The sequence below is a fragment of the Periplaneta americana genome, chromosome 7 (genome assembly GCF_040183065.1).
Source record: "Periplaneta americana isolate PAMFEO1 chromosome 7, P.americana_PAMFEO1_priV1, whole genome shotgun sequence".
NCBI lineage: Eukaryota > Metazoa > Arthropoda > Insecta > Blattodea > Blattidae > Periplaneta > Periplaneta americana.
The window spans coordinates 87,671,622-87,815,800 of NC_091123.1; the positions used below are offsets into that span (position 1 = coordinate 87,671,622).

Here is a 144,179-nt window from a genome sequence, read left to right on the forward strand (position 1 = left end):
TATATTGAATCATTAATAAATGCATGACTTACCCCCACCCACACCGTATCTAACTCTCAAAATAACAAAGTGTAGCCTCCAACCTCACCACCCCCCTCACCCAGGTACTGGTGGTACTGAGTACCACCAGTGTACATCAGGTACAGCCCTTATGAACTGTCTGCACGTTAATACACTGGCACCCACCCCACCGAGTCTGGGATGCTCTGCACAAGCAGATGTGCTGGTAAGCCCCGTTATTCGCTGAGGGTGACACATATTAGGAGACACACAGCTGAAAAAGAACCAGATCTTGAGTAGACATATAATAAGTCTCTGTTTGAGGGAATTAGATGTTGCTCAAGTTTTAGGGTGAGCAAGAAAATTTTTGGTTGGGAGCTGTCACTGTTGAAGTCTGTTTTCAGAATGTAAAATTTATAGATATTAATTAATTGCAACCACCTATAAATCATACTAACCGGCTCCACAGTGAAGCAAATGGCAGTATTCGACTTGGCAGCGATGTAAAGTTGGTATTGTGTAGCACCTGGTTTGAAAACATAGAAATATTACATCTCTCTCGCTCTCGCCCACCCTCCACTATTTATTGTGGCTAAGGTCATCGACTCCTCCTGCACAATACCAACACAACTGCTCGAGTTCCCACGTTCTGTTTGCCACTTCTCCTGCGGAGCCAGTTAGTATACACACTGTATTACATGTTAATGAAAGTATGTAAACATGGTTGTATGAGATTCATTTATTTTATTATAAAGTAACATTTTCGTTATACATGAAACAAGAAATGGGATGAAATAAAAATTCTAGTGAAATTCTAGACCTCTAAAATATATGAAAGTAAAACCAACTAATTTCGTTGAGTAGAGATTTAAAATCTTATTTCTATCATGACAAGAACTGATACATAAACTTAATGCTTCAGTATTAACAGAATGAAAGCATCATTTACACAAAATGGTTCATTATTATATATATTTTCAGTAGATTACACTTGATCTTAAAAATTTATATTAGATATTTACTGTCACAGTCTTCATTGTAATACAGCGGTGATACAAGAGAGCTCGGGTAATAGTCATGATTACATAATCATTCCATTTTTTCTTTATTCATAATGTTGTGTAGACATTTTCATAGCCAAAAAATAATTAAATGCAAAAATTAGAAGCAGGATCATGGGAAATAATAACTTTAAAGTAAAATCTTTAATGAAGGAGGTTGTATAAATGCCCAGAAAATTCATCACTATCACTATCATTCAAGAACACCACCTATGAAAAAAAAGTCAGCACATGGAAATTTCTTCTTCTGTCATTCCAGTATTTGTTGTGGTTCCATCCATCATTTCAAAGGCCGACCTAGAGGTTTCTTCCCATATGGACAGTAGTCCAGCATTGCTATAGGGAATTCTGCTGGCACTCATTCTTTGAAAATAGTTTCTTCGGCTAATTTGGTAATGGGAAGTGAAACTCAAGTTCGGTAGAATATTTAGTTCTTTTATAATGCCTTCATCTTGTTTTAGGTCTCATTTGATAGAGCCAGTTATTCTTAGGAATAGCATTGCAGAGAGTCTCAGCGTGCTTTTGTCTGTCTCCTATTAGCAAACCTTCACTTTGTTCAGTAACACAACACGAGTCATGTGCCAAGGTTTTGTCTAGGCATATTCTGTGTGTAGTGAAGCCATATTAAATTATTAATGATTCTCATAGTTTCGACAAATTTTGTAAAATATCTTCATGAAAGAAAACCAGTGTAATCAAGATGAGAACTAGGGCCTATTTACTCTAATAATTTGTCGTTTAGACAAATTTTGCTCTGTATTGGAAATTTTCCATAAAATGCCATTACTTTGGACTTCTCTATATTAGTTCTCATATTATGTTTCTTTGCAATAGTTTTTAAATTATGGACTGAATACTGTCAATCTTCACAAGGTGCGATTAAGTGCCAAATCATCTGCAGAAAGTATATTGTGAGTAATACATATCGTAATTCTAAATAAATACAGAAGCTTGGACTAGTGAAGACATACCCTTTGTGGCCTATTATATTCGTAGTATGTTGCAACAAGAAGTTAAATATTTGTTTTATGCCATTTTAAGTACGTCGAAAGGAGTTAAGTATGCATAAAACTTTTATAAGCACAACTTTAAAAGAACAGTAACATGATTTTTTTAAATTCTCAACTGCAGTGTCTTTCTGTCATTCTGTTCCTCTTCAGAACAGTTTAAGAATCGAACTGACTTGGATTTAGTCCTTGATAAGCAATCTGTTCGTCTATCCAATTACGGAAGTGAGCCACATTAGCATAGACTCCAGGAGTAGAATCTTCGCCACAACCAACACCCCATGCAATAATGCCTGCTTGCTGGTAGACTGTAGAATCTGATGCAGAAGGGCACACCAGAGGACCACCTCCATCACCCTGAAACGAAATTTAATGCAGGAATTGGATTAAATTATGCAATATATTTTGCTAGGTGAGTGGAACATCAGTGAAATGTGAGCACGGCGGAACTCCAGCAGAAGGTTAGTTCAGCCTTGGCCGACATTTCAGGTGGAGAGAGCCCTGCCTACCGGAATATATGGAGCAGTGAGGTGCTGTAGAAGTCTCTTACAAGAGTGGATACTAAACACACGTGTTTGTTGGTGATTATATACCGAAGGCATCATGTCAGAAGGGCGTATCAAAAAATGCAGCGTTATTGAAATATTTTAACGGAACCTATTTACTTACAAATGCGTTTTAGAGAACCCGGAAGTTCATTTTCACCCTCACATAAACCTGCCATTGGTCCCTATCCTGAGCAAGATTAATCCAGTCCCTACCATCATATCTCACCTCCCTCAAATCCATTTTAATACTATCCTCCATCTACGTCTCGACCTCCCAATTAACACTCAATATGCATTTCTGGATTTGCCCATACGTGCTACATGCCCTGCCCATCTCAAACGTCTGAATTTAATGTTCCTAATTATGTCAGGTGAAGAATACAATGCGTGCAGTTCTGTGTTGTCTAACCTTCTCCATTCTCCTGTAACTCCATTCCTCTTAGCCACAAATATTTCCCTAAGCATCTTATTCTCAAACATCCTTAGCCTCTGTTCCTCTCTCAAAGTGAGAGTCCAAGTTTCACAGCCATACAGAACAACCGGTAATATAACTGTTTTATAAATTCTTACTTTGAAGTTTTTTGAGAGCAGACTGGACGATAAAAGCTTCTCAACCGAATAATAACATGCATTTCAGATACTTATTCTATGTTTAATTTCCTCCCGAGTGTCGTTCATATTTGAAGAGTCTACTACAAGAATGATGAATGTCATTTGGAATACATTTTGCAGGAGAAGCAATTGAAAGTTTGAAATGCTTAGTGCTCAAAGCTTAACTGTGATTTTCCGATCATTACTGGACAATCACTATCAGTGTTAATGCCATATAACTCTGTATGTATATTCTATATGTCTTAAGCTATGCATTGACAGTCTTGGTTCATTTTCGATAAGAAAGTGACATCCATCATTCTTGCAGTGGACTCTTCATTTGTTACTGTTGCTCCGAAATATTTGAATTTTTCCACGTTTTCAGACGATAAATTTCCAGTTTGTACTATGTTATGGTCACGAGACATAATCATATATTTTTCGGGATTTACTTTCAAACCTATTTCTTTATTTGCTTCACGTAAATTTTCCGTGTTTTCCCTAATAGTTTGTAGATTTTTTCCTAACATATTCATGTCATCCGCATAAACAAGCAGGTGATGTAACCCGTTCAATTCCAAACCCTCTCTGTTATCCTGAACTTTCCTAATAGAATATTCTAGAGAAAAGTTAAAAAGTAAAGGTGATAGTACATCTCCTGGTTTTAGTACACAGTGAATTGGAAAAGCATTCGACAGAAACTGACCTATATGGGCTCTGCTGTACGTTTCACTGAGACATTTTAATTAATCGAACTAGTTTCTTGGCAATACCAAATTCAATAAGAATATTACCAGTACTGGTATATAATACTTCTCCCTCAACCGAGTCATATGCCTTTTCGAAATCTATGAATAACTGATGTACTGTGCCCTTATACTCTAATTTTTTCTCCAATATCTGTCGAATACAAAAAATCTTATCAATGGTCTATCTATTATGCATAAAACCATATTGATGATTTTCAATAATTTCATCTACATATGAAATTGATCTCAAAAGAATATTGGACAAAATTTTGTATGACGTCAACGAAAGTGATATTCCTCGAAAGTTATTACAGTTAGTCTTTTCCCTCTTCTTAAAGAAAGGTTCAATTATGGACTCCTTCCATTATTCTGGTACAATTTCCTTTTCCCAAATAGCAAGTACAAGCTATGAAATCTACTTATGTTTGATAACACTCGTTTGAGAGTTACAATGGGGATGAGGAAGAACCAAAGAAAGGATAGGAAACATTATTCTATATTTAAATTACTCTAATGTAAGCTTGCAGTTTTGTTGATAGGCCTTTCTGGCATAATGCCCTTGATATGTATATGGTCTGCTACGAAAGGTAGGGTGAAATGGAAAATAACAGACCTAATTATTATATTCCTCGAGTGTTCATTTATGATTCACATGTTTGTATTGAATCTGGTCGTGCTGTCAGGAGATTATTTCAACAGCAATTCTCATGTGTTCTTGTTTCAGATCTTATTGCGATTAGTAACTTGGTTAATAAATTTCTTGAAACGGGAAGTGTTCAAGATTGGACACTGGCTGGAAAATTCGCCTAACAGCTCTTCAGTGTTTTTCTCAGCAAACGGGAATTTCCTACACTTTCATACTAGAGGCTACGAGGTTACTTAAGGTAAAACCTTCTGAATTTACTATGGTGCAATAAACTGGGTGATCCAGTACTAGGAAGTATATTTTGTGAGTGCATCTTGAGTAAAGTGCATGACGGAGAAATTGATCTTAATCTCATTTTGTTTTCTAACGAAGCTTGGTTCTACTTACATAGCTTTGTTAATACTGGTACGCAAGAAATGTATGGAAAATCGAAGTAGATAGTTCCAGCATCTCCTTGCATGACGTAAGTAAGTAAGCCTATATAAATTTTTAAAATAAAAATATATACCGGTAGTATTTTGTTAGTCACTCTAGTGCCGCGAGTTTAACCGCAAAATCTAGTTGCTGACAGCATGCAGCCTGTGAACTTATGCGACACACACACGTTTTGTAGATGATCGTATCTATACACAAGTGGTAATTTGTCTTATTTTCTAAGTAATGAATTGTAATTGACTATGCCCATCAGCATACCTACAGTTGTGTTCAACCATGACAGTACTAAGACAACAAAAACACTGAACGCTTTACTGACACACAGCACTTTGGCTTTGCTGTAACAGCGGTCGCCACTTCTCGTAGCAAAATTTTTTTCGCTGGTTGCTCACTCTGCAAAGGAAGAAGGGTGTGATTGTAAACCAGCGGACATTATGGATTCGGGTAGTTCAGCCCCTTACAGCTTCTGCCACTCATAAAAAAAATAGCTGAGTTAGCACTGTCCCAGCTGAACGCAACCTACAATACTAAAGTTTCAAGATTATAATACTGTACTTCAATCACTTATATGGATATGGAACGAAATATTTGTGAACTTTCGTAAATTACGTTACATATTTTATAATATTTAATGCTTACAGCACTGCTATGTGGCCACTCAGTTGGCTAAAGCATTTGTCTGCCAAACCGGAGTTGCGTTCGGGCACAGGTTTAATTACCACTTCCCCCCCCCCCCCCGAGGTTTTCCCCAATCTTAAGGTGAATTTGGATAATAAATGGCGAATCCTCGGCTTCATCTCACCAAATACCATACCGCTATCACCAATCCCATCAACGCTAAATAAGCTAGTAGTTGATACAGCGTCGTTAAGTAACAAAAAAAATAGCACTGCTATGTGGTCATTCTCATAAAATTAAGCATATGCATGCATTCTGGTTTTTGTCGCAATATAGGTTTTCCTATTTATTCATGTCAATATCTTCATGTCGTTTTCCTTCCTTCTATTTCCCCCCTCTTCCAGGACACGAATTGAATATTTTTTGCATGGGGGGACATTAAAATTTAAACTGTCGAAAAAAAGACTGGTCATAATAAGCAGCAAAGTTGGCAGATTCGTATTGTTCTGCTGAGATATGAATTCAAGTCTTTGGCTTGGAAAGCTGATTACTAGCCAACTATTACTGTATACCGAAATTTCTGTATTAATTCTACGCGTAATTGTATTCGTAACTTACAATAGTATGGTGCCTACTATTACGAACTGTATAGTGCCATTTATGCACCAATGCCTGCTCATTTGCTTCATGTTTTTAGATACTTATACATAACATTTGTTACTAAGAGAACTGCTTTTACCTTGCAAGTGTCTCTTCCTTTGATTCCTCCGGCACAAATAAAACTTTCGTGAAGTTTGAAATAGGGTCCCAATCTTGTCTTACGTAGAGATTCTACACACTGGTCTGTAGGAACTACTGGCAAATTAACTTTTTTCAGTATCACTTGGTAACGCCCTTCTTTTCCTGAAATAACAAAGACGAATTGCACATTAACAATTAGCACAGAGAAGTAACTTCACAATTTCACCTTTATAAATTAATTCTTGAAGGATGAACTTCTTGTATGGTTCTCTGAACAAATTTTTAAGATAGAAATGGCATGAGGCATGACTGACATTGCTACTACCAGTAACATCAGAAGTTTATCAGGTTTCAGTTCTACTGTTATAATGTTGGCTTACAAGCAAAGTACATTAACTCAAAAATATTACTTCTGAGAAAGCCTTTTACAAAACTGAATCCTCAAAATATTATTTTTAGTAAATCGTTTCTTTTTATGTGTATTTAATTTTCCAATTATAAGTTTATACACATATATTATGTACATTATATATGCCTTTTTCTCAGAAGTAAGCTAATATTTTTGATTTAATGTGTTTACTTGTAAACCGGTGATAGTAGCCTATGTTGAACTCCATACAGTTTAATATAACTTACATCAAAGTATTTAAATAAACAGCAAATTTAATATAAATTTTGTTTTTTATATGTAACTTATATGAAAATAATATAGGCTAATATTAAAGATCCATCTGCTGCAATTTTTTTTACTTCATGTGTGGTATGAGCATAATGCAACAACTGATAAGGAAAATCAATGCTTTGTGTCCAGGGCCAACTTAAAGCAAACCTTGTTATTGAGCTGTGAAATTGCTGTGTCATAACATAACGAATGCATTGAGTTTTCGAGGTCTCATAGTGTTCCAGACCTTCATACATCACTGCAGTATGTGTATAGAAAGTAATGGAAGACATTTTGCGCAATTGCTCTGAAATTCAGATAAGATTCTCTCCTTTTCCTTAAATAAGTAATCCACAAATTCACATAGAGGATTCAACACTTTTTTTCAAACGTTCAAATGACGATATTTCTTTAACTATCTGTGCACTAGGATCGTGCAAAAAACGCCATTCCAATTCTAATCACATCTCTTTTATTTCCGCAATGTCAATGGGCATGGCTTCATATGAAAAAACATAAACATAACGCTAGGAAAATACTTTGTGATCATTGTTGAAATCTCTGTATGGTCTACCGTACATTTGTGAGCCCCTTTCTGTATTTTCATTCTGTGAAAACAACACTGCACATCTTGTTTTGGAAATATTCGCGATGTTAAGTAGTTTTAAGTGATTATTGTATTGTATTGTATTGTATTGTATTGTATTTATTAGCTGTCGTTATAGCAAAAGTTAATGACATTGTCAAATTACACGTGTGAAATTATAGTGCAAAAATGAAAATTATTCTATTACAACACTAAACATAAAACAAAATGATCACAAATACTCCTTAGAGTTTACAATTGAGAGTCAAGATTATCAAAAATAGGCTAATATCTAGATGAAAATTGTAACACACTGATCACAAATATTATTTGATTCGATTAACAATTTATGAGAATTTCCTAATATATTACAAAATAATAATACAATTCAGAGAAAGAAACCTAAAAAATATCAACAGCTTGATTTTCTGATTCAAAATGTTCTTGTACAGAATAGAATGGGTTTCTAAGAAGCCACGTTTTCACTTTGACTTTGAATATGTCAAGTGACACTTCCTGTGCTTCCTGTGGTAACATGTTGAACATTCTACAGCCCAACATGTTAGGACTACTTTTAACTTTGGATAGTCTGCACAATGGTATGTCCAGTTTTTCTTTATTCCGAGTATTATACTCATGTTTATCCATCCTACTGGTGAAGCCATAAAGATTTTTCTTGATGTAAAGAAGGAGTTCCAGAATATATTCATTAACAACTGTTAAGATGGACTCCTGTATGAACAGTGGTTTACAATGTGCTTTGCTTGGTACTTCTGTGATAATTCTTATTGCTTTCTTCTGAATGAGTAGGACTTCAATAAGTTTATTGCTGTTTCCCCACACCAGGATTCCATACTTTAATATGCTATGAAAAAAAGCAAAATAAACACTTCTTAGGTACTGCCCGGGTATTTTATCTCTAATTACTCTTAAGAGGTACAGGCCTCTGGACAGTCTCCGAGAGATGTATTCAATGTGGCAATCCCAGGTTAGTTTTGTATCAAGATGGATACCAAGTAACTTTACTGCCTTTTCTTCAGACCCTTCTTCTTTTTTCAATGACAAAATTAATTTTTGAGTCTTCTCCTCGTTTAAAATTAACTTATTTGCTCTGAACCATTCTGCTGCTTCCAAAACTGTATTTGAGGTTAGCTGACGCAGTTCTGCTGCACTAGTCGAACATGTTATGAAAGAAGTTTCATCTGCATATAATGTTGATTTGGCCATAATGTTGTAACTTAAATCATTTACAATAATTAGGAATAAGAAAGGTCCTAAGATGGAACTCTGTGGGACACAATGTTGCACTTCTCCTTCAAAAGACCTGATTCCTTGAATTTCTACTATTTGTTTTCTACCAGACAGATATGATGAGAGATCCAACTCCCTTCCATTTATACCATAGTATTGTAGCTTAAGTCTTCAAATGTCATGTGAAACGCAGTCAAAAGCTTTTGTTAGGTCGCATAACGTGATATCAGAGTACATTTTATCTTCAAAACCATTGTATGTTGATTCCAGCAGTGATAAAATAGCATCAACTGTTGTTCTACCTTTACGAAAACCAAACTGCGTATGACACAATAAGTCATTTCCTTCAAAATAATTTGCCAATTGAGTCTTCATTACACATTCTAACACTTTTTCGAAAAAAAGGAATAATAGATACCGGCCTATAACTACTTGGATTCTCTTTCTCACCTTTCTTGTATATTGGGCAAATCCTCGAGTATTTTTGACTATTTGGAAATATCCCCATTTCCAGACAATCATTGATGCACACTGTCAATGGATATACGATATAATTAATCACTTGCTTCAGGAAATTATTGGATATTCCATAAATATCTTTGCTGTTTGATGCTTTCATTTTGTTCACAATATTAACTATATCCTCACATGATGTATACTGCCATTTGAAACCCATCTCTGGCACTTGCACAGGTGTGCTTGTTAGAAGAACTTCTGCTGTTATATGTGAAGAACTGATCTCTGAAATGATATGCTCCACAGATTCAAGAAAATACCTGTTCATTTCATTGGGTTCAATTGGTATATTTTGATTTTTGACACCTTTGTTACATTCTGTCTTTATCAAGTTCCATGCAGCTCTACATTTGTTGTTGGATGATTCAATGAAAATAGCATTTCTCTGTTTTTTTGTTTCTATTAATGAATCTTTGTAAGTTTTCCTTGCTTTCTTATATTCAACTTTGTCCTCTTCCTTCCCAGAAAATTTATATATGGACGACAGTAGTATCATCCTATTTTTCATATATTCCAGTTCCTTTCTAAACCATTTACTTTTGTCGTGTCGTACTTCTGTTCTTTTAATCTTCATCACTTCTTCCAGAAAATAAAAGTTAAAAAGGTCAATAAAAATATGAAAAAAAAAACCCATCAAATAAATCTCCGCCTCTGCAATTTCTATAGTGAGATTCTAAACTGGCAATCCAATCTTTATGCTTCACTTCCCTAACGAAAAACTCAATACCTTTTTGAGAGAATACTCTTCTATAAATATAACTGTTTGAGATATTTTGATCTTGGTTGTCAGGCAGATTAAGTTTCCACAGGATTGCCACATGGTCAGATAACCCGGGTTCTACTATTTCTACTTCAAATTTAGAGTTTATATTAGTTATAATATTGTCTAAGCATGCAGCTTTCTTGTTGGACTAAAAACTGTAGAGTAGCATCCATAGGATCTCAGCACATTAAGCAAATCTCTAGAATTTTTAGTGTTCAATCTTATATCTATGTTAATATCATCACCTATTATTATATTATATCCTAACCACTGACAATACAGAATTTGTAAGCAGTGCTCAATGCATTCAAGAAAGATTTTAAAATCACTGTCAGGTGTTCTATATATTAATCTGGTATACCGGTACCATATTAAGATTTTAAGGTTATTGTATCTCAGCCTAGTTTCATGCAATGAAGATGAGCTCCAGTATTCTGTGAATAATCGAAATATGATCAGTAGGCTGCGATTTTGCATATTTGCATGTTCTTTTCCTTAAACTTGACGATATGCAGACAAAACATAAACATCTTTCTCGTTGTTTGGAATTAGTATGCAGAATTTTATTGTGCATATTTGAGCATATCTGTAACATTATGGTATGTTTATACTTTTAGAGCATATATTTGCATATTTATACTAACTTAATACAGAAATAAATATTTTATTCTGTAAAAATATAAACTGCGAGAAAACAATACCTCTTTTCCCATCTCACTCGACAATGTCTACTTCATTAGCACAGACTACATTGTTAAGCAGCACGTTGCGCACTCTTTAAAACTATTGCAGACTAACAGTATTCCCTTTCAACAGTAGAATGAATTGGTTTATATTTTGACAGCAAAATTCAAACTGACTGCCAACATTCCATGCATTTATTCGGTTCATGTGTTTCATGGTGGTTTGTTCTAATATTCGTTATGCCTAAAGACAAAAGTTCAAGTAGTACTATATTGGAGTGTAGGCTTTCACGGCCGGCGTCAATAGTAGAAAAGTTTTCCGGGCTATGAGGCCGTGGTCTGTTGGTTGTGAGACCAAACGTTTCGTTCACTGCTGCGGTGAACATCTTCAGTGGTGTCTATTGCTGGTGCGGCTGGTTCTACTGCGTGTGCCGATTACAGTCTGCGCTGGCTGCATCGTTGTATATATAGTGCGGGAGGGGGGGAGAGCTTGCTGTTGTCGCCTCGGTCCGCGCTCGAATGTGCTTCGCGGGCGGGTTTGCTGTTTTCCACGCGCTCCGCGTCCGAGGTTGTGTTGTTTAATTGTGCTACGCGGGTGGGTTTGATGTGGGTTTTCCTTAATGCCGGATACCAGGCCTTGTTAACCTTGAGGCCTTCTTTTTTTTTTCAATCGAAAAGAAGAAGGCCTCAAGGTTAACAAGGCCTGGTATCCGGCATTAAGGAAAACCAACATCAAACCCGCCCACGTAGCACAATTAAACAACACAACCTCGGACGCGGAGCGCATGGAAAACAGCAAACCCGCCCGCGAAGCACATTCGAGCGTGGACCGAGGCGACAACAGCAAGCCCCCCCCCTCCCGCACTATATATACAACGATGCAGCCAGCACAGACTGTAATCGGCACACGCAGTAGAACCAGCCGCACCAGCAATAGACACCACTGAAGATGTTCACCGCAGCAGTGAATGAAACGTTTGGTCCCACAACCAACAGACCATGGCCTCATAGCCCGGAAAACTTTTCTACTATCAAGTAGTACTCTTCTGTAAAGCTCGATTGATGGAGGTAAGACTTTAATATCAGACGGAAAACGTGTATTTTGTCAAGTTTGTTCGAAGAAATTAACTTTTGCACTTTTTAAAAATATTTATCTACAAACACTTTTAATTATTTTATTTACAAAGACATTATATTACATACAGTTGCGTATTTTAAAGCTTAATAATGTTTTAATTAATAAGTGAACTGTACAAAAAAGTTCCAAGTGGATCAGCATTTTCAGACTGCATCTCTCATAAAAAATGGAACGAAAAATAATTGTCAGCCTTTGCTTAATTTGAATCCAAAACAAAATGATACATTTAGTGCGAACCTCTGTGAAGCCCTAGTAGCAGCTAATATACCTGGAGGAAACTGCACAATCCATTACTTTGCGGATTTTTGCAGAAATACACTAAAAGGTAAATTCCTGGTGAGTCCACATTGAGAAAGAATTACTTGGATCCACTGTATGAAAAAGTAAGTTCAGTTATTTAATAATGTTTATTAAAGTTAATTGCTTAAAACATTTGTGTAATTGATGTGTACTTTAAAACAGTGTTTTCATAACTATTTAAAAATAAATTATATTTTAGATCCTTCAAGAAATTAGAAACGACATAGGAAATTCACTTATTTGGGTTTCCGTGGATGAAACTACAGACTCCTGTGGGAGGTATGTAGCTAATGTAGTTGTGGGGAAAATGGACTCCTTAGACGCTGGATCTCCTCATCTGATTATGTGCACTGTCTTAGAAAAAACCAATCATGCTACCATTGCAAGGACAGTGAGAGATGCATTGCGAAGTACATTATCCTGAGAATGACTGAAAAAATAGAGATATCAGAGAATGACTTGAGTGTAAATTTTAATTTGTTTTTAGGTTTACTCTGGCCAACCAAAGAACATGAAGAGAGATTCTTGGGATTCTTAACTGACAGTGCAGCATATATGCTGAAAGTAGTGGAGGCACTTCAAGTTTTCTACCTCAAAATGATCCACATTACTTGCATTGTCCACGGTCTACATCGTGCTGCTGAAGAGATTCGTTTACAGCATCCTAAGGCTAAGAATTTGATTTCTTCGATCAAAGAGGTGTTTGTAAAGGCTCCAGCAAGGACTGCACTATTCAAAGAAGAACTACCAGAAAGTCCCTTTCCACCAGAGCCTGCATTAACTAGATGGGGAACCTGGATCAATGCTGCATTCTACTACTGTTCGCATATTGAAGATATTAAGAAAGTTGGTATTCTGAGTTATCTAATTTCATCATCATCATCATTCGCTATCATGTATTAGACCCTTGTGGGTCTGTTATGGTCTTGTGTCACCTATTTTTGGGTCTTCCAGTTATCTAATTTAAGTTTAAATAGAGATCCAAGTTTCACTGTAAATACATTTCTATAATTTAAATAGATAAATTATATAAATAAACTAAATAGTAAGGGTTTTTATGCACTACATTGCATTTAGTTTACATTTTCCTTGTTTACTAGGTAAGCAGCAATTTATTTCTATTGAATTTCAATAATAAATTTCTTCAATATATTGAAATACTAGATTTTAATACTAGGAGGCAGGCCTACAATGGTTCTTATTTTCTTCATAATTAATTTATTATATGTTTGTTCTTAGGTGCTTCATTTACTGAATCCAGAAGATGCGGCCTGTATTAAATCGGCAGTATTGGCAGCAGATGATGTAGCAATTCAAAGTGAACTTTCCTACATAGGTGTACACATCAAGACACTTCCTGAAACAATGACCAAACTTGAGGAACGTGGTCTTCAGCTGACTACTGCAGTGAGTTTGTTGAACACTGTCACAACATCTTTCAACAAATTACCAGGGTCATTGGGGAGAATTCTAACAGAGAAGATGAAGAAAATTGAGGAACGAAATCAAGGTTTGGAAACCGTGAAAAAGATTAGTGGAATTCTACTGTTCGGAATTACACACCTAAAGAAATAGCAGCTTTTAAGTATTGTCCCCTAAATTCATGTGAAGTTGAAAGAACATTCTCTGTTTATAAGAACATACTTGCTGATAACCGAAAGAGATTTACATCTGAAAATTTGGAGAAATATATTGTAATCTGTTGTAATATCAATAAGCAATGAAGTTTAATGTTAATGCAAATTTACATCCTCCAATATATGGACGAAACTTATTGAGTCATTACTTTATTATTGGGGCATTCCATGTCAAATCAACACAAAAAAGTGGACTTTTCAACCCAACCACCTCAGATTTTCATTAAATTTGGTGGGATGGTAAAGAACCTTAAGTTAAGTAATTATGTAAAATTTTAGCCCTTAATAATGCACGATATCCATACAGCAATTCTGTCAATACGAGAAAAAATGTAAAAATGTCGCATACTATGTCAATAAAAATAATTCATAACTTCTCTTCTAATTGAGGTAGAATGTTAAACTTGGGCTTATTTTAAAGCTAAGGGATCATACGTTTCAATAAAAATAGGTTTGCATTCAAAGTAATGAATTCTTTATTGAATGGTCACGTGAAACACATTTTAACATTAAATATCTATAAATGCGGGACATAAATTATTTCGCGAAAAATATATGTTATAGACGTAAGAGTATTCTCCCCTTGGTGTAAGTTTCATTTTGGAAACGTTTCAGGAATATCAGTAAAAAAATATATCATTGTATTGGTTTGTAGCACTTAAACCCGTCTTACACCAACACTGCATGCGCGCGAGTTCGTACTTGTCTGATAAGCTGCGTTGTAGATATGTCAGGCTGTCATGAGTGGCAGTTTATACAGTCTTCAATTTATACAAAACGTGCAATCTGTTTCAAGTGCAGTGTCGTTAGTTTTCGTAGTATGTGGTAGTTTTGTGTGATGTAATGGAGTCGCGTTTTAAGTTATAGGTCTATGTTTGCTGCAATCCCTTCGAGAAATCAAGGCATTGTAATTAGAGGAAAAATTTAAGAAGTGTTATATCGTGGATGCTTAATGTATTTCCTGATTTAAAACAGGAACAAAAGGTGTGCGCTATGTGTCGCAAAGGAATAAAAATATAATATAATGCTATTACGCAGAATCCTCATAATGACTCTAGTAATGAAGAATACGTCGACTCTACAGCAAATGTAAGTTCATTAAATACAAGTCTTTTTGACCAAGGTGTGTTCCTTATTAAACAAGAAAGGCTACAACAAGAGAAATATAAGAGACAGAAATTTGAAAATATTGTAAAAGACAAAGTCTTCGATATTAAAGATGCCGAGGAACCAGGACCTTTCTGATTCTGAAATTTTGTCTCAGTTGCAGGAAAATTTTCAAAATTCAGGTAAAAGTGAGAAAATCACCATTTTAACACTACTACTTAAAAGCTGGAGCGTAAATAATATAAAAAAGAGTTTCTTTCAGCTTTCGAATACATAATTCGGAAAGCCAAAGTCCTGGCAAAGGGAAAGGGAATTTTGTGTTCACCAAATCCGAAACCTGGAAAAACCTTGCTCGCGGCTATTGCCGGTAAAGTTAAAGAATTCTGTTGTTCTGACGAGATAAGCAGAATGATGCCTGGTAAGAAATATTTGTTGTGATTAAAGAATCAGGGAGTAATCACATGAGCAGAAATTAATTATATGCAGTGTTTAAAAATTCTAACCCTGACCAAGAAATTGTATTCTAGCTGGAGTTAGTGGACTATACTGTCTGTGTTTGTGTCCTTATCAGAATGTAAAACTTATGCCGGAAGCAATTTATTAAAGTTTCAGGTCTACGTGGATTTCAAGAAAATTTTTCTTTATACTTTCCAACTTAACATTTCTTGGCTACTATGGTGTGCAATCCTCCTCATATAAATTGCTTGTTCAGGAAATGTACAGGATGTCCTGAACCATTCAAAATAAGAGACGGTTTAGAGAAATGTTTCGTATAAAACTTCAGTGAATCAGTGACCTACAAACAGTGGATGACGACTGACCGATCAACGCTTGAGACTATAATGAAACCCACAGACAAATTTTTCGACTTTCTCTTGGAGAAACTTGGTGATTTACTGACTCACTCATTTATATCATTTGGACAAAGTAAGTTTCTACGTGATATGAAATCATTTCTACAGCCATGCCTGCTTATTGTGTTATGCGACTTCGCTGAAAACTATTATTTCGTAATCCAAGATGAAATTCAGTCATATCACAGGACTAATGTGCAGACAACCATTCATACTTTCGTAATATATTATAACGAATCGTCATCCGATACAGTCTCTATTAAAAATCTGGTAATAATTTCACACTGCCCGAAATATGACACTACAGCTGTACATCTGTTTCAAAAATATCTAATGGAGTCATTAAAACAAACATCTGTAATTCACCACAAAAATTATATATTTCTCCGATGGATTCTCTGCTCAGTATAAAAATAGGAAAAAATTTCCTGAACCTCACATTACATGGAGAAGATTTTGGATTCCCAACAGAATTGCATTACTTTTGCATATCGCATGGCAAAAGATCTACGACGTTGTAGGTGGGACACTTAAAAGGTTTGCGGCTTGTGCTAGTTTGCAGAGACCATCCGATAAACAAATAACTACACCTAGGGAATTGTACAACTGGACAAGGGATCATCTCCCAAACATTAATACCGTTTATGCGACTAAAAAAGGCTATACTGAAGAGGAAAAAATGCTTGCTCTTCGATTTGCAAAATCCACCGCAGTGCCTGGAACACAGGTTTCATACAGTCCTACTGTTTAGGGTGGGTATTATACTTGCTAAGCAGTTTTAAAATGCAGCTGAAACAACGCAGCATCCTGTCTGGAAAGATGATCAGGCTATTTCATCTCAGCAATGAAAGGTAAGCATTTCTTACAGAACTTCAGGTTTAACAAAATCCATGTGACAATAATTTATTTCAGGTAATAATTTAAAAAATTCGAATTATGTACTACATGTTAAATTACATAGTGCCATTCAAGAATATGATCAAATATAATTAAATACAACGAATGTATGGGACATAATTATCGCAACTTATACAGTTAGCTTACGCTTGCTGTGACATAATAATTTTTATCTTTGTAACCTATGATGATTCCAAGTTGAAACTTATCAGTTCATTATATCACTAATTGAGGCGTACTATATATTTTTTTTCATTAAAATAGAACCCCTGCATTTTTGAATATGAATATATGAAAATTGTTTCACCATGTTTTTTTAGTGTAATTGAATACATGCAGAAAACAATATAAGCAATAAAAACTATCACATATTAAGAATGTATCACCCAATTTTTGTAAATGTATCTGGAGACGTTGCTGAGATATATAATTTTAATTGAAGCGGCGTGCTTACAAAAATATGATTTTTCTTCATGTTTGAAACGCCACTGACAGAAAACGAAAAGCACAGGACATATGAAACTCGGCAGTTTTAGTTAGCGCGGCAGGTAAAACAAACCCTCAAAATTTGAAAGAAATCTGAGTCGATCGGGTTGAGTGCCTTGTTGATTTGATATGGAATGACCCTATTGTAAAATAAAATATTTTTGACTGCATATTTTCAAGTTTTAATGCATAATTTCTTAATTTTTTGAGCATATTTGCATGCACATTTTCACGATTTTTAGTGCATATAAATTCGCAGCCTAATGATCAGCGCAAAATACGATATAGAAATCAATATTGAAAAAATAAAAGTCATGGCTTTCATGGTTAATGCCTAGTCGGAAGCAAAATTTGCTTAAACAATAAATTAGTAGAAAGAGTAAATGAGTTTACGTATCTTGGCTATAATTTAACATTTTTTGGTGAAACAGATACCAGTATAACTTCTAAAATTTGCAAATACAATAAAACAATGGGAATAATCAACAAAATTATGAAGTCTTCCCTATACAGTGGCACACAAGAAAACGTTTGTATAAAACCTTAGTTACACCTGTACTATGTTACGAAAGTGAAGCATGGACAATGAGAAGTACGGATATCAGCAGAATAACGGCCTGTGAAATGAAGTTTATGAGAGCAACACTAGGATATAGTCGCTTGGACCACAAAAGAAACGAGAACATCATGCAAGAACTTCAATTACAACCAGTCTCAGTTTATAAAAAAGTACCAGAAATCATGTCCAATAAATTAATCGGAATAGACTTCCAAAAGTCAGACTGTCCAAAAAAAAGTGGACCAAGAATGACTCACTAAGACTGTAACAGGCCTTGAGCCTTTTACTTGTTTGGATGATGATGATGATGATGATGATGATGATGATGATGATGATGATGATGTATCTCAGCCTTAACTACTTACTGATCGACAAAAAAATAACGATCAACATTCCAGCAAACAACCAAGGAGAGTATTGCAGGACAATTTTCATCCCTTTTTAGAAGAAACGATTTCAAATGGGTACTAGTTTTTGTATTTGAAGCAGAACTTCCTAATAAAGGATAATTGGAACAGAAAGAAGCAGAATTTTATTATCTTCCTTTGAATATTAGAGAGGAACTGCTCTGGGAGAAAAATCTGACGTAATAGTACACATTGTACGTATTTAATTTTTCACATATTTTTCTTAAAAGAGTCTAGGTATTTAAGGAGCACAATTGATAAAGAGGCCCTGACAAACTCTGATTTATAAAACAACATAAGAGTGAAACCGAATAGAAAAAATGTCATAGTTTAAGGTCTTTGTTAGGCTTCAAGTACATCGTAACCTATCAAATTATGTAATTATTAATTTATAATTATAATTATGCATAAAATCTGATTGAAATCCCCCCTCTCCTAGAAAGAAGTTCTGTGTACGCCACTGGCCACAGCTTCCACTGGCACAATGCAACTGACAAACAATACTTATAACATGATTGTACAATGTACAGGCACGAAGCATTCTGAATCTGTCCACTTTAGCACTTTACTTAACTTGGCTAGCATTGTAGGTATCAAGGTAACTCATGGGTGCTCGTGTAAAGGGGGTTAAGTATGATTTCACTAAACTGGGATAAGTACAGATTTCAACTCTCCACAATTACTTTCTTCTTGTGTTAAAGGGGTTAAACCATTCTTCCATCCATGATGCAGTTACAGTACTTCGTATTTTGCGACAAAGGGGTTTTGTTCAGCACCAAAGGAGAGAAGTTTACATACCTTACAATTTGACTTAACCTCCTTTACACGAGTACCCGCGAACTAATCTCTATAGAAGACTTTTTTTGGACACACTAGTACATAACTTACCTCACATTTTATTTATTTTTTTACACATGTTAGTGTTTAGATACTGAAACTACTGTATATGACCGAAAAATTGATACCAGTATAAACCAATATGCAGTAGTTTCATCATAACATTATTATTCATGTGCTCCATTGTAAATTACTAAAATAAGAATTAGCACTATTATTCTTGTTAAAGAAGACAGTACAGAGTATTTATGTTATTTTAATAAGCAGTGTGGTGCTGATCAGTAGTGTTCCATTTACCTACCATAAGAGTCTTTGCCCCAACCAGTAGCAAAACACTGACTGTGATCAAAAACGGCATCCTGTGGAGGCAGACACACAACATCCACATTCTCAGCATAATCCACAGGCTCATCCAGGAAGATGAGACCAACGTCATTGTACAGTGCGCCTGCATAGTATTCAGGGTGAATCTCAAAGGTCTTCACACCCCTGTCTTGATGGGGATATAGCTCATTTTTGGTCTGTGTATCCCATTCTCCAGCTCTAACTTTCAGTACACTCGGATCTTTCAGTCTGCAATAATTGGAATACAATTAAAAATTCGTAGAATATACGCGCCTGAACATATAAAAGAGTTACAAATATTGTAAGATACTTATTTCTTAATGAATTAAATACTATTATAGTCACAATCATGCCATGGTATGAAAGAAAAATTTCACAACCTCGAGCGGGAATCGAACCTGCGACTTCCTGTTCTCCGGTCAGGCGCTCTACCACTGAGCTATCGAGTTCGTCTCACGCCAAAGGCTCGGAATCAACGGACATCAACGGAATCCAAACATCGTAAGATGAAGATTACTTATTTCTTAATTCGTATAATGTGTAATAAATAGTAGGCCAGTCTCTCTAGAGCAGTGACTCTCGAAATGGGGACTGCGGACCCCCAAGAGTCTACAAATTCATTTACAGAAACCCTCAGATAAAAAAAAGTACTAAAAAATAATTACAGTACACTATATATTGTGGTAAAAGCAATGGTTGCTTTGCATTTCAAACTTTGCTTTTGCTCTACTGAAAAATTGCAATTTATGTCTTAAGCCCTTTTCACAGCGCATCACATAATTATATTACAAGGCTCGAACTGAAGTAATTTGACGGAAGAGGTGCAGTTCTTAGATTTTTCCAGCAATTTTTATACCTATAATAAAGAATTATACTTCACGGAGCTCGAACTCAAGAACTCACTGGGCTCAAACAACAGACTGTACTAATATATACATCTTGATTACACAACTTTTAACATTATATCACTTTGGAAAACGTATTATATAACTTTCATGTGTTAAATTTTATGTTACCTTGTTAACGTGTTTTGGCCTGCTGTTGGCCATCATCAGAACTGGTTGTTGCTGATCTTGGCGCCTTTTGTTTTGTTTCCTGTGGAGTTGTGTTTGTGTAGTGTAATGTGGAATCAAAGAGTGTGTGTGTTCTGAACACATCCAAATGAAATTCTCAACACACAACTCAATTACAGAACATACACAATCTTTGACTCCACATTACATTACACAAACACACCCACACAGGAAACAAAACAAAAGGTACCAAGACCAGCAACAACCAGTTCTGATGATGGCCAACAGCAGGCCAAAACATGTTAACAAGGTAACATAAAATTTAACACGTGAAAGTTATATAATACGTTTTCCAAAGACTGTACTAATTTGACGCAAGAGGTTTATTGTGTATAGAAGTTTTTAGAGTTTTCTAGCAATTTTTTGTACCTACAATGAAGAATTATACACTTACGGGGCTCGAACTTAAGAAATATTGCCCTCACTAGGTTCAAATGATAGACTGTAATTTAATGGAAGAGGTTCATTGTCTACACAAGTTTTTAGGTTTTTTCAGCAATTTGTTTATATCTACATTATGAATTAGGCCTATATATTTACGGGGTTCGAACTCAAGAAATAATGTCCAAAATCGGAGAAATGCCGTTAATGGGTTCCTGTGTTTACAATTCCACAGATGAAACCAGGGGCGGCAAACTCGTATAGTAAACAGAGCAGTCACCATATGAATACCTGTACAACAGCAACTGTAGTGGGAGAAGCTAAGCGCTCTGAGAGCGGCTGTGGTTTCCCGGCCTTGGATGAAACCGTCGCAACTACACAATAGTCTTTTTAATAATACAGCAGTCTTTTATACTCTTCATGTGACCTGAACTGAGTTTTTACCGAGATGAAGATTGGCATAAGATATATAACTACATCGTCTTTGTGCATAAGTAACAACTTTCGTCACAGTGGAGGCAGATGAGCTAAGGTTGGTAGCACAAGAAGGATGTTGGCACTTCTTCATATGTTAAAGCATAGGGGGACAAGTTCTGCAGAAGAGCCAAACTTTTGTTTTTAAAGGAACTTGTGCATAATATATCTGAGGCTGTCACTGATACTCTGAATGATTTTATATTGACTAATGATACTGATTGGGAGAGCCATTTAACACAGATCTCACGCTATGGCTGGTTCAAAATGGTCTTATCCAGTGCTGTAGTTGAAAAAAAAAAACATTTTTACTGGTACTCTGCTATTTCAGAAGCCCCCAAATTGCTTCATGAGTCGTACCTGAATTATTTATGCTGGAATTGTGGAACCCTAATTTTGTTTTTACTGGAACTGCGTTCTGGCCCAAGTAGAGCACTGGTCTTATCTCTCGTGTCAGAGATGTAGCACCAAAGTTAAATGGGTCCGTTGCTTTATTCATAACAAAGCTTTACCAGTAAAAACAATGCTACGAAGTCTAAAAGTGACAGTGAATGAAGTTGTTAAGATTGTGAATTTCACCAAAGCAATGAAACTCTAGCTTCACACTGAGTGTGAAAAACACGATTAACAGTGAGGGCACTCAAGGTTTTCTTGCATACAGAAGTATGATAGCTCTCTAGGGACAAAGTTCTTTTAAGATTTTTTAAGCTTCGGAATGAGATACGTTACTATAGTTTATTTTAAATGAAAACAAAAAATGAGCACTCATTCTAAGCTAAGAGAAACTGTCATTTCCCTTTGTTTTGCAAGGTATGATAGGTACATAGCAGACATTATTTTCCGACAACTCTATTAATTTGTATCTCCAATGCAAAATTTTCTCCACCTAACAATAAAACTGAAGCTACAATCAATAAATTGCAGTTGTGGGCTAACCTAGTGGAGGAAAAGTGTTTATCATTTCTTCAAGAATTCTCTTTTTCCTCTGAAGATGGAGACAGACGTTTGCACATATATGAAATGTTTGTCAGCAACATTGAAAGATTACTTTCCTGTTCCCGATTCTGGATACAGAAACCCTTTGTCAATATAGAGGTTGGCAATATGCTAATCTCGCCGAAAAGGAGAAAGATCAGCTTGTTGCGCTACTTTATATGTTGTCCCTTTGTTTTCTTTAATATCCAGTTACGAGCTTAAAAATCTCATTTCTACAATGTCTGTTCCTTTTAGTTTGTGTCGAGCTTTGTGAGCCATCAAACAAAGAAAGTACTGACGACACTGTAAAACTTTATTACATTTTAACTTTTTACTACTTTAGTTTACACCGACTGTTTTACTGCGGCACAAAAACATTGAAATGTAGGTACTATCGGTACATGTGTCTATTTTTATCTTTTTGTCCCACCTCTTTAAAATTCTGTAGTTCTAAATTTTAATTTTATCTTTTATTTGTTATTCTACGGTATTTATATTTTTGTTTTGGTGGTTCTTTCCTACTGAGAGAGACAGAGATAGAGTGAGAGAGAGTATGTGAGAATGAGTATGTGAACTTCTCGTGTCATGCCTTTTGTGATTAAGCTAAATTTCTTAGATACTGTTACACTGATCTGGAATTATTACGTGTATTAATTTTTTGACGATTTCAATGAAACTACTCATTAACTAAGGTGACAACAAATACTCTCTTCTTACTCCCGATTTTTTATTTGGCTATTTAACGACTCTGTATCAATTACTAGGTTATTTAGCGTCAATGGAATTCGTGATAGGAGATGATACTAGGGCAAGATGAAGCTGAGGATTCGCCATTATCCGACATTTACCTTATGGTTAGAGAAAATCTCGGAAAAACCACCAATCAGGTAACCAGACTAAGCGGGAATCGAACCCACACCCAAACTCAGCTCTACTCCTAATTAATTTCTAGGATCTTCTTTTCTCTTGATTATTCTGATATCTGTTAAATAGTGATGAAGTATTATACCGTACTGGAATATATACTGACTTTATAAAGTGCGATTTTTTTTATGCTTAACCATCCTTCAAAGCAGACTATATTCAAGATAAACTTGTAATAAGCTATGTTTCACACAAATTATCAGGAAGTTCACAGTGTCTCATTAAGAGCGGCCAAAATAAAAATAGGCCTACTTAAAAAAAGCTTAAATTGTCCAAATGTAGGATATCTTATAAGAACAATTGAGGAGCATTTTTGCTGAACTCGATAGATGCACAAAACTCAGAAAACGGGTTTTATTGTATACACAGTTTATGTTGTGGAAAGAAGATATAATATTAGGATATGTTTTTCTATTCTATGATATCTTTAAAATAACTTGTAAGTCACTGAATAATTTTAGTCACATAACCAAATTTATTATCTTAAAAAAATCAAAGTTCTTGCAAAACTAGATAGATGCAAATCAAAAGTTACATAATGAACACAAGTTACACGTCTTTTGTAATTAATTTTCTTATATAATGTATAAAACATCTGGATATGTTACTTGATCATCTTCAATCTCCTTGTAGAACAGTTGTGCCTCATCGGGTACTTGGATAATTTTTGTGAGTTTCAAAACATCCTTACTTTTTTCTGTGGTGACCATGTTAATACAGTCGCCTGGAATATTTCTTTGTTGCATATTTTGAAACCATCGTTTAGGACTGAAACCTCTACAGGTAGAGCTGTGAAAGTTTATTGAACAGACTCGGTTACATTTCACCGATTGTTACATCGATCTTTGTTGTAGGAAATAACACATTGACCTGTCATTTGGAATGGGAGTTTAGTTTTAAGCACTTTCTTTGCACTTGTTTTCAAATCAAGTGCTTCCCAGTCAGTTGTTAGGATTTTAACTGCCATGATTCTCCAGTATTCGATGGTATTCCTGAGGTGAGAGAATGCTCTCTCGTTTTCTGAGATCTTTCTCTGTTCTTCCAAAAACTCTATCCAGAGCCATACAACTATGACCATGAACTGAAAAGAAATTACGGATCGAAGAGCAAACTCTGCTCTTCTCAAGAAACCCTATCAGCATTGCCATTACAATGCTATTCTTGTTTTGGCCTGAACACAATATTCATAAATGGATAGTGGAGGGACCAACATCTGACAACTTATTTTCTAGCTCATTAAGGAAATACAATAAAGCAGAAGCCACTTGATTGCATCCTCTGTTTGACTCAGTTTCTAGCCAAGTGTATGGCTATGGTTTATTTAACAACACTCGCAACTGCCGATGTTATATCAGCGTCACTGGTGTGCCGGAATCTTGTCCCGCAGGAGTTCTTTCACATACCAGTAGGTCTACTGACATGAGCCTGTCGCATTTAAGTACATTTAAATGTCAGTGACGTGGGCTGGGATCGAACCCACAACCTCGAGCACAGAAGGCCAGTGCTATACCGACTGTGCTACCGAGGCAGATTCCAAATGTAGAATGAAATATCTTCCTTCTCCTGCGTTTCTTGTGGATTATTATACACAGATTGTAAAATCAGACCTGCCTGCAACAAAATACTTCATTGACTGTAATTTTTGGTAAGAGTTGATTTTGTTCCATGTCGAAACAAATATTGATGATGCTTGGATTCTCCTCTTGCATTATTGAATAACATTTCTTAGCCTTATCTCGTTGCTATGTTATTTTCTTTCATACAATCGGTTATCTATCGGGTTATGCTATAATTATGTGCTTGAATCTATCGAGTTTTGCAAAAATGCTATGATTTCTCCATCCTCTACGAATGGTATGAATAGAGTTATGCAAAATCTGATTGCATAGGGTGATGCAGAAGCTAAACATCATATGATTGTAATATATAACTCATTTTCTTTTGCATCTATCGAGTTTAGCAAAAATGCTCCTCAATTTTCTTTTTTGTTAAAATACCTATATAATAGCTTCACCCTCTTCTTTTAAAATGGTACCTTATGACTCCTAACTTCAACTTTAGTCAACAGTAACTGTATCATTAAAAATCGAAAGTCAACTTCAGTAGTCGCATGCATATATTAATATGGGATATTACGCAGGATTGCCAGATGTCCCGATTTGGCAGGACATGTTCCAATTTTAATATAAAATCCTGAGTCCTGCTTCGATTGGAGGTGGGACGCAAAAGTCCCTCCTTTAGAAAATTAACATCATTTTTATAATTTTATCACTACCTAGTAATTATTTTCTTCCACACCTACATAATCACATTACATTTAAATCAATTTCCTCAACAATGTAGATTTGCATAAAGAAAAAGTAATATTTTGCAACTGTAAGATTTGAAACAGCCAATTCAGTATGAATACAATATTTCTAAATACTTAGAAAGAGACGTACCAGTACATCAGAAATGCATGGCATGGAGAAGGAAGAAAGCTTGTTGAAAATGTTAAAGTCTAGTGAAAAATATGTATATAAGCTCTGGAAGTGTTACTTTATGTTAGATTTTTTATTTTAGTTGTTTATTTAACGACGCTGTATCAACTGCTAGGTTATTTAGCGTCGATGAGATTGGTGATAGCGAGATAGTATTAAATGAGATGAGGCCGAGGATTCGCCATAGATTACCTGGCATTCACCTTATGGCTGGGGGAAAACCTCGGAAAAAACCCAACCAGGTAATCAGACCAAGCAGGGATCGAACCCGCGCCCGAGCGCAACTTCAGACTGGCAGGCAAGCGGCTTAACCGACTGAGCCACGCCAGTGGCCTGTATATTTTTTTTTATTTTATTCAATGCAGTGGCACTTGACTAGAGTCATTGGCCGTACAATGGCGATAGAAACTAAAATGAAAGAAAACGAAATAAAGTGAACAATGTGCAAGTGAAACTACGAAGGAGAGGATGTCAGCACTGCTGCATTCTTTCTCTGGCCTACCAGTACCTATCCACAAAGCTGACAGATGAAAGTGCTGGACAAGGTGGCCTGTATGTTAGCAGTGGCATCGCATGAAATTTTGAGGAGGGGAAGCTAACTCAAGTTGTCTTTCATGAAATATGAGAAAACATATTACAAAAATACAGTCTTAAAATAAATAGTAGTCAATTTCAAGTCAGCAGTCGAAGATTGGCTGGAACCTCGTAAGTAATACCAATAAGGCATGACCTCAAATGATACATAGTAAAATATGATTTCATGGTTTACGCATATCTCTTAACAAATAGACACGTATATGTATAACATTAGCTCACTCCCTGTCATAGAGGAATCACAATATTAGTATCATTACGTAAGTATGCGTCTGTCTTTTGGTTGTGTCCTTCATTGACAGGAAGGGAATTGGTCATTTGTTTTTTAAATCACACTTTTGTTCGTAAGTCAGTCTTGATAATACAATTGTCCTAAAAAATTCAAGTAAATTAGTGTCAGGAACTGTTATTTCGCTCATTATTTATTATATCAGCCACAATGCACGCTAACACTTCAACTGAACACAACTGACGAAAAGGGATAACTCGGAAACTACTTATTTTAAATTTTAAAGCTAGCTTCTTGCGATCCTTGCGACTAGGGTAGTTTAGTTAGAAAGGGATGGAAAATCTGCGGGGTGGATTACACAGAAGAAACCAGTCTGCTTGGAAGCTGGTGTGTGTAAGCTTCTTGTTTACTGTTGCATCACAAATCATCCTGAGCTGCCGCATCACAATATTTAATGCGTAAATATAAACTCTATTAAAATTAATAAATAATTTTCTCCATAAACTGCAGGTTTATTATGAAATTATTATTAACTGGGGAAGCTAAGCTTTTTAGCTTACATTGACGCTACGCCACGGTATGTTAGATGATGGGTTTGTAGCAGTAATATGCTAAGTCACGAAATAAATATGAATTTAGGTACGAATACATTTTGTCATTGTAATTAGTTAATAACCATTGAAATTTAAATATTTTGTCACATGTGATATCTTTTTGGAATTTGTGCTTTACAATTTTAATAATAATAAACAGCTGGAAAAATCTATGAGACAGAACTACTATTAGGTCTAAGTCATTAAGTTAATAATTTGGCGTAACATATTATTGTCACAAACCCTTCAGAAAGACGTCAGAGAAACGCAGTGTAACTTACAGCCAGGTAAATATTGCTTTATACTTGGAAACCTATACCTAGAATGTGTTTTTTTTATTAAAACGCAATTTCGAGATTAATATTAGTTCCTTTAACTGCATATAAAGGGATACCTTTATTCTTTTCTTTTTTGTACAATCATGAAAATGTCAACTCTGCCCATACTGATATCACTCTTTTTTTTTAAGACTAAACATAAGTACCAGTATTGTATATGATGGGAAAAGGATGTCCCTCCTTGATAGATCTAAAATCTGGCAACCTTGATATTACGGCATTTAAATCCTGATCAGCTACGTAACATAGAGGTACTGGTATTTAAATTCGACCCCAAAGGATTAAGAAATGACAAACTGTTTGCGTAAACCCCTTTACCCGAACATCATCTAAATAATATGATGGGTTGTATTTTGATCATAATAGTCTCTTCAAAAACCAGGTGGGGTATTTATATTAGTGCCCTTTAAAAACTTTAGAGAAACTAGTGGAAGACTCATTATACCGGTATAATTTAATTGGTGTGTAATTACTATTTGTAGTATTTAGATGGTTTGCGTGAAAAGGATACTTAATAACGGCTTTATGAGACAATTTTACATAAAAGGATAGTTCATATTCACTTTGTTTTGTATGAAAATATTAACATTTTTAAGTTTATACCTACATTAACATTAACATTAACAAGGATTGATCGGTTTTACGAGTTTCCTGGGAGGCCTGTCTACAACGCCTAAACATCAACAAATCATTAGAATATTCGTGCGATACTCATGTCAATGTGAGTAGAGATTTTAGAAACATCGAAAATCACTGTCTTAATGAACTGAAATTAGACCAGTCCATGAAGAATTTGAATGTTCGTCAAATAAGACAACATCTGAAGGAGAACAAATATAATGAGTGATGCTCATACCCTCATAAAGGAAAAGGTGTTGAATTATTTTCAGAAGTACTATCTGCCAATGCTTGGATTATTAAAAAGCAAGGTCTTTGCAGTTCAGAGTGGAGAGATATGATAAAAATGACAGCCATGATAGCGCCAGTTCGAGCTCTTCCAGGACGTTCCACAGGCACATCCTACTGCAGACACTGTAGTGAGTTTGAATCCCTATCATGTGCTTGGAAGGTGTTGTCAGGGAGAAATCTTAAGAATAAAACGACATAACATCATTCGTTCCCTTCTTGCTGCTGCTCTTCGAAACAAAGGTTTGAAAGTCAACGAAGAAGTTCACTGTTTGGCTGATCAAGATAGCATACAGAGAATTGACATCATCGCCATCAATAGGAAAAAATCTGTAGCAGAGATCATCGACCCTACAACTCTTTGAAAAGTCCAAAGCACAACCTATGGATGTTGATAAAGAGAAAAAAGAAATATACGAGTCAACAATACCTTACTTCCGTAACAAATACAACGTCCAGAGTATCATAGTGACAGGTCTGCTGTTGGGGTCCCGAGAAACAGTCCCTAAATTTTTTGTGACGTGGAAAGGGAAATATAAACTAGGCAAAGATATTCAAGACGAAATTGCCCAAAACATAATTAAATACTCAGTTGCCATCTTAAAAAATCACCTATATTGTAAACACTCCACACAATTGTTTAATTATATATTTGTGATTGAAAATCTGTATTTTTATCTTAAATTTTTATCTATATATTTTTTTCTTGTCCCCATTCATGTACAACCATTACTGTAAATTGTGTGTTATTCTGTCTATAGGCAAGCCTTGAAAGATCAGATAGTTAAAATAAAAGAATTAAAACAAATATAAACGAATGAAAACTTAATTTTTTTTAATTTGACTCATTTTTATAGGTTTCCTTTTACATAGACTGCCTGTGTTGTTGTTAGGCAAGATCTGATTTTTTTTCTACAAGTCTCACCTCTCCGCAAGTATAGTATAAATCCCCCCTGGGCAAAAAGGCCTATGTGTGGAAACATGAAATTTACTGCAAAGTGGGGTAAACTTGACCATAAAACAAAACAAAATTAAACCATGATATCAGCCCTATTAATTGGATTTAAAGTAATAAAAAGTACTTTAGCAATGAAGAAAAAATAATGAACGGAACTTCAAAAATATGTTCAGTGCATCTGACATCGGCTGGAGGGGGGGGAGAGAGATCATCGTACTAACCACACGTTACCTCCATTCTGGTTGGATGATCATCCACTTCTGCTTCGGCATGTGAACATGAGGTCTGCAGCCGGCTGGCCAGTCTGGGCCCTACATGGGCTGTGTGGCCACGGATTATTATTATACCTAACATCATGGTTTAAATAATTATTTCTTTATAGTCAAGTTTACCCCAGTTCATGATATGGAAAATAGTTCATTTCAAAGGAAATAGGGATGGAGTAAGCCACGCAATATGCCCTATAAAATCTTCCCTAAAAATTTTGCCATTGAGTGAGTTGGCTCAGATGGTATAATTTGAGACTCACATTCAGTAAGTCTTGGGTTCAAACCCTGTGGTCAGCCAAACTGACTGGAATTTTTCATGGTTTCCCCTCAGTCACAAAAGCAAATGCCGGACTGAAACTTACATACGATGATTAATCACTGTCTCAATCACCAATATCGTGAACATTAATAAAAAATCTAAAATCAGTTACATGAACACAAGCCATCTACAACACAATAGAAACAGAACTCAGTAATAGTAACAACGGCCTAATGGTACACGTACAGATTCTATAGTCTATATGAGCGTGTATAAAAAAAGCCCACCCCCTACCCCCAAGGAAAAATTGAAATAATGCGCCCCTGGTTTACAGGTGAGGGGAGGAGGTCAAATTCATATATACATGGGTCATTCAATAATTAGTGGCAACAATGTTTGTATGTGGTGCTATCAGCTGTAAATGATGCAAGCTGATAACAATGACATAGAAGAGCATCTGATGTGTGTTATCTCTGAGTTTGAAGACAATAATCTCATTTACAAGATATTTGTAGCCTATTGAGTTTAATTTGTAGACTGTTATCTGTAGTGCTCTAAAATGTTTTGCAAATACGAACAAAGATGCTTAATTGAAATTCAGATTGCAAGAGGCAAAAATGCTCGACAATGCCATACAGCATTACTGGAAGCTTGTGGTAGAGAGACTTCACCATATAGTACCGTGGCTAGGTGGTCACATGCATTTTGCAGGAGGAAGGGAAGATGTTCATCAAAAACGTGGAGCTGACAGACCTTAATCGGCAAATGAACACTGTAAGAGCGCTGCTGGAAGAATATCGTTTTACTGGTTATGATTTTGACGGAATCCTTCTCATTTATTCAGTTCCTGTCGGAATCCATGTGAATGGTGCATAATACAGTTACTTTCTGGAACACCAATCTCCTGAATTCTCATCCTATTGTGCTACATGATGGTATTTGCTCTCACATAGCTGCCCTTGTGGTTAATTTACTTCGCAAATGGAACTGGAAAGTTGTGGAGCATCCTCCATACTCTCCAGATATGAGTACAAGTGATTTTGACCTTTTCCCGAAAATGGAATTACCACTTAGAGGAGTTCGCTTTAGAACCAGACAGCCAATTATAGCAGTCTGTTCGAAGATTAGTACAACAAGATGCTGTGGATGACATCCGTCGTTTCCCTGAGGTGTGGAGGCGGGTTCTTCATGTTGGAGGAGATTACTTCTGAGCACTGCAACAATGTGAGTATTCCAAAAATGTTTTCTTTATTGTTAATTCAAATGTTGCCACTAATTATTGAATGACCCATGTACATGAATCACTCATACAGGTCAATAGTGTTCTTTCAAAATTGAAAATAATACATTTATGAATTTATTAAGTAATAACGGCGTAATTATAATAGCTAAATAATAACTCACTGGAAAATATTTTTCTTGCAAATAGCTTTACTGATTAGTAAATGATCAAACGATTAAGACGTTATAAATTGGTAAATACTATACTTCAAATTAGACAGGATTGTACTAAGTTATAAATTTATTAGAAACATAATAGCAATGAATGTAAATGAGTGCATGCGATTGAATTGATTAAAGTGGAATTGATGTTATCATGTAATTAAATTGACAAATAATGTGTTTAAACAAGTAAGCTGACAGCTGTATTGAGGTTACGTCGACGATTTTGCTGACAAGCGAATGCACGAGGTTAGTCACTGCCCTACATATACACATAGAATGTACTGATTCAGCTATTCAATTAGTTCACTTACTGTCGACATCTGCTAACCTCAATGCGATATTTATTACATGAAATAGTTAAGTATTATGTAAACGAGGAACTGAAATTTAAATATAAATATGACTGTTGTAAAAGATAATTAGATGAATATAGCAGCAGGGACGATTTATATACACACTTGTTTATTATAGAGTTAAAAAAGAGAATTTCAAACTTAGCATGTAAAGAAGTTTAAATGTTTAAAATAAATGCGATAGGGTGAAAACTTGCACTAAAACCAGAAGTAAGTGTAAGTTAAACCAACATAAGTTGAATAGTTATATGATAGAAAATTTGATATTAAATTGTGTAAATATTGTGTATTATCACTATTTGCGCATCTATCAGTTTTAATATTAAGTTTATGTACTTTTGAACTATTAATAAATAATACTAATAATACTAGTGCTCTTTCAAATTTTGATGTGGGTCGGTAAATTTTGCCTAGAGTACTCATACAAGTACACAATTCCATTCATGCCGTAACCTACGATATGAACCTGTCAGTTTTACGTCCCTTGTGCAGAAGTTATGCTAAGTCTTTTATCATTCTTAAAAATCCATCACTATCAGCCGAGTTTCAATCAACGAACCTCACATCTAAAAGCAAGCATGGTAACCACTAGACCACCGAGAACTTCAAGAATACTACTTCATTTTATACATTAAACTTAATGTAGTACCTACACTAATTGCAATTTGTTTTATAAGTTCATAAAGAAACTTTATTACTTCACAACACTGTAATAATCTTTAAATTTATTCCATTTATTCAAAATTTGAAGATTGTAAATGATATTAAAATTTCCCTCACTGCCAGATTACGCTTATACTCACGTGGCCAAACAATGGGCTGCTGTGAGAACAACCTGTGGATGTATTAGTGCTCCTCCACACTGATAGACATTCAGCTTGTCAGGGTTGTTATCGACTGCTTCTTCTCGAAGAATGGCTACCATCCAGGGAAACTCTCCAAATTGTGCCTCACCATCTTCTGCACCAGTAATTCGGAAACCAACACCTTCTGCATTGCGATGGCCACAGCCTATTCTCGCATGTGGTGTAGGTGTTATGGGATTTATTACCTTTTCTGGTTTCTGGCAGCACACATCCAAGTAGTTTTTACATGGCCCATCCTTGATCCTGCAACATAAATATCACATTTTTGTTTGAAAACTTATTCAGTGATTGTGAATAACTTAACGTAAAGAAACTTATATCTGTGTATGTTTCTTTCGGGGATGAAACATGTTTACAGTATATAAAATGTCAGACAAAGCTAGTTACAAAGTTGGAAAGCATTTATCTCACAGGAATGTCTCAGATTTCTAAATGACATACAACACAAAGCTTCACTGACTGAAAGTTAAATAAACGAACAGAACAGCGAGGCACAACATACTGACAAAAAAAGGCTCAATGGGGCTGGTGCTAAGGACACATTAATGGGCTAGTGTCCTCACAAATTTAACTCCTGCACACCTTTCTGCCTCTCCCATTCCACAAATATATTGAAAGTGCAGTTAAAATTCGCTTAAAAATCCAATTTACTTGTTACTTTATTTAGTCACAACTTTTTCTTACCAATTATTTTACGACTACTATCTGGTAGGCCATTTGCAAGTTAATATTATGACCAAATGAAAGAAAAACCTGAAGAGATATGTAACATTACCTCTTGCAAGGAAGCATCTAGAAATTGTATTACCGAACAGAGACTACAACATCTTCTAAGTATATGAACGGAAATGACTAAGAAAAAGAAAGACAATATGTAAAAAAAAAAACGTGTGGAGAAAGCAGCAAAAGAAGCAATGGGTAAAAAGTAGAAATAAGATGCAGAAAATACTTCAAAATTTGGGAAGAGGAGATACAATAAGTAATAAATTTATTAAAGAAAAAGGAAACCATATTTGGAATGGCTAAAATACAAAACATGTGGCCTAGTTGCCTCATGAGTGATGCCTTAGTGGTGTTATTACGAGGTTCAAACCTGTCTTCGGACAGTTGACTAAACAACAACAATATAAAGAGATAAATGCAAAGGGATATATAAAGACAGTGATGTCATTCAGCCAGTTCATAGCAGTTCACTCAAACTATTTGTTAAATTTGTCGCAATTTGTAGAAACGGTTGTTAAATGTTTCAAATTTAAAGAATTACAGTATGGTAGCTTTTTTTTTTTTTTTTTTTTTTTTTTACAAAAAGGAAGAATATTAATTTAATACGAAATTCTCTAGCTTTTCAATATTGCAGGTAAATCTAATGCAAAAATAAGCGAAATAAAGGTCGTTATTATCACATTCTTGTTTCTCGTCTGTGTATGCAGGTGGTCAGAATAAGTAGAGATGGGAACAATATATCGGTTTTTACGAAATACCGATATTTTCATTTCGATATATCGATATCGAAATTTTGATTAAATATATCGTATAATAATTGGTTTTCTCATAAATTTATTGTTTTTTGTGAAATTATTATCATTATCAACAACAACAACAACAAAATGCACACTAGACAACTCCGACAATTCTGCTATTGTTTTAATATTGTTATTAATGTTCTCCGAGTCAGGAGCAACTCCCACCCTGAATGGGAACCCTCTGACCTCAAAACAGGTATCAAAACTTTTATTTTTATATTGTGAAATGGAGAGAGAAACAAGGATTTAATACGGATTTAATACCAATGTGACATTTGTTTACGGCTATGACTTCTGTGCACAACCTAGTACTGACTGACATTATGTTTTCTTATTATATCTTTTTATGCATAAAAATTCTATTCCTATCATCATCACCATTGTTGTTTGAAATGTTGGAGTGTAACAATAACTTGCAATGGGAACTTACTATAGAAGGATTGTATCAAATCAACTGTGAAGTTTGTTAAAACTTGTAACATTCTAAGTACGGTTTACTTACATTTAAAAATAATTACAAGTTCTGTTTACTTAAATTTTAAAATGATTACGTTGTTTGGTAGAAACGAGCATTATATCTGTGTCCTGGATTGAATCCTATATATAAAATTAGAATAACTGAATCGTGTTACAATATCAAATACTCAAACCATGTAGAGTTCACTTAACTCTTTCCCATTATATCATTTAAGCTCACCTTACCCTCCACAATAATTTTTATTTAGGTTAGAACCTACATCATAATGGTATTGAAAATGTATTGCTTATTGTTACAATTTTATATTTATGCTTTTGACTGTTGTGATATTAAAAAGGAAAATTAAAATTTAAGTAATTTTATTGTAGTACAGTAAATGTATACCTGAAAATGCAATCTGCTTACGGAATAGCGATATATCGATAATCGTTCGATATATCGATATATTTTCTGCAATATATATCGATTATCGAAATTACGTTTGCAATATATATTGCAATATCAATATATTGGTATTTAAATTATTTCCTCCAACATTAAGAATAAGAATGCCTGCAACCTTGAAACCTATTTGCGATTACTTTGGCAGCTGTCAACCCCTTCCCCTTCCAATGCTAATACCGCATACACAACAATGAAACATTGTATTCAAAAACATAATTAAAATAATAAATGGACTCTCAACTTCAAAATACCGTATACTATGCACATAATAAGATAGCCTACTTCGCTTTCCTCTTTTAATATCGTACTCCTCCTACAATTTTTATTCCATTTGAATGAAATAAAATTATTGTTTCATTAGGAGTATTGACAATATTGAATACATTATTGGTCATTGAACCGATAGGCCTAATGTTAGGTACCCGTAGCCTATATAATTTAAGCTGTGCTCATGTTTGAATCTAATTCGCAGAGAGCAATCAGTGTAGCAATAGTGTGTGAAATCATTTGACCAACTCTTTCTTTTTATTTTTATTTTTAGAGTAGTGGTAATAGCAGTACATCTAAGAAAAGTAAAGTAGATGATACAGTGAGTTGTGTTTCGGAAAGTGAAAAGTTCAAGTGCTAAACATTCAGTACATGACCCTCACTTTGATGCCATATTGTATTGTATACACCTACACATTAAATATTATGTTTAATAGAAGAACTAATGGATATTCATTTTCAATTAAAGTCACTAATGACGATTTAAGTTCAGTTAAAAGAATCTAAGACTTGCTTTGTCAACTTTTATAATACGGTACATAAAAACATCCATGTTTAAATATTAATGATCAATAGCTATATATCGCTCGTTCATACTTGTGGGTGGATTTTCACAGAAACAATTAGGTCTCTTATTATAGAAGTCTGTCTAGATCAATGGTTCTCAATCTTTCAGAGACTGCGGCCCTGTAAATTCTTTTTCTGTAAGACGAGGACCCAATTCCAACAAATTTACTCGTAAATACCTTTCCAATTTGTTTTTAAAGTTCATACATTTAACTGAGAAAAAGACCTTTGGGGAGGCCGATACGTAGATGGGAAGATAATATTAAAATGGATTTGAGGGAGGTGGGATATGATGAGAGAGACTGGATTAATCTTGCTCAGGATAGGGATCAATGGCGGGCTTATGTGAGGGTGGCAATGAACCTCCGGGTTCCTTAAAAGCCAAGAAGTAAGTAAGTAAGTATACATTTAACTAATATAAGCATTAATAATCAAGTAGTATGGTATACGTAATCTTAAGACTTAAAGACTAACAGTGGTTGAAACTTGACAAATTACTTTCTTTTCTCTTTTAAGCGCATCTCTTTTATGCATGAAGAGTTCAATGAGTTTGTTGACTAAATCGGAATGTTTTGTTTTGAAAATTTCGAAAAAAAATCGCGATGGCTTTAACCTCATTTCCCAGAACAGTAGCATAAATGACACATTGAGGTCGTGGCAATTGGTCAGTGTCAGGGATTGTATGAAACCAAATTTAAGTGATTATTTATGTACTTAAGAATCAATACAGATTTTTTCTTCTCCTTTTGTATATTCTGGAGATTTCTTTGTGGACTTGGAGTGAATGCATCACTAGTTGTTGCATCCAAACACCAGTATGAAATTTCTTAATATTAAACTTAAGCAAAGTCCCTTGTATTTTATTCATATTAATATTTAAATCTGTATGCTTATTACTTTAAAAAATCACGACATTCGGGTTTTGAAACAAGAACTTATACATTGCAATGCGAACTTGCGAAGAGACAGGAGTATTCAATATAACTCTTCGGTATCGAGAACCGAATAAAGACTGCCTTAATTTTTAATTTAAGTTAAAAAATGTTGTTTATATTTCTCAGTTAATTGGTCACCGACATCTGCAGATTTTACTTCGTTCAGTTTTCAGAAAACAAAGAATTAATCACCCATTGTTACAATCGGGTTGCAGGCAATTTTTATGACCAGTCATAAACAGCAGTATTCCTTTCCTGAATGTTGAAAGTTTTCTAAGTCCGAAAAATTCCCGACCTTAAAAAATAAGTGACTTGGTCACTGACATTTGCTACATAGATGTTATTAAGTTAGATTTTAGAATTTAGAGTTCAGAAACGATCTAGAAGTGGAATTTTCGACACAATCACGAAAATTATTCTCATAAGAATACCGGTATTTCCACTACAAAATACTCTTTCGTGAAAAATGCTTAGAAGATTAAAGTGACAAATTCCAGAAGAATATCTTGCGGCGTGGTATAATTGAAGCCAGGGCCTGGTACCAGGCTGCGGCCCGGCAGTTGAGAAACATTGGTCTAGAATTCTAGATGACAGTAATGCTCACATGTAACATAATTACATAAGCCGTATACCAACACCATTTACAAGTGGAATAAAATATATATTGAGTTTATAAAGAATGTCTCGTGTACAAATTCAAAAACCTGAATTGTATCTTCCTATTTTGTTACACAGTAAATTATTTCATTTATGTACTTCTTTTAAGTGATAGTTGATAGTTCAAGGAAACTGTAAAAAAATGTAAAATATTCGCAACATGATAAAGACAAATGAACTGAATCATTGTGAACACGTGGGTTCACTGCTGCCCTCACATAAGCCTGTAATCAGTCCCTATTCTGAGCAAGATTAATCCAGTCTCTACCATCATATCCACCTCCCTCAAATCCATTTTTATATAATTTTCCCATCTACGTCTCGGTCTCCCCAAAAGGTCTTTTTCCCTCCAGCCTTCCAACTAACACTCTATATGAATTTCTGGATTCGCCCATATGTAATAAATGCCCTGCCCATCTCAAACGTCTGGATTTAATACCCCTAATTATATTAGGTAAGGAATACAATGCGTGCAGTTCTACGTTGTGCAACTTTCTCTATTCTCCTATAACTTCATTTAACAAATAATGTATAAGATAACATGACACACATTTTTGTTTTTAATATTATAAGCACACCTTATTAATAAAATTGTCCATCTCCAATGGATTCCAGCACACTGTGGAGTCATGGGGAATGAAACCGCAGACACACTCGCAAAGAAAGGCACAACAATAAAACAAAAGTCTAAATTTAATTTCTCATATTCCTCGATAAAACGCTTGATCACTACAAAATTTTCTCATTCATACCTACAAGAAATAGAATCAAATGCTAAAGACAAAAAATGGATTACACTACTTTCCAACCCAGATATAATCCCCCAGAGACCAAGGAAAACAGCAGTTGCAGCCTTCAGACTATTGACAAATCATGACTGTCTAGCAAGTCATCTCTACAGAATAGGTATCTCAGCTTCACCAATATGTGTCCTGTGTAACGATCCAGCAGAAATGAATGAAGATCACTTGAAGACCTGTGAAGCATTAAGATCAGAAGAAACACAGTTCAAAAGTATTGGAAAGCAAGACTGCTAATGGCTTCATTGCCAGATGCAAGGCACTAGACAACAACAACAACATATTATAAGTTACACTTTAATAGAAATGATCCATGGGTGAATTTCGTCTGGGAAAAATCTTCTTGACATGATTATTATGAACTATCTATTGTCAAATATTCATTTGTCTCATACTTAGAAAAAAAAAAATGTATATTCTGGCTTAGGCTTAAACAAAAAAAAAAAAAACCTTCGCTCTCCACAATTTAGTTGCTGTGACGGATTGTTGTCTCTGTACGACAAAATCTTCATTAGTCTGCATTAAAACATTAACTTTTTTTAGACTGAAGGTCTCTGTGGATAAAGGAGTTTCTGCTAGTAGGCCTTACATTTGAACGAATATACTTGCTCAATGATCAGCGTTGTTTTTTCTGCTGTTTAATTTCAATGACCTTCCATTTTCTTTTATTGGTTCCTAACTCAAATTGGCTTGGGAATTCTATTTTTAATTATGGACATTCCTATAAAAACACTTTAACACTACCACTATACACTGATAATGGTCCTATGCCAACAAAAATTAGAGAAGCTACAAGGAACACAAGCACTAGGCACTTAGTTTAACACTTAATACAATGAGAACCGACATTGTTGTTGACTTTGGCTGCTGAATTCATTATTAATTATTTAAATAGTCCTACTGTTACAATTTGAATAAACTGTACATGGTAGTCAACTTTTACATGTGGAACACATTAAACTCTGCAATCATCTTATGACTCTAAACTTAAAATAATAAAGTGATTTTGATGAGTTTTCTAACATAATAATTAATTAGGTAATTACTTTAAGTACTATTTTCTCAATTCTGATTTTCAGTCGGTAGATTCGTTGTCTATTCCATTTGCATAATTCATTAAAAAAAGCTTGTTCTTGGATTTTGAGGCCTCCAGAAACATGAGGCCCTGAGCAGAGGTGCCACAGGCTCCTGCCTAAATCAGACCCTGTATACATACGGTACTGATACTAAGTGTTTAAATACGTTAGAACTCTGTTTAAAAACTTCAAGTAACAATTGACTTAGGGCCTTATCATTAACGTAATCAAATTTGAATAACTGAATACCGGTATACATTTTAGTCTAAATAGTAGGCTACAAAACAGTGGATTAATCTTGCACAGGATAGGGACTGATGGCGGTCTTATGTGAGGGTGGCAATGAACCTGCGGGTTCCTTAAAAGCCATTTGTAAGTCAGTAAGTACAACACACACTGTAACAGAATTATTTTTCTTTTAAAATAAAGTGCGTACATATTCTTAAAAAAAAAAAAAATGTTGGTTATTGGTCAGCAGCAGTTACAGGGTGGTATGGAATCATCCCTGTGCACTTCTTGTACACCTGTGAGTTTCATACACATTGTTTTCCTGGCTAAGCGAGTCCCACTATCTACTATGCCATGTATTCCTCTCCAGACAAATCCCAATACCATACTCCTGGTAATGGTCCATCATACCTCAAGATCTACCCCCCCCAAGTCAGGTCCTTGCCAGGTGACGGTCTGGAACTCCACTTGCTCTTTGCACATCTATGAGTCACCAGCATAGTGGACAGCTAAGCCGATGTCAAATGAACAAAAGAAGGCGCCCTATTTTCCGAAATGAAGGAGCTAATAAAGGGAAAATTGTGGAGTATGTGGTGAAATGAATTAAGAAAATATGGATGAGCCCCAAATAAAATCTTAATCATAAATATAACACTGTCATTGCAGGATTTGGACTCTGGTTTGCAATCATCATAAGCCTGTGCTCTGATAACTGAGCAATCAAGGCAACCATTGAAATAAGGTTAGTGACAACATTACTTTTGGAGTTAATTACTTTATTTTTCAATAGAGTCATGTTACTTTATAATTCACATTAAATTCCTCGCTTTCTACCGAAGAATTGCCAATTTAGCACTGCAAATAACTGATATAGTGCAAACTATCAAACGCCCAAATTATACGAATATTAAAAACAGGGCAGAAATATACAGGTCAGTATCAGGAATGCTGAAAACCTGTAGTTAACCATTCCATTGAAGTCTTTATGAGACGAATTCGCAAACTGCGTATAATGATACCACATCTCATTACTTTGTCCAAATTCACCATTTGCATTAAGTTCACCAGATTATTCATCATAGGAACAGTTCCAAATTCATCCAGTTTTGCATTTGGAGGTGCTGTCGAACAAACTTTTCTTGGACTTTTCCACTTTTGTCTTCGGTTCTTTATTTTTATTTATCAATAGCATTCAATCTTGGTGTTTGGTCATTTAGAACACATTTATATTGTGCTCTTCTCTTCTATGATATTTTCTGCTTTCTCACTACAGACGTCTCTATAGCCTACACTATGTCCGTCAATTGTAACCAAAAAGAATCTCAAATGTAGCAGCTGCTTTTGGCATGAATATCCCAAAGGGCTAGTTTTTTTAAGTTATCATTAAATTAATCTTACATTTTTAGTGATCAATATGTTGTCACAGATTCTTTCGATAAGTTAACAATGAATATAGTATTTAGGAATGACTGATTGTGTTGAAGATTGCAAAAACATTAACCTGCTATCACTCACGCTATGAGGTTCAATCTAACATTTTTATACTTTCTGCTATAATTTCTTTGTTTTTAATTTTGAACTGTTGTCCTTTCAAAAATACCTAGTTATATTATTTGGCCTTACTGTAGTGTCTTTGTTGAGTAGATGCGATGTTTGGGAAGGGAGAAAGAAGTGTGGGAAGCAACGGACGACACATCATGTTAGTTCCTGTCTCACAGCACGAGCAGTCAGGTTTGTCTACTGTGAGGTGAAATCTAACAGTGTGAGCGATCATGTGTGTGATATTACAAGACAAGACGAGTGTGAATTTAATGTTACGGTTTAACTTAATTGAGTCTCATTGTTATTATGGACATCATGAGTCAAACTAAAATCATTAGTTGGTTAGAAGAGGAATCTGTCAATGACCAGCACTCTATACCAGCTCCAGTTTCTGACTCAGATGAAGATACTGAATACAGCGAATACGATACGACTTCCGAATAGTCAGATGAAAGTGATACTGAAATGTCTAATGAGAATGTTGGAGCTGGGAGGCCAAGAACAGTAAATGCCATTTATAGTGGCACTAGTTATATTATGTCTATGTTTTGTTTATTAGATGACGATGTTTTATAAATAACAATTTTGACACATCTTGATTATACAACTTTTAACACTATATCACTTTGGAAAACCTATTATGTGTCTTTCACGAGTTAAAATTTATGTTACCTTGTTAACATGTTTCGGCCTGCTATTGGCCATCATCAGAACTCGTTGTTGCTGGTCTTGGCGCCTTTTGTTTTGTTTCTTGTGGGGGTGTGTTCGTGTAGTGTAATGTGGAGTCAAAGAGTGTGCGTGTTCTGAAATTGAGTTGTATGTTGAGAATTTTATTTGGATGTGTTTTTGTGTGTTTGTATATTTCGTATTGTTCTAGTGTGTTTAGCTTCTGGTTTTTTGGTTGGATATGTAGAATTTCCATGTCTGTGTTGATGTCTCTGTATGTGTGGTTAGCATTTGTGATATGTTCTGCATATGTGGAAGTGTTTTGTAATTTTGTTATGGCTGTGATGTGTTCTTTGTAATGTGTTTGAAATGATCTGCCTGTCTGTCCTATGTAGAAGTTGTTGCAGGTGTTACATTTGAGTTTGTGTACGCCTGTGTAGTTGTATTTGTTTGTGTTGTGTGTTGAGATGTTTTTGTAGAGTATTAAGGTATTTGTTCTGTATGCGATGTTGTAATTTAATTTCTTGAATGAGGTTGCAATCTTGTGTGTGTTTTTGTTTTCGTATGTTAGTGTGATGATTTTTTGTTTTTGTGTTGTATTCTCATGTTTTTTGTGATTATGTTTTGTCTTTCGTATTATGTTGGGGTTGTATCCGTTTTCTTGTGCTATGTATTTGATTGTGTTTAGTTCTTCTTTGTAATGATGTTGGTTCATTGTTATGTTGAGTACCATACGTAGTCTGTGTACCGTACCATTGTTTGGAATGCAGCTTGTGTCAGTACTGAAACTGAATTCTTAGAGGCTATAATTATGTATAGGAGTTACGTGTGTATTTATGCATTTAATTCAGAAAGTTAAGATACGGAACTCTACAAATTTAATGTGCAAAGTTCTATCATTGTATCTACTGTTACATGTATTTTCTACAACATTTCAACGAAGAATGACTAGGTAAGCATTTGTGATTTTTCTTGAAATTTGTCGATGTCCCCTGCTGGATCATAAAAAATCTGGTCAGCCTAATAGAAAGGCAAAGTAACATTCTGAAAACTACCTGTTTTCAAAGCCACCTAATGTCTTAAAAATAGCCAGTCTTGTTATTTAATGTTGAGCTCTTACAGACAGAGAAATATCGCATGTTTTAATGTAGAGTTAAACATCCTTTTAATACTAGGTGAATACAGGAGAAATAATCTACTAGCATCTGAAGTGTTGAACGAACAACATGAGATGCAAATGTCATATCTGAAATTTAAATGGCTGAAAGTTTTTTTTTTCTAATGCAGCACACATTGACATGTAGCCATTTGCACCTCTGCCTACTTTCTGGCGAAGTTAATGAAGGTTACTTTTAGCACGTAATAAATTGATACGAAATAGTAGCTTAGTTAATTATTATTTATTTAGTATTTTTACTTACTAGTACTGTACCTCATTTCAAACACCCTGTAACTTCTTGAGACCTCACTTTAGAAACAATGGGAATAATTAACTGTATTATGAAACCTTCCTTAATACAAAGACATTCGCCTAAACAAGACCTTGGGGAGAGCTGTACTTTGTTATGGTAGTGAGGCATGAACCAAGACGAAAGCAGAATAACTGCTATGAAATTAAATTTATGAGATACACAGCAGGATATACCACATGAGATCATAAACGTAATGAGGATGTAATGGAAGAATTACAATTAGAACCTGTAATGCATCACATACAACATTATCAGAACAAGTTTATAAATCATCTGCAACGCACGAATACAAATAGAATCCCAAAAGCCATGTTTCATTACCGTTCAAATGGGAAAAGACAGGGGTGAATCTAGCTACTTGGCATCTCTAGGCAGAGAAAAATATTTCCGCCCCTTATTTCGCCCTATATGAGTCACTTGCAACAACTGAAATAATTTATTTCGCGTCATTATTACCGTTTCTAATATCATAAATGCCCAACTCAGATAAACCACAATCTTAGGGTTACCATGAGAAGAAATTCTATGGACATGGAATCTGAACATTGCTGAAAAAAGGAAGACTTTCTAAAAATTGGTCTGAACAAAATTAAAAATAAAAACAATGTCTCACCTTAGTCAGTTTTCTCACTAGTTGCTGGATCAGTATTACATCTTTACCCTACTTATCGGTGGAGCCCACTTTGTGCACAACAGCCTGAAGAGACAAACGTCTTGTAACAAATAACTATGTAATTGTTCACAGGACATGTCCTTGAAATTATATTTCACCATGATGATACCACTGACTGTATCCGTTAGCATGTGATTTCGTTCTTTTGTCCATTGAGCAGATATGGTATGTGCCAAAATAAACAGTACTGGATTTCGTGCAGCCCACATGCGCATGCCTGTGCATCTGCGTGTTGTTGTATCACCATTATGTATTGCTAGTTGTGTAACGAACGTTGTGCTGTGTGGTTGGAATTGACAATGGGTCTCGCAATGGAGGAAAAAGTGTTCATAGTCGAGTATTATTTTCGTTCTTATGGAAATGGTTATCAAGGTGGACCGAGTTTAAAGTTAGTGGCGCAACAATATCGTGAACACTTTAATCAACCGGCACCAAGAAACACTGTTATGCTGTCTATAATTACAAAATTTCGTCGTACGGGTAGTGTATTGTGTCAAAGGAAGGGAAGGTCTGGTAGGCCAGTAACTGTATCCACAAATGACAATCATGGACGTGTCCTCAATCAGGTGTTGCAGTCACCAAAGCGAAGTCTTCGACGAACATCCCTGAAATTAAACATCAGCAATACGTTACTTCAACTATTGTTTAAAGACTTAGGTGGATTTCCATACCGAATACAGGTTGGACACAGGGGCGTATTTTGCGGACTACCGGGGCTACCGGTGGTAGCCCAAGGAAATTACAAAAGAAAAAGTTTATAATATAACATAATGTAATAATTTTGTATTATTAGTTTTACCATAGTAATTAAAATTAAAGTAATTGTTAGATTTATATGCGCTCTCTGCTCTCGAAAAGAAACAAGTTGCCAAGGCGGCATCGCTGGAGAAACCGCTTGCTACGTGAGGTAGCCTGTGACCGTTTCGCTCACGCTGTCCTTCGCACAACTGCCCGTCCCCCCCGCTCCCTCCTGTTTCCATCGTGCACTGTAGGCAGGCGAGTTGCCGCTCTCGTGATCGGTTTCTTCGCAGGCGCGAAGCAGTAATACGCTTAGTATGCTAGCAATTGAATGTGATTGTGTTCTTGCAGTGCATTATTTTAAATCTGTGATTTGTTCGAGTGTCTAAGAGTTATATTAATTGTGAATTATTAAGTTTTTAATTTCCCAATTAAGTGATATTGTGAAAAACATGGCAGAACAAGTTTCTGGAGAGGTCTGTGTTGAAAATGACTGTGTAATAGAAGGTTTATTAAAAGTGCCTTTTAATCGTCGCACATAACAACGAGAAAGTTGAAATTGTGAAAATGGAAAGACCAACTCCTGAGTTAAATTTGTCCATGGACGTAAAAGAAAAACAGCGAGAGTACACACGTCATATCACTTCAACATCATATGGTAAGTGGAATTGGTTGTGTGGTACTTCTAAACTGTCTAAACTATTTTGCTGGCCATGTTTGTTATTTAGCCGCGAAACTAATGTGTGGTCAAAAGAGGGGTTTTCTAATATGAACTCCCTTCAAACGGCAGTCCTAGAATACGACAAATCAAAAGCTCATATTTGTAGTAGCATGAACTTTGCAAACTTTGGGAAGACAAGAATTGATTTACAGCTAGATAAGCGAAAAGCTCTACACATCAACCAACACAATGCTCTTGTGAAAAAAAAATCGGGAGATTTTACTGCATCTTATTAACGCAGTCTGCTTTCTAGGAAAACAAGAATTGGCTTTTCGGGGTCATAACGAGAGTGTGGAATCAGACAATATAGGAAATTATATTGAATATTTAAGTTCCTTAAGTGAATTTGACCATTTACTGGCCAATCATCTTGAGAGTTCAGCAGTATTTCGTGGTACTTCTCTCGCAATTCAGAATGACTTAATATTTGCTATAAGTAGGGTTATGATAAAGAACATAAAACCTTTTGTGGCCATTGTTGTTGATGAAACAAGTTACTGCTCTAATCAGAGTCAATTGTCCACTGTTTTAAGATACGTCGACAGTACTGTCAATGTTCAAGAACAGTTTATAGGATTCACAAATGTCAGTTCTGACAAAACTGCTGCTGCTTGTTTCAGCATGTGGAAGGTGTTATAGCAGAATACAATGTCGGCAATAAGTTAATTGCACAGACATACGATGGTGCTTCAGTTATGGCGGGAAATATTAATGGCTTAAAAACAAAAGTTCAAGAAAAGTATCCTCAAGCACTATTTGTCCATTGTTACAGCCATGTCCTCAATTTAGTTTTGCAACAAACTACTTCATCCATTCCAGAATGCCGCATTTTTTTCAAAACACTGTCGGGTTTAGCTGCATTTTTCTCATTGTCTCCTAAAAGATCAGAAAACTCAAGGAATTTATGAACAAGAAACTCCCAAAAGTAGCACCAACTAGATTGAATTTTACATCTCGGCTTGTAAATACAGAGCCACCGGCGTGGCTCAGTCGGTTAAGGCGCTTGCCTGCCGGTCTGAAGTAGCGTTCGGGCGCGGGTTCGATCCCCGCTTGGGCTGATTACCTGGTTGAGTTTTTTCCGAGGTTTTCCCCAACCGTAATGTAAATGCAAGGTAGTCTATGGCGAATCCTCGGCCTCATCTCGCCAAATATCATCTCGCTATCACCAATCTCATCGACGCTAAATAACCTAGTAGTTGATACAGCGTCGTTAAATAACCAACTAAAATAAAAAAAATAAATTGTAAATACAGTAAAGGAATACAGAGAAAAACGGACTGCTTTCTTTAAAAATATCATTTGTAATGACTCTGAAGAAAGCTGGGAAGATGCTGTAAATGTGCAAGCTCAAGGATATTTGAATTTTTTCACACAGTTTCAGAATATATTTCTTCTTGAAGTCTATGCTAGAGTGTTCGCACATACAGATGTGCTCTACAATATTCTTCAGACAAAAAGTCTAGACATAGCATACTACTTGCAAGAGGTATCAAAGTTAAAAAAAAAAATACTATATCCGAGTTCAGACGTAGTGGGTTTCCGTCCATATGGAGTAATATGGAAAATGAAAATTCTTCAGCCAATACAATGGAACCACCATTAAAGCGAAGAAAAGGAGATGATGAATTGAAATACAGGCAGCTGTACTACAGCATACTAGATCGTATGCACATGGAAATTACTGACAGATTTTCTGATTATGGAAAGCTTCAGTTCACACATCTTCTAGATTCTCAAAAATTTTCTGCTTATAGAGAAAACTTCCCGAATGAGGCACTAAACAAATTATTCCAGTCCTATAACAGCCACTTTGATCAAGTACGTTTGAAAAATGAATTAAGTGTAATATATTCAGCAGAAGTCTTTGATTTTTCGAACAAACCTATCCATGAAATATTATCTGCCATATATGAAAACCAGCTGAACCAAGTTATTCCTGAAGTCCTTAAATTGGCAACATTAATTGTGACAATACCAGCTACGTCAGCATCAGTAGAAAGAACATTTTCTGCGTTGAAGAGAATAAAATCCTACTGTAGATCAACTCATACACAAGAACGTTTATCCGGCTTGGCACTAATATCCATTGAAAAGTCATTTATACAGAAACTTTGCAAGTGGCCCAACTGTAATTTCAAGGACGAAGTCATCAACGTATTTTCGTCCCAATCAAGACGTCTGGAATTCACATAAATATGTAAGGAATTTTAAAATATATTTTGTATAATAATAGGATCAATGGTAGCCCAAACCCTTTAACCAGTATACGCCACTGGTTGGACAATGATTGACGGAGCAAGATAGGCATGTCAGGATTGAATATTGTACAAAATTTTTGGCCATGGTGTACGAGGATCCAGATTTCTTGCTCAATGTGTGGTTCTCCGATGAAAGTTACATTCACTTGGACGGTTTTATCAATCGCCAAACAACTCGCTTTCTTGGTTTCGAGAGGTCAGACGTTATTGTTCAGAAACCGCTACATAGTGCACATGTGACGATTTGGTGTGCAGTGTCAGGAAACGGTGAGCTAGGTCCGTATTTCATTGAGGATGATGATGGTATACCTCTTACTGTTACCCAGGAACGTTATAGGAACATGGTGGTCAGGCCATTTATTCAGGATCTAAGAAGGTTTTGTCGTGCCAGGAACATTTATATGAATAGACAGTGGTTCCAACAAGACGGGGCGACCTGCCATACCACTCGACAGTCTCTGGCTATGCTGCAAGAAACCTTTCCAGGACGAATCATTTCCCGTGGGACTGAGTTCCCCTACCCATCACATTCCCCCGACCTTACACCACCTGATGCTTGCGTGTAGGGAATGTTAAAGGAGAACATTTTCAACTGTAATGATCCACCACAACTGTGCCTGCATTATGTCAGAAGAACGTCTCGTTTTTCAGGACTCTGCAGCAACCTATGCTCCAGAATATGTTTCAAAATCTGCGTGATCGTTATGAACACTGTCTACAGCGCAATGGAGCATATTTTGAACATTTACATTAGCATCCCGATAACTAACAACAACAAATAATAGTAACATATTGTTCCAGTACTGTATATTTTGGTGCATACTGTATTAGGGAAAATACTCTCTCAGCACTTCCATCGTGACTTGAGATAAATAAATAGAATTGACATATTTTTAAGACTTCTGAGAAAGTTTCAGTGCTCGCAGAACTATTGGAATTGAAGAATTTGCACCATTGTTTATCTAAACTTAAATATTTATCAAAATTAACTTGATTGGCATATCTTTGTACATTACAGAATAAAAATGATAAATTAGCTTAGAATCATGAATAGTGACATTTTTAGACTGTAAGAATTCAATGCATGTCAATAGGTCATCATTTTTTATGTGCTCCTGTTTCAACCATTGAAAGCAGTTAAATTATTTAATAGTTTTTCACCATTTGTTTAGATATTCTATGAATAATATCGCACATTATTCAATATTCATATGAATTCCAGTTGAAATGCGAAATGCCGGAAATTTCAATTTCTTTTAAATGCTTGTTGGATAGGATAAAATGATTAAAAAAGAGGACAAGTCCTCCTTTTGCCGAACAGATGGTAACCCTACACACGCTCCAATATTTTCGGCACTGTTTGCCACAGTATTACACTAATGTATCTCGACTCGAACTGAAACAATCTGGTTGTGTTTGTTTTTTAAATAACACATCTATTTTTGCACTTTTTCTCACAATTTCCTCTTTTTTATTGCCTTGTCTTTCGCGAGTTTCTGGTATTGTTGTTTTAGTCAACTGTCCGAAGACAGGTCTGGATCCCACAAGGACACCATCAAGACATCACTCATGAGGCAATTAGACCAGGAGATAATGGGGTAGGGTGACCAGTTTCTTTTCCCTTCCATTGCATATATCGCTGACTGGCTACATACCGGTATTACACTAATCAGACTTCAGATGTATACTAACAATTGAGAACCGTTTTTGCAAAACTTGCTAACTGAAAAAACTAAATTTTACAGGAGAGACAAAACATTATAGTAAGCAATTTTTGCTGTAACTCTTACTTATAGCAGAAAGCAAGTTTTGAAAAAATGATCACACTTTGACACACTACAATGAAGAGAAATAATCCAATTTTACTAAGATGCCTTTTACATCATGTAGAGGCCTGCCTTATGTTAACGAATCCTTAAAAATCTCAATTTTGCAAATTTTGCAGTTAGCAAGTTTTGAAAAAACGGTCCTCAATTGTTCTTCCTCTGACACATATCGTCAAGTGAGATGTACTGTCGGATAATAGATTACATATCAGCCCGAACTTCAATCAGAGGCGTTTCCAGTATTGAGGCCCACTTAGCTTTTTCCGACTGTCACTTATTATAATGGATATTAAAATATAAATCACCTAGGTACAAAACAACTGCACTCTTTACCGTTTCAAATTAAATTGAACTGCCAAGCGTCCAGCTGATACAATGGTTGGCAATATTTTCTTTGAATTGAAATCTGAATGGGCATTATAGAGTGTTGATGCTGGCTACTCTTATAACAGAGTTAGCGGCGTCTCTCATCACAAAGCTTATGATTACAAGCAACAAGATTTGCCTTCCTAACGTATCGTAATTAATACCAATGAGTTCTTTAAGTTTATCACATGAGACTCTCACGGTGAGAAGGCATAACATTGAAAAAAGTGCTATGATCGCATTGTGACATTATTATTGTTATTATTATTATTATTATTATTATTATTATTATTATTATTATTATTATTATTATTGAAAAACTGTCCTTTTTTCCGTTGGCAGACAATTGATTAAATTTGAACTCACTGTTGCCAATGTTATTCATATTCGTTTCATCGTATGTTTAAATTCATATATTCTTTTAAAGAGTTACGAATACAATTTAAAAAATATAAAAATTAACAGTAATACGATAGCTTAAAAACTTCCCTCTCAAATCTGCAGTCCTAGGCGTCTGCCTAGGCCTAAATACGCACCTGGGAAGAGATCTCTACGTCGTCCAATGAACCATTGGGTTGAAAATTCCACTGAGATCGTAACAGGCTATAGGGCCCAACACTTGAAGGGGGGAAGAAGAAGAAAAAGATGAAGAAGAATCCTGTTCTGAGATTAGGACACTCATTACGTCCGATTCTATTAGCCCTGTGTGATGATTAGGATGATATGAGTAGATCTATAGAAGTAGGCAGGATGGATGAAGGTGAAGTGATAATGACAATGAAATGAACCCAGGGTCTGGCGCTAAAAGTTATCCAGCATTTGCTTTTACTGGGTTGAGGAAAAACTCCAGTAAAAACCTCAATCAAACAATTGTCTCAACCAGGATTCGATCCCAGGCACGCTAGTTTTACAGTCAGATAGGCTACACTGACTACTACTCCAAAGCGTGGACACGGCTGGAAGTACGGCTACGCAAGTGTGGATGTGTGAAGAACAGGAATTGCATAAAAATGAAATCAAAAGTGAATGATAAGAATGTCATGAACGTTCTTGTTGCTGTTGCTGTGAATCCGAGAATAAGTCAAAGTTAATTAGCTAGAGGCAGTGGAATCAGTCGCACAGAGATGTAGCGGATAAGCAGCAGAAATATCATGCTTATAATAACTGCTTACATCAAGAATTCTCACAAAGATCTTATCAGTTCTGCATTGTATTTTTTGAGTGGTTACGTAATGGTACCGGTATTACAGAAAATGCTTTAATGTTGTGAAATATACTCGTATTTTATAATGAGGCAACATTTTCAAACACTGACAGTATTAAACATAATATGCATTATTGAGCACTTGAAAACTCCAAATGGATGAGAACTGTACCTTTTCAACATAGTTTCTCATTGAAGTTTGGTGTGACATTCGTGGTAACTTTATCATAGGGCCTTACTTTTTTTAAGACACAGTCACAGATGAAACATATTGTCATTTTGTCAACTATGAATTACTTACACTCTTGAAGAATGTATCTCTCAATGTAAGAACTGAAATGTAGTATCAGACCAGCAGGATGGTGCATGTAGGGTGACCAGACAACATCTTTTGTCCGGACATGTCCTTCTTTTTTAGATCTTTGTCCGGAGTCCGGGCGGAATTTAAAAAAAATCAAGAAATGTCCTCCTTTTCGTAACTTGTATCCTGATGTTTTGAAATTATCTGATTTGACGCCTATTTCAAGTAATTTGCCTATAGGTGGCAGCAGCATCGACGGAATATACTCTCTGGTAATGATCATATCATAACTCTCTTTGCTAAATCTAAATATATACTTTCTGTCCTCTTTAATAATTATAGGCCTAGTTCCCTTCACTTTCATATGTAGCTAACTGTAAAATCATTATTATTAAGTTTTATCATAATTATTTTGTAATAAAAGAGATATTAACATACTTTTAAGTATGATATAAGCCTAAATCTGTACTGTAAATATTTTTTAATAAAATAGACATTGACGTAATTTAAAGTATAATATAGTCCTAAATCTAAGTCTAAGTATATATTTTCTGTCCTCTTTTTTGGAACAATGTCCTCCTTTTTGAAGCTTTGTGTCCTCTTTTTTATCGATGTGAATCTGGTCACCCTAGGTGCATTGCTACATTTCGCAAGACATATTATATACGAATTGTTAAATGACAAGTTTGAGGAAAGGTAGACTGGACGTGCTGGATTCTGGACCTGTCACATGGCCTGCCCACTCACCTGACATTACCCCTTTGGATTACTTTTCATGGGGATACGTAAAAGAAAAAATAATGTCTACAGCACCTATCACCAAAGAGAATATGAAAGAACAAATATGTCAAGTGTATGTCACTATTACTCCCTGTATGTTGGCAAATGTTTGAAGAAGCATTCGCAAAAGAATTAATAAGTGTTCAGATGTTAATGACAGTTACTTTGAGTAGGCCTACTTAATAAATTGATGCGAAGCAATAGCTTAGTTAATTATTATTATTATTTATTTAATATCTCTAATACTACAACTCATTTCAAACATACCGTACTGTAACTTAGAAAAAAAAAATGTTTTGAACAAAAGTTAATCGATTTGTTGAGAAATAATTTTAAAATTCCTTTCCAGAACAAAAAGTTACATTTCTTTGGATCAAATTTCTGTACATTTAAAGGACAATACTAAACTTCTTTCAATCATCTATTATCATAATACACTACTCTCTTAAAATTGACTCAGCATACTGGGAATTATATCAATAGTTTTCTCAAAAACACACTATGAAATGTTTTATATAATATAGTTTTTTTCTCGAAAAGAAATCACATGCCCAATGAGTGTGGCCCAAATGCCGTTCATGACATAATCTGAAAGGTCCTCTCTTCTAATGAGATTTGGAAAAATCAGCACTTAGTTTTATTGATTCTTTTAAGAGAAACTCACTTGTAACACTTTATGATGGCCACACATATACTGTATAGCATACATATTAGAAGAAGTATGTGTGTGCATTACACCAGTAAGTACAGATAGTTTGTCACATTATAGACTGCTATTAAAGTAACGAAGGATTTTTCTTTTCCTTGATATTAATTTCCAGTCTAAATTTATAATAAGAAAGCAGTAAATTATTTGGAAAAAAATATTTGCAAGAACTCATCAATTTAGCAATTCCAAATGAACTCGTACCAGATGTGAAGTTCGGCATTTTCATGTTCAGATATGCATTCATTTTTATTTATCGGAACAGCATTCTGGCGCAATACAATCCAACTAAATCACTGATAAAAAGCTACAGATCATTACTTCGCATCAATTATATATTTAGGTGCGTCCTGTGATGTCTACTCATGCCGCTTGAATGAGATTACCTTACTTTCTGTGATACAGAATTATAGTAGAAAAATCTTTAACAATATTTATTTCAGCCTAAAATATTTATTTTGTACATTTTATTGTTGTTGTTTAGTCAACTGTCCGAAGACAGGTTGGAACCTCGTGACACCAATAAGGCATCACTCATGAGGTAACTAAGCCAGGAGATAATAGGGTAGGGTAGCTAGTTCCTTTCTCCTTCCATTGCATACATAGCTGACTAGTAACGTATTACATTAATCAGACTTCAGATGTACATGTATACAAACAATTATTGTTCTTCCTGGTAATAGATGTAGGCCCTACATATTGGTCAGAATCTCAGTCAGAGGAATTACATGTGGTTATGCAAGTGTAAAAAGAGTTTAATCAAGCATGAAGTATTTATTTCAGCCTGTGGATTTATGTATCAATGGATAATTTAGTCTCGGTAATTTACGTTTCTACAAGAAATGAAACATAAGCTATATTAATACATAATCTACAGTCTGATCTGTTTGGGTATGGATAATATTAATTTATTATTATAAAGCTATTATGATAGTAGGAAAAATTTCTTGCTGGTTATACTATGATTAAACGATGGGAGTTTTTATATATGACAATCAAAAATGAATAATCTGAAAGGACAAATGAAAATCTTAGGTGATTAAAATGGCTACTACAAATTAACAGCGGGCACAAAGTGTTCTATGGTATGCTAAATTTGAGAGTGTTCAAAGAGTTCAAAGGGAATTTCGACTTGAGTATGGTGTGCATAATGTACTTAAATATGATTCCATAATGATGTGGTACCGAACATTTGTAGAAACAGGTTCTGTGTTAAAAAAACATGCAGGAGGTCGCAGGCGAAATCCAGTACGAGAAGCAGCCATCTCTTGGCTTGGGCCCAAACTCCCCAGATCTAACTTCTCCTAACTTCTTCGTGTAGGGTTTTGTTAAAGAGATTGTCTATTCACAGAAACCCAGGAACAGTGATGATCTGAGAGTAAAACTTACTCCAGCTTTTCAACAAATCATCCCTCTTAAGTTACAATGGATATGGGCTGAATTGCATCACCGTTATGAGTTGTGCAAGATGCGCAATGGGGGTCATGTTGAGCTCTGAGGAATTTTCCATCTTTCAGTGTTGTATGCACAAAGTTTCAACAAATAAAGTTCAGTAGTAAATGTTTTATGGTGTTTTTATTTTATCCTACCCAAACAGATCACCCTGTATTAATATGACAAATTTCTATGTTCAACTACGGTACTTAATGTGTTAATGCAAGAAGTTCACTTTGTACAGGTTATTTCTGGCAGTTTCCGTTATCTCTAGCCTATGTTTAAAATAAGATTTGTTCCGTAATATTTTTCTCCTATTCAACTGATTGTAATGCTTAATTATGTAGCTTTTACAATTATTAAAATTGAAATGGATACACATTTCATGCTCATTACTGTCCAATGTGAACTACCGTGTGTTCCTTACTTGAACATTGGGATTAATTCATTGAATCACATCTACAACTTAGTTGGAACTCAAATTGATAGTCAGCATAGTTGGTAGTGTCTATTCTTCCCAATTAGGAAATTCGTAAAATTCCACAGTTTGTATCGAAGATATGAATTTGAACTCTGCTGTAAATATCAAGAAACTGAACTCAAAAATACTTTCAATTCTGATTTATTATAATATGTCACTTATTTGTATGAGGCAGAAACATGGACTTTACGATGAAGTGAAAAGAAGCGACTAGAAGCATTTGAAATGTGGATATGGAGAAGGGTCGAGCATGTGAAATGGACAGACAGAATAAGAAACGAAGCTGTGCTGGAAAGAGTGGGGGAAGAAAGAATGATGCTGAAACTGCTCAGAAAGAGAAAAAGGAATTTGGCTGGGTCACTGGTTGAGAAGAAACTGCCTTCTGAAGGATGCACTGGAAGGAATGGTGAACGGGAGAAGAGTTTGGGGCAAAAGAAGATATCAGATGATAGACGACATTAAGATATATGGGTCATATGAAGAGACAAAGAGGAAGGCAGAAAATAGGAAAGACGGGAGAATGCTGAGATTGCAGTGAAAGACCTGCTCTTTGGCAGAACACTATGAATGAATGAATGAATGAATGAATGAATGTCATTTATTTTCCCTTTTTACAGAAACGTTTGCCAACATCTCAGACTGTAACCCTTAAGATGTGTGGAATAACTGTGTCTACGATAGACAAGTTTCACTGATATAAAATAATTAGGGTATTCTGGTAATTATTTCATAGTTATGAAGTGTTACTTTCCACTCCGAAGAATAACTTATCACTTTAGCTCTTGTAAAGATCGAGTACAGTATTTAATTAAGACTTTTGTGAGTTGGGTAGCATATATGGAAGAACCTAGTAGCTAACACGCATGCAATTATTTTTCATGGAGAGAATTTCTAGAAGTATCCCCTATGCCAGTACCTAGGAAAATAATGAATGAACAGGTAGGCTATAATTAGAATGGTTATGGCTTGTTATTGCTTAGAATGAAGCCAGTGGCGAACATTAATCTAGTACAAGAAAATGATACTTCTATGAATGCAAGGAATTGTGAAGAAATCAACATTTCCATAGGAAAAACTAACACCTACGCATTCCAAAAAAAAAAAAAAAAATTTACATTCACAGTATGTACTTCAAAATGGCAGAGAAGGAGATTTACATAATCAAAAGGAATCAGCTCCAGGTGTAATACAAACATGCAGTCATGCGGGTGGGCGGGCAGGCAGGTAGGCAGGTCTCACCCAGACTCACCCTGGGATATTAGAAGCTGGGCAAGAACACGGCTGGTTAGAAGGTAAAAAGCCCGACCTGATGTCGATGAGTCCAACTCCGTCAGTAATGATGGTGTTGTTTTGACAGAGATAATATGGTACACATTCACACTGCAGTGGGTTGTTGCTATCCTTCCCTGCATCTGTGGGCACTTCCTGGTTGCTAGTGCCACTGTTATCTGTAGTTGATCCTTGTGTCTCTGGTCGCTTGAAAACTTGACCGATGAGGGATTCCAGGTCACCACCTTGAGCTCTTGACTCAGCAACCGACACTAGCAGGGTAGCAACTGTTGCTATGAATAGAAATCTAATCATTGTTCCCATTTCAGAGTACTGAAAAAAATCAAACAATAAAAGTTCAGAAGTAATAATATTAAAATAAAATTCCTATCTGGGATTTTCCCGAAGATTTTCAAACTCCATTTCAATAGACATGATCTTCATTAATCAGTACTATTATGCTTTTGGTAATTCAAGTTTGACACTTAACAGAATTTATGAGTTTTACGTGGAAAAAATCTCATGTAATTTCGCTTCATTTTTTATACCTCTTTTTTTTTTTTTTTTTTTTTTTTTTTTTGCCTTTATGTTCATTATTGCTTGTTTCTCAACTGATTTTCTACATATTTAACAAAAGTATAGCATTTCTAACTTTTATACCAACGAACTTCCTTACACTTACTGTTACTAAAGTCTGAAGTGTATTTTCAGCCTTTATTCGGTTGTTAGAAGAAAACTTTTCATATGTGGCACTTTTCAACTTAAAACCGTTTTACGAAATATTCAACTTATAATGAACTTTTTTAAATAAAAGAAACAACGTGAAAGTATTTTTCCTTTGGGAAAATGTTTTGTCTTTTCAACATGCCTGAGGATAATTTAAATCGTAAAAAGGAGAAGAAATGGGAATAGGTCGCCGTGCACTTATTCCAGAAGCATATTAACACTACACAATGAGTTTGTTTATACCTACCAGTTTCCATAAATGGCCTTGGAAACTGTGACTTACAGACAAGTGATTTTTATCTCCTGCATTCATCAAGCAAAAAGTGTGGCGATTTTAAATCATATTAAAAAACGACTATGAAAAAGCATTTGATAAAGCATTAACGCAAAAATTATGGCATATAATAAACAATAATGGATATTCTAATCCCTAATCAAATTATAATATAAAAAAGTGTATACTGAAGTGCAAAGATAAGAAAGATAAAGACAAAGAACCTGGCGAACTATTTATTGGGATTAATAGAGGTGGAAAACAGAGCTGTCCACTCTCACCAATCCTTTATAATACACAAGATGTTAAAAAAAAATATCCAATATTTTAGGAGGTGCTAGTATGCATCAAAACAAGTTAATGTCTAATAAACATGGGTCCTACAACACATACTTCTGAGATCTGTACAGTTGTTCATAGGAGGTGCTCAATGTGATGTCCATTTATGGCAGTGCATTCCTCTGGACTTCGGCATAAGGAAATTGACCTGGTTGTTCTTGATGACCAAAAGTCTAGGGGATTTAGGTTTGAGGAATGAGCAGGCCAAGGTGTGGGGTCTCCCCAATCAATCCAGCGGTCCTGAAATGTCAGCGTCAGGTGTTCACGCTCATTATGGAAGAAATATGCTGGTGTGCCATCATACATGAACCACACCTGCAGTCTTTGCTGACATGGTACATACTCCAGCAAGGTAGGCAATACGTTCATAAGAAAGTCCTGATAAAGAGCCCCAGTTAATTTCTGTGGTAGCACGTATGGCTCTTAATCTATTGCCAAGAACACCTGCTCATATGTTGATTGAGAATCGATGCTGATGCCTTGTTTCTTCAACTGCATGGGAATTTTCATCAGCATGCTGATTACGAAAATTCACAACACCATTTCTGCTGAACCCTGCTCCTATCCGCAACCAAACATTTGTTTTCAGTATTCCTTGCGACATATCAGTATTCCATGCCAGGGGTGTCAACTAGCTTGCTATATTGTAGGGCAGAAAAATGCATTGTCATAAATGGACGTCACATTGAGCATCTCCCATGAACAAGTGTTCAGATCTCAGAAAGTATGTGTTGTAGGACCCATGTTTATTAGACATTTTTTCTTGTTTTGATGCATACTACCACCTCCTAAAATATTATATACTTTTTTTTAACATTCTGTATATTTTGACGACGCCATTAACATGTGACAGATTATTTTAACCAATCATTTTAACTGTGGGTATGGGAGGGATCAAATTTGATAGGAAGAATACGAATATATTGAGAGGAGCAGAACAATGACTTGTTGCCAATGACGATGATGAAACATTTAGCAATACCTTTCATCATTTTTTAGTTGTATACTCGTGGAAAGAAAAATAACTGGCTTACAGAAGTCTTTATAGTAGGCATGCGGTACAGCTGTACCGAAATTTTGCATCATACAAAGAAATCAGACGAGGTCTGGACAGGAGCAAAAGGAGTTTTCACCGTGCGCTGCTGATGCACTCCTGGCAGGGAATGGATAGTGTAGAGTCACGGTGGTATAACCATACAAGTTTCCGTAACGATGACGCAAGCATGCACGTGTTCGTCCTAGCTCGTGTCAAGGTTAGTGAATCTGTCTCCAAGTGACTGGCCAGCGACACGATACGTTCGGTGTTTTTTTGTGCATTTAAAGTGAAAGTGTGAATAAGTGTAAACTGTATAATGTCTAATTAAATGTTTTCAACTGAACAAAGTGTATATAAATGAAATAAGTATAAAAATCCTTCAAATAACAGTCTTATTTTACCTAAGCAATGATACAAATAAATTACATTAGATAATTTATACAATTAAAACGTGACAAGCGCTTTCGCCAATTAATGGCAAGACAAGAATGGTGTGGGAAAACAATAAGACTGAATAAAATGCATAGTATAAAATATGTGTAGATGATGAATTAAAAACAGTATTGTGTGAAATAACTGTACAACCACAAAATATTGGATGAATAAACACTTAATAGCGTGCAACATTGTGGTTCAATATTGGTTGTAGTGATTAATCATCATGAGTCGAAATGTTAAAAATGCCATAAGCATACATTAAATGGAAGACTAGAAGAACATGTTGTGTGCAGCATGGATACACGAAATAACATAGTTAAACCGGGTAAAGTTTTGCAGCAGTCATCACGACTCAAAATTTGAGCAGTGTATTAAAAATAAAAATTGATCCTGTGGAAGAATGTGATGCTTCATGGCCGGTAGCATGATGATGACTATGTCAGCCGCGTCAGCAGCACACAGTGAAAAAACTCCGTCACTCCTGTCCAGATCTCATCTGATCTCTATGTACTATCACAGTCTACTATATACAGTCACGAAGCTTGAGTTTATGAGGGTACTAGAAACAAGAGACTGTGCAGGTACTATTTCGCATTGTCTGTAATGAGGCGATAGTAGCGATCCTAGTGGTGAACAATATCTATGGATGCATATTTATTACGTATTGAGCTTCGTGACTGTATATACTAGACTGTTGTACTATCTTTATGATTTTGCTTTCTCTTTTAACTCTCACACCTTGAGAACGAATCTAACCCTGTTCTGCCGTTATCTGATTCTAATTTACATAATGACATAACTCATGAAACTTCCAAATACACGAACAATGAATAATTTTCCAGGTGCCTGTGATGTTCACCGCACATACAAGTGACAAGGACATTGGCAAAGGCTGTAGTTGAAGTGTTTGGTAGCTCAATACGAAACAAAAGTTACACTGTTCGAGTTCCACTCATTGTTTGATTATTTTTTATGTGTACTTCGTTTCACATTATATTAATTTTATTCCACTATTGCTATCGTAACATTTTACCTAGATTATGTTTTATTAACATGGCGATTTATGTTTCTAACAACTGTTTAATATTAAATATGCTACTCTGACTCACCTTCCCGAAATAAAAAAAACTCATGATGTATTACAAATAATCTCCCATTTGACCGATACCATTTATCGGGATTTCTACTCATTAATGAGGGTCGCGATTTTAACCCCAGTTTAGGACGCCGTACTGGTGGACTGGCTCGGGAAAATCATTCCACCCAACTGAAATGCATCAATGATTTTCTCTGGTGTTACAGAACTACGAGGAACCGTCTAGAGGACGCGCGACCGTTTCGTAATGACGGACGCTGCAGTTTACTGCATGCTTCACATCACAAAGCATAGAAGAAAGTTTTAATTAGAGTACACAAACATGCGTGAAATATACTGTGCAACTGTATGGCCTAGCGGGTTATTCGAATATCAATGTCTGCAATTCCTTCTTTCCACAATTGTGCATAGTTTGAAATATTATCCCATTAAATTAAAATTGTAATTTCTGGGTTACACTGACCTCCCTTAATCCTACTACATCTATAAAATTAATCTCTTGTAGTTTTGGTCTGTCTACTAGCTAAGCTCTGGCAAATGATAAAAAAACACATCTGCAATAAAATAATTATTGTACTTACTATACAGCATTCATGATAAGATGGCATCATTAACAAAACGCGAGCAAAGAGTAGTTCACGCCTCTATACTTGTGGACAAAACACTCTGCAGGAGGAAATAGAATGCGTGGTCCATAGTTAACGAGTTGCTAACTAGTGAAATGTGCTGGCACAGCAGCGAAGGTCAGTGGACTGCAACTAGGAGCTACTACATGGTGTGAAATGTTTTCGTTTGTTCTGTCCATATCGTGATTTAGGTTAAAGCTGATTTTACACTATCAAAGTTCTTTGACATGGAATATGATAAAATATTTTATCAAAGGTCTGTGATAAAAGGTAGGATTTTGATATTTTATTAATTATATCCTAAAATTAAGGAACGAGAATCATCAGCTTCCACTTATAGTTAAATAAAATAACATATTTTTTAATCGCAGATATGCAAAAATGAATGATGAACAGTAGACCCTACTATGCATGTTTAGTTAAAGTTAATTCAAAATATTACAATATTCGAAAAGAAACAGAAACCATGGATTGCAAGACGTGACAAGAAACATATCCATCGAAACTTACTAAAACAGAGCTACAATACAAGGACTTGGAAAGTTATATAAATTATTTGAGAATGGATGAAGATAATTTTCAGTCTGTTCAGACTTATGCATCCCGCACAGCAGTTACAGTCTTCTATTTTTATGTACAATTCTCATCTTTTATTTCTGTTTTTGTAGTCAGTGTTTTCTATTCTATAACATTTCATTTGCTCCATATTCTCATTATCGGCATTTTGGTCGTAGTAACAGCCAACAATATTTACGTTCCGTCATATTGGTTTTAAGCTAGTCAGATTTTTTTATGAAAGATAGCAAGATACACTTACATTTTATAAAAGATCTTTTATCTAAGAAACTTTTATAAAATAATGCCCACTAACTGTCATATAATTACCTTATAGCCTAATATGTACTTTATAACAGATCTTTGACATAATTAGCCTATATCTTTGATAGTGTAATACCAGCCTAGTCGTGCAATGTAGTAAGTCAGCAAACAAACTTCACAGATGGTGGGAGGAACACAGCTAACATACGCAATAGTGTCACTGAAGAACGCTTGGAAGAGCGATTAATTATAAGATATTTAGTTTCATTATTTAAACAATATCCTACTCTTTCATTCTAAAACTGATAGTAATCTGTATGAAATGAAGAAACAGATTGTTGAATGTGTCACTATCTATTTCAGGGACCAAAAATATCTATTGAGAAAGTCACCTGAATATCTGGATATGCCAATTCTTTCAGGTTTTGATTCTTTAATACGAGTGAAGTTCAATTCAGTATCCAACCATTAATTACTCTTTGTTTTATGTTCCAAATATCTTGTTTTCAAAAGCTAATAATAGAACTGACTATATCACATTTATTTTTTATGAATATAATAAGTTAATCATATTTCATTAGGCCTACTTAATCTAATAGACAAAAGAGTGAGTTTTTCTGTCCATCTTTAATAAAACATTTTCGCTAACTGATAAGTTTACCAGTTTGCAAAGTGTTTGAATAATGTGAAATTAATTACAAATAAGTAAAACTTTTTCTTCCATCGTGTACCACTTTTCCAATCTGTATGATAAGAGAGATTTGATTGAATTCAATTACAATACTTCAAATACCAATTAACTTCAGTGTACTCTTAATCTATACTTACGAGAAGAAAGATGCGGTCCTGCCTTTATTCCACTAAAATCACCTGTGCTACTCAATATTTTAACAACGATACAATTACTAATTAAAGATTTGATGAAATGTATATCGTAACTCAAAATTAGAGAGTCACACTAGTCGTCAGGATGATTTATAACCAAAGTAGGTATAGCACATACAAGATCGTTCCAGCAACTAGATAGGCCTACGTTCTGTAAAGCGTTATCAACCAAAAACTTCCTTCCTTTGGTCAAGGAATTATCACACGGGATGGATTACAAAACAATTTTCCAGTTCATTGACGTCATACCTGTATCCACTTCTAACAAATGGCGTATTATCGTAACCTTATTCTGAAATATATGATGAATTGAATTTTCTTATTAGTATATGCATTGCATTGTGACTAGATCAGTTACTTCGAGTTCAGATTTACTTCATAGGTTAATCGTCGACATTTCATGAATAAAAAGAAACATAAAAAATGCAACAACCTAATTATTATACATCAAGTTACAGAGAAGTTTTTTAAATGTGAGAAAATTATTAACTGGCTGAAGTTCATGATTCAGGGTTAGATGCAGTGTTAGAAATGTCCTTAAATTCCTCAAGTTACAGGAAGTTTTCTCTGTCTTCTCCAAATCCTCCAGGAAAACATGGAATAAAGAGAAGACCTAGCTTATGCTAAAAGCCACAGTTTTTGTTATTTTTCTGCTTCTTCCGTTTAAGCCTTTTAATGAATGTATAATAAGGACTTAAACATTTTCAATCTTATTTTCGTAGTTCCACGTTCAGGAATTCAGGAATTACCATTCCACTGAACTTATGAATTATGTTCGTTGATTACGTTGTTCGAAGTTCAAGTATCAGGACTAGAAGAGCAATTAATATGAAAGTTGTTCATAGTGATCTCTTCTATCATCCCTGAAAGTTTGTAGCAAGTCACTGAATCACCTGTATACGAATATTAATTTAAGAAGGCAGTAGTTTGTAATGGACTCGATAGTGCCGCTAGCCAGATCTATCTCCCGAGACACTAAAAGAACTCTAGGAAATGCAAGGATCTTAGAAAGATGTTCCGGAAGAATCAGACTGTGTGCCTACGCTAATCTGATCCTTGAACTGACGAAAGATACTGACACGTAACAGATGGAGTGGATGGATATAACATTAAATCACAGTCTAGTATATACAGTCACGAAGCTCAATACGTAGTAAATATGCATCCATAGATAGTTGCTAACCACTAGGATCGCTACGATCGCCTCATTATAGACAATGCAAAATAGTACCGGCACAGTCTATTGTTCCTAGCACCCTCACAACTCAAGCTTCGTGACTGTATATACTAGACTGTGATTAAATTGTGATGGCCAATGAAATTCCTTGGACTACATGTAGTCCTTCATATTTCCTACATGAAAATGTTCAATTTCTCTACAGATCATAGCCAAGTTTCTCAAGGTTCGAACCAACACGCGCTATGTATATAATATAATACAGAGTGAATTAAAAGTCTGGAACCATACAAATATCTTCCACATGCTTGATTTTCGATTACTATAAGTGTTACCAGTATTTGTAAAACCAAATGCTCTACTAGTGACAAATTCGATTCTAGCCCTCAGCTATCTCAAAGCCGCCATTTTGGACGCAACTTTGAAATTATAAATGGAAAGGGGATTATGTAGGTACTCAAAATCACGTGAAATTTTCTGAAAAAAAAAAAAAAAAAACCGTGGTGCAATCTGTTTTGAGATATCTCTAATCGTTTTCAAGTTATTTAAAGATAACTGTCATAATGGCACAAACATTAGTTACTGCATCTACAGACATTTTGTAACATGGTACAGTTATAAGGTGGCTTTGGAAAATGTATTTTTATGCAATTCTGGTAATTAATTTTTGTGAGGCAACTAGGCCAGGAGATGTTTGAGTAGGGTGGCCAGTTCCTTTCCCCCCTCCATTACATACATCACCGATTAGCTACATATTGCACTAATCAGACTTCAGATGCATACAAACAATTGTTCTTCCTCCGACACATATTGTCAAGGTGAGATATACTACCTGACAATAGATGTACAGTCTTAGAAAAAAAGTTGTCGCATAGATACTTTGCAAGTCCTAGAAAGGAGGCAGTGCTCATGATCATACAACGAAACAAAACTAATTTTATTACCTCAACTAGTCCTCAGCTTGTGACCCAGGTCGCACGTCCTTTGATCATGCGCACAGTCTCCTTTCTGAGACTTAGAAGTAACTCTGCTACAAAACTTTTTTTCTAAGACTATTATCATAATTACTGATACTATCTGAAATATATTTTCCATAGTTCGTCTCAACAAAATATAAGAATAATGATTAGCAATTCATTGGGAAGACAGTTTTCAAATTCTAAACCTTTTGAAAAGAACCGCAGTTATCTGAACTGTTGTATACAATACATAGTAAGGATCACGATTAAATTATCTCCACCCAATCAAATTGTATTATTAATGTTTGTTATATTAAAAGAATGTTATAACCCGAGTTTTCCATTGTTTAGTTATTTTACAAATCAAAATAAAAACTACAATGTAAAAATATATTAATAAATGCTAAAATACATTATGTATGTAAGTATGTAGGTTATTTTACGACGCTTTATTAACAGCTTAGGTTATTTAGCGTCTGGATGAGATGAAGGTGATAATGTCGGTGCAATGAGTCCGGGGTCCAGCACCGAAAGTTACCCAGCATTTGCTCATATTGGGTTGAGGAAAAACCCCGGAAAAACTCAACCAGGTAACTTGCCCCAACAGGGAATCGAACCCGAGCCACATGGTTTCGCGGCCAGACGCGCTAACCGTTACTCCACAAGTGTGGACTGTATGTATGTATGTATGTATGTATGTATGTATGTATGTATGTATGTATGTATGTATGTATGTATGTATGTGTGGACTGTATGTATGTATGTATGTAAAAAGTTACTTTTGCAAAGTCACATTTCTTCTTTACTTTATGTAATAGTCACTTACGATACAAGTGTTAAAAATTACATTTTATTTTGTGAGTAGGGATGTTCGCGAAACGAAACCGCAAGCCTAATGAAGGAACCCTACGAACATAATAAAATTTGTAACGTTTGTTTCACCATTACTATTTTTTTTTCGTCCATGCTGGTATATAGAATTCCCCCGACTTGTTCACTGCTGTATTACCCCTCATTGTAACAGTGAAACCTGATCATATTATTAAAAACAATCGTGATACACCATTAAGTACGAGAAAAATTCGTACCGGCACCGGGAATCGAACCCAGGACCTCTCAGCTTTGCGCGCTGAGTGCTTTCTAACCAAATGAGCTATGCCGGGACCCGATTCACGATGCCGGCCGAACTCCTCTCGTAGTATCTTGTTACAGCCTTACTGCCTGCACTTGAGACGATACACGTCATATATGTACAGGAGCGCATATTACATGACTTTATGGCCATATTCAACAACAGTTTCTTTAAACTGTTAACATCATATATGTATCAAATATGAATGAGGTCTCGCCCACCTCATTATATTTTGCTCGACTAGTATGACTAGTCAGTTTGTTTTTATACCATTAAGTACGAGAAAAATTCGTACCGGCACCGGGAATCGAACCCAGGACCTCTCAGCTGTGCGCGCTGAGTGCTCTCTAACCAACTGAGCTATGCCGGGACCCGATTCACGACGCCGGCCGAACTCCTCTCGTAGTATCGTGTTACGGCCTTACTGCCTGCACTTGAGACGATACACGTCATATATGTACAGGAGCGCATTGCTCAGTTGGTTAGAGAGCACTCAGCGCGCACAGCTGAGAAGTCCTGGGTTCGATTCCCGGTGCCGGTACGAATTTTTCTCGTACTTAATGGTATAAAAACAAACTGACTAGTCATACTAGTCGAGCAAAATATAATGAGGTGGGCGAGACCTCATTCATATTTGATACAAATCGTGATATAGGTCAATAATGAGAGTATTCGGCTGCAGATCAAGAGGTCCCCGATTCAAACCCGGATGCCCTGTAAGTTTGTACAATTAAATTTAATTCTTAATTGTTTCATGTTGTTATGAATAAAATAACTTTTGTAGAAATTTATTTAATTGTGTACGTTTTTTACTTAAAGAATCATTTTTAAAATTTGGCCTGCTATTGTTTGAATCGCTTTATTGATGGGTTGCGATCAGACCCATGTCACTTCTACAGTCTTCTCTAAAATCTTTGAAAAAGATTATCGTCATCTAGAAAGATACAACATTTTAGTCCCAGAACAGTTTGGATTTAGGAAAAATAAAGGCACAGAAAATGCAACATTTAGTTTAACTGACAAAATTCTGGAGGCAGTTAATAAACAATTACAAGTTGGAGGGATTTTCTGTGATTTATCCAAAGCATTTGACTGTATAAATCATAAAATGCTGCTAGACAAATTAGAATATTATGGAATTAAAGTCGTTGCACACTAATGGTTTCACTAATATCTCATAGATAGGAAACAAAAGTCGAAATCAATACAACTATGAAATCTACCTCGACATGGGGAACTATTAATAATGGAATTCCTCAAGGATCAATATTAGGTCCCCTACTTTTTCTAGTGTTCATAAATGATCTTGCCCCCTAATAAAAGATGTAGGTCATTCCATATTATTTGCAGATGACACAAGTATAGTAATTACAGCCAATAACTCCAACATATTCCAATCTTCAACAGAGGAAATTCTCTTCAAAATATGTGACTGGTTCTCAGTCAATAAATTAGTATTAAATTGTAACAAAAGTAACATAATTAAATTTAAATTCAGTCCAAATTCAACCTCGTAAATTTCAAGCGCAATAATTAACACTAGGTCACTATTAGAAACAACAACCACATTTGACTTAAAAATCGATAATGTATTAATTGGAAAAATCATATTAAAGAAATTACCCCCAAACTAAATTCAGCATGTTTTGCTATTAGATCTATGCAAAAGATAGTAAATACATTAAAACAGTATATTTTGCATACTTCCACTCGGTAATGAGTTTTGGAAGATTATTCTGAGAAAATTCCACAGATGTAACAGTATATTCCTAGTACAAAAAAAAGAGTAATTAGAGTAACAGTAGGTGCCAAATCTAGGAAATCGTGTAGGGCTATTTTCAAAAAACTACAAATAATGCCCATGTCTTGTCAGTATATTTTTTTCCATTAATAATCTTCCTCGTATGTAATCTTGAAAACTTTGTAACTAATTCAACAGTTCATAGCATAAAATGACTTTCATACTCCATCGGCAAGTCTATTGTGCTACCAAAAAGTCCGTTATATGACAGTAAACATTTTTAATAGCCTCCCTATGGATATCAAAAATGAAACTCAAAACATGAGATTACTTAGGGCCAAATTAAAGAAGTACCTAATTTCTCAAGCCTTCTATTCTGTAGGTGAATTCATGACATTCAACAACGCTTCTTGAAATTGATACTAAAATTTTGTGTTGTTCTAGTAGACTATATTGTAAACCTCTTCTGTATATATTTCATCTAGACTATGACTATAAATTAAAACTTTATAGTAGTATTCTAGCTGTGAAGCAATGTACGAATAGGCCTACCATGGAATGTTAATAAATACAATACAATACACTACTCTACAATACAATAGAGTCCGTGGATGTAGCGCAATCAGCCAGTCGGCCGCCATCGTTATTCCATTTCAATACGATTAGGATAGGAATACTTAAGGGGACACTCAACTTAAAAATTGAGAAAAAGTGTCATAGAAATGAAAAATTAAATTCCTACACTAATTTACGTGACAGAACTAAATCAATACGCAGAATTCTTCCCCTATTCATTGAGAAGTCACAGTCAAATGCACAAAGCCAAAAAATAAAAAATGATAATTAAAAGTGATACTTCAATTAATGATTGATTGAAATATCACTTTTAATTATCATTTTTTATTTTTTTGGCTTTGTGCAGTTGACTGTGACTTCTCAATGAACAGGGGAAGAATTCCGCGTATTGATTTAGTTCTGTCACGTAAATTAGTGTAGAAATTTAATTTTTCATTTCTAGGACACTTTTTCTCCAATTTTTAAGTTGAGTGTCCCCTTAAAGTAAAACCAGGATATTTTTAATTTTGAAGGCGAAAACTTCAAAATGATCTTCATATATTTTAGGACATTATTGTCAGTCAACATATCAATGTACAAAATTTCATTCAATAATTATTACGGCAAAAAAGTAAGTTCAATACGTTCCTTCCTACAAATCACAATTTAGGTCAAGGCTGGGCACATTACGTGATACTGAGAAATGAGCGCTGTGTGCTTTAAAGAGCGCATCTTGCGAGCGCTGTGACGTAAGCATACTGTACGTCATTCAGTGTCGGTGCAGTGGTGACTCTGAAGTATGAGACGAACTTTGAAGACGGAGCTTCCGCTCATACACTAAAGCGGCCCGCTACTCCCAATGCTTTTAATGTATCATGGGAGGAGGTCTTTTTGGTAGAGAGCAGTGGATTAGCAAAGTGTCTAATTTGGCATAAAACACTCCAACTGATTAAGAAGTTCAATATCCAACGACATTATTCTTTACAACATGCTACTGAATATGACAAATATGTTGGTAATGAACGCCATAAATTAATACAACTTAAAGAAAATGTTTCTCAGGTACATTATATTAGAGTATCTATTTGATATTTACATTGCATTATAAGTTATTTTATATATATATATATATATATATATATATAGTAATATATAATTTTAAATTATGCAAGTGTTATGATTTATCATAGTATAGTATATTACAGTTCATGATATATCATATATCATATTATATATCATGAACTGTAATATACTATACTATGATATATCATAATACTTGTATAATTTAAAATTATGTATTACTAAATGTACTATAATAACTTATAATACAATATAAATATCGAATAGATACTCTAATATAATGTACCTGAGAAACATGTTTTTAAGTTGTATTAATTTATGGTCATATCATATATCATAATATATCATATCATATATCATATCATATCATATCATATCATATCATATCATATCATATCATATCATATCATATCATATCATATCATATCATATCATATCATATCATATCATATCATATCATATCATATCATATCATATCATATCATATCATATCATATCATATCATATATCATATATCATATATCATATCGTATCGTATCATATCATATATCATATCATATATCATATCATATCATATCATATCATATCATATCATATCATATCATATCATATTATATTATATATATTATGTATTAACAGGATGACAATAATGCACTTAGTGAATCGGCTATGAGAATTAGCTACAAAATTTGCCACGAAATTGCAAAGGAATTGAAAACATTCAAAGAAGGTGAATTCATCAAGCGATGTTTAATTATATTGGCAGATGAACTCTGTCCACAGCAAGTAGGGGAAGTGGAAGCCATACGCCTGTCTCGTAGAATCGTGCTGAGGAGATTGCAGTATGTGCGTATGGGTTATGTAAATAAGCCTAATGATTTGTGTGTATGCATAGAGCGAAGTTTATTTCATTAAATTAATAAGAGTGTTATAAATTATAAATGAGCAACAAGTTAATATTACTAAATTCAATATTTTGAAATTAAAGGACGAGGAAACTAAGCAAAATTATCAGGTCGAAATTTCGAATAGATTTGCCACTTTAGAAAGTTCCGACGAAGTTGAGAAAGAATTAGATGTTAACAGCGTGTGGGAAAATATCAGAGATAGTATCAAAATTGCAGCTGAGCAGAGCATAGGTTATTATGAAACTAAGAAAAAGAAACCGTGGTTTGATGAAGATTGTTGCATTGCAGTAGAAAGAAGGAAACAGGCAAAATTGAAATTCTTACAGGATCCAGTTGAGGAGAAGAGAGATAATTATTTCAATGAAAGACGGGAAGCAAGTCGTACACTTAGGAATAAAAAGAGAGGTTACTTGAAGGAAAAACTGAATGAGAGAGAAACAAATAGTAAGAATAAAAACATTAGAGATTTATATAAGGGTATAAAGGAATTTAAGAACGGATATCAGGCAAGGGTAAACGTGATCAAGGATGAGAATGGTGACTTGCTTGCAGACTCTCCATCAATCTTAACAGATGGAAAAACTATTTTGCGCAACTACTAAATGTACATAGGCCAAATAGAAATGATCAGGACGAAATTGAAATACAAACTGCTGAGCCATTTATACCCGAACCCACGCTTTCAGAAGTCGAAATTGCGATAGAAAATCTGAAAAAGTACAAGTCTCCAGGTATCGATCAAATTCCAGCAGAATTAATACAAGAGGGTGGAAGTGCATTATATAGCGAAATTTATAAACTTGTAGTTGCTATTTGGGAAAAGGAAATTGTACCAGAACAATGGAAGGAGTCCATAATTGTACCTATTTTTAAGAAGGGGGACAAAACAAACTGTGGTAACTTTCGAGGAATATAACTTTTGTTGACGTCGTATAAAATTTTGTCCAATATTCTTTTGAGAAGATTAGCTCCGTACGTAGATGAAATTATTGGGGATCATCAGTGCGGTTTTAGGCGTAATAGATCGACTATTGATCAGATTTTTTGTATTCGACAGATAATGGAGAAAAAATGGGAGTATAAGGGCACAGTACTTAGTACATCAGTTATTCATAGATTTCAAAAAGGCATATGACTCGGTTAAGAGGGAAGTATTATATGATATTCTTATTGAATTTGGTATTCCCAAGAAACTAGTTCGATTAATTAAAATGTGTCTCAGTGAAACATACAGCAGAGTCCGTATAGGTCAGTTTCTATCTGATGCTTTTCCAATTCACTGCGGGCTAAAGCAGGGAGATGCACTATCACCTTTACTTTTTAACTTCGCTTTAGAATATGCCATTAGGAAAGTTCAGGATAACAGGCAGGATTTGGAATTGAACGGGTTACATCAGCTTCTTGTCTATGCGGATGACGTGAATATGTTAAGAGAAAATCCACAAACGATTAGGGAAAACACGGAAATTTTACTTGAAGCAAGTAAAGCGATCGGTTTGGAAGTAAATCCCGAAAAGACAAAGTATATGATTGTGTCTCGTGACCAGAATATTGTACGAAATGGAAATATAAAAATTGGAGATTTATCCTTCGAAGGGGTGGAAAAATTCAAATATCTTGGAGCAACAGTAACAAATATAAATGACACTCGGGAGGAAATTAAACGCAGAATAAATATGGGAAATGCGTGTTATTATTCGGTTGAGAAGCTTTTATCATCTAGTCTGCTGTCAAAAAATCTGAAAGTTAGAATTTATAAAACAGTTATATTACCGGTTGTTCTGTATGGTTGTGAAACTTGGACTCTCACTCTGAGAGGAACATAGGTTAAGGGTGTTTGAGAATAAGGTGCTTAGGAAAATATTTGGGGCTAAGCGGGATGAAGTTACAGGAGAATGGAGAAAGTTACACAACGCAGAACTGCACGCATTGTATTCTTCACCTGACATAATTAGGAACATTAAATCCAGACGTTTGAGATGGGCAGGGTAAGTAGCACGTATGGGCAAATCAAAAAATGCATATAGAGCGTTAGTTGGGAGACCGGAGGAAAAAAGACCTTTGGGGAGGCCGAGACGTAGATGGGAGGATAATATTAAAATGGATTTGAGGGAGGTGGGATATGATGATAGAGACTGGATTAATCTTGCACAGGATAGGGACCGATGGCGGGCTTATGTGAGGGCGGCAATGAACCTTCGGGTTCCTTGAAAGTCATTTGTAAGTAAGTAAGTAAATTATAAATTCTGTAATGTACAGTGGATTGATGTAATATTCTTATAAACTGTTATGTACTGACAGACTGAATGAATAGAAAAACCGTGGCTCTTGTTATATTAATGCAGGGAAGGTAGCTGTAATGTGAGTCCGCCACTGCGTGAGCGTTCTGCTCTTGCTTGGAATTGAAGTGCCTTACGGAGCGAGAGCAGCTCTGGCCGGCTAGACTGAGCCGCTCTCATGCCCAGCCCTGATTTAAGTATTACAGCAACATGAACTTAATGAATTACAAGTAACAAATGGAAGCAACAATGTTGCAAATTAAAAAATAATAAATCTAAACATTTCAACTGCATTTCTCGTGCCCATGCTTAGAATTCCGCTTTTAATAAGATTTCTACGGCCTATCTTTGTATTTTACAATCTAGCCAAACAATACAACCTTATTCTGAAGAATTAATTCAAAACTTTAACAACTAATGGCATTCTGGCAAATACCAATTAAGATTGAATTCAGAAATGTTGGTGTTAAAGGGAGAAGATGGTGGTGAAATTTGACATTTTTTCTTAATGTATGCATAATTTTCATTTGTTGTATGTAAAAATAATATCATTTGCTGTAACTTAAATTCGAAATTAGTTTTAGAGAAATATTTTAGGGCCCAAATTAAGAAAAAAACAGGATACAGTAATCAATAATCAGTCATCCCAGGGAAAAGCCAGGTAAGTCAATTTTTTTCAATTTTTTTTATTTGATATCACTCATTTTTTGCTCCTCCGTCGTTTGATGGTAACAAGTTAAGTCAGTTCTTAATAATATAGATAATATAAAAAAATCCACTTTCAGATATTTCAGACGGGTAATAAAATCCCCGGTAAGAAACAGGTATGTCTACTTATCTTGTAATTCACACTTTTGACTTTTATCACAGTCTTGGTAATAAACAATCAAGTTATCTTGTTTTTACCATCTTTGACATTCGTCTTACGTATGGTAATAAACAGGGAAGTGAATTTAACTTGCTTTACCGCTTCTTTTGCATCAGGTTTTCTCTAGCCTCCTAGTATCTGTTCATCAAATTATTCAATTTTTGGACGAGGGACAAGGAAGAGGTTACTGGGTTCATCCAAGCAATGACAAAAAAAAAGCTGATGGATTCGTCAAAGAACTCAGAAATGACCCCAATAGATTTTGTAACTACTGTAAATCAATTTATTTACATTTGATCACATCTTGGTACTACTGATGACAAGATTAGGAAAAGGAATGCAAAACTCAGGGTCAGGTAACTTTAAACACTGGAAAACAAATATGGCACAGCTCTACAATCTACAACGCACTGTCAAAAGCTGTAAGGAACTGATGACATTTTTTTTTCTATCCTCGCCCATGCGCAATTTGAAATGTCCCAACCATATTTGTTGTGAGACATCGGTCAGCGCAGCATCGCCCTTTGTTGCAACCAGTATTGCCAATTCAGCGGTTTTCCCGTTATATCTAGCGTTTTTCGGCATTAGTTTAGCGGATAAAATTTATGAAATTTGTATTGCTGATATAGGGATTTAGCGGGTATTTCTAGCACTCACAGCGGCAAAATAATATAATTTTACATTGACAATATAGCAATTTAGCGGTTTTTGCACGGCTTCACAGCGGATTTTTAAGAATCGAGTTGGCAACACTGATTGCAACACGTTGTGAAGACCTGCGAAATGCAGTTGCAACCCGTGAGGAGCACTTCATTTGTTGTTATAGGAACAGACGCGTCTGCAACAGTTGCAACAAATGTTTCGTTGCGAGATAAAATGCTGCATTTGGTGTACACCCTGCTTAAACGTTAACGTTGTTTAGTCAACTGTCCGAAGACAGTTGGAAATTCATAAGTGACACTCATGAGGCAACAAAGTCAGGAGATAACGGGATAGGGTGCCAATCATTTCCCCCCTCCATTGTACACATTGCTGACTAGTAACATATTTCACTAATGAGACTTAAGATGTATACAAACAAAATTGTTCTTCCTGTGACGCATATCGTCGAGTGAGAGGGAGCAAAATAAAAGTTCCTATTTTTCAATAAATATTTTATTCATCTACAGACGAAGTCCCAAATATAATATATAAAATCTGTTAAAATCCAGATAGAAGGTACGAAGTCGGTCTAAAGAGTCTGAGTATAGTGATAAAAGAATTAGTTCCTCTTCACATGCTATGATCTGGACTTCTTTTACTGAAAACAAATCCACAAACACGTCAAGCTATAGAAACCCTATTGTGGGAATTCCCACAGTTTAAAAATCAGAGACAGCAGTCAGTTCCCCTCTTCCCTTGTCTATAGCACATAACCCAATTGAGTGCAAGAGTGTTATCTTACTTTCTTGAGGCATAGCCCGATTGCGTAAAGGCGTAACCAAATCACCTATAGGAGCCGTGGCGAAAATGTCATCGTGCGCCGAGCCACTCTGTAACCTGCAACGTGCATAGCACCTATAGAGGGAGGCGGACAACCAAAGGGGAAGTGAAGCAACTGTCTGACTTGTTAACGGATTTCATTTTCCTTATGTCAAGCACTTAAATATAATTTTATACAGTATAAGGTTACAAACTAATGTTTAGTACGTGTAACGAAGAAAGAAATGAACAAAGAAACATAGGACACTTTATCACAACCTATTAATTGTCTTCAGAATGTCTCTGCGACAGAGTTTCAAAATCAGGAATTATGTCACTTACTGCCGATCGTAGTTGATCATGAAGGTATTTGTCTGTCAGTCGTGATCTAAATTTGGTTTTTGATATTTTCATAGTTGAAAATAATTTTTCACAAACGTAAGTTGTAGCAAACATGGCTTCAACAGAGCAAGCGAAAGAACGGAACTTCTGATATTTATTTTTTGGCAAAGATTTGAAAAGTTCAACATTTGTCAAGTCATTACATCTAGCTTTCATTTAATAGCACATTGTAAATCTGTGAGTTTAAATTGAAGATGTAACAGCATTATTCGTACATTAGCTGAAAAAGGATCGACGTACAGAAATAATAATAATAATAATAATAATAATAATAATAATAATAATAATAATAATAATTCACCTTTTAATATTTCATGAGTGACATGTAGTATAGTGCTGTTTTATGTTATATAACCGTTTTCTCGTAATACTTGTAAACAAATCATACATTTAATATTCTCATCATATTGGCAGCAAAAAAATGTGTCCTCCCAGCCTCCTTGAAACTTTCGTTTTTGTAGAGGTACATTGGTTTCGAGAGAGACATTGGACGATACGCCACTCGCAGGTCAGAGACAAATAAGCAAATGGAACGGAGTTTGATTCCAGTGAGTGAGAGGGTGGGGGTTGGGAAAGGCAGGAAGTAAGAAAAATGCACAGCTATCATTGCGAGCCACAATGTGCTCGTGAGTCACATTTTCGCCACGGCTGGCCTATAGTAATATGTATGTGTTACAGTGCTGTAGTTGGGCCGGTACGCCGTACGCCGTACAGTCTAAAATTAAAACTTGCTGTTACCGTACCAGCAAAAAAATATAGATTCGAAAATATATTAACTACGTTTAACTAGTCTTTAACACACTTTGAAATGGACGATGTTAGGTATTTGAAAAATTTTAAAACTCGCTCAGGCGTAATGCTAGCAGTTTGCTGGAGGAGGGAAATATGACTTTTCGTGTGTTCATGAATCTTGAATATTCAAAAAGAAAACAAACAGAACGTAGTGTTCACGAAATATCCCAGAACACAACGAGACATACATTTGGAGGATGGCTGTCTGATTAGAAGCTGTTTTGGAGACCGACGAAGTAAGTGAAAATTTAAAAGTTGTAGGCCTACCAACAGATTTTCCAAAATGTTGGTCAGAAGGTCAGTACGATTAGTCTATTTTCACAAAGAAAACAGTTGGCTGGTAGTAATAAATGGAAAAAAAAATTGGTTGTTCTACGTGTGTTCAAGTTTGAAATCTGAGCTTAAGTCCATCCCAAGACACATGCTCAAAATCAGCCAAAGAGTGGCTTGATTGTGACATTGAAGGTTTCGGAAACCTTAAGGAACAACAGTAAAATAATCTACGGATAAAGATACACTAAACATAAAATCACTCACTACTACTCGTACAATATCAGAACAGATTAGGGATGATGCTAATAAGAAGTCTTTAGAAATTGGAGTATTACTCTTCTAGTAAAAGAGCTTTTAGGCTTTTGTTCGTAAAAAGTGTTGGGCCACCAGTGTCAGTGTTTAATTTCTTGCCTTATGTGCAATTGTGGCTGCAATCTGGAATGAGGTCTGAAGAGGCGACTGCATGACGAAGAAGTAACCTTGGAGAAGAAGTGCAGTACGAGTCCATATAGACTTGTCTGATCAAGGAGATTTCAACAGTAGGCCTACCCCTAAAATTTGTTTTCAACTACAGCAGTGATGTGTTATAGATATCGTAAAGTGAAAAATCGGATGCTGAACTATTTGTGTATACTGTGTTTAATCTCTGTAGTCGCTGCGTGGTCTAAACCACCGGTCTGTTACACAGGAGGCAGTCTGAATTACACATCCGGTCTAGCCGAGATTTTTCTACAAGTGTACAAAGTCGCTCATGTGTAGGGTTACCTTATTTTGGATACAAAAATACGGACATATTTGCTTTCCCAAAAATTCATCCGTAGTTTCCTACCCAAAGACAGTTATTTCACTAAAACCCAACATTCTCCAATCTTTCATACGGACATTTCGTCACTTTTTACTTTTACGAGTACACGGGTCTTAAAATACAAACTGTCCGTAACCCTACTCATGGAGTTTTTCTCAAGAGTTTCTCCGTTTACCCATGTTTAGGCATCTACTCATTAAGCCACGGGCGTAGCTCAGTCGGTTAAGGCGCTTGCCTGCCGGTCTGAAGTTGCGCTCGGGCGCGGGTTCGATCCCTGTTTGGGCTGATTATCTGGTTGGGGTTTTCCGAGGTTTTCCCCAACCGTAAGGTGAATTCCAGGTAATCTATGGCGAATCCTCTGCTTCATCTCGCCAAATACCATCTCGCTATCACTAATCTAATCGACGCTAAATAACCTCGTAGTTGATACAGCGTCGTTAAATAACCAACTGAAAAACCCTACTCATTATGCATGGAACACATCATGAACCTTTTCTACGTGTCGTAAATCTACAACACAACTCTATTCCTCTCCCGGAGGAAACGATGAGAAGCATTTTATCTTCTTCTTCTTCTTCTTTCTTGGCGCTACAGCTCATTGTGAACCTTGGCCTCTTCCACGATTTTCCGCCAGTTGTCTCGATCCTGCGAAATTGCTTTCCAATTCCTATATCCCATCTCACATATGTCTTCCTCAACTCCATCCAGCCATCTTATTCTTGGTCGTCCACGGCTTCATCCGTGCCACGTGCCCAGCCCACCTTAATCTTGCTGCTTTTACTATTCTTCTAATAGGCGGATCTTTATAGATGGAATACAACTCATTATTATATCGCCTTCTCCATCTTCCTCTCTCGAATACTGGGCCAATTATTTTACGGAGTATCTTCCTCTCAAAGGCATCCAAATTTCCAGCGTCCTTTTTTGTTAGGGACCACGTCTCAGCAGCATATGCTAGTACAGGTCTTATAAGTGTTTTATAGATAGTTATCTTTGTGGTACGAGATAAAATTCTTGAACAAAGTAATTTTCTTAAGGCGAAGTAAGCTCTATTGGCAGCCATTAACCTCTGCTTTATTTCATATGAAATATCATTAGAATGAGTAACTGTTGATCCCAGGTATTTAAACTCATCCACTCTCTCGAAGTCATATCTGCCTATTGTTATTGAGGATGGCATATTCTTGAGGTTTGCCTTTCCACAAGCCATGTATTTAGTTTTCGATTGATTAATGGTCAATCCCATATTCCTTCCTGCCTTTTCTATATTCAAGAATGCATCTTCCATTGCCCTTCTAGATCTTGCCACTATACATCATCGGCGTATGCGAGTATCTGCACTGATTTATAAAATATGGTCCCTCTGCTAAGTAGGTTTGCATCTCTTACTACCTTCTCCAATGCAACATTAAAAAGGAGACACGCCAGCGTATCTCCTTGTCGCACACCATTCTTAACCCTAGATGGACCAAGCTTTTTTTAGTAACACGCTGGACCAAGGGAGGGCTAATTAATGTCCACCATTATATATTAGCTTTATGGTTGTATTTACAATTTTTGCGTAAGTATTATTTCTGTATTGAGTGAATTAAGTCAGAAATAATGTAAATAAAGAAACAAATATGTTTTATATCTTGAAAATTGTCAAATTAAATTAATTATTGAAAATTAATGCTTGAACAAATTCTTATGCATAATTCACATCTTCATTCAGATTGATCCACCTCATTCACACACTCACAGCGTGTGTTTGTCTTTTGACTGTGTTTTTCACACACATACAAGTTGCATTTTCCAGAAACAATGGTTGTTTTTCCTAATTTATTTAGTTTTTCACTCTTGGTGCAAAACCATTTGCTACATGTATGGTATCTCCGTTTCCCTACTGGCTGCTGCTAATTCTGCGTTGTTTTTGTGATTTTCTTCTTGAGGATGGCTTCCATTGACATAATGATAATATTCTGCAGTCCAATTATGTTTCCAGCACGATGTTCCACATTTGGCTTGATTAGTTGTAACCACAGTTCCTCTAGATAAAAGTGCCGCCTGTTTGTTTTCTTGTCATTAGATCTCCAACCTGCCTTGTGTTCTTATCATCAAATCTGATGATAGAAGATCACGAAATCTGTTCCGGCTCATGCTGGCTATGTATACTGACCTTCCAAGCTCTTGGGACCAAAGTCATGGTAACCTAGGTTGTTGTAGTTATTTGCGCCCATCAAAATGAGAGTACCTATGAATGCGAGGGTTTCAGTTGGACTTGTTTCTTAGACACTCCTTCTCTCTGCTTCCTCGTTTGTGTGTTGCACAATTTTAGACGCAACTTCATCAGTAAACCCATCATTATCACCATTATCATAATCACAGTCCAGGTCTTCAATTTGATGAACTTCATCTTCAGTTTCACTAAGACACTCATAAAAAATATCATAACTTTCTTCCTCGTAATGTTATAAAACTGCTTCCGATTCACTTTCCATATTATATAATTATCTGCTCATATTTCTCAATCACACCACGGTCAGAGACAGAATAACACTGATTATAAAATGAGTTTTCAATCCATACAACAATTCCAACAATGTACGAGGCGCGTCCATAAAATAACTTTCCCACTCGTCCCACAGCTAGCAAACATTATGTTGCGCGAAGCGACTGCGTGTACGTCATATAGTAATGTCCTGGCAAGGCGTATGCTCTAGCGGAACTTCCCGAAAGCTCTCAGTAGCTTCGTTTCATTGGTTGAAGATGGACGCTCCTATTCCAGGACATAGCGCCGATTGAAATTTATCGTCAGCTGTGCCAGGTCTATGGGCACAAGATCATGAGCAAGAAGATGGTGCGTTGCTCCACAAGGTCGTCTGTGATAATGGTTGGCTTCCCACTGCGCTCCTCGTCCTGCACATTTTGGCGTCCTGCTGAAAATTGTCTACAGCAGCGACGCACCATCTGCTTGCTCATGACCTGGCACAGATCACGATAAATTTCAATCGGCGCTATGCCCTGTACATTCAGAAACTTTATCACTGACCGCACTTCACACGCGGTGGGAGCTGGAGTAGGAGCGTCCATCTTCAACCAATGAAACGAAGCTACTGAGAGCACTCGGGAAGTTCTGCTAGCGCATGTGCCATGCCAGGACATTACTCTATCACGTACACGCAGTCGCTTCGCGCAATGGTTTGCTAGCTGTGGGACGAGTGGGAATGTTACTTTATGGATGCGCCTCGTAAAATAATGTTGGTTTCCAAATAAGTCCATTGTTACAACATATGATTGGAGTTACAAATAATAAGTTCATTGTCGTAACATAGTCCCGCGCCGTGGTATCGTGGTCTAAGGCATCCTGCCTAGGACTCGCGTTACAGAATGCGCGCTAATTCGAGTTCTCATGGGGGAAGAAATTTTCTCATCAAATTTCGGCCAGTGTATGGACCGGTGCCCACCCAGCATCGTGATGCACTTGGGGAGCTACGATAAGTGGCGAAAATCCGGTTCCTCAAACCAGCTATAACGGCTGAGGGGATCATCGTGCTAACCACAAGATACCTCCGTTCTGGTTGGATGATCGTCCACCTCTGCCTCGGCATGTGGACGTGAGGCCAGCAGCCAGCTGGTCGGTCTTTGCTCTTCATGGGCTGTAGTGGCATGGATTTACTTTTTTTTTTTGTTATAACATATATTTATCACTTCGAATAAAAAAAAAAATGTTACAAGTTGGACCAAGGGAGGGTTATTATGTGACCACTTCGAAATTTGGCCCATATAATTAGGTTTTCAACCAAAAAAAGTTGATTTTCTTTATTGAATCATTAACTTTATACTATTTCTGACACAAAATGAGAACACCATGGTCTGAACATGTTCTATACTATAATAGCAATAGTTCTAAAAATGTGTGGACATAAATTGACCCTCCCTTGGTCCATCTAGGGTTAATATCTAATGGATCTGATAACATTCCTCTGACCCTTATACTGCTTCGAACATCTGTCATTGTCATTCTTAACAGTCTCACCAACTTTTCAGCAATATCTAGTTCTCTTAGAGCATTATACAAATGTTCTCTATTAATGCTATCATAAGCAGCTCTAAAGTCAATAAATAGATGGTGTGTACCAACTCCAAATTCAATAGTTTTTTCTAGAATTTGCCTTAATGTAAAAATATGGTCTATGGTTGACTTGCCTGGAAGAAACCCACATTGATATATGCCTATTTGCTTCTGAACCATTGGGAGAAGACGATCGAAAAGTATATTTGAGAATACTTTATACCTCAGGTTAAGAAGAGTTATTCCTTTGTAATTTTCACACTCCACTGGATCTCCTTTCTTATGAAAGGGACACAAAATCCTTTCCGCCCATTGTTGTGGCATTTTCTCCTGTACCCATACTGAATCAACAATATCCAACAATTGTTGTTCCAACTTTACACCACCTTGAAGCATTTTATCGCCTTTTAAAATTCATCGCCGTCGGCCATTTCAATCCTCAACCTCGGATCTAAGTAACAGCAGGATAACCGCAAGACCATCGTAGAGCTAGGATTTATATGTAGTAAGAGTTAAGAATGACGCCGAGTAAATTGAGTCGATGTGATGCCGGTTAAGAAGGTTTTATGCTTGTTTGACAAGATTCGAAATGCAAGTAAAGTTACGAAGACTAGACAATGCAGCTTTTAAACCCCCCGCTGTTTTGAAGTGGTTGTTAAGAAGATTAAAGACTCTTAACGCTAACTAATGGAAGTACTGAATGACAAGAATGGCAAGTATAAGGAGTGGGGGCATGGCTTGCATGTTTATAAACTATACTGACTGAAATATTAGCTTTTACTACATATGAATCCTAGCTCCATCGAGGACGATGAAGTTTTACTATCTGAGCGCGCTCGTTGTCGGTAAGGCAAGTTTCGGCAACGCTGTACAAAAACGTCAATCACTAATCTGATCAGATCGCACATAGGGGGTGCTTCATATTGTCGGACCATCGGATCTGTGCTCCTTCAGCGCTGTTGTCGTTCTTGGAAAAGTTAACGCCTATACTCACTCCATTCCACCCGCTTTCCTCCCACCACGTCAAACAGCAGGCCACAAACCTTGCCGAATAGGGATGTTGTCAAACTTCCGTCAAACGGTGTCATAAATAACTGGTCCTCCATGCTACAATATCATTTCTTTCAATCAAAATACATCTTGTATTTCTACATTTTTAAAACCTAAATTCCATGTCTCGAATCACTTTCCGTAGCGTTTCTCTCCGACCTTGGAAATTATTGCTTCTCTCGCAACTTTCAATAATTTCTTCAATGTCGGAACTTCTTTCTGCACGGTATAAAATTCTTGTATCTTTCTTCTTAAAATACATCGGTTTATATCATCTACAAGAATTAAAGTTTCCCTGTGTCTGTTTTTCCCTGGTGATTCTAGCTTTTCTGCATAGAGTCCCTTTCTTCTGATTTTCTTTATTAGGTGCTCTAACCTGCCTATATAAAATACATAAAAATGTTGTATTATATCAGTATTAGTTAAATAAGTAATTTTAATACGTAATCAATTGAAATAAAATAAGCCTCACCTGTGATCGCAGCTGCTCTTTTCGTTGCCTGATTTATGGGAAATAGATATTGATCGGTTTGTTTCTCTTCATCGAAAAATGCTATTACTTGCTTAATAATATTTTTTTCACCACTCCGTGCTACAGTATTCATGTTGAGTTGACAACACTGGACTGCAAGTGCAAATAAACTGTCCCGCAAGAAGGCTGAAAATTGTGAGTAGTGGGGGAGAGAAAGAAGGAGAGGTAGAAAAGACAGAGATAGGAATGGAGGGAGAGAAATAAATTACCGAGGCTGAGAAGGAATTAGGGTTTAGTTCGCATATCTTACGGGGGCACAGATCCGATGGTCCGACAATACCTGATAGTCTTCAAGTATCGAAAACAGGATTGAAGTGGAAGTGTTTGATCGTAATCTGCATTTTGTGAATTTCGGAATCTTCAAAACTAATAAGCTGTTCATTCGTTCCTAGGAAAACCGAGGGCTGGGCTGGTAGCACAGACAGAGCATATGTTCGAAGGCACAGACGCAGTGGATAATGTTTACTCTTTCCTCGCGAAACTTATACATTCACAACATAGTTGCCAGACTTTGTATAATCTAAAGTGTGTGCAAGTCATTTTCATGTCGGTTGAGTTTTCTGGGTGTGTTGTGAAATTATTGAAGTATGTGGCAACCATGATTGTCTGTTCAAGCGAGCGAACAACATAGTTAAGGTTGCCATAATTTTTTTAAACAAAAATATTCTGATTTATTTAATATCAATAATATGCCATTCAACAATCATTCTCATTCTTCTGAGAATATACTTGCTTTAGAAAATAATTAGTGTTTTCGTTCATGAAATCTTAGAAATTCACGCATGAAAACTGCTTTTACTTTATTTACTTTGAGTCTATTTCTTTTAGGTGTCCAAATGATTTTCATAAAAGGAAACTCTCTATCCACAGGTGCGGAAGTTCCTGGCAGAGAGTATACAAATTCTAAAGCTTCAAAATTGTTACATTTCGTTTCACTTCTTTTTAATTTGTTTAACACCTTTCAGTTCTATGTACGAGTCTACTTCTTTTCTTCTCTCCTCCTCAACATTTTCTTTGATTCTCTTTAAAGCACAAAATTCACGAATACGACCTCATCAAAACGTTTGACAATGTTTATGGAAGCATTAGGATTAGAAACGAGTAAATTCATAAACTCTGCTGATTTTTCGACACTGCTCCACTGTAATTCATAACCTGAACCTACTTAAATCAAAGAAAAGTGCTCAGCACTCTCAAAACTCCCATCCCAGAGTTCGAGAAATGAAATATGGACACTGAAAGTTCAAATATTTTCCTCGAAATCATCCTTTTCGTTTCAACTTCAGTGATCAATATTGCCAGTTTCTGTTTGGCTATCTGTGGGATGAATTTAAGTTTTCCCATGAAACTGAGCTTGGAAATCTGTGAATGCAGCACTCTAGTTTCTTCATGTATTTTTAAAACTGAAGTCGTATGGCAACCCTAAACACAGTAATGACCTGACAAGGAACTACATAGTAGATATCTCTTGAAGGATTTAGCAAATAATATTGATCTCCTTTCAGAGTCCGAACCAGAAAATACGAACATTTCGTCACTTCTTTACTGGTACGATAATGACACGGACATTGGTCTTAAAATACATAATGTCCGTACAAAATACGGACGTATGGCAACCCTAAATATAGTAATGACCTGATAAGGAAAATTATAACCTTACGTCTGTTGGAAGAGCCAAATCATTAAAGAAATTAGCTGAATATGACGGATAATGGCGGGTCATCTGCGCGAAGGCAGGTCAGGCCTATCCCTTTTATAGTCCGGATCACCTTACTTAATACCCTAAGGGTGAAACCTAACCATTCTTCTCCTATTACTACATATGCTAGTGAATTATAGTGATTTTCTAGCTCTCAGGTTGAATTTTCTTTTACCAACTTCGTATCGAATTTCTGGTTGGCCTACTGACAATTACTACAACTGGCAGTTATTTTCTAACTGTTATGTTGGCAGCAACAATTTCTGTTTGCAGTAAAGGAAAGTGATGAAAATGCAAGCAAAATATGTTTAGGTTAGGTCTCATGAATAGCAAACTGTTCGGTCAAAGCAATGAATTTCATGTTGCCAGACAAAATAGATTTTAATAATAGATCATCCTAATCAGGCCTACCAACATAATATGCGAGAAGTCCGGTAGGAAAATATACTGCAGTATATCATAAATTATTGAATCATTTAGGAAACACGTCGCAACATAAAGATGAGATGTGGTATATAAGCAAGATATTGTTATTGTTAATACTATATTATTATTATTTCAGTACGTAACATTGTGATTTTACCCTCTTTGGTGATATCTAGTATTAGTTGGCAACATTGAAGAGACGGCCAAATTAGATTTTTAGGAACTACACTTATGTGATCCTCACTATAGACAAGGCCGTGAATATGCAAACCACGAACCGCACAAGGTTTACTAGGCAAGGTGACACTGCGGTGTTTTGCCATTGCCTTCTGCAAGCTGAATATATAACTCATTTATGCATACCGATATTTAAATAAAGGAAGAGGGAAATGTAATGCACCAATAACTCATCCATAAAAAGAAAACTTAATCTTATCTAGAAATATGTAATTCACTGAGATTGATGACTTCGGGCAGGATATTATACAAGTTATCTATAAATGTTATAGCAAAAACATACGGAAATTTCCTTAAAAGGTATGGGCTTTCTTGAGCGAATCAAAGTAATGGAATCCAAATTTTGAGGTTCAGTCATTTCAATCTGGTGAGTCATTATCGTGAGTAGGATATCAATATTTATATCTTGGTGAAACATAGTGCGACATACATAACGGGATTTTTCGCCGATGGTCAAATGGAACAGCCCCTTATGATGAAATTTTTCTATCGGAAAAAGGAAGAGGATTGTCATACACCACACTGGAGAAAGAAATGAAGAGTCCACTGCAAAAAGAGAGAATGTCGTAAATTTGTGAAAAATGAATTTAAGGTTCAATACTAGCCTATATAGGCTATTAAAGGGAGTACAATACAATACACTTTGTTGCACTGCAAGAAAGATGATAGTTCCAGATCTATATCGTGTTGACGAATTGGTATAAAACACAAAAAGAGGAATTATCAAAGTTTAAATTTCATTTCCTGCAAAATAAAATAAATTCGACGTTCTCCCTTTTTGCAGTGGACTCTTCAAATGGGTTTATTCCCCATCCTCTACTAGTAACATATAAGAGCTTATTGGATGCTCCAGCTGATTATCATGGATTCATGTCTGCAACTACCCATATATTTGAAGAATGATTCAAAGGCGCGCTGAAATTGCTTGAAGAACCGTTAGTATAGTCGCGTCGCTGTTTTTTCCGGCGTGACTCCTTTTTGCTTACGCCTAGGATGTAAAGGCTCTATGAAGTCTAAGTAGGTAGTATCGTTCGCCATTTTTGTTCTTTCGTTGACGAGCTACCAGAAGGGGAATCTATTTGCCGCACCGTTAAACATTTTCATGTCGTAGCTCCTATGATAATAAATCAAACGCACTATAATTGAGCAAATAATTGAGCAGCAAACAGTGTCCTCGTGTGCTTTCTGCGAACGCCAACGAAAGAGCCAAAATGGCGGGCGATTATATTAAGTATTTATCGAGCCTTAGAAAGTGCATAAGGTCATCAGCAACGAATCATAAGAGACACACGTTTAAAAATAGCGGACCTGCAACGTGATTGGCTGCCGGAGATAAGAGCGATGGGACTTATAATTATATGGATAACGCCCCCGTATCATTGTCAGTTTCTCAAGCCAATACCCAAACTCATCCTGAAATAATGAAATTTATAAATGAACACAACGCAAGACCATCATCTCCAACCTCTAAAACAGTATTGCAGTTACAGAAATTGTCAAGCCCATTTACCAAAAGAACAAGTATGCAGCAGATGAACCGGCATTCAAATATCAACACATCGTTATGAGATTATCTCCGTATCACAGTTGTTTAAACTCTACTGAAAAGGGAAAGGAATGTTCAATAAAAAATGTCATTAGTAAGAAACGTGTTCGCAAAGTTAGAGAATTGATAAAAAAAAAGCTTATGATAGGAAATGACAATAAGAAGCATTAGCCAAATTACATCGCGCTTGTGGAGATGAAGAAATTAAATATCTTGCTTTTGTTTCGAAGGAGAAATTGAGCGATCATCAGTATGATCAATTGGGCGACACCGACACAATCTTAATCTAAGGAAGATGAATGCAGACGTCTTAAGTTCTCTTGTTTATGTGATTAAGTAGTATAACAATATTGTATAATTCAATAATAATAATAATAATAATAATAATAATAATAATAATAATAATAATAATAATAATAATAATATTCATTATGGTACAAATGTTACTAGTAGAAATAACAGTCTCAGTACTGTAAAATCTCAACAAATTGAAGGTTGTAGAATTTGTAAAAGACAAGACTGAACAAATCATTGGTCACCAGTTAGAAGTAATTGTTTGGGTCTGAAAACGAAGATTCGTGATCGAAACATTACGGGTTGTACTATGCCTTTTTATTGTAACGTTCGGATTCATTCCGGTGTTGTTTCGTTATGCATTCCTTTGCAAATAACAGTCATATTCCTTAATTTTGTAAACTAACCACGAATTGAATAATTTAAGAACTCAGACAAGCTGGAACTGGCAGCAACAATAAACGTTTACATTACAACTGATGATATTACCCTTGTAATATCTGATGAATGACTGTGTAAATGTTAGGGCGTTACAACATTCGCAATCACCAAGAATCACCCGAACAGAAAAAATCACACTGCAACAAAATCGCTATTATCTATCACAGAGATTTTTCCGGAGCTGTCAGAGTTCAGAGCTGTGACTGCAAAATGCCGTCACTCCCCACCTCTAGTAGTGATCCTTATCGTGGTCCTTGTAGTTGTCCATGTAGTGGTCCTTGTTGTGATCCTTATCGTGGTCATGTCATGGTCCTTAACTTAATCCATGTTGAGATGCATGTCGTGGTTCTTGTCGTACTCCTTATCGTTGTTATTGTTGTCTTTATCGTGGTCCTTATTGTCTTTGCCATGGTCCTGTATTTTTCATTTCAAAATGGCAAGTGACTTTCATATCATACGGTAGATAACCTATCCTTCATCGCAAGGTCTTAAAAGCAGTGTGGAAGTCCGATCGATCTCAGAGTTACTCAGGATTTTGTGCATCGAGCGCCATGAAAATCATATTTGAGGTGACCCGTACTGTGTGTTCCATAGCTTTCTCGATAAGTCAGCACTTTCATACCCACGTTTTCCCTCTCGCAACGTCCTCCTAAATGGCTCGGGCTATAACATTCTTTGTCATTGTTTAGAACTACACCTACCTCCGGTGAGACCTAAAGGCTGGATGAATGCTTGTCTCTCCATCTCGTCTCGATGTCCTATATGGTTAGAGTTTAAATGGAATTGTATCATTATTTGAAATCAATTCCGTAATGCTTGTTGTTCTAAATTTTATTATAATTTTAAAAGGAAAAATCACTCAATTTGCAATTCTACTGTAAATTATAATTATTAATTGTTAATACCTATCCCAGAGTCACCTTCTTCATACAGAGTGGAAGGAAACTGTTACATTAATTCACAGTGGTAATAGATGAAGTCAATGCGAACACGTTTTGTCAGATAAGTTTTTTGGTACCGGTACGTGCAATGGCTTTGAGAATGTGAAATGTAACGTGTGGCAATGCTCTTTGAGGTCGTTGCTCCGCAGTGGAGGTGATTGTACAGCTTGATTCAGGGATTTTGGCCCCTGCAAAAAGTAAGTAGATATACTAAGAGCGAGTTACTCATCACTGCTGGCGGGCTGGGTCACACAGGTCAGGCCGCGCAGTCATAACACCTAACACTTCCTTCTTATCATGTCGCGGGTCCACACCTGTGGAGTAACGGTCAGCGCGTCTGGCCGCGAAACCAGGTGGCCCGGGTTCGAATCCCGGTCGGGGCAAGGTACCTGGTTGAGGTTTTTTCCGGGGTTTTCCTTCAATCCGATACGAATAAATGCTGGGTAACTGTCGGTACTGGACCCTGGAATCATTTCACCAGCATTATCACCTTCATTTCATTCAGAAGCTAAATAACCTGATATGTTGATACAGCGTCGTAAAATAACCCAATAACATAAAAATAAAATCATGTCGCGGTACACTCCGTCTTAAAACACAATATTCTTCCACACGTCCCGTTATTAACCACTACGTTTGTTGACTAAACATTGTCATGATGACTTATATTTTCTTGAAATGAGTGTCCCTCAGCATAGTTATTATTTTCATTCTTCCTCTTCCCGTTCTATGCATATTTGTAATTAAATTTCTTTCTTATAACGCAACACACAACTCGCTCATTAGCCAAACAATCAAGGACACGGGCCAATAACGTTGAATCGAGCTGTAACTGCAATCATCCACTCCGCAAGACTTGCGAGAAAAGGATGTAAACAAGAACTATTAGATACGTTTCGATCAAATTACTGTAGATGAAAACAAAGTACTGTATTGAATCAATTAATTACCGGTACGCAAATTGTTTGGTTTTTAACATTCTTTATTACGTTCTAGCCACTTTATATCTAAATTTAATACCATGAAACTTAATTAACATTCACAGTATCTCTTGATTTGTTTGCTTTTTACGCATTATTACAAAATAGTAAAGAATGTACATTCTTATAAAATAAAACTATTTCCATTAAAAATTATTTTACATTTGATGTGCAGTCAAAATAATATTATTACGAATTCACATTCTGTAACTCAATCTACATTTAAGTTATTATCTTCGAAGAAATTAAAAATAAATTAATTTAGAAAAAAATTAAGATTACAGTAATGTTAAGTAATTTGTTAAGTGTTACGAATGCACAGTAATTTGAACCGAAACACATCTGATGAGACGCTTTTGTTCACGTTTTCCTCTCGCAAGTCTTGTAGAGTGGATGATTGCAGTTACACTCACCCCCACTGCGGAGCAATGACTCGCAAGTCTTGTAGAGTGGATGATTGCAGTTACACTCACCCCCACTGCGGAGCAATGACTCGCAAGTCTTGTAGAGTGGATGATTGCAGTTACACTCACCCCCACTGCGGAGCAATGACTCGCAAGTCTTGTAGAGTGGATGATTGCAGTTACACTCACCCCCACTGCGGAGCAATGACTCGCAAGTCTTGTAGAGTGGATGATTGCAGTTACACTCACCCCCACTGCGGAGCAATGACTCGCAAGTCTTGTAGAGTGGATGATTGCAGTTACACTCACCCCCACTGCGGAGCAATGACTCGAAAGTCTTGTGGAGTGGATGATTGCAGTTACACTCACCCCCACTGCGGAGCAATGACTCGCAAGTCTTGTAGAGTGGATGATTGCAGTTACACTCACCCCCACTGCGGAGCAATGACTCGCAAGTCTTGTAGAGTGGATGATTGCAGTTACACTCACCCCCACTGCGGAGCAATGACTCGAAAGTCTTGTGGAGTGGATGATTGCAGTTACACTCACCCCCACTGCGGAGCAATGACTCGCAAGTCTTGTAGAGTGGATGATTGCAGTTACACTCACCCCCACTGCGGAGCAATGATTCGCAAGTCTTGTAGAGTGGATGATTGCAGTTACACTCACCCCCACTGCGGAGCAATGACTCGAAAGTCTTGTGGAGTGGATGATTGCAGTTACATTCACCCCCACTGAGGAGCAATGACTCGCAAGTCTTGTGGAGTGGATGATTGCAGTTACACTCACCCCCACTGAGGAGCAATGACTCGCAAGTCTTGTGGAGTGGATGATTGCAGTTACACTCACCCCCACTACGGAGCAATGGCTCGCAAGTCTTGTGGAGTGGATGATTGCAGTTACACTCACCCCCACTGAGGAGCAATGACTCGCAAGTCTTGTGGAGTGGATGATTGCAGTTACACTCACCCCCACTGCGGAGCAATGACTCGCAAGTCTTGTAGAGTGGATGATTGCAGTTACACTCACCCCCACTGCGGAGCAATGACTCGCAAGTCTTGTAGAGTGGATGATTGCAGTTACACTCACCCCCACTTCGGAGCAATGACTCGCAAGTCTTGTAGAGTGGATGATTGCAGTTACACTCACCCCCACTGCGGAGCAATGACTCGAAAGTCTTGTGGAGTGGATGATTGCAGTTACACTCACCCCCACTGCGGAGCAATGACTCGCAAGTCTTGTGGAGTGGATGATTGCAGTTACACTCACCCCCACTGCGGAGCAATGACTCGCAAGTCTTGTGGAGTGGATGATTGCAGTTACACTCACCCCCACTGCGGAGCAATGACTCGCAAGTCTTGTGGAGTGGATGATTGCAGTTACACTCACACCCACTGCGGAACAATGCCTCGCAAGTCTTGTGGAGTGGATGATTGCAGTTACACTCACCTCCACTGCGGAGCAATGACTCGAAAGTCTTGTGGAGTGGATGATTGCAGTTACATTCACCCCCACTGAGGAGCAATGACTCGCAAGTCTTGTGGAGTGGATGATTGCAGTTACACTCACCCCCACTGAGGAGCAATGATTCGCAAGTCTTGTGGAGTGGATGATTGCAGTTACACTCACCCCCACTGCGGAGCAATGGCTCGCAAGTCTTGTGGAGTGGATGATTGCAGTTACACTCACCCCCACTGAGGAGCAATGACTCGCAAGTCTTGTGGAGTGGATGATTGCAGTTACACTCACCCCCACTGCGGAGCAATGACTCGCAAGTCTTGTGGAGTGGATGATTGCAGTTACACTCACCCCCACTGAGGAGCAATGACTCGCAAGTCTTGTGGAGTGGATGATTGCAGTTACACTCACCCCCACTGCGGAGCAATGACTCGCAAGTCTTGTGGAGTGGATGATTGCAGTTACACTCACTCCCACTGCGGAGCAATGACCTCAAGGAGCGTTGCAACACTTTTTATTTTGTATTATAAAAAGTATTGGACGTAACAAAAAACTTATTTGACAAAACTTGTTCGCATTGACTTGATCTGTTAGCTCTGTGAACTGATGTAATATAGCCCCTTCCACCCCGTGTATATTTATATTCAAAACTAATGCATTCATTATATAGTTTATATACTATACACTGGTATATTATTTTATTTTTGTATTATCTGTGACCATTATAACACTTTTCGAAAACCTATCTCCTGAGCTTGGTCGCTTAATTCCAGGATTCCTTAAGACTCGATTGTAACGTTAATCAGAATCCCACAGCCATTAGAGATGCTGAGACGAACTGAAGATTTTGCTTCTGCGCGGAGTGCACGGAGATCTAAATTTAGATTCTACAGTACGATATATATATATATATATATATATATATATATATATATATATATATATATACATACAGGGACATCACTTTATTTTTACCAACATTTTTAACATTAACCTGTCTATACTCTGAAACACTGTTGCCCCCTTCCATTACAGGAGTTTGATGTTACTAGTGCAATATGTAAACAAATCATTTTACTAGGTAAAGGAGAAGAGAAAAGTAGTGTATCCATTTATGTTGTAGGGAAATATGATATTACGATTTTCAGTTTGATCATCACTTTTACGGAATTTATCAAAATACAGTAGAGTAGTAACATTTTTTTTTTCGAAAAAACTCAACTTTTCAGGCAGCTATGTTCGTTATGTAATGTCTACTTTATTTAGCATATTAATTATTGATGATAACATACAATATAGAGAGTGCATTTAAATTGAGGGGGTCATAAGTAAAGGGCTGTAAGTGCACTTAAGTTACTTTTGAGAAAATGGGGTTTAAATATTTAAGCTTTCGTAAAATCGGTGAAATTTTTATTTAAATTTTAATGTGTGATGCGATTAAAATATCCCTTTGCCACTAAAATTTTAGATACTTTAGCTTACACTGGATGCACTTAACTCATGTTATTACAAATTTCACTAGCATTCCTTTGCTTCTAGCCACCTCAATTAAAAAAAAGCTAATCTGAATTTTTAAACAAGTTGCTGAAAATGGTTGCCGTTCATTACAATGCAGGCTTCAATTCAGTACACATATTATTAAAAACATTTTGAAGCAGATTCTCTGAAATTCAATTTATCGTTTCTTGAATATAATTTTTTAGTACGACATTATTAATATAGGTTCTTTCTTCTATAGAAAACGCAATCATATTTATGAAACACACTATACTCTGCAGTGTTTACTTCACTGTTTGAAGACTTCGAATGCAACAGCGGCCGTAAGTTTGTGTGTCTGACGGGAGCAAGGACATTAGTGAAGGGGTGAGAGTGAAGTACATTGAGAAATGCAGGTACAATAAAAATGCAAGTAAAAATAAAATGATGTCCCTGTATATATATACACACACACACACACACATACACACACACACACACACACACTGTATACTGTACTTATACACACTGGGCCAAAAAAGGCAGAAAATTAGTAATACTCTATTTTCTGAAATACATAGCATTAATTTATAATGAGTACACTGTTGGAAAGAGTAGACTTTAAAGATGAGGACTATTATGTTTTTTTAGGCTCAATTAAAATCTTATGGAGGTCAATTGTACATAACGGTGCGAAAAATGTTGTTTTTGAAGACGATTTATTACTTCAAAATGCAGAAACTGAATGTTGGTAAAATTAATAATTAATGATCTTTCAAATAATCAAAATTAAAAATGATGTTCTATGTGACCGCCGATGTTTGCCCAAAAAATCATTTGTAGATGTCTTCTCTATTGTCCAATAGCACTGGTTATCTGTCTTTGAACATTCAAGAAGGCGTCGTCTTAAATGTTCAATATTACGAATTCTTGTTTTGTAGTAAACTGCTTTTTGTAGTAGACGCCATACAAAACAGTCCATAGGATTAAGATCTCGTTTGAAACTCCAGCGGAAACCATCAGAGAATCGAATCTGAGAAACGCGATCTTTCACGCAATACTCTCTCAGGAGGGATATACAGTGAATGTAAAAAGTATTCGCACGACGACGTTTTTACTACAAATTGAGACTCAAATGAAGTACTATTAATTCTTGGTATGAAATAGACTGTTCACGTATAATAATAATGCATCACATAGCAAATACACACAATAAATTTTCATAATTTTGCGTGTAGGTTCTGTCATGGTTCAATAAATTGAATGCCTAACAAAATTGCAGCATAAAAAGTATTCGCACACTCAATTCTGTTGACGAATAAAAGCACTCCTGCGAAACGCAGGAGTTACATGGTACTAAGAAAACGCTCGTAATGCATGTTCCAAGACAGTTTGATTCCAGAATTACAAGTAGTATATAGCTATCACGTCAAATGGGACTAAGAGGGAAAGAAACTTCTAAGAAAGAAAGGGCTATATCATTCGTCTGCATAATCAATGTAAACAACTGAGTGAAATATCAATGATTGTGAATAGAGGTAAGTCAACCATCAAGCGAATCATAGACAGATACGGGGAAAGAAAATCTAACGAAAATTTAAGGAGAAGTGGCCGGCAGAGAAAAATAAACGAATACAGTGGCAGAGCAATCATGCGAAAAATTAAAAAGAATCCGCATATTAGTGCGGCAGAGCTTCAATATGATCTCGGTATAAGTGTGTGTAATAGTACAATCCGAAATTACCTAAGCAGCAGCGAATGCCATGGTAGAATCGACCATAGGAAATACTACATCAGTAAAGTTAATAAGAGTAAAAGATTAGACTTTGCTGAAACAAATCTTAACCGGCCCCAAGGATTTTGGAACAGAATGCTTTTCACTGATGAAAGTAAGTTCAATATATTTCAATCTGATGGGAGAAGTTTCGTGTGCAGAAAAAAAATGCTGAGCTGGAAAAAAAATTTTCGTCCCACAGTGAAACAAGGTGGAGTTTGAGTACTAGTATGGGGGTGCATGAGTTCAGCAGTAGTGGAGTCGTTGGCTTTTGCAGAGGGCAATATGGATCACCAACGTTACACTGATATTCTGAAGGATCATGTAGTGCCTAGTGCCCAAAAATTGGGCATCAGGAACAATTTCATATTCATGCAAGACAACGACCCCAAACATACGACCCACAATGGTTGACTGTGGATTCTCTATAGCATCCCTCCATACCTTCAGGCACCTCCCCAGTCACCAGACATCAACCCAATCGAGACCTTTGGGATTATTTAGAAATATGACTTAGAACTAGGCATATTATCAGCAAAGAGTCTCTAAAGACTGCAATCATAGAAGAGTGGAACATTCCAGCAAACATTACTTCAAATTTAGTTAATTCTATCCCCAGAAGGTTAGAGGCTATTGTAAAATGCAAGGGTTATCTTACAAAATATTGAAATTGAAAAGGAACTGACTATAGTTTGACCAGTGTGCGAATACTTTTTTTTCGTATTTTTGTTTGGTATCATTGTGTTTTAATCAAACATAATTGTTTATTTTGAGAATTGTGCAATTAATTTTGTGTTTATATGTAAATAAATAACAGAGAATGTATATACTTGCGCGTAACTTGTGTTCATGTCCAACAAGTTGAGAGTATATGATTTGACGCACATTTATTATTGCTATATATTTTTATTATCCACCGTGCGAATACTTTTTACATTCACTGTAATGTCTATCTTCCTAATCAATCGTTGTACAGTTGAAACAGACCATTCTCGCTGAGCGTAGTTCCTTACAATTTGACGGGCAGATAAATTATCTTATTGGTGCAAATCTGTAATGAAAATCTTGTCTTTGTTCGTTAAGCGACAAATGAGAACTCAAAACGGAAGGAAACAAATTATGATAGCACAACGAACGGCTTGGTCTGCTGAACTCGTAAGACCATAATGCTTAGTTCGGCATAAACGATCCATTTTGCACTGCCTTACAAAAAATAAAAAAAATAATGTTTAATAAATGGTAAAAAATTAATTATTACAGTACGGTACTTTCCCGGTCTACAAGGACTGTGAAATTTGCCTGTGAAATAAACTTTCAAGTGAAATCATTAGCTACTGGAATATAACCATTTAAATTTTGTGCCTTTTTTTTTTGGCCCATTGTGTGTATTCTTTACAACAAATTTACTTCTTTTTTTTTTTTTTTTTGAAGTTTTTCAATAGATAAAAATGAGGGTGAAGGGAAGTAATATAAAGGTGGATTAGGAAAAGCGATACAAATGCGGATTAAGAAAAGCGATACAAACGCGGGTTAAGAAAGGAACATAAACGCGGTTTAATAAAAGCGATACAAACGCTGGCCAAGGAAAACGATAAAAACACGGGTTAAGAAAAGTGATACAAACACGGGTTAAGAAATGCGATACAAACGAGGTTTAAGGAAAGGAACATAAACGCGGGTTAAGGGGAGGTGACAAACGCGGATTAAGGAAAAGAGACAAACGCGGGATACGGAAAGGGGACACATGCGGTTAAGGAAAATGACACAAAAAATATCCATACCATTTAGTTTTATGTTCAACGAATTAAAGCTTTCAACTATGATATAACATAAGTGCACGGTGCATGTGTTAAGAATTTTTGTTTACAGATGACCATGAAAATGATAATAGTTTTCCCTTCACCGGAGGAGAGAGATTTCACAGAAGAAATCAACTAATCCAGCCGGTTTGTATATCGGAAGGTCACCGAGAATCCGAACATGACAGAGATGCTTAACGTGAATCACTGTCCAAGGTTAAAAATACTTCACGGGTTTTTCCTAAACTGTTCTGGGAAACACTAATTGGATGAATTCCACAAGTTACTTCAAAATTATTTTACAGAAAATGTGTATATTAAAGAACAACAACATTTTCAGCAAAAATAGTTTAACATAAATGTAAGAAACATTACCAAGTGGGATTTCCTATTAGGCTACATTCACGCTGACCAACGCCTATGGAAAGGAGCAGCGAAACTACTGCCTCTTGAAGGGGTCCACCGCCGTCACAACTTCACTATTATCACGATCACTTCACTATTACAATTGTCACAATTATTATTGCCGTCATCATTCATCGCCATCACTAATTTCTTCACTGATCACAATGTTTTCAGCATAAATCAACATCACCTTCACTACCATCAATATTCATCTTTATGACCATCACCCGTGGCGTGCATGGCGTCGCGATTGGCACTGAAATTTGCCATAAAGTGAAAGCTCTATTGGAGGAGTCTCGACTTTTGATACAGGTTTCAATTTAATTTTTTTTTTCTTGAATTTATTACTTTTTCTTGTATTCTAAAATTGATATTTCTCTTAAGGCAAAATGGAGAGCTGCACTGGTCTATAATACTAGACTCTCGCTAATCCGGCCTCTCAATTATCTAGCCTCCTTCTAGTGTACTTCCTATCACTTCTACTGTAATAGTTTGCTGGGAAATTTGTACTAGTGTAATGTGTTATACTGCATTGCGTATACACAAATATACCTACTTATGCAGCTACACGTGCCGACCACGTGTGGAACATTCTAGTTCCAATTTAGAAGTGCAAGTGGAGTGGAGTGGTTGGCGCAGCTCGTAACATTAAAGTTACTAGAACTTGTAAGAACTCAGTAATCCGACATTCTCGCTAATCCGGCACCACTCTGTGCAAGGAATGGGTGGATTAGCAAGAGTCTACTGTATGTCAAAGGAGTACAAAATGAGGATTGCGGAGGAGCCCTCGAATATTCCGAAATGGCCATTGATCATTACTGTTGTTATTAGCATCATTATTCATTTCAATTTTTTACTGTTGCACTATCACCATTATTCACCTCACCTCACTTATCACTATCCCCATAATAACTCTAGTGATATACCTAGAGTACATTCCTACATTGCTCAGCAATTACAATAGGTTTTTTTGGTAGGGTTTTATGAAGTACGTCAGAATAGAGAACTCCTTCGCCTAACGATTCAATACGACAGTGAAATTATCCATGAGCCGAAAAGAGAAGTACGAAGTTTGTAGTCTTAACTTTAAATGTATAACTTTTTAGTTCGTGTCTTTTACTAGAATCTGCCATCCGCGTTCGTTATTGGGTAAGAGTACTGTGCCTCCACACTTAAGTAACAAAATTCTTATTACTGAAAACCTTCATTCATACTGATACCTCATAAAAGATACAAACTGAATTCTGGCTCCCACTTTGACTCCCTCAGTGTTGCACGAATAGTATTTGCAATAGCAAAAGTATGATACTGTCGATTTCGTAGTTGCAAAAAGAAAGAACACAAACATTATTATTCAAATATACGTTACATTTAAAGTGAGGTTAATGAGCTAACTAAAATAAGCTTAAAAATACAACATAAACTTACATAAAATCAGACTACCGCAATGAAGATTTGCCCATCAACTCACCAGTCAAACTAGTCGTGTTCTCCAAACAGGTTCTCTACACAAACTGGAAGCTGCTTCTGTTGCATGCGAATTGCTTGCCCGAGGATAATACCTGTCCGGAGGAGGAGCTTGTGACGTCACACAAGTACAGGAAAATACGACAAAATGTACATGCTAATTAGAGAGGGGATTGTGCATTGACCTTCCCGTTCCAGGCCAATGAAGATCCTCGTCAGGAGACGATTTCCACTTAACATATTAATGTGGCCAATTTGAGTGATTTGTAACCTTCGACGTGATGTACATAGGTTATTTCCTAAGCGTGTTTGACCACAATGGTACCACAATCTGACCTTCCGGTAGTACAAACATAACTATCCAAACTTTCGATTTGAATTTATAGCGTGTTTTATCAATAAGAATTAAATCAATTACTTCTGTAACAGGCGCATTAATACGAGTGAGATCTATAAGAAAATACCGTTACTACAGGTAGGAAATATTATATTGCTCTTCCAATTTCTTAACAGTTTCATTACATAACTCTTGTTCATACAGTACTTAATTTACAAAGTTCATATGAAGAGCAATTATAATTTAGCCATATTGCGAAAGAAACGATTTCGAGATTTTCACGGAAGGATATTTATTTTCGTATTCAGCATAGAAAAATATGTGTATCTGTCTAATTAGCGATTATCTTCTTTGCTATTGGGTGGATTTTGTTCAATTTTAGTATTACGAGTCAATTCGTTTATCTGTCTGCCTGTCTGTCGGAATAGCGATTATCTTCTTAGTTATTGGGTGAGTTCTGTTCATGTTTAGTAGTAGCACAGTCTAGTAGGCCTATATACAATAACGAAGCTTGAGTTGATGAGAGTATTAGCACAGTCTAGTATATACAGTCGCGAAGCTCAATACGTAGTAAATATGCAAACATTAGGTAGTTGCTCACCACTAGGATCGGTAATATCGCCTCATTACAGGCAATGCAAAATAGTACCGTCACAGTCTATTGTTTCTAGCACCCTCAAAACTCAAGCTTCGTGACTGTATATAGTAGACTGTGGTATTAGGAACAATAGGCTGTGCCGGTCTGTTTCACATTTATGTGATGAGGCGATAGTAGCGATCCTAGTGGTTAGCAACTATCTATGGATGCATGTTCTCTACGTATTGGGCTTCGTGACTGTAAATACTAGACTGTGGTAACAGGCCTATTACGAGTTAAATTCATCTATCTGTCTGCCTGTTTGTCTCAAGCCTACAGTCTCGGCTGCGCAGGATGAGGAAACCGGGACAAATTGAATGCTGCACTTGCAGCCATGTTGATGAAGAGCAGACGCATACTGTAACTAGCAGTACGTAAATCACGCAATTTAACGCTGTGGTGATCTAAAATTGACAGATTATGGCCATCTTCGAAGTTTAACGTAAAATTAGGATGAAGTAAACATATTCAAAATTTCATTGATAAGCGTCAGAGCATTAAAGAAAAGAAAATACATACGCAGAAATTTATAGAAAACATGCTCATACATCCATAAATAGGCCTACACAATACACATTATAGAATGCATAATTTTACGATAATCAGCAGCCCATATTGTTAGGTTTCAGAGAATCGAAATTTATATTAACATACATTATTCTTAGATCACAAGACATAAATATATGCACCTTGATTACACAAGTTCTTATTATAATCAAATTCTTAAGCGAAATAAATCTATGCTAATCAGTACAGACCTGTTGTTAAGTTTTAGAGAATCGAAAATTATATCACTGGTACTTCTAGACCACAGGAAATAAGTAATCTGGCAAAATATAATGCGCAAAGGTAGCCAAATTACATGGAATTCATTCTTCAATTAATAAAGGGAATGCTATCAATTATAAAAAGTACCGGTACCTAATACATTGCAAACAATAGGTAACATGAAGACCTAAAACTAAACATAATCACTTATGCAAAATAAAAAAAACGTACTTTTTATGAGTGGATTTCTTTATATACTGTATTGTTATTTTAAATAAATAAAATAGATATATTATCATTGCTTGTGGAGTGATGGTACATAATTTTTATGCACATATGTAATATCAATAAGATGGCATTTCTTGCTTTTTTAATAAAATATATCCGGCAAAATATAAAAGGGATATTTATAAGTGAACTCTGAATCATAATTTCACAAAGAAGGCTTAGTTATTATAGCCACTTATTAATTAATTAATTTATTTATTTATTTATTTATTATCTGTATATTTATTGATCCATATATGGATTTTGAATGAAAGTTTATTATCTTGCAGGTAAATTAATTTACAGAATGAAAACAAAAAATTATCTTTCCACTAATGTGTTTAACATCTGATGCGTAAGTTTAAATAATTCATTCAGTGGGATTTCTCTACAGTCTGATATACCTGTACTAACAATTAAGTATTCTTTATTGTCGTGAACTACTGATTGATTTTTAATGGTATTGATATTGTAACATCAGAGATAATATCGTACCTTTTGCAAATGACCTGGAAAATTAAACAGGTATGGTACATCATCTTTGAAAATTCTATTGCCATTACTTTCCCAAAAATCTGTATATTTAAAATGAGACGAACACAATTTTACATAATGTGAAGGCACAAATTTGTCTCTTATTACAGCAACAACCAACTTAGAAAGTAGCTCGCGCTTCTTCAAAGGGAACCAGTAAAGGCAGATTCTTGCTTAGTTATACACTTTTTCAACTATGGTATCTAAGATATACAGTACAAACACAGTCTACTATATACAGTCGCGAAGCTCAATATGTAGTAAAAATGCAAACATGGGTAGTTGCCCACCACTAGGATCGCTACTATCGCCTCATCATCACAGATCTCTCCTAGCAGATGACAAAATATGTTACACTTTCGTTGTCGTGTTCTTTTGGAAAAATTAGCACCTTCCTTCCATTATTGAAATATTAAATGGATAAAGTTCATTTATTATTTTAATGAAGTATATTAAATTCCACCATAAACTCGAAGATACCTGCAAGAAATAGGTTACTATTATTTTTGTTTGTGCAAAATGAACTGAAATTTACTATAATCGCTTCACTCATTCAAGGTTATAGCGATAATGAACTATGAAACCAATAAATATTAATTTGCATTTCCCTTTACAACAATAATACAATAACAATAATAATGGAAATATGAATTAATGGGAGTAACTTACGTGTACCGGTACTTGTAGTGTAGGCTTACGTAGTTAACAAAGTGGGATGAGGTTAAGCAATAATAATCACATCAGAATTGGAAATAAAACGTGATCAATAAATTTTATTGTAACAGACTTACTTTTTCTACGTCTCTAGTAAGCTAACAAATTAAAATAACAACAAAATTAACAGCTATAATTAAAAACATCCTTTGAAAAAAAAAAGTAGGCCTAAGTTGTCTGAAAATGTACAATTATTCAAGGAATCAGCTGATACAGACGTAGAATTAGTGCAAAGCTTTTGTTTCTCAGCTGCAGGTAATAACAGAACAGGTTTATTTGAAACATCAAATAAAGTTGGAACTGCATTCCAGATTAATTTATTTTTGTTTTCATTCATAAATTGTGTGTTTTCGAAATGAAGAGAGCAAAACTTTATATTATTATAAAGATATGCTTCATTCTTTGTCAGATCTTCCCTCCTGTCCACTTTTTGCATCTTTAAGTAAAATAAGAAATAGATGTTAGGATTTTTCTTCACGAGCATCAATGCGAAATACGCAACGACCTAGCACTCGATGGAAATGCGACTCAGTCCACTCTAAATCCAAAGTCGACCGTGGACAGTCTATTGTTTCTAGTTGCTAACCGCTTGGAGCGCTTTATCGCGAGATTTGCAAAAAAACACCTCAAGCTTCGCGACTGTATATAGTAGACTGTGGTACAAATGTTACAGTTTCAATGTAGCCTCCAGAATTCAATTTTATTATTTTAAAGCGTGTGTACTTACTTGTGAAAAGAAATTCCTGACCCTCTAAGCCACGTGTTATTGCACTTATACGCCGCACAGGAAATCACCATTTTACACTATTTACCAAGCAAATCACTTCATATCAACTATAATAATATTTACAAAACAAAAATTCATACTATTATCACATCAATTTACATTACTTTCACAGTGTTCACTAAAAAGACCCGAGACAAAACAAAGCACAAGCATGATACTATCGTGTTTACCGCTCTGTTTCTACCAGTAACATGGCAGCGTAAACATGCGCAGACTGGTTTCAAATTTGGACAGCACACCAGCGCTGTGTGTGAGTCTAGTATACTATATAACATCTTTGGTTTGTCTGAATAGCGATTAACTTCTTAGACAATCTTAGTTATTAGGTGGGTTCTGTTCATAGTAGTAGTAGTAGTAGTAGTAGTAGTAGTAGTAGTAGTAGTAGTAGTAGTAGTAGTAGCAGTATTAGTAGTATTTATTTATTTAACCTGGTAAAGATAAGGCCGCAGGCCTTCTCTACCCCTCTACCAGGGGATTACAACTATAATGTGAAGAATAAAATTACAATTACAATAAAAATCAAAGTACGAAAAGATTACCTGATTAATGAAAGCTAGACTTATCATAGAAGTTAAGGACAAAGAATATGTTTGTATTTACTGAATTACAAATTAAACCTAGAATAACAAAATTGTATAGTGATGAAATTACCGGATATTGAAATGGTACTTTGTGATAGATTGAGAGAACTATTTACAAGAAACCATGTCTGAACGAGTCTCAATTACTGACCAAGTGCCTAGCACAGGCCTGCAGAACCCGTAAGTAGGGGAAATATGATGTCACCCTCACTCCACTTCTATTAGGGACGATGACTTCTACGTAGAATTTTTTGATATTCTTTCCGTGTGGAAGGTCCATCAGTGGCGGCACTGTAATTTTCAAAAAGGATTGTAATAAAGTCATTGTATTTATAATGCGTTATGTCGCTTCAAGGTTTACGATTATGCTAGATTTTCTGTCGGTAGTTTCTTTGAGATTTCTTTGCACCTAGTCTGCTTTGGATTTTCCAAAACCTTCCTCCTATCATCATCTAAGGAAATGTGAATTTATAGCATTTAAGCAATGAATCTTGAAAGTTAATATAAATATCACTATTCATTTCAATACAAAATGAAGACGAGTGATGTTCTTAATTTAACAACAGACTATATAAATAAATATTCAATACACAGTTCGTAATAATAAATTTACCTGAAAGTTTGTTTATGCCATAATAATTCTTAATATGAGCTTTGTTGAAATGTGGTTTAATATTGAAATAACGTCTAGAAATAAATTGGATGGGGCACAGTAAATAAGCAATTCTTTCGTCTTCTTCAACAACAAAATAATCATATTGCCATTGCCTTTGGAAGTAGTATTTCTTCACGGCTTTAGATTTTGCCATGTTCCAGTTCCCTTCAAACTGCAGTACGCGTATTGTGTATTTATTTACCTCCGGTCATATAGCTATCACTCACTTATCAATATAGAATGAATGAATATATACAGGTAGACCTTCTTACATTATATGCACACATACATTTAAAAATTGATTTTACATGTCTTTTAACTTATTTTCCTCATTCATTTTTCTCTTACTTTCCAAAGGTATGATTCTAAGGATTTTATTATCTGTTCATTTGTAATTCTTGATAGCGTATTGTATACCTGCCGCCGCGAGAATGAATGTTGATTTCATAGAACGCTATGACCACACTGGTAGAAAAGGCGGATGGGGTAGAAGGGGTACGAAGGCAGTCGCTCTGAGGAGCTACAGTTCTGCAGGTCTGGCCTAATAAGTTTGCGTTTGAATTCAATTTTATTTCGACAGTCCCTGATGCTAGCAGGTAGCGAATTCCAGAGCATGTTTAGTATTACTAGTCAATTCGTTTGAGAAGGATGCTCATGAAATTATTCACTACACTTACTAAAATAAAATTATAATGACTGGTAAAGAAAGAAAAGGACGAATGACTGGCAATTGACTCTAACGATTTTCATAACACAACTCAAATTGTCTACTCTATGTCTCCAACATTTTTCCGCTAATTATTTTGAACTATGCTTCTAGTCGAAAACTTTGCCAGACGAACATTTTTTAGCTTGCAGAGAGAGAAAGAGAGAGAGAGAGAGAGCTCTACATGAATCGGTTTTGAAATTATTTATTGCGCGTAACCTCAGATTTTTTTTTCCTTTTACGGAAGAAGGGCCTGAACGCTCGTAACGCAGCCTGAGGCTTATTGTACTTACCACTCCTGTTCTGTGAGTGATATCTGTCGCCGAACGGTCGCGCTCTTGTACGACTACATGAAACTCTAACCAGGTAAGTTGTACTACTCAGGATTTGAACCTAGGTCCGCTCGTTTCACGGTCAGAAATGATAACCGTTTCTCCACAGCAGTGGATATATGAGAAAATTATTAATTCCTTGGAAGATAATTGCCTTTACACTGACATTATTAATATATTGCTGGTAATTAATAATAATTGTTATAATCATGAATACAAGTCCAGGTAATGGAGCATGTTTTGACAATTCATTCCATTGCGCATGAAATAAAACTTTATAGTCGTTTATCGCGGCCAAGATTCCTAAGTTGACGGTAAGTCTATCTTTAAAGCCGATTTTCAGTAAATTTCCCTCATGTGTTATTTTTTTTTCAAATAGGGGCTCATTAATTTTGCAGTAAAATAATATTTCATGTCAATCATTTTCAGATGAATTGACTGCTAGCTAGGCTATTGAATGTCACAAAATTCTTTCTATGTTTCAGGCAGACCTTCAGAGCGACTTCTTTACTACCCCTTCTTACTCTACCCATCTTTTCTACCAGTGCGGTCATGGCGTTCTAGTTACGCTCGGCTGAATCAACATTCATCTCGCGACGGCAGGTATACAATACGCTATCATGAATTACAAATGAACAGATAATAAAATCCTTAGGAACATACCTTTAGAAAGTAAGAGAAAAATGAATGAGTGAAATAAGTTAAAAGATATATAAATTTTAAAATGTATGTGTGCGTATAATGTATATATCGCCCTATTACTAATAAAGCCGATTAAGTCCACTTTTTGTGTAAAATAAGTTAAGTACAGTCCCCGACTTGTCTTTTATTCTCTGTATTCTACTAAAATGAAATGTCATTATTTTTCTTCGATATTGGCAGCAACACTGCCTCTGTAAATCTTCAGGCCATTCGTCTTTCTCATATATTTCATTGCATAATGATAGAATTTACTTCTTGTCTTCATCCAAGTATTTCACTAATTCAATGGGGATTCCATCAAATCCTACTGTTTTTCCATTGTTAATTTCTTTAAGCACTAGTTCAACTTCTTCCCTTGAAATATAAAATCCTTTTTCGTTTTCTGATACGGTTGCTTTGTCTTCTATAGCTACGTCATTTAGACGATTCCCTGCCTCCAGTGCTGTCATGGTAATTTTTCTCTTGCCCATACGCCCCAATCCTTGTTTTCTCCCTTAAAATATATTTTACACTCCTCTCTCTATCTCTCCGACTGTCATGTAACGATTTTTTAATATTAGAGAAGAAGTAAAGCAATTGTTTTGCTTTACATTTTAATTGTACAACAAGCTAGATTTAAAGAATACACCATGTAGCCCCACCGTAGATGCACACTTGTCTCGATGAATCTTTGAATGTGTATCTGCAGCACTTCTTGTTTTTCAATCATTATTTTATACAATTCTGGATTCCAGTGCTGCAGAGGTGGACAATTTTTGTTTATGAACATCAAACAAAGCATAAATTAGGAATAGCAAGAGATGATTTAAGATCTGTACAGATCTCCGCATATAAAACTTAGGCTCCCATATGCTGTATGGCTCCGTACAGACAAAATTTTCTTTTCCCCACACGATTAATTAAAAAAAAAAATTAGGTTCCCATACGATGTATGACCCCGTATGGTTTCCATGACAGCACTGCCTGTGTCTTATAACTCTTCTACATATTTCGTTTTCACAATCCATATTTTTCAGCTGTTCTTCCATCTTGTCTTTCTCCTACTATTGCGTTCCAGTTGCCCATTAGCATTACGCATGCTCCCTTATTCTACTTCTCAACTACCTCTTCTATCTTGTCATAGCTTCCTTCCACTTCTTCGATGATAATCCACTATGTGGTATGGAAATTAGTACTAGCACTAAGACTATTTTCTTCCATAGAAGTCTCACCATTATCATTTTAAATAGCGCACTGATATCTCTTTATCTTTCACAAGTGGTCCCAGTAATACACCAACACCACAGTCTAGTAGATACAATCACGAAGCTCAATACATAGTAAATATGCATCCATAGATAGTTGCTGACCACTAGGATCGCTAATATCGCCTCATTACAGACAATGTGAAATAGTGTAGGCACAGTCTATTGTTCCTAGTACCCTCATAACTCAAGCTTCGTGACTGTATATACTAGACTGTGCCAACACCATGACTTCCTTTGCACTCACCATTTGAATAAAGCAACATATCCTAATTGAATATACAAGACTATAATTAATATGTAGTCAACGTGTAGATACCTATTATTGGAGAAAAATTCGTTCCGGCATCGGGAATCGAATCCAAAACCTCTCAGCTTTGATCGCTGAACACTCTTTCCATTTGAACGAATTTTTCTCCAATAATAGGTATCTACATTTGCACAAGTTAAAAGAATCTCAAGTGCTCTCAGCTCTCTAATTTCTGGTAAAATGATTCGCAGTCATTTGGAAATTATCTTACATTTAAGCCTTAGGCTATGTATATGTAGTTCTGAGTTGTGTGTAATATAAGTCATAAACGCCTTGTAAAGAAAATTATCAATATTTCAGCATAAAATAGAACGAAATTATACAAATATTTATGCCATCCTAGCATTATAATTACTTGTTACTATATCCAATAACGTGCGTAATCGGCTTATTATAGCACGCGTGCCAATAATAGCAATGATGTATTCGCAATGACGTAATACCTAAACGCTTGATCGTTAGACACGTTAACATTTTTGGCATTCCGCCAGGTCACAAATTTGTTGTATTCTTTCTCATACAACTCCCTAGATTTTCCAGGTACTAGCATAGCCTCTGCCTCTTTCACTGCGTTAATCATTTCTTCCGGAACGTCAGCCATTTTTTTTATTCATTCTCTGTTCAATCCCACTGCCAGGCGCAACTAATCAATATGATCAATATGAAAATATCTAAACTTATGTCAGCTATGGATGCCGAATTATTTCATAATTTATTTTCTACAATTTATAATGCTAAGTTGCCATAAAGAACAGAGAGAGTTTGGAATTGAATGGGTTACATCCGTTTCTTGTCTATGCAGATGACGTGAATATGTTAGGAGAAAATCCACAAACGATTAGGGAAAACACAGAAATTTTACTTGAAACAAGTAAAGCGATAAGTTTAGAAGTAAATTCCGAAAAGACAAAGTATATGATTATGTCTCGTGACCAGAAAATTTTACGAAATGGGAATATAAAAATTGCAGATTTATCCTTCGAAGAGGCGGTAAAATTCAAATATCTTGGAGTAACAGTAATAAATATAAATGACACTCGGGAGGAAATTAAACGCGGAATGAATATGGGAAATGTCTGTTATTATTCGGTTGAGAAGCTTTTGTCATCTAGTCTGCTATAAAAATCTTGAGGTTAGAATTTATAAAACAGTCATATTATCGGTTGTTCTGTATGGTTGTGAAACTTGGACTCTCACTTTGAGAGAGAAACAGAGATTAAGGGTGTTTGAGAAAAAGGTTCTTAGGAAAATATTAGGGGCTAAGAGGGATAAAGTTGCAGGAGAATGGAGAAAGTTACAGAACGCAGAACTGCACTCATTGTATTCTCACCAATTAGAAATATTAAATACAGACGTATGAGATGGGCAGCGCATGTAGCACATATGGGCAAATCCAGAAATGCATATAGAGCGTTAACCCTTTGAAGCACAAATTAATTTTTTATGTTTCTCATATCATGGATCATAACAAAGCTTAGATCAATTTTTTTCAATATTTTAACTTTGCACACAATTTCAAAACACAGATGGCACCTCTATGTATACTCAAGAGGTAGTTCCTTGGTGGAATATCTGTGCCATAAAATTTAGAAAGAAAGAAATTGGTGGTTCTTCTGTGTAACCACTATGCTTCAAAGGGTTAATTGGGAGACCGGAGGGAAAAAAGACATTTGGGGAGGCCGAGACATAGATGAGAGGATAATATAAAATGGATTTGAGAGAGGTGGGATATGATGACCGAGACTGAATTAATCTTGCACAGGATAGGGACTGATGGGGGGGCTTATGTGAGGGCAGCAATGAACCTCCGGGTTCCTTAAAAGCCATTTGTAAGTAAGTAAGGTGCCATAAAGTGTTGTATCCAACTCGTGGATAACCTTATTATGACACTCGAGAAACATTCACTCATGCCATAATCATCAAGATTATCCACTTGTTGCATAAATAACTAAAATACAATTTTAAACTCAAAGTTGTCACTACATATTAGGATACATATTTCAGCATTCAGAACATGACCACTACTCAGGTATAACCTGGTATTTCCCTGCTGATCCTGCCGTCTTGCTCTTGGTTCTCAAAAAAAAAAAAAAAAAAAAACTACGTGATTGACAATTCTCGCAACATCACGACGACCTCATGTCCCTCCAATGCGTGAGTCAGATCCTTAGCGGAGAAACACGCAACTCTCTGCAGAAGTCATATCCATTTGCTTAAAATATTTGCACCAATAACCTCATGTGATGTCAAGAGATCGTTTTTGCTGTAGCCTAGAAGTAAGCTACATACTGTCCTATCGCAGAGGAAACTTATCCTTGAAAATACGGAAAAACATCTTGTGGCATGTTGTGCTTCATGCCTTGATTAACTTTAGAATCACACCAAAAACTATACCGTGACATGTATGAATGTATAATTTGTATGAAATTGATATTTTTATTTATCTTTATTCAAAACAAAATAATTTGTTTAATGACAACGATATCTAATTCCCTGTGCAGTTTTGATATTAGGTACATTAGGCTACATATTTGGAGGTTTTTAGTTACATATCCACGTACATATTTTTAGGATCAATATTACATAAAATCCGGACTTTAGTCAGGATCTGTTCATAACTGTGTTACCTTAGACGGGAATCTGACACGTGTCTACACGAAGTCTCGCGAGTCTTGCCTCGTGCCAGTCTAAGTATCAGATTGAGAAGAAAATCTCGGCTATGATCTCAGTGGGCCTTGAGGCTATAAGATCCATTGAAAAAAGAAAAGAATGCCGTCAATTAATACTCCGCAAGTTACGTCACATACGTGGAACACCGCCAGACACCACTCCTATGACGAAGGAAAATCACATGCTGGAAGGCGGGGGCTCAAATCAGACTACATCTGCAGGCCATGGCAGTCTCAACGGGTAAGGTGATGCTTCAACAATGCGTGGAAGACAGTTGTGGGTTTGAATCCTATCTGGAGCATGGATGTTTCTCTGTATGAGTGTGATGTTCTTCGTCGTCTGAGGTAGTAACGATCACACGTCTTGGAAGTCTTGTACTTTGTTAATTTGCAGAAATGCGAAAACGTAACATAAATGAGAATTAATAAACGGATGACCAAACGGACTGACAGCCTGACAGAAGAACGAGTATCCGGACCGAAGAATTAATGGATGAATTGATTGACTGGATAATTAATTGTAATTAATGGGCAGTTCGACACGTTTTCTGAAGTCGAAATTGCGATAGAAAAGCTCAGAAAAGTACCAATCTTCAGGTATGGATCAAATTCCAGCAGAATTAATACAAGAGGGTAGAAACGCATTGTCTAGTGCAATTTATAAGCTTGTACTTTCTATTTGGGAAAAGAAATTGTACTAGAACAATTATTGAAGGCAGTGCTGTAGTTGGAAACAAGTTTAAGGGGGTACTGTTGATCCTTCGTCATGCATTCGCCTCTGCAGACCTCCTTCCAGATCGCAGCTACAATTGCATATAAGGCAAGAAATTAAACGTTGACACTGGTGGCCCAACACTTTTTAGGAATAAAAGCCTAGGAAGTCTTTTACTGGAAGAATATTCCTTTTCTTAGTGCAGATATCGTTCATTGCTGTAATTCTCATTAACATTCTTGAGTTGAAATTGGAATAGAATCTATAATATGTAACTGGATTCAAGATTCATGAACGCACGAAAAGTAACAATATTTCCCTCCTCCAGCAAACTGCTAGCATTACGCCTGAGCGAGTTTTAAAATTAGTGAATCAATTCATCAGAATTCTTGACACGCCACATCATTAAATTAGTGTTATGCGAAGGCATCTACGTAAGTTTTGAAATTAGCGAATCAGTTTAGCAGATTTCTTGAGGCGCCATGCCATAAAGTTAGTGTTAATTACTTATTGAAATACCACAGTGGTATGCAAGCTTGAAACTAACAAATCACAACTACTCCTGAAGTGCCAGATCATGGTTTTCGATAAAACAACGAATGGACAAGCATTTAAGCAAAGGATATGAGATGCCAGCCGCCACTTTTATGCCAGATATCAAAATCAAAATGTTTTTCAAATAGCTAACATCCTCCATTTCAAAGTTTGTTAAATACTATTTAAACATAATTAATATATTTTCGAGTCTATATTTTTTCCGGTACGGTAACAGCGAGTTTTTATTTTAGACGGTACGGAGTACCGGTCCTTACCAGCCCAAATAGAGCACTGATTGAAGGAGTCCATAATCGTACCTATCTTTAAGATGGGGGAAAGATTAACTGTAGTAAATTTCGAGGAATATCACTTTTATTGACGTTCTATTAAGTTTTGACCAATATTCTTTTGAGAAGAATAACTCTTTATGTAGACGATGTTATTGGGGATAATTTTTGTTTTATTTTATTGAGTTATTTTACGACGTTATATCAACATCTCAGGTTATTTAACGTCTGAATGAAATGAAAGTGATAATGCCGGTGAAATTAGTCCAGGGTCCAGCACCGAAAGTTACCCAGCATTTGCTCGTATTGGGTTGAGGGGAAACCCCTGAAAAAAAAAAAAAACATCAACCAGTTAACTTGCCCCGACCGGGTTTCGAACCCGGACCACCTGGTTTCGCGGCCAGACGCTGACCGTTACTCTACAGGTGTGAACTATTGGGGATAATAAATGTGGTTTTAGGCTTAATAGATCGACTATTGATCAGATTTTTTGGTGTTCGACAGATATTGGAGGAAAAAATGGGAGTATAAGAATATAGTACATCAGTTACTCATAAAAGGTAAAGGTAAACGTATCCCCGTCACACGCCATGAAGGTACTTGGGGGGGGGCATGGAGGTAGAGCCCCATGCTTTCCATGACCTCGGCACTAGAATGAGGTGGTGTGGTCGGCACCACGCTCCGACCGCCTTTTATCCCCGGGAAAGACCCGATACTCAATTGTATAGGAGGCTGAGTGAACCTCGAGGCCGTTCTGGAAGTTTGGCAACGAGAAAAATCCCGTCACCACTTGGGATCGAACCCCGTACCTTCCAGTCTGTAGCCAGCTGCTCTACCAACTGAGGTACCCGGCCGCCACGTCAGTGACTCATGGATTTCAAAAAGGCATATGACTCGGCTAAGAGAGAAGTTTTATATAACATTCTTATTGAATTTGATATTCCCATGAAACTAGTTCGATTAATTAAAATGTGTCTCAGTGAAACGTACAGCAGAGTCCGTATAGACTAATTTCTCTCTGACTCTTTTCCAATTCACTGCGAGCTGAACTTTCACCTTTAATCTCTTTTACTTTTCTCTATAATACGCCATTAGGAAAGTTCAAGAAAACAGAGAGGGTTTGGAATTTTACGGGTTACATCAGCTGCTTGTTTATGCGGATGACGTGAATATGTTAGAAGAAAATCCACAAATAATTAGGGAAAACCGGGAATTTCACTTGAAGCAAGTAATGAGATAGGTTCGGAAGTAAATTTCGAAAAAAAAAAAACAAAGTATATGATTATGTTTCATGACCAGAACATGCTACGAAATGGAAATATAAAAATGGGAAATTTATCCTTTGAAAATGTGGAAAAATTCAAATATCTTGGAGCAACAATATCAAATATAAATGACACTCGGGAGGAAATTAAACACAGAATAAATATGGGAAATGTCTGCTATTATTCGGTTGAGAAGATTTTGTCATCTGGTCTGCGTTAAAAGAAAACCGAAAGTAAGAATTCATAAAACAGTTATATTATCTATTAGTTCTGTATGGTTGAGAAACTTGGACTCTTACTTTGAGAGAGGAACAAAGGTTAAGGGTATTCGAGAATTAGATGCCTACGAAAGTATTTGAGGCTAAGAGGGATGAAGTCCATCGATGTGGAATAGCGGTTAGCATGCCTGACCGTGAAACGAGAGGGCCCGGGATCAAATCCTAGTTGGGACAAGTTACCTGGCTGAGGTTTTTTCCGGGGTTTTCCCTCAATCCATTAAGGGCAAATGCTGGGCTACTTTCGGCGCTGGACCTGGACTCATTTCGCTGGCATTATCACCTCCATCTCATTCAGACGCTTGATAACCATAGCAGTTGATAAAGCTTCGTAAAATAGCCAATTAAAAAAAAGAGGGATGAAGTTACAGGAGAATGGAGAAAGATACACAACTCAGAACTGCATGCATTGCATTCTTCACCTGACATAATTAGGAACATTAAATCCAGACATTTGAGATTGGCAGGGCATGTAGCACGTGTGGGTGAATACAGAAATGCATAAAGGGTGTTAGTTGGGAGACCTGAGGGGAAAAAGACCTTTGGGGAGGACGAGACGTAGATAGGAGGATAATGTTAAAATGAATTTGACGGAGGTGGGATATTTTCTTATCAGCATACTCAGGAGGTTATTAACACACGAGTTTTTAGTGAATCTAATCTTATTAAATTCAAATCATTCCTTACTGCTTCCAATTGGTTGGAATTTGTGGATTGTAATAGTCAGTCTTATTTTTATGCATTTGTTAATTGGTTTACTTATGTTTTTAATACGTGTTATTCTTTGAAGACAATATCTAAGAAAGTAAATAAGTATAAATTCGTTAATTCTGTTAAAGGATGATATACTGATGATTTGAAAGATTATAAAAACTTTCTTGCCTGTTTACGTTTGTATTCTGAATGGGCCTTTCATTGTAATGCTGATAATACTTTTTTGAGTGTTTTACACAAGGAAGTTAAGATAGAATATAATCGTATGTTAACTAAAGCAACATTTTTTATTTCAATGTGAAATGTATCTCAAATTTACTAAATAGTTGTAAAGCTGCCTGGGAATTAATTAATGAAAATAGGAATCTTAATAACAATAAGAATCTTAATATTAATCATGATCCTGACGATTTTAATGATTCTTTTATTAGTTGTGTTAAAACATTGTATAATGCTTTTGGACATATTAATTCTAACGCTTTATTGTTATTTAACAATCTTAAAGTTGTTAAGAATAAATTTGCATGGTCTTTAATATCTTGTAATGATATACTTCATATTAGTGGTGGTCTTAAGGACTCCAAGTGCAGAGACATATTTGATATTAGTACTGATCTTGTGAAAAGTGTGATGTATCAGTGAAGAAGTGTGTTGTGTCTGTGAAGTGTGTTGTGTCTGTGAAGTGTGATGTGTCAGTGAAGTGTGTTTGTGTCAGTGAAGTTTTATAGTTTATAGTGGTAGTGATAGTGCAAAGTATTTGAACAGTGAAATTTTTTTGAAGTGTTAGTGAAATGAGGATAGTGTCAGTGAAATGTTTCATAGTTTCAGTGCAGTGAGTGAATTGATAGCGAAATGAGTGTAGTGCTGCAAGGTACTTAAACAAATATGCAAGTATGGTTGGGTGTAAGACGCCTTAACTCTGCCAGGTTAAATAAAGCCATTATTATTATTATTATTATTATTATTATTATTATTATTATTATTATTATTATTATTATTATTATATACTCGTGGGTTTAAGTTCGAACTTAGGGTTAAGATACGAATTAGATTTACTTTAATTAATTATGTTATATTAAGTGATTTTGCTACATTTAATTTAGGATGCTCCTTGTTAATATTATTATATATTGCTATTATTATTTTATTATTAATATTATGAATTGTAATTTATTATTAATGTAATTATTGAGTTTAATTAGTTACCACTGCCACCGGGTATTTACCCATTTGCAGTGTGAATAAATACTTACATACATACCCTACATAATTGAACCATTGACATGTTGTGTCAACCAACGTTTAATTAGTGGTGTTTTTCCTCAGTTACTAAGGTTGCTAAAGTTTTACCTTTATTGAAGAAAGGCGATCCTTCGAAATTAGAAAATTATAGGCCAATTTCTATTTTGCCTGTTTTTTTTTTTCAAATATAGGCCTAGTTGAAACTGTTATTAAAATCAATTATTTGAATATTCTGAGTGTACTGCATTATTTTTCGATGCGCAATTTGGTTTTATAAAAAGGTTATCAACTTTATAGATATTTTAGAAAATGAATTTCTTCTGTTTTTCCTGGATTTGAAACTCAGAAGAATACTTTGGCTACCTTATGTGATTTAACAAAGGTGTTTGATTGTGTTCCTCACCGAACACTTATCAGTAAATTATGTTTTTATGGAATTACAAATCTTAAATTAAATTTATTTTCAAGGTATTTAACTCATCGTTCACAACAGGTTTTATAAATGGAAAATATTCTAAATCTTTCAATCTTGAAAGTGAAACACCGTGGGGCTCTGTTTTGGGTCCTTTATTGTTTCTAGTTATGATTAATGATTTACCTTCAAATATTAATGGTGCTAGTATCCTGTTTGCAGGTTATACTACACTTCTTTTCTCTAGTAATAATCTCGAGACTTAGATCATCATTCATCACTGAATACTTTATTGGAAATGGCTACCAGTTGGTTTCAATCTAATGGTTTAAATTTGAATTTGAGTGAAACACAAGAAATATTGTTTTCCTTAAAGAGTACTCTTATTGATAAATCACAACAAGTTAAACTTCTTGGTATTCACTTGGACCCAAGTCTAACCTGGGATGTACTTATTGATAATATTTGTATTAAATTATGGTAATTTTTTTACTGAGGAAATAAAAACCATTGGTGCCTAATGAATATTTAATAAATGCTTATTATGCATTTTTTTATAATATTATTGCTTATGGCATACATTTTTGGGGAAATTTTTCGTATGTATCTAAGGGTAAGGTACTCATTCTCAAAAAAAAAAAAAAAAAAGTATTCGGATTCTTACTTCTGCTACATTTGATAGCCATTGTAAACCTCTGTTTATTACTGAGGGCACATTAACTGCTTACAATTTGTATGTTTATCAATGCTTATTGAAAGCAAAAAGCAACATAGAATATTTCGATGTTAAGAACAATATACATAATTATTCTACTACATTTAATTACCATCTTGTTGTTCCCAATACAAAATTATCCAAATGTAAAAATTGGTACTCGATTTTGGTAGTTCACATGTTTAATCTGTTGCTTCCTGAGGCACATTTTGTTAGTTTTAGTTTATTTTCCACTAGAATGAAAAAATGGTTAATAGATAATCCATTCTATACTTTAAGTGAATTTTTAAATTCTAATATTAATCTTAGTAATAGTATAAGGTTTTAATGTGTTTTATTGGCCATGTTTATGGTACTTTGTACTTATGACAATAAAGCTTATTGATTGATTGATGGTAGGGACTGGATTAATCTTGCTCAGGATAAGGATCGATGGCAGACTTATGTGAGGACGGCAATGAACCCCCCGCGTTCTTTAAAAAGCCATTTGTAAGTAAGTTAGTAAGTAAGTAAATAAGTAATGTGCAGTTCGATAGATGTGCGAACGGATGAACGATTAGATAGGTGAACTGACAGACGAATGGTCGAATACCGTATGTAAATAAATAATCAGAGGGACAAGTTGGTCTAAGAATAGACGAGTGAATGTCATGGATTTTTTAACTTAGGTTATTTAAACGCTTTATCAACATCTAAGGTTATTTAGCGTCTTAATGAAATCAAGGTGATAATGCCGGTGAAATGAGTCCATGGTCCAACACCGAAAGTTACACAGCATTTGCTCGTATTGGGTTGAGGGAAAACCCTGGAAAAAATCTCAATCAGGTAACTTGCCCCAACCGGGAATCGAAACCGGGCCACCTGGTTTCTCAGCCAGACGCGCTAACCGTTACTCCACAGGTGTGGACTAGATGGATGGATGGATGGATGGATGAATGGATGTATGGATAAAAAGATCAATCGAAATTTCGTATTATGTTCGGAGAGCTATCAAAGTTTCTCTAAAATTCAACCAATGTTTTCATTATATAAATTTTATAAAATTACAGATGATCATTTTGGGTTAGATCGAAGACGATACAATGAACTTACTGCAGAAGAAACTGAGGATGTTTTTGTCTCCGAAGATGGTAAGCCACCAAAATACCGTTATGTTGTGCATGGTAGACAAGGGAGACCAAATTAAGCCCTCACTGTGATCTGAAGATATATCCCCTCCTCTTCTCTTATGACAGTTATAACTCACAGTTGCAACACGGAGCCCTATGTCAGCAAAACAAGCTCACTAGATTGACATTACTTCAGTTTGTATCATTTCTTCCACAAGTTAATCCAGCAATATTCAGTAGACCAGTATTGTCGAGAAGAAGAGCAAATGTTACAATTTATAAGGAAACATCAAAATACATTACTTACTGATAAAATAAGAGGCCTATAAGATTTCGTAGTCTCCCGATCACTTCAGCAACATCTTTTAGCAGGAAAAACTGGTATTTTTCTCTACATTTCAAGGCATTTCACAAAATATGCAGCAGCTATGCCAAGTTGCTGTGTCTGTTGTTCGAAAGCATGGCAAACCTGACATATTCTTAACTCTCACCTGCAATCCACAATGATCTGAAACAGCTACTGCTTTATTCCCACATGAAAAATCCGCTGATCGTTCTGATATTGTTACTTGCGTTTTCGCACTGAAATTCAAAAACTGAAGATGGATAGGTTCAAGAAAAGTATTTGGCACAAAAAGCCACTGAGAGGGAAGCCTTTTAAAAGAGATTTTTGACAGGCTTACACTTCATTGAGTTATTACGTTGCTTTGAATGTTACATAATCATTATTACGAAAGCAAATAACTTTCAAAATGTTTGGTATTCCTTCTGGAAAATAAATCTGAAGAATTTTTATTTGAACTTCTAATGAACTTAGTTTGCAACATTTTGTGCACAAGCCACTAGTAAAAATATATTTATTAATTTTTACATGATTTAATATCAGAACTATTGGGAGGGACGTTGAGTTTTGAGTATTATTTTGTGTGTTGTTATGCGACTGTTGAACGAAACATTTTTTCACTTCCCGTCCTGTTGTCAATAGCAAACAACATATCAATTCTGCAATGCTTGGGAAAAGTGGTATAAGTCAGTTTTCACAATTTTTTTTTATTAATTTATTGACAACTTACGGAACATCTGCTCGCTTGGGAGAAGAGACATAAGTATTTCTCCCATTAGAATAATTCATACAGAAGAAAATCAAATCGACATAAACCAGTATGAAGACAGTTTTTTCTTTCTCCTATAAAATTAACATTTTTGACTTGTGCCACTTTTCCCGAGCACTACAGAATTGTAAAATTCATTTACTTCCCTAAAAACAAAGTAATAACAGCAGTGGAAGTGGAAAAAAAAATTATATTATCTTTTTTACTAGATATATTGTTACTGAACTTTTTTTCCAATAGCAGGTACTTGGCTCTGCAATTCCATGTAGTAATTACGCGCCGAAACTGTAGTTCTTTTTGCCGCCCCGCCGTTTTACTCTGTAGTAAACTCTCAGTGCACCATGGGACGCGAACTACATAACATCGCATGGCGATGATGATGATGATGATAATAATAATAATAATAATAATAATAATAATAATAATAATAATATTAATAATAATAATAATAATAATAATAATAATAATAATAAAGGGGGAGCAATTACGGAATTCTCGTAGGTGAAACGGGAATATCCAGCGAAAACTTACCGCCACAAATTCCACTTGGACCAACAGGCATTCGAACCCGGATTACCAGCGTGGTGCGGTTGCTGAAACCGTTCGGCTAACGGTGCGTCTAGAGGTCTAGACGAAGTTGTATAAAGTTTACTATTTCACAGAAATACTATGTGATCGCTTTAGTCTTGGGCGTGCTATTTACAATTTACTTACGAAGAAAGAAATTATTAATTTCTCAGAAGTAAAAGTTCTTGTAATTGCGAAGGTCAACTTGTCGTGAAGTACAGAAGGTCCATAAAGTCACTGCATTCTTTCCATCTATTTGCGTCTCAGGATCTGAGTGAGCATCGTCATTGTTGCTTCTGCACACTTCTGTACAGTACGTATCCAGATCGTTAGCAACATCTTTCGTAACGTAATTACAATAAAATTGGCTACTATTCTTATGCTAGAAACTGGTTACCGAACTGACTATTACATGGACTATATAGTCAACTTATGAGGCACACTTTACTATAGTATTTCGAGGAAAGCCTTGCTGGACATCTGTGCATTCTAGAGAGGGTGTCACGCCTTGATGCAACAGCTGACTCATTTTCTTCTGATGAAGTACAGGAAAAATATGTCGAGGTAACGTACACAAGTGATCGGCTTTCTCTTTCTCATCTGAAGAAATGATTCTGCTATATGCTGTTTCGAAGTTCTGTTCGTTATGCCTTATTTTTAATCTGTTCACAACTTCAACTAAAACCTACGGGCATTTGTTTTTATTATTTTCTACTCAAAATACTGAATAACTTATAAAGAGTAAACACTCCGAACATGACATTCCGGAACGACTAACCGGGATTATACGACTACCCGCTTAATTGAAGATTCAGTTCTACTGTAGAAGACAAAAAATGTACGAAGACTCTAGGCCCTATATAAAAAAGAAAAAAAAAATAGAACTCGAGATCATGCGAGTACCCAGGACTGTGTCGCTGCCGCTGAAGCATTGGTTATAAATTCTAAGATGACTGAAATACTTCAACAGGGTAGTCTATAAATACAGGTGAAATATAAAAGTAAGAGTACCCCTATGTCTTATAATAGTCCGACAGTGATCACGATCTGTTCGCAAACTGAATTTAAAAAAAAAATGTTAGGTATATCGCTTCGTCTGACCTCAAAATCTGATCGGATCTAATTGTGTTCTAAAATAATTGATCGCAAATCAGAGATGTCCTAAAATATGATCTGAAAATATATCTTACCATGTAAAATAAATAAATAAATAAATAAATAAATAAATAAATAAATAAATAAATAAATAAATAAATAAATACACAAAAACAAATAAGTAAATATTTACATAAATAAATAATTAATAAATAAATAGGTAAATAAATAATAAACAAATAAAAGAAACAGTAAACAAGTAAATAAATAAATAAATCAATCAATAAAAAATATGTAAATAAATAAATAGGTAAATAAATAAGACAATTAAGCAAAAATATAGTAAAGAGTAAAGGGAAATAGTGTTAATCAGGGGCGTATTTTGCGGGCTACCGGGGCTACCGGCTGTAGCCCAAGGAAATTACAAAAGAAAAAGTTTATAATATAACATAATGTAATAATTTTGTATTATTAGTTTTACCATAGTAATTAAAATTAAAGTAATTGTTAGATATATTTTGTGTAATAATAGGGTCAGCGGTAGCCCAAACCCTTTAACCAGTATACGCCTCTGGTGTTAATATAGTAAAGAGTTAAGGAGAATAGTATTAATATAGTAAAGAGTTAAGGGAAATAGTATTAATATAGTAAAGAGTTAAGGGAAATAATATTAATATAGTAAAGAGTTAAGGGAAATAGTGTTAATATAGTAAAGAGATAAGGGGAATAGTATTAATATAGTGAAGAGTTAGGGGAAATAGTATTAATATAGTAAAGAGTTAAGGGGAATAGTATTAATATAGTAAAGAGTTAAGGGGAATAGTATTAATACAGTAAAGAGTTAAGGGAAATAGTGTTAATATAGTAAAGAGTTAAGGGGAATAGTATTAATATAGTAAAGAGTTAAGGGAAATAGTGTTAATATAGTAAAGAGTTAAGGGGAATAGTATTAATATAGTAAAGAGTTAAGGGAAATAGTGTTAATATAGTAAAGAGTTAAGGGAAAAAATATGAATATAGTAAAGGGTTAAGGGAAATAGTATTAATATAGTAAAGAGTTAAAGGGAATAGTATTAATATAGTAAAGAGTTAAGGGAAATAGTGTTAATATAGTAAAGAGTTAAGGGAAATAGTATTAATATAGTAAAGAGTTAAGGGAAATAGTGTTAATATAGTAAAGAGTTAAGGGAAATAGTATTAATATAGTAAAGAGTTAAGGGAAATAGTGTTAATATAGTAAAGAGTTAAGGGGAATAGTATTAATATAGTAAAGAGTTAAGGGAAATAGTGTTAATATAGTAAAGAGTTAAGGGGAATAGTATTAATATAGTAAAGAGTTAAGGGGAATAGTATTAATATAGTAAAGAGTTAAGGGAAATAGTGTTAATATAGTAAAGTGTTAAGGGAAATACTATTAATATAGTAAAGAGTTAAGGGAAAAAATATGAATATAGTAAAGGGTTAAGGGAAATAGTATTAATATAGTAAAGAGTTGAAGGGAATAGTATTAATATAGTAAAGAGTTAAGGGAAATAGTATTAATATAGTAAAGAGTTAAGGGGAATAGTATTAATATAGTAAAGAGTTAAGGGAAATAGTATTAATATGGTAAAGAGTTAAGGGGAATAGTATTAATATAGTAAAGAGTTAAGGGAAATAGTATTAATATAGTAAAGAGTTAAGGGGAATAGTATTAATATAGTAAGAAGTTAAGGGAAATAGTGTTAATATAGTAAAGAGTTAAGGGAAATAGTGTTAATATAGTAAAGAGTTAAGGGGAATAGTATTAATATAGTAAAGAGTTAAGGGAAATAGTATTACTATGGTAAAGAGTTAAGGGGAATAGTATTAATATAGTAAAGAGTTAAGGGAAATAGTATTAATATAGTAAAGAGTTAAGGGGAATAGTATTAATATAGTAAGAAGTTAAGGGAAATAGTGTTAATATAGTGAAGAGTTAAGGGGAATAGTGTTAATATAGGCCTAGTAAAAAGTTGAGGGAAATAGTGTTATTATAGTAAAGAGTTAAGGGGAATAGTGTTAATTTAGTGAAGAGTTAAGGGGAATAGTGTTAATATAATGAAAAGTTAAGGGGAATAGTGTTAATATAGGCCTAGTAAAGAGTTAAGGGAAATAGTGTTAATATAATAAAGAGTTAAGGGAAATAGTGTTAATATAGTAAAGAGTTAAGGGGAATAGTGTTAATATAATAAAGAGTTAAGGGGAACAGTGTTGATATAGTAAAGAGTTAAGAGAAATAGTGTTGGTATAATAAAGAGTTAAGGGGAATAGTGTTAATATAGTAAAGAGTTAAGGGAAATAGTGTTAATATAGTAAAGAGTTAAGGGGAATAGTGTTAATATAGTAAAGAGTTAAGGGAAATAGTGTTAATATAGTAAAGAGTTAAGGGGAATCGTGTTAATATAGAAAAAAGAGATAAGGGGAATAATTCAAAATATTCTGCAGACATACTCAACAAAATAAGTGATTAATAGACCTAGTTCCATGCAATGACAGAGTATTCAATAATTTGCCACCATCTTCTAGACCTAGACTTTTATTTTGATAGAATAAAGCCTTGTTTTTCTTGCCTCGTGCTTTTCCTCTTTCATAATGAAATTATACATAATGATGAGAACAGCACATTTTCTTTTCAATAACAGTGCCAGATTAAACACTTGTATTTCAATTGAGATTGAGTGCGGCAACACGACATCCAAACCATTAACAGGATACGCCCGCAGGCTCCACTACATCTACGATTACAACATTCCCTTCCATGTCTTCACAAAAACCGACAACGGATGAAACGCGTGCGTTGAATTTGACAAACACTTTTTGCGTGTATTTATATGTGGCGCATACGTCCACGCTAACATAATATTTTTAATTGGTTATTTTACGACACTTTATCAACTACTATGGTTATCTAGTGTCTGAGAGAGGTAAAGAATAATGGTGGTGAAATGAGTCCAAGGTCCAGCGCCGAAAGTTACCCATCATTTGCTCATAATGGGTTGAGAGAAAATCCCGGAAAAAAACCTCAGTCAGATAGCTTGTCCCAGCCAGGACATAAATTTGTTAACGCACATAAATTTGTTAAAGCACGTAAATTTCCACCGAATTCAAAACACAACGCACATTTTTACTAAAGCTTCCGCAGATTAAAAAAACTTTTCACAACTCCGTAACGTATATTTTGAACTCCCATACGCTCCCCGGATTCCTCAGCCAATGGGAACTGGAAAAGTCACTCGCCTCTCGGTGCCACACAAGAAGTGGACACGACGTTGCCACACAGATATATTCCCTAATCTTCCTTCCACGCTTATCTGCCTGCCTCTCCAATCTGCCGCCTTTTAGCTGATTGCCATCGTGGTGGGGAAGAGGGGGACGCTGTTAGTTACCATGTCACAGTTTAGCCCTGTACCTTCCACGTGCTCTGCTAGAAACGTCAGAAGTCGAATATTTCTTCGCGACCACTTCAATGTGGGTGCGGTTTAAGGAAATAAAAGTCCACTTGGCCTTATTGGTAAGCCCCTGAAGGTCACTGACCGCCTGACCGCTGAAACAGCCGACTATAGCGCCAGAGACACCTTTGCTGCGTGATTTTCCATCTCAAAGCTGGAGCCAGTGAGGTAAGAATTCGGCGTGTATTATTTATAGAAATGTAAATAATGTCAACTATGAACTCTGAAATTAGCGGGCCAGGAATCGAATTCTGTTTGGGACAAGTTGCCTGGTTGAGGTTTTTTCTAGGGCTTTTTCCTCAATCCATTAAGAGCAAATATGTACCGAGCGAGTTGGTTCAGACGGGAACATATTCAGACATTCGGGAGGTCGCGAGTTCAAACCCCGTGATTGGGCAATCTGACTGGAATTTTTCATGGTTTTCCTCAGCCACAAAGGCAAATGCCGGATTGGAAATTCACATACAGTACCATGATTTATCACTGCCTTGATCACTCAATATCATAAACATTTATAAAAATCTAAAATCAGTTCATGAATACATGACAATATAAACAATAGTAAAAACCAGAGCAGTGGTAAAAACGGCCTACTAACATACCCAAAGTTCCTACACACGCGATATGACCACGAATGTCAAAGCATGCATAGCCTACTCATAAATAAACTAAAAAAAAAAAAAAAAACAATTGCTGGGTAGCTTTCGGCCCCGGACCCTGAGCTCATTTCGCGGTAATATTATCACTATCTTCATCCATCCTTACTCAGGTCATTCTATCACAGGGGCTAACAGAATCCGATCTAACGGATGCTCCAACCTCAGAACAGAATAGGCTACATCATAGTCCCCCCCCCCCAAAAAAGAAGGCAGAGGCGCAAATGGCTACACGTCAATAGGCCTATGTTCCGCGTAAAAAAATCTTAATAGCGTTATGCCAAGAAGATACCTCTTCTCTAACAAACGCTCTACTCTCTTTGGTCCGCAACAGAAAGAATTGCAAATTTTGGATTAGTTTCTAGAGTAAACTGTAAGAGAGTAATAATATAAAAATACAAGTCGATATCGACTTAGACTGAGGATATCGTATACGGCAGTGAATGGGAGATTAACTACCCTATATCACCAATGTTAAATTTTCTTATTTAATAACTCATATCTCATGAACTGCTGAAGATATCGTACTGAAATTTTTACAGGATGAAGGTACAAGGTTCTTAAGCAAACGGACGTCGATTTATAAAAAAAAAAACAAGTTGTAAAAAAATATGATTTATAAAATAATGCTGATTTTGTTTTGTCATTTTTTATGTAAAATACAGGGTTGTTTCCGATCTCTGATAACGGATTTGAATGACGTCATGTGCGTCAGGAATCACACCGACAGCTGAATTGCGGCGAGAGGTGACAGACCAGTAGTGAGTGATTTCATAATCAGAGTGCACGGTGACTCACAGCAGAAATTCCCAAGAAAATCGAGCCTTTTTGGGAGGGGTACATAACAACCCTTACCGTTGCCAAGTACAGTTACGAGAAAATCATAGGAGGCAAAAAACGTGGTTTCGTTATTTCCAAGAAAGGCATCTCGATTTTCTTGGGAATTTCTGCTGTGAGTCGCCGTGCACTCTATGAGATCACTCACTACTGGTCTGTCACCTCGCGCCACATTTCAGCTGTCATGTGACTCCTGACGCACATGATGTCATTCAAAATCGTTATCAGAGATCGGAAACAATCCTGTACTTATATTCTGATCAACTTTATATATATACAGTGCGTTAGTAGCTCGACGGGACCACTAAAACATTCAAATTTGAAAATTGTACTTTCAATAACTGTTTCTTTTAAAATTATTCATCATCCCTAATTAAAACTTTATATATATATATATAAAGGTATCCCCGTAACATGCCATGAAGGCACTTGGGGGGCATGGAGGTAGAGCCCCATGCTTTCCATGACCTCGGCACTAGAATGAGGTGGTGTGGTCGGCACCACGCTCTGACCGCCTTTTACCCCCAGGAAAGACCCGGTACTCAATTTTATAGGAGGCTGAGTGAACCTCGGGGCCGTTCTGAAAGTTTGGCAACGAGAAAAAAATCCTGTCACCACCTGGGATCGAACCCCGGACCTTCCAGTCTGTAGCCAGCTGCTCTACCAACTGAGCTACCCGGCCGCCCATATATATATATATATATATATATATATATATATATATATATATATATATATATATATATATTAATGTGCGTCCATTTCATTACTGTATTGTTGAATAATTTCAAGGGAAAAATTGTTCCGGGGCCGGGTATCGATCCCGGGACCTCTGGTTGAACGTACCAGCGCTCTGCCAACTGAGCTACCCGGGAACTCCACCCGACACCCTCTCAACTTTTCCCTTTATATCCACACAACTCGCGTGGGCTGACGAAACGCCAGAGATCCACATCGAGTGCACACAATCTCTGTGTGACTTAGAATAGTGGTTTTCTGTTAACATACACAGTGACGTATATATTATGCAAATCTAGTCTTTCAGGTGAAGCTCCCTGTAAAGCAGATTTGAATAATTTCAAGGGAAAAATTGTTCCGGGGCCGGGTATCGATCCCGGGACCTCTGGTTGAACGTACCAGAGCTCTACCAGCTGAGCTACCCGGGAACTCCACCCGAAACCGTCATAAGATATACGTACGTTAACAGAAAACCACAATTCTAAGTCACACAGAGATTGTGTGCACTCGATGTGTGTCTGGCGTTTCGTCAGCCCACGCGAGTTGTGTGGATATAAAGGGAAAAGTTGAGACGGTGTCGGGTGGAGTTCCCGGGTAGCTCAGTTGGCAGATCGCTGGTACGTTCAACCAGTGGTCCCGGGATCGATACCCGGCCCCGGAACAATTTTTCCCTTGAAATTATTCAAATCTGCTTTACAGGGAGCTTCACCTGAAAGACTAGATTTACTGTATTGTTGTCACCATGTGTTTAAAATTTCATTCTTTTATCATTTATAGTTCCTGAGAAAATTGGGCATTTGCATAAAACATAACAATAAAATCGACATTATATAAACAATGGAAATGTTTTTACAACTCGTATTTCTTGATAAATCTTCGTCAGATTTCTTAGAAACCTTGTTTCTTTATCCTATGAAAATTTCAATATATCTTCAGCACTTCCGAAAATAATGAATGTAGAGTAGTTTATCTGCGCTGAAAAAAAATTCTATGGATAGCTAACGCAAATTTTTAAAATCTCATATTGGAAATTGGATAGATTATATTCTTTTGTAAAGCCCACATTACACGATCCATGATTTTTTTACCCCATCGTGGCACATAAGTTAAATATGAAATTAATTTCAGCACAAAAATTCAATGGATACTGAGCCCCGGATCACCCATTTGTAGTCAGCGTCTATACTCAATGACAACTACAATGACAGGCACAAAAACGCAATACTTCATTTTTTAAATAAATATTTATTTTTTCTGCAAATTTTGTTATTATTTTATGGTGCAGTATTAAGTAATAGTCAAATTTAAAATTTTGATTTTTGAAAAAAAAAATATTTATAAGAATTTAACTGAATTTTTGCAAGAAGGACATAAGTAATACAAAATTTAAGATATTTCAAGTTTTCTTACCGCTCCGAGATTGCCCTCGTTAGTTCTACATGGCTGGGATTCTTCCGAGGCTTTGTTTTCCCCAACTGTAAGTTGACTGTCAGGTAATACCATAGCGAATCCTCGTATTCATCTCACGAAGTACTACCAACCTACCAAAAATCTTATCGACGTTATATATTTTCGCAGTTCATGCAGTGTCTTTTAAATAAATGATTTTTACAAAATTCAGAGATTTCAAATTTTTCTACTTGAATAACCCTACGTTGCGAACCGTGCCTTGTAAAACAACTATATTTTCTAATTCTAAGGATTACTTACTTACTCATAAATGGCTTTTAAGTAACCCGGAGGTTCATTGCCGCCCCTACATAAGTCCGCCATCGGTCCCTATCCTGTGCAAGATTAATGCAGTCTATATCATCATATCCCATCTCCTTCAAATCCATTTTAATATTATCCTCCCATCTATGTCTCGGCCTCCATAAAGGTCTTTTTCCCTCCGGTCTCCCAACTAACACTCTATATGCATTTCTGGATTCGTCCATACGTGCTACATGCCCTGCCCATCTCAAACGTCTGGATTTAATGTTCCAGGTAAAGAATACAATGCGTGCAGTTCTGCGTTGTGTAACTTTCTTCATTCTCCTGTAACTTCATCCCTCTTAGCCCAAATATTTTCCTAAGAACCTTATTCTCAAATACCCTTAATCTCTATTCCTCTCTCAAAGTGAGAGTCCAAGTTTCACTACCATACTGAACAACTGGTAATAGCCTATAACTGTTTTATAAATTCTAACTTTCAGATTTTTTTGACAAAAGCTTCTCAACCGTATAATAACAGGCATTTCCCATATTTATTCTGCGTTTAAGTCTCGAGTGTCATTTATATTTGTTATTGTTGCTCCAAGATATTTGAATTTTTCCACTACTTCGAAGGATGAATCTCCAATTTTTATGTTTCCATTTCGTACAATATTCTAGTCTTTTCGGAATTTACTTCCAAACCTATCGCTTTACTTGCTTCAAGTAAAATTTCCGTGTTTCCCCTAATGGTTTGTGGATTTTTCCCTAACATATTCACGTCATTAGCATAGACAAGAAGCTGATGTAACCCGTTCAATTCCTAACCCTCTTTGTTATCCTGAACTTTCCTAATGGCATATTCTAGAGCGAAGTTAAAAAGTAAAGGCGATAGTGCATCTCCTTGCTTTAACCCACAGTGAATTGGAAAAGCATCAGATAGGAACTGGCCTATACGGACTCTGCTGTAAGTTTTACTGAGACACATTTTAATTAATCGAAGTAGTTTCTTTGGAATACCAAATTCAATAAGAATATTACATAAAACTTCTCTCTTAACCGAGTCATATGCTTTTTTGAAATCTATGAATAACTGATGTACTGTACCCTTATAATCCCATTTTTTCTCTAATATCTGTCGAATACAAAAAATCTGATCATTAGTCGATCTATTACGCCTAAAACCGCACTGATGATCCCTAGTAATTTGAAATTCTAAGGATTTCTTCCATAAATTAATTTAAACGTCGCTCATTTTCAATGCACATTCATATTAAATTTTATGACGTTCACCTCATTCTTGTTCTTAAGGTTATAGATCTGTGATATTTCTAACTTCTAACTTTTTACACCAATTAATCTGAAACTTTCAATAAATATTTCTTACAATGTTGATATGCAATATACAAATTTTCACTTTGATATTCCCAACTAGTTTACTTATAATTAATTTCTGTTGTTTTTTTAATACTGAATTATAATTGTCTACATTTTCAAAATTTACATAATATTTTCTTATATTCATTATTTAATTTATTGCTGATAGACGTATGTAAAATATGACACATGCTTTTCATATTTTTCCAATTACTTTTTGAGGGAAATAATATTTACCCTTTTAGTTGTTAATTTTTCAATTATTTTAAACCTTACCACATCCTCAACACATCGGTGATTTGAATACTTTCAATAGGAGAAGAAAACACATATGTCAGTTTACTTCACATGCTTTTGTGGACTTCTGGCAAAATTTCAATGAGAGTGAAAAAAACTGCATTCATTAGAGCATTCTGAATGTTACAAAATGTTGAAAATAAGAGAATCGAGAAAACGGGTATCAAAGGACATCTTTCCTTCCTATAGACGTCTTCCGCACACATTTTTCTCCTACATAACAGCGCGGAATATGAACTGAATGAAAAATAAAATTAATTTTAATGAAAGAGAAAGTCTTCCAGAATGACAGCTGAGTGTTAGTTTAAAGGACTGCAGCCCCATTCATGCGCTGGTCTATTCGAGGGACTTCAAATTGTCAGAGCCAAAATAAGCACATATTTAGAAAACTGAAACATTATTTTATTTTTTAGAACTAAACACAAAATTTCCATTTTTTAAAACGGGTTTTTCGTTATTTTCACCGATCCATAGCCTTAAAAGACGATGATACTTCGCTCTGTGAAGTACGATCTCGTCACAGCCTTGTTGATTTTTCCTTCACCTTCACCGGTATCTCTTTCTTTTAGACTCACCTTCAAACCACTTCAAGTGCACAATACTCCGTTAGAATACAAAGCATAAATCATCTCAATGTCGTGGAACAGAGTCAGGTGGTTGCTTTAGCGGGAAAGATAAGTCGCCCACAAACCTATGTGACTGTAATTCAGGATAGTGGATACAAACCACCTACTGTAAATGACCTTGACACATATAATTGTTCCATTACTTTCCGCGAGCAGCTCTCAAGGGTACATCCTTTCTCTTTATTCAGAACTTGCTCAAACTTAATTCTTATGCTACTTTGCTTTGTACTGTTAAAATGCAAATTTACCAAAAAGATCCATGACTTTCCCAAGTGTTTCAGGTATTTCACTACGTATGTTTAACAGTAACAAATTTATTAAAAAATACTTCATTATATGAACAACCAATAACCAAAAATGTTTTACCAATAACCAAAAACGTATTTGTGTTGTGTCAGTGAAGTGTGTTGTGTAAGTGAAGTTTTATAGTTTATAGTGGCAGTGCAAAGTATTTGAACAGTGAAATGTTTTTGAAGTGTTAGTGAACTCAGGATAGAATCAGTGAAATATGTCGTAGTTTCAGTGCAGTGAGTGAGTTGACAGCGAAATGAGTGTAGTGCTGAAAGATACTTGTGGAGGTATGAACATATCATACTCGTGGGTTTTAGTTCGAACTTAGGGTTAAGATACAAATTAGATTTACTTTAAATGTTATTTTAAGTGATCGTGCTTGATTTAATTTAGGATGCTCATTATTATTATTATTATTATTATTATTATTATTATTATTATTATTATTATTAGTATTAGTATTATTTATTAGTATTATTAATTTATTATTAATTGTATTTTTTATTAATTTTGTTTATTATTAATTGTCATTATTGAGTGTAATTAGTTACCACTGCCACTGGGTATTTACCCATTTGCAGTGTGAATAAATACATACACATACACATATAACACCCCATATCGGGTATTGACAGGCTCAACTTTTGTTAATGATTTAAAGAAAATACAAGCTACATCAATAGTACGGAATGTAAGATATTTCTGCAACAGAAATAGGTCTACCTGTGTGATATTCCGACCAACAAAATCATTTTCACGTGTTAGTGGGACAATAGAATCTATACAGCTCTTAAAATTACGAATTGAAATGTAAGTAGACCCCGTGAGTCACAAGATAGGCTACAGTACATATCAACTAAGTACCGGTATGCATTTATTTATGCAGAGTGTAAAGGGTATAAGTGCCGTTCTTTTCACAGTCGTCGGGGACCGTCTACAGGATCAAAAAATGTCCATAGAACATAGAGTCAAAACTTGATAGTTTTCCCAGAAAAAAAAATATTTCCTCTTTTATTTTATTCGCGTTATACTGCTTATATCGTTAGTGAAATTACGAAAACAATTACATCAGTAAGTCTATCTAGCAGAGTTAATATTAGTTTAAATACATATTTGTGTGTTCTATTACGTTTTCGTGAAATTAAATAAAATTGCATGCTTAAATTTGTTAATATTCTGGCGAGAGAGACGTGGCAACGTGTTCAGAAAGCAGTACTCTGCACAAACATAAGTACGAGTCAGCTGAGTTCAAGCTCCATGTCCATAGATCTACTACCGAGCGGATGACAGTTCGGTACCAGGTATTCAATAAACGACTTACAATGTCATTCACAGTTTAGGAATATCATATGTTATTAATTTATGGAGAAAGTCGTCGTAATTCAAGTGAGGCAAGATGGATGTACCGTCAATGTTTTCCGCAATGAAGATTACCTAATCGGCGAACTTTTGTACTAGTTTCTCAACGATTATTTATTAGAAACTTGGCGTCTCTTACCTCATTTCGAAAATCGCACAAACAGAAATTTCTTTAAAAATGATACTGCTTTATGGAAGCGGGAGAGATTAAAATGTTGCATTTAAGAAAAAGTTCGTGTGATTTTGTGCAGTAAACCATTTGGGCCGTATTCATAGACATTTTTAGCGCGGGCTTTCGGAGGATGATCAGCGTTTTTCGTATTCATAAACTAGTGTTAGCGATAGGATATGATTTGAATTCTGTAACCAGTGGATAGCCAGGGCTAGCTTAGTACGCTCGTAGCGCGTGCTGCGAAATGTCTATGAATAGCATCCTTATTGTTTATTTTTTTAGACGTACAATAAAAAATGGACCAATATATTCAATATTGTTAAATAAAATTGACATTTACCATAAAGTTCTATTAATGAGATTGAAAGTTTGTATTTGCTGTTCGTTTTATGTAAACAACGGTCCGCCTCTGCATTAGAACAGAGTATCTGTTTTGTGCCGGTATGTCTGTATCCGCTTGAGCTGTACTGTGTACTTGTAAATTCCCTCCTCCCTATCCAGCAATGTCCCAAAACGTCTAATATTGTAAACTTTAATAAATAGTTAAATATAGCAATTAGAAAAAATTGTGAGGACATTTTTTCTTCCTTATGACATAAACAATCATCAGTTAAAATAATGGCACTTATACCCCTTAAATCCTGCATACTTATATTATCTCTCCATCCGAACTGTCCGTTAGGTATATGTTTAATTTAAATTACGTACGTGTGTTCGAAAAACCTTTAATATTAGTTAACAGCTCATTATGTCTTCTTTCAGGGAAGAGTCGATTATGTATACATGTTTGCTACAGGCCTATTCAGAACGAGTGACATCGAAGATCCCGCTGAAATGGAGTTATGTTAATTTTCGTATTTGTATACTAATGTATTGCTAATTACTAAAATGTACCCGACACAACATTATAAGAAGAAGTATGGATTGAACTAAGGTATATCATATTCTCAACTTACCTAGGGTAAGCCTACTTTAAAATTCGCACGCAATAAAATGTAAACATTGGAATTTTGACGATTTCCAAGCACATACTGTATATTAAGGACATCATTCTGAGAAATTTGCCAGTTGCAATAACTACGGTAACTTCGAATAGACAAAAATGCAATGTAGGCTACATATCGCACCTTCGGTGCATTAGTGTATCACACAAAATTTCCCGTTGTGAGAAAAATTACTTCTAATTTTCAAATGATGAAAATAAATACATTTCATGTTACTTGCTGTCTCTTATGTACCAATATAATATGACAGCCTTTTTAAGTTTGTGAGCTGCCATTAAAAGATGGTTGGAAAAATCAATTAAAATATTCATTTTTAAGGCATAAAATACACTGCATTTTGAGTTGCTACAGTAATTGACTGCCTTATTTGCAGATTTTCTGAAATGGGACAGGAACATCCTTGATTTGTTTTAACACAAATGTCCTTATTCCGTTAAATTGTGGTAAATATAGCAATCGTTAATAATTTCATAGAATTGCTTTAAAATATAGTGCTCACAGAAATAATAATACAGCCATAATTTGTCAAAAACTGAAAATGGATTTTTATGTCATAGTGCAGTAGTGGCAAAAAAAAAAAAAAAAAAAAAAAAAAGAAAACCGGACCGACGGAATAATCTAAGTTCCCGAAATGAGCCACTGCGCATGCCACGCCCCCATTCACAAGATAGCGAGTAATCTATTGAAATTATTGTAGTTTCGACTGCTGACGTAGCCCATTTCGAAAGCCATTAGAAAATAAGCTGGTAAAATTCATGTTCTGAAAATAATAAGTTAATTAAGTAGTAAACTATCGTTGCAATCGAATAAATATTTGGAATAAATTTGAAAAAGGAACAAAAAAGGTTTCCTTCCTAGGCAAAATTCGAACCACGAAAGTCTTAGTTACCAGTCTATCGTGCTGTCACTGTGCTACGGAATCACTTGAGAACCAAGGTTCCTTGAGAGTCTGTCATACAACAAGTGATTTAAAAGGAGACTACGTCCTACGAATAGCTTTAATTTAGAAATAATTTCACGTAATTTGCATTACTTGTGAAAACAAATGTTTCCGTTACATCTCTTAATTTAATTGAAGTATCACTGGATTGAGAAAGTCGCTACTAAATCACGTTACATGTTGCACCTTATCACAAATCTGTAGTCGATACAGAATGCTATGAAAAGATTCTCCTCAAAATGTCCGCTGTTAGAGAAACACGTATCAGACTGCCAACTCTGCTAGATGACGGATATTCCATATCTCAGGCTGCAGATAGGCTAGGAATGGCAAAAACTACTGCGAAGAGGTAGGCTCGTCGACACCTAGAAACTGGGGGGGGGGGGTTGAAAGACGCCGAGGATCTGGGCGTCCGAGAGTTTCAACGGGAAGAGAGGACAGGGCATTGCTCCGAATTCGTGAGTGTAATCCTTTTATGTCTGCAAGTCAATTACGAACTGCCTGGAGGCCGTAAGACGGTTGGCAATAGCCTTAAGGCTGCGGGTATTAGGAACTGAAGGGCTGCTCGTAAACAAACTCTTACAGAGGAGCAAGCCATAGACCGCCTGGCATATGCTAACAGTCTAGATGGGGTCGATTGGAGAAGAGTCATCTTCACCGACGAATCCCAGATCTCGACTAATTATGCAGGACCTGTTCATGTCTATCGCGAGGGTGGCCGACGGCACAGTCGTGCTTATGTGGCTCCAAACCCAAAGCAGGGGCGCATTAGCGTGAAGTTCTGGGAGTGGATGTCTCGAGAAGGAGCAGGAATGATACAGCGGATAGATGGGACTCTGCGCACGGATCAGTAGGCCTATATTGATATTTTGCAGCACGTGTTTTACCCTTCCGCCCGTGAACGTTATCCAGATGGACCATTATTGTTCCTGCAGGATAATTACGCAGTACACAAATCGATGGGCGTTCAGAGATGGTTGTCGGAGAGGCCCGAGATCGAAGAGATTGTTCTGCATCCCCTTTCACCTGATATGAACGTTATCGAAAATGCGTGGGCCAGACTAAAAGGAAGGACGCGCAAACTGATTGCAGAAGACCACCTCGGAATCGTGACGAGCTCTGGGAACATGTTCTAGACGCCTGGGAGGTCATCGCCCAGGATCTTGACTATTTTCGGAGGCTCGTCGAGCGAGCGAGCTAGGCGAGCAGAAGCTGTCAGAGAAGCTGAAGGCTATTGGACAAAATATTAGTAGTTCAATAGCCTATTTTATTTCATTATTTTTTGTATTTTTGTACAATTTTTTAAAATATATTTTTTGTTTTGTAGAGGAAGACCATATGCATCTTCCAAATAAATCTTTATTTTTTTTAGGTCAAATAATAATCCACATTTTGTTTTACTAAAATGAAATTAGGTCCATGAGCTGTGACAATGAATATTACTGTCGTATACTTAAAAAAAATGCCTGCCACGGGAATCGAACCTGCGACCGTTCTCACGATAGCGGCGCGCCCCAAGCACCTGAGCCATTCAATGAAGAGGAAACAGTAACCAGCTGCGTGGCTGTTGTTCAACTGCACAGGTGGTTTCGGGTCCAAGGAATATGCACCGACGCTCTGGAGTGAACAAAGCTCTGAAATCAGCTACAAGGGTCGGTCCGGTTTTTTTTGCCACTTATACATTTTCTTAAAAACAAAGATTCTTTTCTTTTACGGGTTCAAACACTTAGACTATGATCAAATCATTGTACTTTGAAAGTCTCAAATTTGTAGTGCAGAGGAAAAATAAATAGGCCTATTTGAATTTGGAAATTTTTTAAAACTCTAGACAAGTATACATGCTGCAGATCAGATATTTGCTTAGATATCCTGCCAAGTGTCTTATGTCTCATATTTATGTAGGCTATTAGTATGTACAGTAGGACTCCGCTAGTAAGAAATTCCGCATAATCCGAACATACCAGAGAGAGACAGAGGAAGAGAGAAAGGAGGGGAAAAGAGAATGTGAACCGAAACTCAATTTAATGCTACAGTATTTAGAAACTTAAAATGCATAATAGACAGGGTCATACTGAAAGTCATGAGCAACACATTGCTATAATTTCAATTTCAACAGTGTAACAAAAACGATTATATGATCATAATCTACACATTCTACACTATGTATTGACATATTGTGACGTCATTAACTTCTATCATGTGACCACAGGCAATGTTTGCAAAATGGTCAACAACGATGGTTCGTTTCGACAGTGTGATGTCATTAAATTACTTGTTAAAGAAGAAACGTCTGCTGCTGTAATTCACCTCAGACTTCAACCTGCATACGGAGATGTGTGCCTAGGCGCCAGCAGTGTTAGGAGATGGGTGAAACATTTCGAAGATTGGAACAAGAGCATCCAAGATGAGCCTCGTAGCGGTCGGCCTCGAACTGCCTCCACGGAACGCAACAAGGAAAGAGTTGATAAGTTCTGGGAGGCATTTTGGTTGAATTCTTGAACCTGGACAGACCATAAATGCTGTCCGCTATATTCAGACAGTTTTGAAGCTGCGTCGTGCATTGCGCGAGAAACGCTCTGGAAAGAACATCCTGCAACACGATAACGCGTGTCCTCACACTGATCGTGTCACCGTGGAGAAAATCAGAACATTTTGGTGGGAAACTCTTCCGCAAACTCCCTACAGTCTCGACTTGGCACCCTCCGATTACCATCTTTTCGGTTCTGTAAAGGAGCAGCTGCGAGGCCAACGCTACGATACGCTGGAGGGCATCCGGAAAGCAGTGCGTCAATGTCTTCGGATAGATGAAACGGACTTCTACAGCAAGGGAATTTTCAAACTTACAGAACGGCGGGAAAAAATGTGTGCAAAGAAATGGAGACTATATTAAAAAGTGACAGAAAAATTCTGTAGATTAAGATGATGTACCTGGTTTGTCTAAAAAATAAAAATTAAGATTTATAACAATTGGTTGCTCATGACCAGGCTTCGAGACTTGGGACCCGATACAATAAGTTTACTGTGCATGTACTATAGGTTGTTGATTCGCTGCAGGTAGTGAAAGGAAGAGATGTGTTGAGGTAACAACGTTGCTATTTAGAATAGAGTACGGTAGTATGGGGAAACACACACATATGGACATTCTAAAAGTAAATATACATTATACAATGACAATGTCAAAAGAATGTAAAAAGCATATATTCTCCTGTCTTTTATAAGCATTTGTGTTTAATTATACACAGTGTTAATGGTGGAAATAAACATGTAGCAATTTTAATTTCTTCATTTATCCTATTGGTCGCCTTTAGGAAGTGCAGTTACAGTACCGAATTGCAATGCACTACAAGACATATTTTCAGTGTCTCAAACGTAAATCTTTTTCGGTTATCTGCCAAACATAGTTTGTACTGTGACAAGCTACGCTCTACGTTGCATGACGTGATAGGAGCAAAACGAAGAAACCTGACATCATTGCAGTTTCTAAGAGACAGTCTTTTATTCTCGGATGACTCTATGTCCACTAATTTGCTGTTTATATTACACACTGTTCCATAACCGTTATTTTTACATAAAATTGATTTCCACTTCTGTTTTACACGTTCAGTACCCGGTGTACATGGTGTACTTAATTGTGTGTGTCATTTCCTCAATTAATTTGAGGGCTTCCGGCATCTCTTGCTCTGACTTTTCTATAATAGTTTCAGACACAGTTTTAAAATAGGTTTGTATGAAAACCAAATTATTCGTCAGAACCTTCAAATCCAGAGCGTTTTCCTTTGCGTATTTGTTGGCATTCATTCTATAGTACCCCCACCCACTGTACGCTTTACCACTATACTCAGTACGCCGTTATGCGGATTTCCCACTGAACTGCTCTATCGGGTCCGAAGTTTCGAAGTCTGCTCATGACTTTCAGTATGACCCTCTCATAGAGTAAAACTTACTTCATCACTAGTGAATTAGTTATTGCTATCTCTAGGTAGGCCTACTATTATGTTAATCTGTCAGCTTCTTATGAATAATAATAATAATAATAATAATAATAATAATAATAAAAGTCAAAAGGAGGATATCAATGGCCAAGGAAGCTTTTAATAGAAAAAGGAACATCTACTGCGGACCTTTGGAAAAATAACTAAGGAAGAGACTAGTGAAGTGCCTTGTATCCAAGATGAGTGTGGCATTGTATGGACAGAAACGTAGACATTACGACGAAGTGAAGAAAAGTGAATAGAAGCATTTGAAATGTGGATATGGAGAAGAATGGAACGTATGAAGTGGACAGACAGAATAAGAAATGAAGCTATGTTGAAAAGAGTGGGTGAAGAAAGAATACGAAAGGAATGGTGAACGGGAGAAGAGTTCGGGGCAGAAGAAGATATCAGATGATAGATGACATTAAGATATATGGATCATAAGCGGAGACAAACGAAGAAGGCAGAATATAGAAATGATTGGAGAATGCTAGATTTGGAGTGAAAGACCTGCCCTTGGACAAAACACTGAATCAATTAGTGTATTCTGAATGGTGAAACCTTTCTAAAATGATCCCTCTACAAGGTTATTCATCCTCATTTACATTAACAAAATTGTTTAACCCTATTGATAGTATTTTGGACACTGCCGTGATTTGAGATAACACTACTGCTTTAGGAATGCTGCAGGAAAGTGGAGCGTTACTATGGTATCTCTGTTAATACCAGTGGCGTAGCATGAAATTTTGAGCAGGGGAAGCTAACTCAAGTTGTCTTTCATGCAATATGAGAAAGCGTATTACAAAAATATAGTCTTAAAATAAATAGTAGTCAATGTCAAGTCAGCAGTCAAAGATTGGTTGGAACCTCGTAACACCAATAAGGCATGACCTCAAATGGTACATAGTAAAATATGAGTTTACGGTTTATATATTTATCTCTAACAAATAGACACGTACTGTATACGTATAACATTCGCTCACTCCCTGTCATTCTTAGATAAATCACAATATTAACGGTCAATAGATACAGTATTAGTATCATTACGTAAGTATGCGTCTGTATTTTGATTGTGTCCTTCGTTGAGAGGCAAGGGAGTCGGTCATTTGTTTTTTAGATCACACTTTTATTCGTAAGTCAGTCTTGATAATAGAATTGTCCTAAAAATTCAAGTAAATTGGTGTCAGGAACTGTTATTTCACTCATTATTTATTATATTAAAGGGATAACTCGGAAACTACTTATTTTCAATGTCAAAGCTAGCTTCTTGCGACCAATGTCGTTTAGTGAGAAAGGGATGGAAAATCTGCGGGGTGGGTTACACAGAAGAATGAGTGTAAGAAACCAGTCTGCTTGGAAGCTGGTGTGTGTAGGCTTTTGTTTATTGCTGCATCACAAATCATCCTGACCTGCCGCATCACAATATTTAACGTGTAAATATAAATTCTATTAAAATTAATAAATAATTTTGTCCATAAACTGCAGGTTTATTATGAAATTATTATTAACTGGGGAAGCTGAGCTTTATAGCTTACATTGACGCTACGCCACTGGTTAATACATTAATGCACTAGGACAAGAGACTATACTCACGACATGGTTAATTGTACTACTGTATTAGTCTAGATATTAAGAGTATATGGAAGTACTATTATCACTGTAATACATTGGATATGTCGTATTACAATACATTTTTATGCATATATCTCAAAATGAACTTTATTTTACTTAGGTCTACGTATTTTACTGAAACATCAATGGATCTTCACTTGATTTAATATAACTTACAAGGCGCCATTGTCAGACCGATGTCACAGATCGAACAGGGAATTTTTGAGGTGAAAGTACACTGAAAATAAAAATACCCTGTTTCAGCTTTCTTTCCCATAGGCCCCCATTTGGCCTGAAAAAATTATTTAAGTTGTATTATTTTGACAGTGGATGTAGGTCCTTATTCCATTGAAACCCGGTATGACGGCAACAAGCATCGCACCCCAGTCTTGAAGTTGCATACATACAGTCAGCACTTCCCTTCAAAGGCTTTCACGCTACGCGCCCGTAATCCATTCAAACCATTTTCTGTGCATGCGCTACGTAGACAGAGCGAGAATACTTTTCAAGTTATTGAATCGTTATACCACACTTCACGACATGTAAGATTGTCTTAACAATTCGCAATAAATACTGTTCGTGAAGCGTAAAAATGTCTTATTGTTAACAACTGCCTGAAGTACTGGCTGCTGTACTATTGCAGGCTTCTGAGTGGAAATTATCATAGAAACATACAAAACAGCATACTTCAGGAAGCTATAATTTTATTATTGCATTTGCACTTTTTCTTTCGAATATCTGGAGGAAAACACACTTCCAGCACATTCGTAAAGACATAATTTCTTTCCTATATACCTTTTGAGGCATCATGCATATTGAAGCATATGATTAAACACAGAGACAGACAGCTAGTTATGGATTAGAGCAGCCGTGGCGAGAATGTGACTCGCGAGATTGTGGCTCGCGGTGATAGCTGTGCATTTCGCTTGCTTCTAACCTTCACCAGCCCCCACCCTCTCACTCACTGGAGTCAAACTCCGTTCCATTTGTATTTGCCTCTGGCCTTCGAGTGGCATAATATGTCTCTCTTGAAACCATGTACGAAAGTTCCAAGTAGGATGGGAGGACGCATTTTTTTGCTGTCAATATGATGAGAATATTAAATGTATGATTTATTCACAAGTATTACGTGGAAAACGGTTGTATAACATAAAACGGCATTATACTACATATTACTGATGAAACATTAAAAGGTTATGTGTTATTGTTGTTGTTATCATCATCATCATCATCATCATCATCTCTGTACGTCGACCCTTTTTCAGCAGATGTACGAATAATGCGGTTAGCTCTTCAATTTGAACTCACTGATTTACTATGTGATGTCAAATGAAAGCTAGATGTAAGGACTTGACAAATGTTGAACTTTCAAATCTTTGCCAAAAAATAAATATCCGAAGTTCCGTTCTTTCGCTTGCTCTGTTGAAGCCATGTTCGCTACAACTTACGTTTGTGAAAAATTATTTTCAACAATTAAAATAGTAAAAACCAAATTTAGATCACGACTGATAGACAAATACCTTCATGATCAACTACGACTGGCATTAAGTGACATAATTCCTGATTTTGAAACTTCGTCGCAGAGACATTCTGAAGACAGTTAATTTTAGGTTGTGATATTGTTCATTTATTGTTCTTTTCTTTCTTCGTTACACGTACTAAACATTAGTTTGTAGCTTTGTACTGTATAAAATAATATTTAAATGCTTGACGTAAGGAAAATGAAAATCCGTTAATAAGTCAGACAGTTGCTTCACTTCCCCTTCGGGTGTCCGCCTCCCTCTATAGGTGCTATGCACGTTGCAGGTTACACAGTGGCTCGGCGCACGATTACATTTTCGCCACCGCTGGATTAGAGGAATGAATTGCAATGGCATCTTCCCTCGATGTTATTTGACGTTTTTTGTTGCAATAAGTAAGTGCAGTTCTGCCTGTTATGCATTAAGATCCTTATCTACTATTGGTGATATATACTTACTTAAAATGTCATACTTTGCATATTTTCACTCTGTAATGAAATATGGATTAATATTCTGGGGTAACTCGTCTGACGCTAAACACGTTTTTGTTTTACAAAAGAAAGCTATAAGAATAATGGCCGGTGTGCATAAAAGGACCTCATGTAAAAATATTTTCCGAAACTTAGAAATCTTGACTTTACCTTGTGAATACATTCTTTCCCTAATGATGCTGTATATTAAGAACCAAGATATATTCAGTACTAATCAAGACATTCATCATTTTAATACAAGACATAAATCAGATCTTCATCTACCCTCCGTTAGTCTAAGCTGTTTTAAAAAAGGAGTTCGCTATTCATTTCTACATACTCATACCTTCTACACAATTGATGAATTGTTTATGCTTGTGAATTTAATTATTCTACTTAAATGACATGTACAATTTTATATAGCTCAACTAAAATATGTTTTTATATTGACTTAATCTGTTTACTATGTATTGTATTTTTTTGTTTAGCATAACTGATGAATTGTATGTACTGTAAATTGAATAGTATACTGTATAGGTCAACTGATGAATTGTTTAAGCTTATAAATTGAATTAATCTACTTCATATGAATTGTATAGCTTAACGAAAATAAGTTTGTACATTGAACTAATTTCATTGTATATGTTTGTATAGTTTGGCTGATGAATTGTATATGTTCTTAAAATGATTACTAGTCTGTGTAGCTCTACTGATGAATTGTATATAGACCTACTGTAAATTGAATGGTAATATGTATAGCTCAACTGATGAATTGTTTATGATTATAAATTGAATTAATCTACTTGATATTAATTGCACAAATTTGTATAGCTTAATGAAAGTATGCTACTTTGTATTATATATATTTGTATAGTTTTGGCCGATGAATTGTATATGCTTTAAATTGAATAGTAATCTATATAGCTCTACTGATAAATTGTTTGTGTTTGTAATTTGAAGTAGTTTGCATGATATGTATTATCAATTTCTGTATATCACAACTGGTTGAATTGTTTATGCCTTAAATTTAATTAACTTGTTTTGTATTATACATATGGCTCAACTTATGAATGATCGTTTGCGTTTGTAAATTTAATAATCTGATTGGCTATGTATTGTATACTTTTAGTAGAGCCATCGATGTAGCTCAGTCGGCAGACTCGCTGGGCTGCTGATCCGGAGCTGCGTTCGGGCTTTCTTCCGAGGTTTTCCCCAGCCGTGGGACTGAAGCCGGATGGTCTATAGCAAGTCTATGGCGAGTCCTTGGCATCAACCCCTTTGATTTGATTACCCCCCTTTGATTTGATTACCTGGTTGGGTTTTTCCGAGGTTTCCCCCACCAAAAGACAAATGCCGGGTAATATTTTGGCGAACCCTCGGACCACATCTCATCTCACTACATCTCGCCAAAAAAAAAAAAAATTGCACAAAATTGTAAAAATTGTAGAAAATTACTAAATTGTAAAACTATAAAAATTTGTAAAAATTGTAATTGTAATATTGTAAAATGTTGACTTGTTCCACATCTTAAAGCTTCATTGCTCATGTAAGATCTATGGAATAAAATAAATGAATGAAATGAATGAATGAGACGAGAAATGAACTCACACTGGTTTTCCCTCAGTACGTATATATCAACTAGAGGACAGTTATTTTATTGGGTTATTTTACGACGCTGTATCAACATCTTAGGTTATTTAGCGTCTGAATGAAATGAAGGTGATAATGCCGGTGAAATGAGTCCGGGGTCCAGCACCGAAAGTTACCCAACATTTGCTCGTATTGGGTTGAGGAGAAAACTCCGGAAAAAACCTCAACCAGATAACTTGCCCCGACCGGAATTCGAACCCGGGCACCTGATTTCACGGTTAGACGCGCTAACCGTTACTTCATAGGTGTGGACAAGATACAGTTGTCTCAAGAAAACATCATCGTGCGCTCTGCTGCCTCTGGGCGAGTTAGCTTACTTCAGGTACATTATACAATTCCGAAGGTTAAACCAAGTGGTAGTGTTGAGACAATTTATTTTAGAGTACATATTTACAATTCAAGATGGCATGATATTCTGTAAACTTTGTCATTGTCAAATACCAGGCGATGAAGCTTCAATGTTAAACGTCATGTTAACACAAACAGGCTAATAAATAGGAATCTAGTGATGGAACTACGCAGTCACTGCATGAAGAAATATGTGACGCATTTATTTCCGCTAACAATCCGCTCAACAGTTTAACTAATACCAGACTACTTTTATTTCTAGAAAAATATACACATATATATACATATACATATATTAAAGTTGAGTCAACCTTCGAAAAGTGTATTAAGAAATCTACAACTGCATAAGACTTTAGAAATGAATATCAAAATGAGAAAATCTGGGTCTCCATAGACGAAACCACAGATTCCATTGGTCGCTGGCAGAGTTAAGGCCATAAGGCCTTCTCTTCCACTCAACCAGCCTTAATCAATACAATACATAAATTTAAATTACAAATATTTACACTACACTTAAAAGGTTCTCCAGCAATATTCTTCACTACACATTTATTTAAATTCAGATAAATCTATAAGGTAAAGTAACTTAATTTATGAGCTAATTTAATTCAATGAATTATAATTAATTTAATATTTGAGATAGCTAGTAAAATGATGAAATTTAATTTATTATAAGCTTACTTAGACTATGTTACAGGGAGAATATATATATTTCTATTTCTATAATGAGAATATTAATGTAATTGCCATTAGAGGTTTTGTAAATCTATTTAGAGTCACTGTGATGGTTGGTGCGATGAAAACAGGAAGTCCAGGTGTACCGTATCTACTAAAATGTGAGGTTCCGGATAAAAGAAGTTGCTTTGCAATCTGTTAACTTTTTGACAAGGCCATAAAAATACTTTGACCGAATTGTATAAAGTACGAACATATTCTGCTGTTCATAGCTGATGCTGCCACATACATGGTAAAGGCATCAAAATTCTTGAAAACCGAGAGTACCAAATTAATTCATGTAACTTGCCCAGCACATGCGTGTGAGAGTCGCAGAACAAGTGGAGAGCATTACTCTAAAATCGATAAATTAGTTGGTAATATTATAAAAAAATATTTGTTGAAGCTCCTGATCGAATGTCGAAGTTCAAGAAAGAATGGCCCTGTGCACCTTCACCTCCATGTCCAATTTTCACTCGATCATGGCTTGATGTCTGTAAGTACTGCTCTCAGAACTTCAACTGTGTGACAGAAATAGTTCACTCGCTGGGTCTCAATCATGCGGCTCTATTAGAATATGCCATGACGCATGAGCAATTGCACGATTTAACAGTTGAAAAAGACCTAATGGAGGCTCAATCAAATTTTGGGTTTCTATCTGACACCATTGTTAAATTAGAGAAATCAAGAACAAAACTAGCTGATCAAGTATGTAGGTTACAGATAATGAGAACTACTGTGAAGAAACTGAATGAAGTACAAAATAGCACTAGAAAATGAATTTCTAAAAATATTGATGTTGTGTTGCGTAAGAATAGTGGTTACAGTTTCCTTATTCTGTTATTGCTTACTCCATGTTCGACTTATATATTGACATAATTATATTTCAAGTCTACAATCATCACACAAGGAATAATAACATAATAACAAATGGTAACAATCACAGATAATTTTATTCTCTAGGACCACAAATTAATCTTTACATAGATACGGATTCCCTAGTCTGGTTGCAGATAAACCGACAGGTAATACAGAGGGTCGTACCGTAATTTCCCATAACTATGGTCCTGGAACACAACTATGGTCCATTCAAATTTTGTACTCCATAACGTAGTACCTCGTTTATGGATATTTTTGCTGTACTGTAGTCAAGTCACTGCAGCTATCTACGAACGATCTATGTTACTTCTACAACGTTCTTTGAATGGTTATATCATGGACCGTTGTGTTCCAGGACCATAGTTATAGGAACTGACGGTACTGAAAGTCATGAGCAACCCATTACTATAATTCCAATTTCGACAATGTAACAAAAACAACTATATGATCATAATCTATAGACTTTACACTACATATTGACATATTGTAACGTCATTAACTTCTAACACGTGATCACAGGCAATGTTTGCAGAATGTTCGACAACGATGATTCGTTTCGACAGCGTACTGTCATTGAATTCCTTATTAAATAGAAAAAATCTTCTGCTGAAATTCACCTCAGACTTCAGCATGCATACGGAGATGTGTACATGAGCGTCAGC

At 35.8% G+C, this 144,179-nt stretch overlaps 1 protein-coding gene and 1 long non-coding RNA gene across 6 annotated transcripts; one reads left to right on the forward strand and one right to left on the reverse strand.

Moving 5' to 3' along the window:
• Window positions 1–724: 724 nt before the first annotated feature.
• Window positions 725–97,744, reverse strand: LOC138703264 (phenoloxidase-activating factor 2). Of its 5 annotated transcripts, none has more exons than XM_069831003.1 (6): window positions 97,612–97,744; window positions 55,934–56,286; window positions 32,479–32,784; window positions 19,380–19,651; window positions 6,395–6,558; window positions 725–2,425 (listed from the first exon to the last, which is right to left on the reverse strand). In XM_069831003.1, exons 2-6 carry the CDS (start codon window positions 56,275–56,277, stop codon window positions 2,228–2,230), a joined length of 1,284 nt encoding a protein of 427 aa, XP_069687104.1. In that variant the 5' UTR covers window positions 56,278–56,286; window positions 97,612–97,744; the 3' UTR covers window positions 725–2,227. The 5 variants fall into 5 exon arrangements, with proteins under 5 accessions (XP_069687104.1, XP_069687107.1, XP_069687105.1 ...); XM_069831006.1 differs by having other exon boundaries at window positions 97,569–97,683; XM_069831004.1 differs by lacking the exon at window positions 97,612–97,744 and adding an exon at window positions 62,136–62,325.
• On the forward strand, window positions 2,432–15,785 carry LOC138703265 (uncharacterized). The gene is made up of 4 exons (XR_011333021.1): window positions 2,432–2,649; window positions 4,681–4,840; window positions 12,782–13,140; window positions 13,534–15,785. It is a non-coding gene; the product is annotated as an uncharacterized lncRNA (long non-coding RNA).
• Window positions 97,745–144,179: the final 46,435 nt, after the last annotated feature.

Bases quoted from the DNA above. Each gene is read 5' to 3' on its own strand.
- LOC138703264 (XM_069831002.1), bottom strand. From the start codon at position 60,473: ATGATGCCATCTTATCATGAATGCTGTATA. The intron at 32,785-55,933 runs GTGAGTCTGGGT...TTTATGTTGCAG, and splicing joins CCAGCTTCTAATATCCCAGG to GATCAAGGATGGGCCATGTA. The intron at 6,559-19,379 runs GTAGGTAAATGG...TTGTTATTTCAG, and splicing joins TTGGGGCAAAGACTCTTATG to GAAAAGAAGGGCGTTACCAA.